General features: G+C 42.4%; 1 protein-coding gene across 3 annotated transcripts; it reads right to left on the bottom strand.

The window, feature by feature from the left end:
- Window positions 1-12,433: 12,433 nt before the first annotated feature.
- On the bottom strand, window positions 12,434-110,316 carry LOC311588049 (uncharacterized protein). Of its 3 annotated transcripts, XM_084765490.1 has the most exons (11): window positions 110,173-110,316; window positions 109,695-109,874; window positions 69,068-69,138; window positions 66,909-67,003; window positions 64,071-64,190; window positions 49,223-49,347; window positions 40,456-40,550; window positions 38,036-38,128; window positions 17,040-17,166; window positions 14,416-14,511; window positions 12,434-12,510 (listed from the first exon to the last, which is right to left on the bottom strand). In XM_084765490.1, the coding sequence occupies exons 1-4, from the start codon at window positions 110,252-110,254 to the stop codon at window positions 66,995-66,997; spliced, it is 342 nt and encodes a 113-aa protein (XP_084621616.1). In that variant the 5' UTR covers window positions 110,255-110,316; the 3' UTR covers window positions 12,434-12,510; window positions 14,416-14,511; window positions 17,040-17,166; window positions 38,036-38,128; window positions 40,456-40,550; window positions 49,223-49,347; window positions 64,071-64,190; window positions 66,909-66,994. The 3 variants fall into 3 exon arrangements, 1 of the variants encoding a protein (XP_084621616.1); XR_014776064.1 differs by lacking the exons at window positions 12,434-12,510; window positions 14,416-14,511; window positions 17,040-17,166; window positions 109,695-109,874; window positions 110,173-110,316 and adding an exon at window positions 70,639-70,779 and having other exon boundaries at window positions 38,031-38,128; XR_014776063.1 differs by lacking the exons at window positions 12,434-12,510; window positions 14,416-14,511; window positions 17,040-17,166; ... (1 more) ...; window positions 109,695-109,874; window positions 110,173-110,316 and adding an exon at window positions 70,639-70,779 and having other exon boundaries at window positions 38,031-38,128.
- Window positions 110,317-123,012: the final 12,696 nt, after the last annotated feature.

The following is a 123,012-nucleotide window of genomic DNA, read 5'->3' on the forward strand; positions in this document are numbered from 1 at the left end:
GCTCCTTGTGGCTTGCTCAGTCTGCTTTCTTACAGAAGCCAGTAACACCAGCTCAAGGATGACAACATCCACAATGGGCTGGGCCCTCCCCAGTCAGTTGCTAACTAAAATGATACCTTACAGCTGCATCTTATGGAGGCATTTTCTCAACCGAGGTTCCTGTCTCTCAGATGACTTTAGCTTGTGGCAAGTTGACATAAAACTAGCCAGCACATGGAGGAAAAGAGAAAATACAGAAAAGCAATTCTCAAGTTGTTATCCTTGTCATCTGAGAAGCACACACCAAGGCAGGAATAAACAAGTAAGGATTTGATTCAGAGAAGAAACTGTGTGGAAAATAATTAGTAGGGGACTAGACGGGACCAGAAAGCTGTCAGGCAGCAAGTCAAGCCTGACCCTAGAGATGGAGAGAGAAAAAACAAAGGTGGCTGGGAAAATCTTAGCCCACTGTGTGGTCTAAGAGAGTTTGGCAGGACTGAAAACAGTTGTATGAGGCTGTCCTCTGACCTTCACATACACACCACAGCAGCATATGCCTGCACTTACATACACAAATGCAAGCACGCACACACATAAGTAAACCAATATATAAGCAAATAAGTACATAAGAAACTAAAGGAAGGAAGAATGAGAATAAATAAATGCACCTCAGTAGGACTAACAAAACTTTTTAGCAAAATTAAGACACATGGTGCTTGTTCATTCACTTTCCTGATCTTCTAATCTGGACCGGTTTAATGAGCTACAGAAGTCCCCAGGAAGAACGCCAAATCTAGTGGCAAAACACACTCCCACCAGTAAGCAAATGTGAGTGTATGAGAAACTACCCATCGCAGCTGTGACGAAAATAAGCAATGGGCGCAGAGCTGCAGTACAAGGATGGCACAGGCATTTGTCACAGCTCCAAAGACAAGCTGCTAATTGGGTGACTTTAACATCTACATCTTACTTGTTGCCATAGTGAACACTCTCCATCACTCCAGAGTCCATGAGCATAGACCGCTGCCATGAAGCCGCATGCAGTACTTACAATAGGTGTGACCTCCCACCATGCTGCCCTCCCAAGACATTTGACTACAAGAGGGGGCTGGCCTTATGTTTGGGGATTGTTCGGTTTGGTTGTTGGTTTACCTTTCCTAGTCTTTACCATTGTGATTATTAGCATACTGAACAGTGAGCTTCATTACGACATTCTCACACGTATCTCACACTGCATCTGACTCATACTTCATCAACGCCACCCTCTTCTCCCTCCTTCACCCACCCCCTCATTGAGCCACGCTTCCCTTGCCCCCATAGTCATCCATCTGCTTTCATGTCACGTGCACACATATTGGTGTAGGTTTGTGTGTTAGCTCTAAAGGACGAATCTTAAACCTGGCCTTGAGTGCCATCAGGCCAGAATACACAGTATCTTTAAGCTGCAAGCAGGACAGAGCCAGGCCTGTGAGTTCTTCCTCCTCCCAGTAAACCTACCCAGAAAATACAGCTTGGCTGGAAAATGGATTTGCATACTTTCTCTACCAGGTGCACCAGGTTTATGGGTCCTGGTTGGCTCCATGGTGATCTCTTTGCCACAATAAATCGTGCAGGTTTCTACAGAGACTGAGAAGACATACACATTTGTCTCCATCTCTGTGACTGCAACTATAGAAGTGGATTGCAGATCATGAGGAAGGCCCACCTGCACCTGCTGTGAAAACCCACTCATTTAAAACTGTTGTGTTGGTCAGAAGACCTGGAGCTGCAACTGGCACATAGGGGCTTCTGCCTGTTGAAATAGGAGAGGACAGAGAGCTTATCAAGGCCACCTGAAGATTCTAGTACCCAACAGAGCTTAAGCAGAAATGACTAAGGCTTGAGTCGAGCCTCTCAAATGATCTGTGCATGTGAGCCACCGGGAGGTCTTGTTAAGCTCAGACTGATTCAGGCAGACCTGCTACAGGTCCACCTGCATTTTTGGCAGGTTCCTGTGTGACAGGGTAATGTCACAGATTGACTAGAACTTACACTGTAGGCCTTCACGGCCTCAGATGGCTTTGTGGATAACATCCTGGGGGTTGGGTTCCTGGACACTTTCTGGACTCTTGATCAAGGCAAAGTGTATATACCTACTGTTGACCCTTGTGGTGAAGGTGCTTTGTTTCCACCTTACAGGCGTATTCATGTGCCCACTATGCATCATTTCAATGTGCTTTAGTATAAAATATTACTGAGGTGCTCTCTTCATTTTTTTTTTACTTACACCTCTTCCTTTTCAGGAGCCTGCTAGGGAGTCAGAGGTGACCAGTAGTTCTACTTCTCCTCAGGTGGCCCTAGCTCCATTACTCACAGGCCTGTATCCTAGAATCCCCTCACACTGGACCAACAGTGCCACCACTGAGGTCATTGCTGAAAGTCTCTTCCTAAATAGAACACACCTGGTCCTCATGAAGACCTTGTCCCATGGGTAGAAAGCTCTTATAATGCCAGAAGCTGAGGTCTGTGACACTTGTTCATTCTACGCGCATGCCCCTGATCTTTAGCTGGAGCTCTCTAGTCACCAGCTATATCCTATTACCTGGCTTCGATTTAGATAAGATGCTCATCGACATTCTGATGATCTCTTGTGTATGTATATGTGCATATATTGGTTATATGAGCGAATATCTTCCTCTGTGTAGAGCCTCTGTGGAGCCCTGTCTATCACAACCAGGTCACATATGGCAGGCACCCCAACTTTCACTGATTGTTGGACAAACAGTACTGAGACACTTGGAATATACTGTCAGTAGGGGAGAAATAAGCTTCTCTGTGAATCTTTTTTTTTTTTAAGTGGCCTGAAATCAACACACAAAGTCAGACTTGGTGAAAGACAGCTAATTTTCTCAGTACTGATACATCCTCACTTGCAAGGGGACCAAGCCACTGAAGCTAAATTGAAATCTCTCCTCACTGGGATGAGCTCTCACTCTCTGCTTATGGGCTGCGGTCTCTAGATTTCAATTACTGGAGAGTCACCAGAAGTAATAGTCTCTCAGACTTCTTTGGCTCTGTGGAAGTCAAAGCTCAGATCTGCCAAAGCCAGAAACACCTTCACAGATCTGGCTGCTTTGAAGGAGTTCCACAGAAACTGAAAGAGTTCCCAGCAATGGCTTCCCGACTTCCAGCAATTATCTGAAGGTCTGATTAGCATTTTAAATGTCACCTGTATAAATTAAAACTGTTTACAGCTCACAATGTCATTATTATTTTGTGATTCATGGTCTCACCACAGCTAGCCAAAACTCACTTCGTGGAAAATCCCATCGTAAATATCCATGCTGGGTGAGGCCCAGACCAGAGCTGCCTCTGATCCCCTTTCATTCTTCACTGTGGTCATCTTGGCTCCCTCCCCTGGAACATTTTGAGTATCTGAGGTGTCAGGTTTAGCAGGGAGACAGCTGGAAAACACTTCTTCACACTTCTCGTTTGCCATAATCTCGAGCTTGTTCATGCCCATGTTACAATCCCAAGAATTGGAGAATGAAAGGCAGGTCATAGTATTTTAAAGGTCATATCTACTCACCTTCATTTTTAACATATAAATATATATATATGTATTATGTGTATATTATATTATATATTTATTTATTTATTTAAAATTAGCTTGTGTATCTTTTCCTTAGACCAACAGTATTTCTGGAATTGCAGAGCAAGATGTGGTTTGCTTTTTTCATCTCAAAGGCAGTGGGGTGCCTGGACTCTAAGGCTATTTTTATAAGGACTCTAATCTTGGCTCCACTACCTCCAGCTCCAGGTCCTTATTTAAGCAAGACTGTTAGCCTCATCTCCCTAGCCCAGATCTTTTCTACAGAGGATCATCATAAGGGACAAGGCAGAGTCCTGTGCTCAGTCACGCACGAACTCAGATGCACACAGGAGACGGGGAAAGTGTACCCACGGGTATCTTTAGACAGTTCCATCAAATGATGCAATATTTTTACTTATAGACCTCTAAAATGGAGGTTAGCAATTCTTTTCTGTGACAAAAGAAAAAAGAAAAAAAAACCATCTGGCAAATAGCTTGGAGTTTATCTGTCGTACTCCCTCGCTCCTCAACTCTGCCCTCGTAGTGTCAAAGTAGTTCCAGCAAGCCAGTGTGATGCCTGGACTCCATCGCCTACTGAACTGTCTCTCCTCTGCATGCACCACCCCGTCAGGGCCCTTGTTCCCGTTTCTGGAGCATCCAGATTGTTCTCTGCTGCTTCTGGGCTGTTCCTTTTGTGTGGCAAGTCCTCCTTCTGGATCAGCATGCACTTGCTTCCACCTTTTATAACCAGCTCTGAGAGAGGTTTCCATGGCTACCAATCCTTCAGCCCCAGTTTAACTGTTCCCCTAATTTATTTTCTCCTGACACTCCTCAATCTCTAATGTTGGTGCTAAGGGGTCAGTTTCCACAATATTTCTTATAAATACAGAGTAATGGTGTTTTTTTACCCTCAGCGTTATAGAATGCTGAGCAAACTTTTATCTTGTCAGTTTTAGTTTTTACACCATTGTGCAATTCACATAACAGGAAATTAAATTTACCTGCTCTGTTGGTATACATGTTTGCCATAATCTACAGCTGGCTTAAAGAAAACAAATGTGGCTTTGTGAGTGTATCTCTCCATCAGTTGAGCTTGTGTAACTTGTATAACTTCTATAGAGAAGGTGGTCTGGAGAATTCTGGAAAGAAGCGCCAGGGACATAGGAAAGTAAGATGGCCACAGATCTAGAAACTGAAGGCTTCATCCTACATACTGGCCCATCCTATGAGCTTCATCTTACATTAAGGAATATCATGGAAATGCTGAGCTACATGACTAGTAAAAACTTTCTTTTCAGGGATGGAAATATAACCTCAAAGTAGAGTGCCTACCTGACAACACCTTGACTTCAATCTCTAGCACAGAGAAAAAATAATAAAAATAAAAAGTACTTCTTAAAACTCCACGAGTAAATACAGGCAAACCGTTAACATTGGTATGACAGAAATCTCATCAAAATGAATCTTCTCCAAATATAGATGGAAATATAAGCATATTAGCCAGTATTTTTTAGTGTGGCTTATCTCTCTATGACATAAGAGGCATGTACCCTGGAGCCAGCAACTTAATCCCAGTGTGTCTCCTCCCTGTCTGTAGCTGTGCATCCCCGAGACCAAACAGTATGTAGCTGGTTGTGTTGTAGACATTGCTGCCCCAGCATAATCATTCACAAAGGTTATGACTCACCAGCATGATCGTGATTTTATTCAGCAAGCCTCTCTGTGTGTCCTGACTCATTCATAGAAACATACAGAGATTGTCTTAAAGTGATTGAGAGCTCACTGGAACTTTACCCAAACAGAGTGAGATGAGGCATAGGATTCTCTGATGTAAACTGGACTTACTCATTGATTCAGACCATACCCTGTTGGAATGGAGTCTACATGCAATATGTACCTGGAAGTATAACTTCTGCCAAAGCTAAGCCTGTGCTGTCAACCTATGGGTAACTTGCATTTGGCAGTTGACTTGGACAAATATGCATCCATGTTATCAGCTTTGGAAGAATTCATGGTCCCATGGGGAAGTCAGTGTAGTTTAGCCGGAATCTATTAGAAGGCAACCACTGGGATAGAATGTAGACACCAGCCACTGACATTCCTTCTAATCATTGTACAAGTTAGGAAATAGATTGATTAGGGCTAAGGTGAAGGAAACTGATACACAAGTGGACATGCTGGCCCATGGGACAGAAGTCTAGGAGCCAGCTACTGGTGAGAAGGTAGAGTGAGGTAAAGCAATGGCCACTGCCTTTACTGAGGATAAGGAAATTCTCCTTTAATTGGTTTTAAATTAAAACAGAGTAGTATTTTTTAAAGATTTATTTACTAATATGTAATCACATTACAAATGGTTGCAAGCCACCATGTGGTTGCCGGAAATTGAGCTCAGGACCTCTGGAAGAGCAGTCAGTGTGCTTAACCTCTGAACCATCTCTCCAGCCCCGTGTAGTATTTTTTTTTTTAACATTGAACAACATGATGTTTTGAAATGTATATACATCATAGATTATTTAAATATAGCTAATGAACAAATGCATACTTCACACAGTCATTAATTTCTGGTAACATCTAGTCTAAGCTGGTAGCTTAGTTGTCAAAGTCCTTACCTTGAATGCATGAAGACCTGAATTCTATTCCCACTTTGGTTATGGTTCCCACTGTTACGATAAAGCATCACAATCAAAAGTAACTCAGAAATGAGTGGAATGGTTTGTTTCAGCTTGTGTCTCCACATCACAGTCCATCTTTAAAACAAGGCAGGTGGGAGTCTAGAGGTCCTCTGGAAGACACCACCCAGCTAGGGATTGACGCAGATGCTGAGACTCACAGCCGAACTTTGGCTCAGAGCTCGGGTGACTTACAGAAGAGTTGGCTGCCTTTGCCTTCCTTTACCTTTGAACTTGCTGCCTCTTTAAACCTTTCTTAGAGAACACTAACAGATATATAACTATATATGCATATCGTCACATATATATCATACAATAGGTGATAAGACTTAGCAAAATTGCCTGTATCCATGAATATAAGCAAGTGAAATGTAGACTATGTAGTGAATTAACGCCTATAAAGTTGATGCAGCTTCTGTACTTATTATTCAATAAATTTTGACATTATAGAATACAAAAAAAGACTCAGCACAAGTGGCTGTTAAACAAGAGAACGTTATTTTCCCATGCTTCTGGAAAGCAGAAGTCCAAGAACAACAAACCAGCATGCTGTTTCTGCCAAGGTTTTCTTCTTACCTTGCAGATGGCCAGTGTCTTTCTACGTCATCATGGATCCTTTTCTCTGTGTCCCTAGTGTCCCTTTCTGTGTAAAGTTCCTCCTGTCATATAGATATCAGTCAGCTTGAATTGGAACCCATACTAAATAACCCCATTTAATGTCTCTCCTCCATACTGCCCCAGTCTTCAAGAACCATAACACTCTGAGGCCCTGGGGGTTTGGAGACTTCAATACAAAAGCTTGTAGATGACACAACCTGTAACAAGGGTGCTTAGAGGGGAAACTATAGAAACTGAGGAAAACAGAAGTAGCTCAACTGAGCTCCTAATCTCATGGAAAGCTCTGGAACCTTCATGTGAGAACAGGCCTTGCACAGGCTTTAGCTGCACAGCCAATTTTCTTAGACACCTTCTGCTGGTGTTGCTCATATGGATCAAGGGCAATTCATCATAGCAGCCATATTTTTAATAGCCAGAAACTGGAAACAACTCAGAGGTCCCTCAACCAAAGAATGGATAAAGAAACTGTGATACATCTCACAATGGAATACTACTCACCTATCAAAAACAAGGACATCATGAAATTTTCAGGCAAATGGGTGGAGCTGGAAAAGATCATCCTGAGTGAAGAAACCCAGCCCCAGAAAGACACACATGGCATATACTCACTTATAAGCAGTTATTAACCATATAATATAGAATAACTATATTATAATCCACAGACCTAAAGAAGCCAAATATCAAGGAGAACCCTAGGGAGGATGCTTAATTCTCATTCAGAAGGGCAAATAGAATGGACACTGGAAATTGTTGAAGAGAGGGAACAGGACAGGAGCCTACCATAGATGTCCTCTGAAAGACTCCATGTGGCAGGGGATTGAAGCAGAAGCTGAGTCTCACAGGCAAACTCTGGGCAGAGGGAAAGGAGTCTTATGGAAGAGTAGGGAGATAAAAGGACCTGGAGAGAAGAGAAGCTACACGATAATACCAACAGAGCCAACAAATCTGGACCAAGAGGGGCCTGTGGAGACTGATGCACCAAACAAGGACCATGCATCGAGAGGACCTAGGCTCCCTGCTCAGATGTAGCCCATGGGCAGGCTCAGCCTCCATAAGGGTCCCCCAGTAAGGGGAGCAGGGGCTGTCCCTGCCATGGACTCCGTTGTCTGCTCTTTGGTCACTTCCCCCTCGTGAGGTCCCTTACCAGGCCACAGAGGAAGAGGACACAAGTAGTCCTGATGAAACTTGGTAGGCTGGGGTCAGTTGAGAGGGAAGAAGGGCTCCCCTTTACTGAGGAATAGGAGGGAGGCTTAGGAAGGAAGACGAATGGAGAGTGGAACCAGGAGGAGATGAGGGATGGGGCTACAGTTGGGATGTAAAGTGAATAAATTTTTAAAAATAAATTTAAATTTTAAAAAGGAAGATATGATGATGAGCTGTTGGCAGAAACACTCAACAACTGTGAGGCTATGTGCCAGCTGGGTCTATATGATCCAGGCAGAGAACCAACAGTACTTATTTCAGATAGATAACAGAACTCTCATTCAATAGAACTTCATTACTGTCTAATCAACCATCCACAGTAAATTGCCGACATATTGAAATGTATGCAAAGCATACAAGTCAAATTCCTAGATTACGATTTCACATTGTAGAAGGTATTAGATTCAAGATGGGATTGCTTGTGTTAACCAAAAACAACGTTTTTTTTTAATGAAACATTCTTACCTATAAATATCTGATATTAACTATCACCCAAAACAACTGTCGTCTCCAACCACAGTTTCTAGAAAGACTACTGTTACTCTAAACAGAAATGAGTTCTGCAAAGAAAGCTGCCAAAAAAGCTCTACCTGATGCCAGTCTTGTCATAAATCACTGTGACCAGACTCTTGAGTCTAAGGGTAATCCTCCTCTTGCTTGCCTTTACATTTCTCCTGTGTCTCAGTTCCCTTGAGCATACCCACAGTTTTCTGTGGCATATGTATTCCCATTGCACTGCTTTTTTCCATTTGAAATTGCATTCATGTTACTTCTATGATGTAGTCTTTATGTTTGTCATGATCAATATCAGCTATAAAGGCAAATGTTCGTTTATCTGCTTAACCCTACAAATAACACAATGGTTGGCACCTAGCAGGGGCTTGGCAAATGTGCTGAAGAATAAGATGTTCAAATGGTCCTCAATATGGTACGAACTCATTCTACTTACCCAGGACTTTCCCATTGTAAAACTAATAGCCCCGCATCTGTGACACCGCTTTAACCCCAGCAAACCACTGCCATCAGCCTCCTACTGCTTGGATCTTTCTCATGTCTTCTGAAACATGGCTACATTCAAGTCAATTCAATCAGTAACTTTGTCTTTGCTAAATGTCTCCCTCAAGTTACATTTATAAAAATGTCTTCAACTGGGAGGGGGGAAATCGTCAGCCCCACCCTTAGCTGCAGATCTGTTGATAGTCTACAGTTTCTCTGGGAGGGAGAGTCCATTTTCTTTAAAGTGTGATCCCTGGTACTTTGACCACAGTCCAGTGCATGGCCCCATATCCATGAGCATATATTTGCAACACAAATTTGATATGATGGGATATATTTTTTTTTAAGATTACAAGAAATTAGGACAGGGTGAGTGTTGTGAGTAGATCTGAGCAGACTTAGGGGAAGGGGTGGAAGGTGAAATGTGACCAAAATACATTATATATACATGTATGAAATAATAATGATGATGTTATAATTCTTCTAAAAGAAGCACATACATGTGCCAGATATAATATATATCACTTTCTAATAGAAACATCACCCAAGACATTGATTAACATAGGAAACATTATACTATGCTTTCAGTCTCACCAATGGGAGATCCCATGGGGCCCATTCGCAGTAATCCTGCTTCAGACCAGAACAACAAAAGGTTCCAGAAATTTTTGTTCATCTTGTATCCCAAATGTCTCAGTCTCATGTCACATTTCCTCAGCTAGATGGGCATGACCTGGGTTTTTAAATAATATTATCACTTAATGGGAACAAAGGAGAATTAAGAGCTGGGGCATCCCTCCGCTCCGACCCACCACAATAGACCATCACACTGTGCTCTACTAGCAGGGACTCTTAGAATTATGATCAGAATCTGCACAGTGTAGGCCAGCTTACGGAGTCCATCCACGGGCTTGTAGGGATGGTGAGGTGGGATTTTTTTTTATATAACCAGAGAGTCAGAGCCCATTTGAGGGTTCTATAGAACACAGCCTTGGGCTGCATTTCTTCTAACACAGCACTGTTCTCAGCACTGCAACCTTCCTGTTTCAGAAAACTCTTCAAGCAGTAAGAAATGTGCCCTCATCAGAGCCCACGCAGTCATCATTCTTGTCACCCATTCTTCCGCCCCACTAGAGACTCCTCCCTTCCAGAATCAGCACTCAACAATAGACACTCCATCATGCCGCTGGGGCATAGAGCATGTGGCCTGCACCAGTCACTCCGACTCATGATAGTAGGACCCTGTGATGGGTCAGGCCAAAGTCACTCATCTTCCCTGCGATTAATGAAGGGAAGGGATGAAGCAAAGGGTAAGGACTGTGTATGAGACTTCGAAAAATGGTGGTGAGGAGCTCGAGAGATGACTCAGGTGACTCAGGTCAGCTCAGATGACTAAGAGCTTTTCCAGAGGATCCCGGTTCCCAGCACCTACATCAGATGGCTCACTACAAAGGATCTAATGCCCCCTTTTGGGTCCCAGGGGTACCTGCATATACACGGTAGGTACACAGATACACAGATACACACACACACACACACACACACACACACACACACACACACACACACACATAACTAAAAACACAACAAACTAAAGCTCTCTTAATTGTGGTGACCTAGTGACCCCACCAGGCTCCAATGGACAGCTCCAGTCCTCACACAGATGGTCCTGGTTAAACCAAATGGGTCACAAAACAAGACCAAATGCCATAAATCTGAGAATCAGATGGACAGGAAGGGGTGGGTATTGATAAATATGGAAGAGAGAAAAGAGGGGTTATATGGCAGGGGTCATCAAAGAACAGTCCATACATGTGGGAAACTGTCAAAGAGCAAATGTAATTGTCAATAAAATAAAGTAACTGGCAGTGATATCCCTGTCCATTTGCCTCCATCTTTGTTTTAGTCTACTTCCTGTTGCAGTAACAGAACAGCGAAACTTGAGTAACATATAAGGGATCCATATTTACTTGGTTCATGATTCTAGAATTGGAAGACTAAAAACATGGTGCCACCTTCTAGTGCATACTACAGTGCTGCAATGTAGCATGACGGAGATAAAGAGAACACTCAAGAGACAGAGGGGAATCGGGGAGCTGAAGTCAGGACAAACCTCCTATGGCAAAACTAACCCACCCCTGGGATAGGGGCCACTAGTCCACCCAGGAAGGCAGAACCCTCATGGTGTTAACAGTCCTGTCTTCCTATCATGCTGGCAATTAAGCTGTAACACAAGTTTCAGAGTGGATGTTCAAGCCATAACAACCCTTCTTCTACCTATAGGTAGGACCTTGCTGTCTCACCATCCTTAATCGATCATGAAATTCTCTGGCCAAACTCTCCTTATTTAGAATCCACTTGGAGAAAGAGACAAAAATATACTATTAGAAATAATAACTTCCTGTGAAAGAGTAAAAGGTCAAATAAATACAATAGTTTAGGTAACATGCTGAAAACACGGGGGTGAGAGGAGATATTCTTTCAGAGGGGAGGCTTTGCTAGCAGGCTGGGAAAGTTCACAGGTGTTTTGGCAAAGCTTCCCCCCACTGATGCCAGAAAGACCTGCCTCTACCCAGCTGCACTCTCCATTTAGTCTGAGAGCCTGGTACCAACCTCACTCTCTAATTGCCTGTAGTTAGTCATTATGTCTCAGCTGCAAGACTTGGGAATGCCAAGAAGCCAGCACACCCAGAAGGCCTTTGTGTTTTAAATACATGGACCAAAAAAGAAATTTCCTAAGGAAAGTTACTGTTTAGATCTATGTGGGCCAAAGAAAGGGCTCTGGCTGTAGACATTTCAGGAGGCAATTCAAGTTTGAAATCCCCAAGCATTACAGAAGAAACAGAGCAGCAACACAAGCAGAAGCGTGATTTTGACAATCCTGTGTACTCATTCCCATGCATGGCCCAGACTACAAAGCGAGTTAGCCAAATCAGTTAGGGGATTCAGTTCTATTCTATGAACATTAATTGAGCTCTGTTTCTGTGCTGAAAAAGCCAATTAAATTGGCTTTCAAATAATGGTAATTAATTACCTCACATAACAAGATGTTGGGGAGAAGCAGGCCCAGGAGTTGGTTAATCTGTGAGCTAAGCATTGTTAAGAATATCAGTTGGCTGTTTTGATGTCTGGTGTCAAGGAGATAACATCACAATTTCAAGATGGCAGCCACTCCTTCGCACCTGTTTCCACAGAACAATATGCAGAAGGAGGCAGGGTTCCCCTGTTCCTTCGCTTGTCTGGAATATTAACCCTTTCTCCAATTTTCTGTGTGTTTCCTTTAAATCTCTTTGGAGAGAATGAGCTCTCGTGACCATGCCAATACATCGGAATTGAGGACTATGCCATTCATGGTGCCTCAGAGCTACCAGGATTAATTTCTTTGGTGCACACTTACCATGGCAGGACCCCTGGCCTCCTTGATGAATTCAGATATTTTTTTGATAGTGAGGAAGGAGTGAAGCAGTTGCCGATCTGTAAACAATAGATAAGGACTTACTCTGAGTATCGCTGTCTGCACTGGACATACACAGATGGATGGACAAACCCCAGCTCCCATTCTCCAGGAGCATAGACTCCAAGGAAAGCATGCAGCCACTCATCACTTTTGTTATTTATTGCCTTGTGTAATTCCATAACAGAGCTAAAGTGATGAAAAGCTCAGCCAATGCCGTGCTCTAAAAATCACCACAACAGAACCTCTCAAATCCACATGTTCTTTCTGCAGTAATTTTAACATCCCCCCCCCCCCCCAGTGACAGAGTCTACATTCCCTCCTTAGGACTCAGGACAGTCTTGTTGCTATAGCTGATATGATACCACACTACTGGAAGGCTCAGGTAATGCAGCTGAGATAGAACCTAGCTACCCTTGCTATAAGGAAACTCACAGCTCCCTGTGGAGAACTTGCTGTCCACGTGAGAGAGACACTGTAACTGGTGCAGTGGGAAGTAAAACCAGCTGACCCAGCAGCTCCTGAGTAAAGCATAAGTTTGTGAATGAAACAGGTGATCACCATGAGTCATTAAGTGTTAAGGTGGCTTGTTATATAGAAACAGATAACTAGGAGTGAAACCATGTTAAAACTAAGGTGAAATAAGCTTTTGAAGTGGTAGAAATTTTATGTACTCATAGAGCATACAGCAAGGAAAACAAATGTTTGCTGGGGAAAAGGGAAAGAGAGGGTGGTGATGGTGGGATTGTCTTCAGAGATAGGGCTCATGGTGCCAGGACTCAGAGCAGATGAAGATAAAGAAAATGAACCCACAAGAAGCTTTGGACAGGGTGGGTTGTGTGATGCACAGCTGCTGGTTCTGCCTCCCATGGTAGACCTCAGAGATGCTCACTGACACTGCCAGTTCTCTTTCTTGAGTTTATGTATGACTTTGTGGCCTATTTGGGACAGATTATTGTCATGGGACATACCTGAGTCTCTTTTGGTTAAGTATTTGGGATCCTGTACACCATTCTATTGACTTCAGTCCTGAGGCCTCATGCTAGAATGGAGATTTAATAGAATGCCAGAGTTTCTGTTCACATGAGTCCCTAGGGAGGGGGAGTACAGTTTCCTTATGTTTGTTTTGTTCAATTTGAAATGCTATCCTGGCCCAGTTTTAGGCCCTGGCAAGAGAACAGTCAGTTCTCCTTGAATAGTCAATCAACTACAACCCCCCAACCACCTCTTGTCAGACTTTACACTTTGGGCCTACTTGCTGCACGGCCATAGAGGACAAGATAACCAAACACAGCAAACGTAAATATACAATTATGATTTTCCATAAAACATAATACATTCTCAAAAATTCTTACATTAATAATTATTAGAAAAATACAGAAAGCCAAGCACTTGGAAAGCTAAAGAAAGAGGATGAACCCTTCCAGTCCAGCCTGAGCTATGTTGCAAGGCTATGCCTCAAAAGAGAAATAAACAGGGGTCAGTGAGATGCAACAGTGGCTAAAGGCATTTGCAGCATGAACCTGGCAACCTGGGATTGATCCCCAGGATTCAGTAAAAGTGGGAAGAGAGAACAAGCTCAACAGAGTGGTGGGGGGGGGGGGACAGAGCTGGAGAGAAAGACCAAGTTCAGTTTACTCTTCTGGAGTCCATGGACACCTGCATTAACTCATGTACACACCCACACACAGACATACACCTACGCACATAATAATTTTTAAATGATAAATTAACTAGTACATATAGGAAAGTTTTCCCTGTCCTATGCCCTATTCAAAGGGCTTTGTCTTATTAGTTTATTGGAGCTCTCTCAATTCCTCTATGTGGTATGCAGCATTATACAAATTAGAAAAGTAGGTATACAGAAAAGTGGGTTGATGTACTGAAAGTCAAACACCTAATAGGTGATGAAGTTGAAATCTCACCTAAATAATCAGGAACTATGTAAGGATGGCAATTAGCAGCAAATTGGCAGATGGCACATTGTTGAGAGCCTTTCACAAATCAAGGAAGAGAAAGATCTGGTAAAATATAGAACCAAGAGACCTGTATGAATGCAATGAACTTGAACAGGTATCATTAGAACTTGCTGCAAAAAGAAATCTGTGAAGATGTAACACTTCTGCTCTCTCAACTGAGTAGATGTGTACATGTTCTGTGTCTAGGCTGACAGTTGCTTTTAGAAGTGGACAAGGTAGAAATTAAAAATAAATGCCCACATACATATTGGATGAGAATCACCTGGTTTAATAGCAGGTTACATGAAAGGGGTTTAAAGGACTGAGTCTATTGCAAGCCTTGTTCTTGATCATCAATATAAGGAAAGATTCGCAGAAAGCCTTTGATCACAGAAATGGATCAAAGAAGGTGGATGCCCTCTCCACACTAGCCCAACACTGAGTGTGGAGTGGCGAGCCCTGCCTCTGAGGAAGGATGCAAAGAAATTGGTATCTTCCGAAGAAGACAGTATTTATGGAAAAGAATCTTAAAGTCCTCCCATATGAGACTGGATTAAACTTAGAAAGCAGGAGAGTTAGGAGCAACATGAGCTCAAGGAAGGAAAGAATATGCAGTGGGTTTTCTTTGTAGGTCTCCAGAGGGTGGATGGAGCCCCGCACTGGGCAATTGTGAGGGCTATTCTTGCTTGTCACCTTGACACATCTGGAAGAGGGATCTTCAGCTGAGGAATTACTCCCATCCAGTTGTTCTATGGGTGAGTCTGTGGGTGTGTTCTTGAGTGCTAATTGCTGGAGGAAGGGCTACCCTATTGTAGGCGGTGTCACCCCTGGGCAGGTGGCCCTGGCTTATATAAGGAAGCTAGCTGACAAGAATCAGGAGAAGCCAGCAGGCATTTTCCCTCTGTGGCTTCTGCTGTAGTTCCTACCTCAAGTGTCTACCTCGGCTTCCCTCGGTGATGAACGATGACATAGAAGGATAAGACAAATAAACCTCCCCCCAAGGCGCTTTTGGTCAGTATTTTATTGGGCTAATAGAAAGTAACTAGAACAAAAATGAATAAAGGCAATTGGTTCTAACCCAGGATGAAGAAATTTTTCCTGACAAACAATGAAACGGGCTTAGCATAAATGAACACATTGTGGCAACCAGATCGAGAGTGGCCATAAATGTTCACAACAGACAAAACTTAGGCAGCTTGGATTGCCAGCACCCGTGTGCCTGGTTCATATTCACAGTCCTGGTGCTTCCGTGCTCCTCTGTGCTCTGTGTTCTGGTCTGTGTTATTTCTTTGTATACAAGACTATCATCCCATCGCATGGCACTGGCATGTGAGTCCCTCTGTCTAGAATGCTTCTTTCTTCTCTCATCATATTGTTTGTTCTTCTTTTTGATTTCATACAAAGCATTACTTACTCTACAGATTTCTCTGATGCTCCCGATCTGGCCAATTCTGTTTGAGGTCTTTTGGTACCCTGAGTATGTCAACATTTCTTTTTCTCTTCTTCTATCACTATTATTAAAGTCCAGCTTCAATATCAACTGGGGAAAACTGAGGTGAGTCGTGAATCCTGTGGCTGGCTGGCTGGTGACCCTGTAGACTCCCTCTGAGGGCAACCTTCCAAGCCGGAGCTGATAGTTATCAGCAATAGCTTCCACTGATGGTGGCAAGCAGGGGCTAGAGCTGATGGCTCCTAGCAGGAACTTTCACTGATGATGGCAAGCATCTAAAAAATAATGGGAAAGAAGGACACACACACACACACACACACACACACACACACACACACACACACACACACTTATACTTGATGATGAAGTAAGACAGACTCCAGCAGGAAGGTTTCAACAAGCTGCCTCTTCTTCTTTTTATTATTATCTTTTTATTTTCATCTTTATCCTTATTCTTATCTGTTTTCTTATTCTTCTTCTTATCCTTATTTTCACAGTTTATATATCCCAACAAAATCTTTCAAGCAGTACAAAGATCACAAAGTATTTACATTCTATCTCCTTACAAATAAATGATTACAATGGATATACGTAAGAAAGTCATGTTCCCCAATACCTTCACATGATCAAATGTTTTATGTATTATGGGTGAGGAACAAACATGAATAACAAGCTATTTACATAAGAAACTTGTTACATATTAACAGAGTATAAGCAAGCAACATAATTTCTCAGCCAGCTTTTCTTTACTGGCAGGCTGCAATTTGTGATTACAAAGAATGAATCAATTATCTTAAGAAGTAATCTTATAAAAATCTTAAAAGAATCACAAATCTAAGCTCCTACATAAAAATAATCAGCCATTTCGACTTTAAGTCCTAAAGGTGCTCATCTACTCATTAATATGTTTTATTAAATCATATCAGGAAGCTGAGGGCAGAAAAATAGAATAAGAAAATCAATCGTCATCTCAGTCACCAGGCCAGCTTGAAAGAGGCACACCAGTCAGTGCTGCTCTGGGTTATTCTTGCTTTGCCAACCTCAAAAGTCCTTAGCTTTACTAATAAGAGTGTACTTTCTCTTAACTTCAATTGTCCCCTAAGATTTCCTGCATCAGGGCTAATGGCAAAAATATCTTTACCTGACCTTGTTGAACAATCAATTTTTCCAAATTCTTTCTAAGGGTAACGATCATTGTTAACAATCTACATTTGTAGACCGTTTTCAAAGGTGATGGTTAAATCATTAATCTGCTCCAGCAGCAATACCTGAAAGAGATCAAGCATTGTTATTGAGTATGTCAATGATGCTGCCCAGTGAGGAGCTGGAAGCCCCCTTCATGGTACTCACACACTTCGCATATTAAGCAGGTCATAAGGAACGCAAAGGTAACAAGCAGAGCTATGCTGCATAACAGCACAAAGTCCTCAGGACATGTGTTTCTCAGGGTTATCCCTCGCCAAGACACATCCTTCTTGGGTTTGTTAACCAGTGGGCCACATTCCATGAGTTCTAGAGCTGCCTTGCTGTTCCTCTTGCATGGACCCCAACACACTATACACACAAACACAGATATATACACATACAATGAGATATGAATTCCATGGAAACATCCACCTCATCTTTCTCCTTACTATATAGTGCCAGAACCTCATACCTACTGTGTTTCAACATATATTTCCTATCTCTTCATGATGGCTAATCTAAGTTGTCAATTTGACACACTACCTAGGAAGAGGGATTGCCTCCATCAAATTAGCATCTGAGCATGTTTGTGTGTACGTTCTTCTGACTGCTGACCGATGCAGAAGGGCCCAGCCTACTGTGGGCAGCTCCATCTCTGGGCAGGTGGGCATGGACTGTGTAAGAAAGGTAGATGAGCAAGCCAGGGGAAGCAAGCCAGTAACTGCCATTCCTCCCTGGTGTCTGCCAAGAATACCAGGCATAATCTGGTACAGTCAGGTGACCGCCTTGAGTTTCTTCCTTGCTTCCTGGGACAACAGTAGTCTGGAACCTGTAAGATAGAATGAACATTTTTCTTCCCCCAAGTTGCTGTTGGTCAGAGTCTTCTTACAGGAACAGAAAAGCTAATTAGAACAGTCTTCAACCTGTGTTAAAGCCCTCGAAGTTTACTGAAAACATGTGGCTTGTTTGCATACATGAAAACATGATTGAGACTTGGTAAGATGGGGTCAGATGGTAGGGGAGGAGGGCTCCCCCTTTTTGAGGTCTAGAGGAGAGGAAAAGGGGAAGAGGGAGGGAGTGTGGGAACAGGACAGACAAGGGAGGGGGCTACAATAGGAATATAAAGTGAATAACTTTTTTTAAAAGATAAGTATGTTGATGAGGTATTTAATCAAGTTGATTAATTAAAAACAAATTGAAATCTAGAAACAAAAAATAACAGCAAAAACCAAAAACTCGATGCCTACGGTCTTCCACTTCTCTAGGACCACCATTTAGAAAATGCAAGACACATGGGTATTTGCTGAATGTGACTGAATTTTCATCTCTCATGAGAAAAATGCAGCTCACTCATGTTCAGTAGTGCATGGGAGATAGCTCACACTATCCTATGCTATGCACACCCTCCATTTCTCAGACCCTCCATTACTATATGAATTTGTACAAAAGATGGGCCCCTCCTGGACCTTTGCATAGTGTATTCATTTAATAATTCAAAGCCCTTAACATTCTGCCTCTTCGTAACTTTAACCTCATGAAGGCACGTGAGCAATCACTATTGTTAACATTTATTTTTTCTCATTATAGTTTAATATATATTAGTATATACTTGCTTCTACATACAAACATATATATAATATCTCCTTCTGCACTCTCACTTGCCCTTGGCAATCAGCTCATTCACTTATACCTGGCTGAGAGAGGTACCACACAGCGCTGTGTTCTATTTAAGGATATTTCCCCGGAGGCTTTGGTAGTTCTTGTTATAATTTGACATTAAAAATAAATAACAAAGAATAACTCAGCAGGCTCCAGGATCCTTCTACCTCAGGTGAGCTCCAAGCTCATGCCAAGAATCTAAAAGGTCAGGGGGGCCTCCCAGCATTTTCTTTATGGATAGAGGAAACTAAAAGTGTATCGGAGCAAAGGCTGGATGTGGGCCTCGAGATGAAGCATATTCAAGAACAGGGCTCGGAAGGCGTTGCTTGGGACAGCTGGAAGAACACACCTCAGGTAATTATAATTCCCCAAAGTGAAATTCACCACACAGAACAAGAGAGGAGACTATTTCTCTTTCGTTATTTTTGTTTGTTTTGGTGTGTGTGTGTGGGGTGTGTGTGTGTGTGTGTGTGTGTGTGTGTGTGTGTGTGTGTGTATAAAGAAGCCAGTAAAATTTACAATTAACTTTAAAATGTTAGATTTTTTTTCCAGGATCCTGCTGTCAGGGAAATAACTGGAAAGAACACTTTGAAACAGAGTTGCCACCCTTCCCCCAAAGCTGCTATGTATAAATTCCTTTGTCCTCCTTTATCTCAGTTCCAGCAAGAGACAAAAAGGTATTCTTTGCTCACAAAGAAACTTACAATGGTTCAATGTGCCCCCAACCACACTGGCAAAGGGCCAATTTCATGATTCTCTCTATCCTACATAACTGACTTCATTCCTTTCTGTGAGCCTTGTCTGCCCATCAGTGAGAAGCCCCACCCCCCAGGTCACACTGCCTCTTTTTTTTTTTTTTTTTTTTTTGCCAGCCTCTCATACTTGGGCTTTCTGCGTCAGCTACCTGTCAAGCAAAACTTCCATAGATTTACTCAGGGATTCAAGCTAGAAAGGGCTCCCTAATTTTGCAATGACACACATAGCACGCAAAGCTGCTCTTGGGGCCAGCCAATGCAGGAGAAGAAAGGCTGGGAAATTGTGGATAGTTTTTCCAAGGACTGAGTCTGGAAGTAGCACATGCCCACTCTACTTGTGTGTCTTTGATATGAAGTAGTCATGTTGCCTCAGCGAACGCCATGGGGGATTGAGAACGTAAAGACACAAATTCAACACCAGGAGCACATTGCTGCCATGCCATGTAGGCCCTCAAAAGTCTTGACCACTGACTTAGCCATCCCTTAGAATTAGGTAGGGTCCACTTCAGTTCCCAACTCCTCCCCTCAGTTCCTCTGCAGTTTATTTAACCTCTCTGAGCTTTACCTTCCTGGCACATACAATGGTAGAGGAGTACAATAACGACAACAAACAAAAATAAGTCATCACTTTTTTGCTAGAGCCCCACCAAGCACCCAGAATGGTATCTGATACATGCATGTCCTTAATCCATAATTAGTCATGATTGACGTCATGATGATGGCATTGCTGATGAGAATATTTTCCTAAACTGAAAATCATGACACAGAAGGGTATTGAAAAATGTTTCTCTTTAATAACTTTTGTTTGTTTGTTTGTTTGTTTGTTTGATGGATCTCTCTCTCTCTCTCTCTCTCTCTCTCTCTCTCTCTCTCTCTCTCTCTCTCTCGTGTGTGTGTGTGTGTGTGTGTGTGTGTGTGTGTGTGTGTCACAATCAACCTCTTTAAAAATTGATCACCCTGAGACTTTCCATTGTCCACATCCCTAGTTCTAACTGTCTGGCCATAAATGGATGCTCAGAAATAGTGAATGCTGTTTTAAGCTGCTGCCGTTCCTTGCTTTTCCATTAATCATACTTCTGCATCGCAGCTATTGCCATGGCTATTTCCTTCGGCTAATGTGCCCTGCTCCCGTCCCTCTGCTATTGCCATGCTGTCCACCCCTTCATCCCATCCCTAGCACACTGTGGCCATGACAGTCCTATCAGCACACAGTCCCTAGTGCATAAATCTCTTATTGCCAGTAACCACACTGGTTCCTCAAGTATTGCGCATTCAATATTTGGATCCTCCAATAAAACTGTCGGGCTTTTATAAGACAGTATTCTTTCATTTCTAGTAACAGTTCACCATAATGACAGTAATAATGAATACTATTATTCTGGTAGCATCAATATGCTAGTTATAGCACAGCATTTCTCTGGCTTTAGCATGCCTCAGAGTCACACAGATGGTTTACTGACACACAGCTGGCTGGGCTCCAGAGTCCCTGATTAAGTAGATGTGGGGTGCCAGGAGTCTATTTTCTAGGGGGGTTACCAGGTGATGTGGATGACAATAGAGCTAGTCCAGGGACCACACTTTGAGACACACTATTGTATTAACACAAAGTATGCTGCCTTTTGCCACTACTTTTAACTCTCATAGCTATCCTTAAAGTTAGAGACAGTCTGTGCAGTAACTATGAGATCACACTGACTTGGCCAAACTCACCCTGCTGATAGGCAGCAGACTGCAAGACTGTGAATCCTCCCTGGTTGAGTATTGACTCTCTCAACCACCAGGAGGCAGTGAGTATTGCTTATCTTGTGGCATTCAACAGTTGAGTATACTCTGAGGAAAAAGTAATCTGTTTCCTTCTCATTCAGTTCTAAACAAAACCTAATACCCTCAAATCCAGAAATAGTCATCTTCATTTAACTACTGAAATTCACTTCATCAACTTAAACATGGTTGTGTTCTGTAATGAATGGAGCCCTGTTGACACCAACATGATAACACCCGAGCTACAGCCACCACCCAGATCTGCTGACTTCAGGTCCCTGGCCTCTCTGAGACCTAGTTCTTCTTTGGCTGTTGCCACCTGTCCTTAGTGCTTGCCTCCAAAGCGCCAGGTGACATTTGCTTTTTCCTAAAGAAGTTGGGAAAGGAAGAGGAGGGGTAGAGAGGAAGGGAGAAGCAGAGAGAAGCCAGGAGGGAGGAAAAGAAGGAGGGAGGGAGGAAGGGAGGGAGGGAGGGAGGGAGGAAGGGAGGAAGGGAGGAAGGGACTGCGATTCCTTGGAGTAGCATGTAGACAGATTTAATATCCAGAAAACTCTGGTAAACAAAGCTCCCTTTCTTGTGGCCACACTGCCCTCTAGAGGTCATAAAGTTACAGACAGAAATAGAACCACCTGAGAAGATGTTTTAAGGCCAAAGAAGGGAGGGAGGGCATAGGGAGCAGGGGGCAGGGGGCAGGGGGCAGGAGGCAACGCCACAGGATTTTGGGAGGTTTATATTTTGAGAACAGAGAAAGAGGAGCTAGTACTGGCCTCTGACCCTACCCCTCGTCCAGGCTCTTCATCTTACAAAAAGCCAGGAATCATAAATATATCTCTTGTTTCTATTCTAACTATGGAACCACACCTTCACCTCCACCCGATACAAATCAAAGACATGGAGAAAATAATGGTAGAGGTGGAGAGAGAGAGAGAGAGAGAGAGAGAGAGACTCAAAACATGGAGCATATATTTAGAACAGAGCATCTCAAATACACCAAAGGTCAAGATCATAACCAGATAGTTCCTGCAAGGTGTTAAGGGCTATTCTGCGAAGAAAAGTTTTCTGAGAGCAAATACAACTGAGGGAGGTGACTAAAATGTCTAACAGGCTTGTCTAATATAGTTCTTTTTAGAACTTTAATAAACTTTAATAAACTTCCATATCTACAGAGTCAACAAACTGTTGACTCAGTAAAAAAAAAAAATTACATCTACACCAAACATTTAGAGATTTGTTTCATTTTTTTCTAAACAATACAGTAAGAGAACTATTTGTATAGCACCAGCATTTTAAGAAATATAGAGATGGTTTAACATATTCAGGAATATGTCTGGATGATATGCAAACACTTGACCATTTTATATAAAGGGCTTGGGCATCCGTGATACTTATGGGCAACTATACATTAGGCCTTGTAGTCTCTAAGGAGAAAAGGGTGTGAGGCACCTGTAAAACTCATTTGAGCAGGGATGCTTTTCCTGTGGGAATGTCTTGACCTTGTCACAGGAAGTGGTTTGCACAGCACATGGAGATCATTAGCATTCAGGGGCAGCTGGTTTCCATACCCAAATTTGAACAAACTTCAGTATAACTGATTTGTTCTGCACAAGAGCAATAGTAATAATATAAATTAGTATGGCACTTTACAGTGAACTCCTCACATTTAATCTTCACAGTGATTTTGAGACATGTCAACCAGCAACACTGTTTGTGTTTTAATGAGCAAACCGGAGCCTTCATAAATTAAATGACTTGTCAAAGGAGCTGAGATGGGAGAATTACGGCTCTGTGCCTTGAATTAAAGTCATCGCACTTCAGCCTTTGGGTTGTTTGCTTGCTTGCTTGTTTGTTTGTATGATATATGCTGTGGTTGGTTGAGGCAGAGTTTCACTATGTAGTTCAACCTAGCCTGGAACTCACTATGTAACTCAAACTGGTTTGAACTCACCATCTGCCTGTTTCTGCCTCCTGAGGGCTAGAATTACTGCCAAGCTCCATCATGCCCAGATGATACCCAGTATTTTCTTTTTACCAAGTTCTTCTGAATCAAAGGAAATATAAAGCTAGCAAATTCCTTCTCCCTGCAAACACCTGAATAAACAAGTAGGCATCAAACTAGCAGGAGCAAAACGCATGTGTTTCTCATAAAACTCCATGAGGTGCCAATTATAATTATACCCATTTTAAAGGGAGGAAATTGAGCCTTAGAAAGGTTAGGTGATCTATCCTGGGGCAGATAGTCAAATTTCTATGTCTCCAAAGCTACAAATCTAGCCACCTGACCCATTTGAAGGAAGTTCTAATATAGCCATGTGATGCTTAGGTCACCCCAAGTGTCTATGTCTTCCAAAAGCTTGTCACTACCTGGGATCTGCCCCATTCTATCTCCTTTCCTTTTCCCTTCTCCTCAGCCTCAAGAGCCAGCTCATGAGTGCTAACATAACACCTCCTAGAAACAGGACATGCTTAGCAACCCCTGCCAGTGCCAACAGCTATGACTATCTGGAAAAGATGGGTCCCATCAGCATCCCATCGTGGAGGGGGCAGGCCTCATAAGACCCTCTGAGGATCTATAGGGAGTTCATAGTCACTGGGGGAGGCAGAGATGTTTTCTTCAGTTATATGTCACACTGTAAGTTGCCCATGGTCCTGTAAGAACCTTAATTGAGCTCATTATGGAAGGAGGAGGAGGGAGAGGAGGAGGGAGAGGAGATGCAACATCTCAGATTATCTACCCCAACATCTCTGATTACTGTCTCCTGCACAATGCAAGCTTTGTAATTTATCATGAGTGCTTAAAGGTTACTCTTTTTTATTTGAGGGGAGTGGGGGCTGAATGCAGAAAGAAGTACCCTGTGTGTTCTAGGAAAACAACAGCAGCAAACCCCTTAGTCTCCCCAGGGTTTGCTAAGCAGACATTCTGTCAGCCCCTCCCAGGTATAATCTGAAGTGTTAATTGGTTTCGTACTTTGGTCGCTACGCATGCTTCTCACTTCTTCATCTGCTTCGTGAAAAAAAATCCAAATAAGAGGACCAAAAAAAGCATGCAAGCCTTTTAACAACAAACGTCTGGGGGAGGGGCAGAAGGAAGTGATTATACATGATAGCCGACATGGAATTTATGCAAAAAAACAGAAAAAAAAAAATCCTCACAACTTGGTAACGATAACCTTACCAAAGTTTCAAACAGTAGTTAGAGCCACAAAATTAGAATCCCCGTGCAGATCTTCGATGCTTTCTATGGTCCTCTGTTTCTAGGGCTGCTTGTAAAAGACAACCCTACTGGGAGGCCGTAACAGGAAAACTGGGTTTCTGAGCTCTAGAGGCTGGTAGTCCTAGATTAGGGTGTCGCAGAGTTGGTTGTTCTGATGTCTCTCTCTCCTTCGTTGCAGGTAGCCGTGTTTCCCCTTTTGTGTGCTTGCCTGTACCCTAATCTGTTCTGAGGACACCAAGTGCCACCAGGACGATTCAGTTTACTTTAATGACCTCGTTAAAGGTCCATCCCCAAATACAGTCAGCTTCAGCAGCACTAGATGTTAACTTACAACTCATATGTTAAGATGTTAACACATCAATTTGGTGGCAAAAATCTACTGTCTCTGGACCTACATGTAGATGAGCCAGGAAGCAGGACGTTCTTGGTGGTTGGCGGAGGCTGTTAATTTTAAGCTTCGCTGAGGACTAGCTGCAGTCAGAGCTTCTCATGCTCGGCCTCGGCTTGAATGTAAAATATCCCCACAGGTGCATATGTTGAACCTTCAGCCCCCAGCTTGTAGCCCTAATTTTGAAGGTTGGGGAGCCTTAGCCAGGAGGAAAGAGGTCACTAGAAGCAACCCTTTGAAGGTCTGCGTTCTCCTGATCCCAACCCTGAGCTCTCACCTCCTGACTCATGCCACCTGGAAAGGTTGCTGGTCCAAGGTCCGAACTTCATGGTGGACTGAAATCTTACTGAAACTATAAGCCAAAAACGCTGTCCTCCTTTAAGTTGTTTCTGTCAAATATGTTGTCATGGTGATAAGAAAACTAACACAAACTCGGGGTCATTTACTACTAGAACTCCTCGCTGGGAAGTCTCTACTCTGAGACCAGTAGCATCTCAGCTTTTCTTACCACGTCAGCGCTTAAAAAAGAGATTGAAGATGGCCTGCTTGTGTTCTCAAGCTACCACTTTTGAAAACACACCTTGACCGCAAAGACACTCCCACCTTTGTTTCTTCTCTGAAGCATGCATGCATTATTCCCTACCTCTTGATTGCAGCCCTGAGGTCACTTTTATAGTGAATTGGCTAAAAAAGAACCTAGAGATTAAAAAGCCCAGGAAATGGGAAGTCATTGGATGGAGATGTAGCTTTCTTGGTAGAGTTCTTGCCTAGCACGCATGAGGCCCTGGGTTTGATCCCCAGCGCTGCTTAAAGTACTAATAGTGGTGCAGGCCTATAATGTTGGCACTCAACAGGGAGTGGTGGGAGGATCAAAAGTTTAAGGTCCTCCTTGGCCATACAGTGAGTCCCAGACCAGCCTGCAATACATGAGACCTTATCTACAAGAAAGAAAGAAAAATTAAGAGTGCACTGTTCGTGCGTTCAAATCTTGTCCCTGAAAGTAGCCTACGGGTAGTGCACAGATCACTTTATGCTTCACCTTTCTCATCTACAATAAGATTATGTTTCTATAGTGATTTTTTTTTTCCCTACCTCTGCTCTGAGGTAAAATTTTCACATTAAGTACGTGCACAACCTACACATAGCAGCCCTTCTCTTCTGGATCTCCAAGGAGTTACACAGCACTGTTAATTTGGAGACAGTGGAGAGAGAACAAGCAATTAGCCCAGCCATGTCTATCACAGCAGGTCCACTTTCTCTGCCTGTACCTTGTACTTCCGCAGATGAGGTTTCTTCGGCCAAATGGTTTGAAAAACTATTAATGATGCACAGGTTGGTTCCATTGTTGATGCCCCATGGTGATGACTTTTGTTTTGAGATAAGAAATGTGGAGAATGAAGCCTTCCTAGCAGTAACTCTAGGTTTGGGGTCTGATACTGTGTGCCCTGTTCACTGGATTCCACTATTTCAGGGCCAGGCAACCTAGATTATACTTGGGAGATAGCAAAGTGTGTCATATCACCTAGGGACTTTAGGGGGAAGGGAGAGGAAGGCAATATCCTGCTCCCTCCTGTCAAGGAGAATTTCATTCCATTTGGTAGCTTTTCAAGCAGTGATAGAACCCCCTCCCCTTGTTAACTATCTAAATATATTCCTCTCCCTCGCCACTCAGAGCTGCGTGACACTTGGCGCTGTCACAGGCTGTCTGAAATGAGGAATCCCACACTGCCTTTTATTTTTAGCTTCACTTGCTTACATTTTCGTGTCAACCTCAGCTTGGAGTTTTCCCTCCTGTGTAGTTTTAAATCAGTCAAACTTGGGTCTTTTGTCCAAGGTTTTAAAATGACCACTGTCCTTAAGAAAGACCCTATAGTGGATAAATGATGAGGCTTGTAAGGGACTGAGTGAACATTCATGGAGAACTTACTGTATACTGTGTGTAACCCTACAGGTTTCTAAAATGAATCTGATATGGATTCTTGCCTCTTTGAACTTGAAAGTAGAGCTGAGATTACAGTTCACGAGAGAACACTTGGGGGGAACTTGAAAACAAGGCAGTGGCCGGACTCAGTGGGTTTCACTGTAATGAAGTTTAAAAAAAAAAAACCCTCTACAATTAGTAACAGTCTTACCTGAAAGGAAATCAAAGATGCTGACAAAGTATCCTGCCCTTGCACTCCAGGAAGACATGTAATCCAGATCCACTGTTCCTATGATTCCTAGGTTCTCACCCCACCAGGAGGTCTGGTGCAGAATTCCTCTCAATTCATTCTTTACAAGCACACAAAATTAGAATCTTCACTTCTAAGGTTCTACCTTATTGTAACGAGTGGCATTTCTCCCTCCCTCCCTTCCCCCCTCTCTCTCCTTCCCTCTGTGTGTGTGTGTGTGTGTGTGTGTTCATGTATGTACACATCTGTGTGGGTGCGCATGTGCATGATAAAGCACCACTGGTTTATGTCAGGTGTCTTCCAGATTCATTCCTCACTTTGGGGGGGGAGCACATAGATTTGGCTAATCTGGCTTTTCAAGAGCCCCCCAATTAGCCTCTTGTTTCTGCCTCTTAAGCACTGGGATTACCGGTTTTACACATATACTGGAGATCCAAGACAAGTCCTTTGGCATGCACAGTAAGCACTTTGCCCACTGGGTCATCTCCCCAGCCTGAACATCGTTTTCTGACAGATTGTGATGTAGGGGACTGTGTGGAGGGGCTTTGACTCAGCAGCTTCAACTCGGTCTTCTTGAGATCTATTTGCAAAACTTGTTCTGCCCTTAGAATTCGGATTACAGGAGGGTTCCCACCATGCCCTACCTGAAAAGACAGCTTCATTATAGCTATACAGAAACCACCTATACAAAGACCTGGGATTTTGATGTGTTACATAGCTCAACTCCCCTCGTGTGTGTGTGTGGGGGGGGGGGTGGTCACTGAGTCTTTCCCGGACTCTTCTTCACAGACGACACTTCACACAATGTAGTGTGTGACAGGGTCCTTGGAAGCTTATCTCTGATCTCTTCTAGACCTGATCCCATGAGCCTTGGCTTTCACTGACTTTACTTTGTGCTTGCTCTGCAATTAATCTTGGTTGTGAGCATAACACTGTGCTGAGTCCTTTGAGCCCCCACCCCCAAACCTAAGAGTGATTCTGGGGACCCTGAAAAAGAAAGTTCATACACGCCCAAGTCCCCAAATCCCCAAATCCCAGGGCTCATCGATGGCCTGAACCTGAAATGTTAACCAGCTAACATCATCTAGTCCCACATTCTCTCTTTTGTGGACCAACTGGGATCTATCTGACTCTTCTCCTAGCATCACAAATGGCATCACTCATCCATCACCATAACAGTCTAGCTGTGCCCCAACTGTGAAACCCTATGCTTTTGCTGACTAGGGAGAAGTTTTCAATCTCTAATTCTGCCTGCCCATCACAAGATTCAGCAGGAAGCCCTCATCACTACTGAATCTGCTCCAACCACACATGCCAGCCGTAATTTGAAAACTGGATTTCTCTCCTGCCACCCTGCCACCATCATCACAAAACCTCAGCCTTGGTAATAATGTTTCCAGTCCCTCTAGGGCATTGCTTCCAACTTTCAACAGACTTAGAAACAAAACAGCACAATACCGATGCGGAAAAACCACTCAGGAAGTCACCCAGCAGCCAAGATAGCCTTCACTTTTTGGAATAGCTTAGGTTATTGTTCACCCATTTGAGTGTAGGTACTCACACTGTTGCTGCTGGACTTTGTGGAGCATGAGATATGTTTAGGATAAAAAAAAAAACATTCCATCCTAGAACACTGTGATTTCTAAACCACACACTTACGAATTAGAAAGTTGTAGGCCTCTATGAATATTCCCAATGAAACATCCATAGCTGTAGATTCAACATTAACATCCACAAATAAGAGAAAATATTAGTACTGTTAATGTTCAGAAAATTTAAAATGATTGTCTTGCAGTTTAGATTCTGAGATAGCAAAACCTGATTTTCAATCATGACCTGCATGAAAGAAGCATCCTAGGAAGTCTTAGAACTTACTTTTGAGTTCTTTAATTTATATAGTGGTTTTTTATGTTTTAATATTATTGTGAACTGGTGTAAATTGTTAATGCATATAAGCTTGTGTATTTTTGTAAATAGTTTTGTGATTTACTTATTACCCCCATGTAAATATTTAGTCTCATTTCTTCCAAACTTATTTGAAATTGAGTTGTGGGTTTAGGGTTTTGTTTGTTTCCTTGTTTGTTTGGCTGGGGTGGGTGGGGAGAAGGGATTTTTGTACTTGAGATGGAGATATCTTGTGGTTTAAAGCAAATGTCCCACTGAAAGCAATTCCAATATCAACACAATTATTTCAGGTTAAAACAGGAAAAAAAAAGAGAGAGAAAATATTGGTGTTTGTCTAATGAGGTCTGGGTTATATCACTCAGAATGACTGTTTCCAGCTCCATGTATTTACCTGTAAGTTTTATAATTTTATATTTTAAATGGCTAAATAATATTCCATTGTTCTAATCCATTCTTAAGCTGATGGAATTAGAGGCTGTTTCCATTTCCTGCCTAACATGAACACAACAGCAATGAACACAAATGGGCAAGCATCTCTACACTCCTTCAGGCGTATGCCGAGGAGTGCTATAGCTGGACATGTGGTCGATCTATTCTAAGCTTTTTGAGGGACCTCCACACTGAATTTCATAGTGACTGTGAAGTCCACAGTTTGACTCCCACCACCAACAAGCAATCAGAACTGCTGGGAACTGAGATCCAGGACTGTCACACAGAGACTTTGGTCTCTATCACATCAGGATTTTTAATCACTCATTTGGTAAAAGCTTGCTTCTGTTTTTTCCAACCAATATATTATGAAAGTTTTCTACTTCATGCACTGTGTTAAGTATGGAAGAGAACGGTGGAAAATAAAGACATAAAAGCACAAATGTTACAAGATTGGCAAACTAACCTAGCATCAGTGTGTTCTGAGGAACTTGAAGGAACATTTCAATGACAATGGTGGGTTCAAAGCCACAAAGGACAAAGAGCATTCCTTTTCCCTTACAGGTCACTGCCATTCAGAGTCCAGATTCTTTTCTAAGAGTCTTCACTTGGGCTTCTGACTTGGATTTTGTCTTGATGGGCAATGCCACAGTTTAGGCATTCTGTTGTGAAATAGCAATAATCTACTTCAGATACATTAAAGCGTAGATCTTATTCCTTACATGAGAGCACAATGGCTGCCCTCCACTAAGCCAATCAACTCTGACAATGAACTTAAATATGTAAATATATACATATACATGTGTGTATATATTTATATATTTATATTTACATATATATTTATATACACATACATATGTGTGTGTTGAAATATATGTTTCATACATGCATCAATTTTTGATGAAACACACATTAAATCATCATTTATATAACAGTGCTAAAGTCAATGCTCTGTGAAGAAAACATTGGTGCTTTTCCTTATTCTCTTACACGTTGACATTCCCTTCAACCCAGGCTCTGCACGTTTATTGTGACCTAAACACAACTTAGTATCAAGGACTCCAGAGTCATCTTGGCTGCTCCCGGGTGGCACCAACCTACTCCTGGGAGAACTCTTCCCCTTTCTAAGCAGCTTGAACTGATAATCAAAAGCAAACCCTTCCTGTGTAGAGCTAGCACATATCGAGAGCAGCCAGCTATCCCCACTCCCAACTCCATAAAATTATCTTCATAGTTTTCCTTCAAGTGCAGAAAAGTAAACAGAGACCTTATATAAGCAAAAGATAGCATTGCCCCTACCTTGTTATCTTGCTGGAATTCATTTGAATGACAATCTCAATGTCTACCCCAACATCCTTTCTCAAAAAATAAAAAGGTGTGGACAAATATATCTCAATGACAAAAATATAAATGACCAGCAAATGTATGAAATGTGCTTGATAGCAGTAGCCATCAGGGAAATGCAAACCTTAACTATGATAACATATCACCTCACCCTAGTTAGCATGGCTATTATCAAAAACAAAAAAGTAACAATGGTTAATGAGGGTGTAGATTAAATGGAAGTCTCAGACACTGTTGGTAGGAATGTTAATTACTGCAATCATTATGTAAAACAGTCTGGAGGCTCTTGAAAAGACTAAAAATAAAACTACCATATGAACTAACTTCCACTTCTGAGTACATGTACATGTCCAAAGGTAATAAAATTAGCAAATTAAGGGTAAATTTGCATGCCTGTATTAACTGCAGCACTGCTCATCATAGCTAAGATTTGGTATAAGTTTAGGTGCCCATCAACAGATGAATGGACAAAGAAAATATGGCATGTATACATACACAGTGGGTTATTATTAAGTGATAAAGAAGAATAAAATCCTGTCCTGGACAGAGCAGAAGCCCTTATGCTAAGTGCAATAACTGAGGCACAGAAGGACATGTGCCACACACTCTTTTTCATACAAGAAGCTTAAAAGGAAAAACACTGACCTAAATATAGAACAGTAGGTGCAAGAAGTTGGGAAATGTGGAAAAATGATACAAAATAGAGCATGGATTTGATCAGTGCACAGTGAAGTGAAAGCATACATTAAAATATCACACTGAAGCCTATTAATTTGTACAGTTGACACATGTTAATGAAAATATTTTTATGTGAGCAAATGTGCCTAAATGTGTCCTCAACTTAGACTAGGGTTATATCTACAAATACATCATAAGTTGAAAATGCCACAAGTTTAAATGCATTTAATAAACATAACCTAATAAAAAGCCATAATTTTATAAACTCATCTATAGAAGAATATTGGAGTCAGTCAGTCCCCCTGTGGTTATAAGGCTGCCTTAGAGAAATTCAGCCACAGCCCAGAGAATCAAAGAAAGTACTGGACAGTATGTCATAAGCCTAGGAAAACAAAGCCCAAATGTTGATGTATAGTTTCTACAGAATAGATACTGGTTTTACATCACAGTAAGAAAAACAATTACTTTACTCCATTATAAGCTGAGGAGTACTGAACTGTCTTCCTTGGGTATGTATAAGCTTGGTGCCTTTGGTTTAACTTAAACTCTACACACAAAACACTTCTATTAATAGTATAGAATCTCATAAGAGAATCAAATACGTGGGCACAACTTTTTGTTTTAGTTTTTGAAATAGGATCTTATACTGTAGGCCAAACTATCTGGAACTAACTATTTATTCCACACTGATGTCTAAGTCATGGCAATGCTCCTGACTTAGTCTTTCTGGCATTACAGATATGAGCTACCATGCTTGGTACAACAATAATACTTCTAATGAATACACTTGTCGTTAAACTTTGAGCAATATAGTGTTGGTCCTGGAAAGTAAATAGATATTGTTTACTGGCTTTTGGACCTGAGGAAATGACATCACAGCTCTCACATCTGATTCCATTATGTCTACAATAAGGAAGAAATACTGACCTGGAACTATATAGGCAAAAAAAAGATGGCATACAATACCATGGAATAAATTACTGAGTGACAGTAGGCATATCCACTCATTGTGGCAGTCCTATAATGTTTCTAATGCACCATTGTTTCAGATAAAAGGAAATAAATTTGCTCAAGGGTGTCCGGGTCCCCATCTAAGCATCTCTCACAGATCTTGGATAACCATACACTTCTGTTTTCTAGGAACATTCCAGCTGGGTGTATCTAGTCTGGGAATGGCTACTCACAGCACCCTTTTCTACTCTATTTGCAAGAAGTTATCCTAGATAAGCATAGTTCATCTGTTAATAAGACCCCTGGTTACAGCTTTGCGTTCCAATACCCTATAAGTCCTGAAAAACGCATCATGGCTAATCAACCTCACTCATTCATAAAGAGCCTGGACATTTTATTCCTATCGTAAAGTCTGTCAATAAATGCTCATGTTTTATCATAAGTAAAGATTTATTCTGTCACATGAAAGAAGTAAGCTCCTTCTTACCTGGCTCATTTCTTTCACGTTTCCCTCCTCCTAGCTACAAAATCTTCCCACATCTTGTGATGAACACACTGGAAAGCCAAAATCAGCAACACTCTACAGTGACAGGATTTTCACATCTTACTATCTCTTAGTTCATAGGTCATTCACCATCACTATCTGGTCTGAACACAGAGTAAACTGTTCTTGTCAGTCATGAAGATTTTGTTACAGACTCCTTCTCTGAGCACTTTGACAACCCACTACCAACGAACTATAGTCCGTACAACAGGTGATTGCCTTTGTGATCAGCACCTTCATGTTATGGCCAAGGTCATTGGGCCACTTAGAAGGACATGAGACAAATGGCCCAGTTGGGGTGAATCTGAAAGTAGTATCCAAGTTGGTTATTTTCATCTTACCGTACTGGTCATGAGGTACATCAAAAAAAGACAAATTTATGGTCAAAATGGTATTTATCATGGCCATAATGCTCATCATCAACCAACCTCTCTTCCTTCTCCAAATCATCTCGTCCCTACTCTCCTCCAGCCACAGTTACTTCCTTACAACCTTCTTCTCACATGCTTTATTTTTTCCCACCTCAACCCCTTCGACCCGCTGGCCTCTTTGCCTAGGGTGATAGTCACTAGATATGCGCATGGCTCTCTCCCTTACCTGCTATAAGCCATTGATCAAATATTATCTTGTCTCCCTAGTCTAACTTACCCAAGGCACTCCACTGACATCTACAATCCCCTTCATCTACCCATTTTCCTTGTGTTCCTTAACACTTTCAGCCATTCTGTATTATTACCTACCTATTGTGTTTATTAATCGTTGTATATTTCCTCTAAGCAAATGTTAGCTCTGGGAATGTGAGGGGGTATTCACATATGCAGGGGATTTTGTTTCCTTACTGTATCCTCAGCATCTATACTAGTACTCAGCATACTAGTCACCAAATTTATGTGAAGTGTAGTAGTGACAAGGTAGCAAGAAGCACCCATAGGGAATTGAAAATACATCTTCATGACAGACCAAACATTAAATAATTTTCGAAGATTTTTGACTAAGAATGTCAAGAATTCCACAGTAACCATAAGTCATGTCATCAGAAAAGAATACCAGTGTACACACCTAACCAAAAAAAAATTGCCAGGTAACTAGAAATGAAAGTTGCATACATACCTTTGTTATCACATGGCATTGAGCCTAAAATTACCCAAGGGTAAAGCACCATGAATAACCCAATTTAACATGGCAATGATAGAGACTGGACAGCTGTTTGGTTTCAGAGTATTTGTTACCAGAATGTGGCTATGCCTATATTGAGTTTTAAAAGATATTATAGTCACTTTAGAAAATAAAATGTAAAGGAATTCTTGAAATTTGCAGGCAAATGTATGGAGCCAGAAATGATCATCCTGAGTGAGTTAACCCAGACCCAGAAAGATACACATGGTATACACTCACTTAAAATTGGACACTAGCCCAACATGGATGTCCTCTGAGAGTCTTCACTCAGCAGAGGATCGGGACAGGTGCAGGGACTTAGTGTTGGGACTCCAGGTGAGAGTGCTATGGAAGAATGGGGAGACAGAAGGACCCAGAGGATCCAGGAACCCCACAAGAAGACCATCAAGGCTGGTGGATCTGGACCCAAGGGGCCCTACACAAACTGCTGTACCAAGGACAATGCATGCAGCAAACATGGACCCCCTATTCATATCTAGCCAGGGGCCAGCACATTCTCCATGGTTGGGGGGGACAGAGGAGGAACTGCCTCTGATAAGAACTCTGGTGCCCCTTATTTGACCACTTCCTCTTGGTGGGGAGGCCTGGTGGCACTCAGAGGAAGGGGAAGAAGGCTATCCAGATGAGACCAGATAATCTGTGATCATATAACAGGGGAGGAGGTCCCTTTCTGTCACAGGTCTAGAAGAGGGGAATAGGGTGAATGAGGGAGGGAGGGGGGAATGGGAAGATACAAGTGAGGGGATAACAATCAGGATGTAACATGAATAAATTATTTTAAAAAATAATAGTTGGCTGCATTACATATCATGATTTTGTTTTCATTCATCTGTTGGTGATATTTAGTTGTTTCTTATATTATGGTTAATAAAATGATAACTAATGCAGTAAAGATATACTTTGAGGCAAAAGAAAAGAAAAAATTTCTATGTTGGGCTAATATCTACATATAAATGAGTATATACCATGCATGTCTTTCTGAGTCTGGGTTACCTCACTCAGGATGATCTTTTCTAGTCCAATCCATTTGCCTACAAATTTCAAGATTTCCTTGTTTTTAATAGTCGAGGAGTATTCCCTTATATAAATGTACCATAGTTTCTTTATTCATTCTTTGGCTGAGGGACATCTAGGTTGTTTCCTGATTCTGCCTATTATGAATAAAGCTGCTATGAACATAGTTGAGCAAGTGTCCTTGTTGTATGATAGAACATCTTTCAAGTATATGGCCAGGAGTCATATGGCTGGGTCTTACTTAAGGTAGCACAATTGGCAGTTTTCTGAGAAAGTGCCAGATTGTTTTGCAAAGTAGATGTACAAGTTTGCACGCTCCCCAGCAATGGAGGAGTGTTCCCCTTTCTCCATATCTTCATCAGCATGTGCTGGAACTTGAGTTTTTGATCTTAGCCATTCTGGTAGGTTTAAGATGGAATTTCAGAGTCATTTTGATTTGCATTTCCCTGATGACTAGGGATGTTAAACATTTCTCTAAGTGTTTCTTGGCCATTCGATATTCCTGTTGATAATTCTGTGTTTAGCTCTAGCCCATTTTTAAATTGGATTATTTGGTTTGGTGGTGTTTAATTTCTTGAGTTCTTTATATATTTTGGATATCAGCCTTTTGTTGGAGGCAGGGTTGGTAAGAATCTCTTCCAGTCTTAGAACTGTCACTTTATTCTGGTGACAGTGTCCCTTATGGAAGCTTTTCAGTTTCATGAGGTCCCGTTTATTAATTGTTAATCTTAGAGCCTGAGATATTGCTATTCTGTTCAGGAAGTTGTCTCCTGTGCCAATGAATTTTTTTCTTCTAAGAGATTTAGGGGATCATTGGGACAGATGCAGGGACTCACAGCAGAAGTCTGTGGGGAGCACTGAGAATTGTATGGAAAAGTAGGAGGATGGAAGGACCCAGAGGGGTCAGGAGCTCCACAGGGAGACCATCAAAGCTTGTGGATCTGGAACAAAGGGGCCTGCACAAATTGATGCACCAACCAAGGACGATGCATGATGAGAACCTACACCCCAGATGCAGCCAATGGACAGCGCGTTCTCCACATGAGGGGCAGGGCAGAGGACGGTGGGGACTGCCTCTGACATGAACTCTGGTGCCTGTGATTTGATCACTTCCCCTTGGCAGGGTGGCCTGTGGGCACATAAAGGAAGGGGATGCAGGCTATCCTGACAGGCTGTGGTCAGACAGTGGGGAGGAGGAACCCCCTGTCAGAGATCTAAGGAAGGGGAATAGGGCAGAAGAGGGGGGGAGGGTGGAATTGGAAGATATGAGCAAGGATGTAATATGAACAAATTGTAATTTAAAATTTTATTTATTAAAAAAAAAAAAGAAAAAATGTCACCTTGAACTGTCTTTGATTCCTCTTAATGTCAGTAGGACTGAATTACCTGTTGTCCATGCCACTTAACACTAGACTATAATCAGTGTTTTAATAGACCTATACTTGTGATTTTTGCAGGTTTAAGGGTCGGCACTGTGGCCTGGCTTAGTCATCATCAGAAAGCTGACTCCTGAAGCAGATGGGAACAATTCCTGGACCCACAGTCGGGAATTACTCAGAGAGTGATAAACCTTAGGACACTCAGCCCTAAGGGACCACGTCTCCATCAAACCCTACCTCTCAAAGCTCAGAGAACCCCGTGGGAGAGGGGGCAGAAACAGCATAAGAGCAAGAAAGGATGGAAGACATAAAAAACAAAGGCAAGGTTCTCTAAATCAACACGAGTGAAACTCATATGAACTCACAGAGACTGAAACAGCACTCACAGCATCTGCACAAGGTCCTCTGTGTATGTACCATGGCTTCCGGTTCAGTGTTTTTATGGGATTCCTGAGTGTGTAGAATGAATGGGTTTCTGATTCTTGTGCCTTCTCTTGGGCTCTTTTTCTTTCCTTGTTTTGTCCTGTCCAACTTTGATGCAGTAGTTTTTTTTTTTTTATTCATCTTATCTTATTTTATTTTATTTTAATATTATTTCTTAGAAGCTTATTCTTTTCTAATGAGAGACAGAAAGGAGGTGGATCTGGATGGGAGAGGCAGTGGGGAGAAACTGGAATGAGTAGAAAGAAGGGAAATTCTAACTAGGATGTGTTTTGTAAATAAAGAAGCAGTTTTAAATAAAAGGGGGACAGAATTACACACAAGAGGCAGCCAGGTGGTTTGAATAAGAATACGCCCCATAGAATTATATATTTGAATGCTTAGTCATCAGGGAGTGGTACTACTTAGAAGGATTAGGAGGTGTGGCCTTCTTGGAGGAAGTAGGTCCCTGGGGGTAGGCTTTGAGGTTTCAGAGGCTCAAGCCACGCCCAGTGTGTCTCACTTCCTGATGCCTGTGGATCGGGATGTAGGACTCACAGCTCCTTCTCCAGCACCATGTCTGCCTGCATGCTGCCGTGCTTCCCGCCATGATAACAATGGACTAAACCTCTGACACTGTAAGCCAGCCCCAATTAAATACTTTCCTTTATAAGAGTTACCAACATGGTGTCTCTTCACAGCAATAGCACTTTGACTAAAACATCCATAATAATTTTATACTGAAAGTACAAAGTTAATTTCTAATGATATATTTCACTATTGTTAGAAAATTATTTTTAAAGGCAGAGAACTCAGCCAAGTATAGCGGCTATATTCCAATAGTCCTAGCACTCAGGATATGGAGACAGGAGGATTGTGAGTTTTAGGACAGCCTAAGATTTATGAGTTCAAAGAACCCCTACGCTGTGAGGGGGAAAAAAATCCTGTCTCAAAAATAACTAAATAAATAAAGCAAAACACTTTTTTTTTTAAAGCACAACCTCTAAAATAGTTAAGGCACCTAGAATAACTGAGACTTGCTTTGCCACCTTCAATGACTCTGTTGTGGGCAGGTGACACAGAGGGTCCCTGGCCAGCCCTCAGCAGCCTCTACACCACACCCATTGGTGAGGGGAGTCCTGTCTGACAGACTGCCTACCACCTTACCTCAGTGTCCTTTCTTCAGGAAGGCCCAGAAGCTATGAACTCATAGTTACACATGTGCATATAATAACATTCTCCCAAAATGATTTCTCTGTCCTAAAAAAAAGAAAAAAGAAAAAAGAAATTTGAGTCAAAATTAAATTCATTGCAAGTGAAATTTTTCTAGGTTTATATTAAGTATTAATTTTTCCCAAATGAAAACATATTACTATATTTGTACTGACCATCATACTGCTAATACATAAGTTGTCAAGGCATATCTACTACATGACTTCATTTGGTTTTCACAGTAGCCAGTACTATTCATATTTCTGATAATATCCTATTTCATAAATGAGGAAAATGCTCTAACATTTAAGTGGGTTTATTCTTTTCACAAAAATAAACATGCCTTATTTGGGGTGGGAGGAGAAAAAATACTGTTTGCACTTTCCTTTCTGCCCTCCAGAGCATCCTAGATACTCCTAGGCATATGCCGGAGGGTGCCAAACAGCGCCTCTGTTCGCTGATAATCTGGTTACTCCATGTTTGTGTTGCGAAGGAACACAGATAGCCTAAAGGTCCTTCTTCCTCTAAACGCTCATCACAGAACTAGGCTAAGGAAGACACAAAAGGATAAAAATCTCTTGCTTAAGAGCTCAAGGTAAGGCGACGCCTGGCACATGGGAAAAGAACGCAATGGTGGGTAACAGAAATAAGGTGTACCGGGGTAGCAGCCACTGATGCTTCCCGTTCATGTTAACGTCCCACCCAAATCGGAGGGATTTCCACATGGCTCATGGAAAAGTTAAATAATCTCATTTCACCATAAGACGGAATCTCCCTGCACCAGCTGCCTCCCTCCGAAACAGAACATCTTTCTCGGCTACCAAGATATTTCTTTCTTTTGTTTTGTTGAGCCAGGTCCCACCCTGTAGCACAAGCCAGCCTGGAACTCACTGTGTAACCCAAACTTAACTCACACTCAGGGTGACCCTTTCATCTCAGGTTCCTGCAGATCAGATTACAGACTGAGGAAAAAAAAAAAAAAAGCCCAGGATATTTCGGCAGCCATGACAGAAAGGAGTTGATGGATTAAAATGAAAAAATGATATCCAAGCCCTCATTCTCTTTCCATAGCCTATTATGAGTCATTATTCTGGTAGACTGCGGAGGCGGAAAGGGCATAATAGTGGAGCTATGGGGAGTGTGTTCCTGTGATGTGTCTTCTGCCCATTCTCCCTGTTCTTATGAAAGCACTAAGCTTTAATCATGGGGGCTCCGCCCTGATGGCCATCACTTCCCCAAATACTATAGTCAGATTGTATTTCTAACCACCTAATACCTTACCGTGAAGATGCACTTCCATCTTCTACATCCTAGAGGACATAGTTAGACCATCCTAAGGGTGCTACACTGTGAATGAAATTTCTTAGCAAGACCCCAGTAGTTGTCCAGGACTGAAAATGAAAACAATAAAGTCAAGGGGCCTGTTTGATCCTGTTTACCACTGTCTGCCCTACCTGGAGCATAGTAGGTGCTTATAAATGGCTGCACCTGATGGGCTTTTACCCACACAACTTTTATATCTTGTTGTTGGCAATGTCAAATGAAATAGACAGTAAGAAGACCTGGGTTTTTAAGAGATAGAAATGAATTGCCTGAAAAATTCCATCCAACTGCATGGAAATAATTGAAGCTGATGTCATGTTCCCTAGAGTCACCAACTGTCAGCATAAATGGCAAGATAAACTCTTTTGTTTGTCTATCCCACATCAAATATGAATCTAGGTTGGTAGAGCCAAATCATCACCCTTTCTCTCAATTTAAAGACAACTGAAACAGAGTAAGGACTGGGGCTGGCGAGATGAGTCAGTGGTTAAGAACACTGCCTGCTTGCTCTTCCAGAGGACTTGGGTTCCATTCTCCACACCCACACAGCAACTCACAACCATCCGTAACTCTCTCTAGTCCCACAGGATCTTACACTTTCTTCTGGCCTCCAAAAGCACTACAAACAAGTAGTGGATGGACAGACGTGCAGAGGCCAAGGAGAGCAGATGGTCAGGAGGAAGAGGAAAGGCTGTCAGTAGGGCCTAAGTTGTAGCTAAGATAGGAGCAAGGAGCCCAGCCGCCGGGTGCCGTCAAAGTTAGGTGACCGTATAGACAATCATAACTACTATGCACTTCAAAAGGCTATAAGGATTTGGGGAGTTTTCAGATTAGAGGAAGGATAAATGTTTGATAAGATAAATATGCTTAATCTGGTTTAAATATTATGAAATTTATTTACATATTGAAGCAGCTGAGCACAGCAACTCATGCCTATAATCTCAACACTCAGAAGACTTAGGCAAGAAGATCTTAAGTTTGATTCCAGCCTGGGATCCCTCCTAAGAACATATCCCAAGGAGTAAATGTGTGCAAGGTATGGTGGCACATACCTTTAATTCCAGCAGAGGCAAGCAGAGCTCTGTGAGTTCGAAGTCAGTCTCGTCTATATAGTGAGTTCTAGGACAGTCATGGCATAAGATTTTGTCTAGAAGGAAAGGAAAGAAGAGAAAAAAGAAACAAACAAGCATTATACAAAATCTTGTTAGCATGTATAATTTAATAAATGAAAAATATAAAGCTAGAAAAATGCACACAAAATAAAGACTGCTTTAGATAGCTGGCTATATGACTTTATAATTGGCCTTAGGAAGAAATACTTAATAAAAAACCATCCACTTTACCCCTTCATTTTACACATGAGGAAAGACAGGCAAGCATGGATATTCCCAGCTCATGTGAAGAACCCTGGTAACATTACCAGCTCGGGTTGGGCACCAGGTCCCCTGATTCCCATGGCAGGACTTTATTTGACCCCATTCTCCCTCAGACTCTAATCTCACCTGACTACCTTTGAAATATTTTGCTAACAGCTTGGGGAAATTTCCAATATTCCTGCTAAAGTCTCAGATGACTATTTCTAGCATTAGTGGATGCTTTGCTATTCTCTCTGAAGCAGAAGTAATTGCTTTTTATCAGACAGACTTCCTTCAGCATCCTGCAGAGTGAAAGCCAAAGAGAGCTGTAGCCAGTGGGCACACCCACGTGCTGTCCCTCATCAAAGCCTGAGATATGCACAGTACATTTGAAGAGACCCATAGTTGGATTTAAACAGCCAACTGAGGAGCTGGAAAGATGCTCGGTGAGTTAAATGCTTCTGTGCAAGCATGAGGACCTGAGTTGGGATCCCCTGCATCCACATGAAAATTCCTAGCCATAGGGGGATATTAGTGAACCCAGGTTCTCTGAAAGACCCTGTCTCAGAAAATAAGATGAGAATTTAAGACCCAGAGGATGGGGAGGAGAGCTTTGAAATGTTGTCTTCAGGACATGACATGGTGGATACACACACATATCAAATCACAATAACAACAGTTGCCTGCAGAAAACTTGCAAAAGATCAAGCCAGTCAAAATCCCAGCATGAACTAAGGCTCCTGAGTCCCCACCCCTAGTAGAGAAGCTTCTGGCAGGTGATGGTGACTAAAGGGAGGGGAAATCATTTTTCTTTAGGGTGGTAGCCCATTGGTAGGCTGCCTCTGCCCCAGTGGATGGTCCCATATCCATAAACATATGGTCATAACTAATTAGACTCACAAGGATCTTAATACAATTTCTACATGACAACATGAATTTGGAAGGAAGACAAGAAGGCTCCTTGGAGAGCTGTGGGGAGAGGTTGTGGAGGGTGGATGCAATCAAAATATTTTGTATCCATATATCAAAATTTCAAAGAATAACTTTTAAAAATATGTTAATGTAAGGTTAAATACACCTGATGCTGACCTCATGCCTCCACATGCATGCACACTTACCCACAAAAACAAACACATATTTGTGTGTGTGTGTGTGTGTGTGTGTGTGTGTGTGTGTGTGTGTGTGCAATTAAATATCCACAACTGTTGTCACTTTGTGATTGCATGACATGGGGATTTTCCTCATTGTTACTAGTTACTAAATAAATATTTTAATTTCAAGGTAGTGCTGCAATTTACTGTTTCCTTTCATGTTACAAAACCTAGTGCAATCTCTCTGCAGCTGAATGAGTTCATGTTTCCTTGATCCACTGTGCCCTCAGCTTTGCAGTTCAGTGTTCTATCTGAATCTGTTTATAATTAGAAGGTGAAAAGAATGGTGGTGTTTACAAATAGAGCTCGAAATGGAGGGTGAAGTGGCCACAAATAGATCTGTCTAGCACTCTCACCATTGGCCCTTTTCATCTATCAGAAAAATAATACAGGTACCAAAATAACCCACACCTGTTAGCGGGGTGAAACCAATTCTATTTAGCCCGTGAGCGTAGACTTAGATGTATTGCTGTGTAATGTAGAATGCACAGGGATAATTAATTGGGGTCTGTTTGGTTTTCTTCTCTTCTGTACTGCTCTGTTCTGTTTCGAGACAGGGTCTCATGTAGCTTAGGCTGGCTTGAAATTTACATGCAGCCAAGGATAGCCTTGATCTACCTGTCTGTACCTAAGTACAGGTAGGAGCCACCATGCTGGACCCTTGATCACTGGCTTGAAGGTGGGGGAGTAACTAAACAGCCCTGCTGGAGAACAGTCACTGCAAGGTGATCAACAGAGAAATGCTTGGATTTCAAGTTCCGTTATAGTCTTGTTGCATGCGCTTCTAGATAAGCCGGAAGTCTCCTGCTCGCTCTCTGCCTCTCTCTCTTTCTCTCTGCCTCTCTCTCTCTCTCTCTCTCTCTCTCTCTCTCTCTCTCTCTCTCTCTCTGTCTCTCTGTCTCTGTCTCTCTTTCTGTCTCTCTCTCTGTGTCTCTCTGTCTCTGTCTGTCTGTCTCTGTCTCTCTGTCTCCATCTCTGTCTCTCTGTCTTTGTCTCTCTCTGTCTCTTTTTCTCTGTCTCTGTCTCTCTCTGTCTCTCTGTCTCTCTCTGTCTCTCCCTGTCTCTCTCTCTCTTTCTCTCTCTGTCTCTCTCTGTCTCTGTCTCTGTCTCTGTCTCTGTCTCTCTCTCTCTCTCTCTCTCTCTCTCTCTCTCTCTTTCTCTCTCTCTCTCTCTCACACACACACACACACACACACACACACACACACACACACGGGTATTTACTTGATATCCATACATTTGAGGGTCTCTGATATAAAAAGACAAAAGTACCTCTGTTCTCACAAAGTAGCATCCTCATAATAAGGTGTAGATTGGATCAATAAATGATGCATAAATATTAAACAGAATGTCAGTTTGTGGTAAGTGCTACAAAGGGAAATATGTGGAATAGGATGATACCGCATAAATGGGCAGAGAGTGAATGAAAGCCATCAATAAGAAAGCATGACAGAGACACATGACGTTTGAGCTGGGACCTGTAGAGTGACATTAAACCCTGAGCTGAGTCTTTTGCATCATTATTAATTCACTGTGGTGTTCTCCCATATCTATACCATACCACTCCCCAAGGCTCAGAGACCACAGCAGAAGAGGAGGCAGAAAGATTTATCAGCCAAAAGCCATGGAGGGCCAGAGTGGAGCAGTGTCTCCTGGACATGAACAACCATTGCACTCATGAACACAGGGCAGCTGTGGTTGGCTGCACTGTATCAGCCAGTCAACATTCCAGCAGGGAGTGGGAAGTGATTTGTGAGTCCTCACCCTACCTAGGAGCTATAGACAGGCTTCTGGGGGAGAGAGCATCAGTTTTCTATAAGAGTATGGCTCCCAGTGGCTGGCCCCACACCCAGGAGTACATGGCAACTTAAACTAGAGTTGATGGGTTATTTAAAAACAAAAACAAAACATGAAGTTGGGAGGAGTAAGGAGACGGGGTGCATCAGGGAAAAGTTAGAGTGAGGAGTTGATGGTGAATATATTCAAAGTAACCTTTATGAAATTCTCAAATAAATATTAAAAATCTTTTTTCTTCAGGTATGTATAGTATATGAAATTCTTACACTATACTCAATGCCTGTTCCTAAAACTTTTCACTAACGATCCACTGCCCTCACATTTTCTCACACTGAGATTCCATGTTCTAACAACCAAGTGGCACTTCTGAGCCAGGCATAGTTCCTAAACACTTGAGGTGTGTTCATACTTCTAATCTCCCTCTATGGGAGCAGGTAAGTGAGCATCTTCAATGTACTCAGAGGAAGGATAGCAGGCTACCAAGAAGAGACTTGATACCCTATGAGCATATTCAGGGGGAGGAGGTCCCCCTCAGTCATAGTCATAGGAGAGGGGAGTAAGGGGAAAATGGGAGAGAGGGAGGAATGGGAGGATACAAGGGAAGGGATAACCATTGAGATGTAATATGAATAAATTAATAAAATAAAATTTAAAAAAAAAAGGAAAACTGCTTCAAGTCCCAGCAACTATCCCAGTGCCCCACTGGGTGGAGTTTCTCAGAGGACATCTATGTTGGGCTAATATCCACTTATAAGTAAGCATAGACCATGTGTGTCTTTCTGGCTCTGGGTTACCTCACTCAGGATGATCTTTTATAGTTCCATCCATTTCCCTGCAAATTTCAAAACTTCCTTGTTTTTGATAGCTGAATAGTATTCCATTGTGTAAATGTACCAGAGTTTCTTTGTCCACTCTGCAGTTGAGCAACATCTAGGTTGTTTCCAGATTCTGACTATTACTAATAAAGCTCCTATGAACATAGTTGAGCAAATGTCCTGGCTGGATGGTGGAGCATCTTTCTGGTACATGCCTAGGACTAGTATACCTGGGTCTTGAGGTTGAACCATTTCCAATTTTCTGAGAAAGTACCAGATTGATTTCCAAAGTGATTGTACAAGTTTGCACTCCCACCAGCAATTAAGGAGTGTTCACCTTTCTCCACATCCTTGCCAATATGTGCTGTCACTTGAGTTTTTGATCTTAGCCATTTGGATAGGTGAAAGATGGAATCTCAGTGTCATTTTGATTTGCATTTCCCTCATGACTAGGGACTTTTAGCATTTTTTAAATTTAATTAATTTATTCAGATTACATCTCCATTGTTATCCCCTCACCTGTATCTTCTCATTCCTCCTCCCTCCCTCTTTCACCCTATTCCCCTCCCCTAGGTCTGTGACAGAAGGGGCCCTCCTTCCCCACCATATGGTCACAGGCTATCAAGTCTTATCCTGGTGGCCTGCTTATCCTTTCTCTGAGAGCTACCAGGCCTCCTCACCAAGGGGAAATGGTCAAATATGGGGCACCAGAGTTCAGGTCAGAGTCAGTCCCTGCTCTCCACACAAGTGTGGAGAATGTCCTGTTCATTGGCTACATTTGAATAGGATTTCAATGTTTACTGCATGTATTGTCCTTGGTTGGTATAGTAGTTTAAGAAGACCCCCTGGGTCCAGATCTGCCCATCATGATGTTCTTCTTGTAGGTTTCTAGAACCCTCTGGATCCTTCTATTTCCCCATTCCCCCATACTTCTCTCACCTAGAGTTATAATAGAAAGTCCCTGCATCTATCCCCATCTCCTGGTAAGTGAAGACTTTCATAGGACATCTCTTTTGGGCTAGTGCCCAATTATAAGTGAGTATATACCATGTGAGTCTTTCTGGGTCTGGGTTAATTCACTCAGGATGATCATTTCTAGTTCCATCCATTTGCCCACAAATTTCAGGATTTTCTTGTTTTTAATAGCTGAGTAGTATTCCATAGTGTAAATGTACCACAGTTTCTTTATCCATTCTTTGCCAGAGGGATATTAGGTTGTTTCCAAGTTCTGGCTATTACGAGTAAGGCTGATATGAACATAGTTGAGCATATGTCCTTGTTGTGTGGTGGAGCATCATTTGGGTATATTCCAAGGAGTGGAAGAGCCATGTCTTGAGGTAGCCCTATTCCCAGTTTTCTGAGAAAGTGCCAGACTGATTTCCAAAGTGGTTGTACAAGTTTGCACTCCCACTAGCAATGAAGGAGCGTTCCCCTAATATCCAAAATATATAAAGAGCTCAAGAAATTAAATACCACCAAACCAAATACCCCACTTAAGACATGGGGTTCAGAATTAAATAGGGAATTCTCAACAGAGGGATATTGAATGGCTGAGAAACATTTAAAGAAATGTTCAACATCCTTAGTCATCAGAGAAATGCAAATCAAAACCACTCTGAGATTCCATCTTACACCTATCAGAATGGCTAAGATAAAAACAAAAACAAAAAACCTCAAGTGATAGCACAGGCTAGTGAGAATGTGGAGAAAGAACATTTCTTTAAGTGTTTCTCAGCAGTCTCTGATGGGGCTGAAGACTAGATAGTTTAGTTTTACATTAAGCTTAATTGTTTAGGGGTTAAGACATTTTAAGGTCTAGATAGATGTTTTAAGCTGATAGAGATGAGCTACGACAGACATTGATTTACATTCAGAATCTTAGACTCACCAAGATAGGAATATGTTTTCTTCAAGGTTGCCAAATACAAATAGCCAAAACACTATGAATGTAACATTCATCTAATTCTTGATTGTTTCATGGTTCTTCTGGCTGTGTATAGTTTATTTTATATGTGTGTAATAACATAAATGTACATGTAAAAAAATTTTTAAATATTCTTTTTAAAAGGGGAAACTGTGCCAGGTGTAGTGGTACATGCCTTTAATCCCAGCACTCAGGAGACAGAGGCGGGTGGATCTCTGTGAATTTGAGGACAGATTAGTCTACAAAACAAGTCCAGGACAGCCAAGGCTATACAGCAAGACCCTGTCTCAAAAAACCAGAACAAAAAGAAAAGGAAGTAAAATGCTCAAGTCTCAAAATCTCCACAGACTACCAGAGACCAGCCAGATGCAATGTACACAGGGTCTTTTTTATTGATCAAGCTCCGGAGCAAGGACTGTCTGTTCCCCAGAGGAAGAGGAAGGTGGGCAGTCTTGATTCCTTAGAATACAGGTTTTTAAAGGCAGAAACTGCAAGCCTTGGCATCACATAATTAAGTAAGGGGCATAAGGGAAGTTGGCCTTAATTGATAAGGTACAGGGCAGAAGACCTTTGAGTCATGCTGCAGGGGGACTCTTATCTAAATTTTTCATCTGCTGTAGCTGTTACACTGCAGGTCTCCCACACAGTTGGAGAAGGGGAAGCTGGCCCCAGTATGATAAGGTGAGCTTTTGTTTGGCTCTCAGGGCAGTGAGCCCCTTGTCTAGCTCCCAGGGAAACTGACTTCAAGTTGAGTAAACATAGGGCAGGGAAGAGGCTTCTGCTCAGGGAAGCTAGCCCTTGTCCAGTTGCCACAGAAGGAAGGGAGGGAGGGAGGGAGGGAGGGAGGGAGGGAAACTACAGAAGCTGGAGTCTGATGCTAGACTTTGGTAGGAGTAAGAAAACTACAATGAGAATGAGAGAGAGAGAGAGAGAGAGAGAGAGAGAGACAGAGAGACAGAGACAGAGACAGAGACAGAGACAGAGACAGAGACACAGAGAAAGACAGAGAAAAGAAGAAGGAGGAGGAGGAAGAGGAGGAGGAGAAAAAGAGAGGAGAAGAGAGAAGGAAGAGAAAAAAGAGGGGGAGAGAGAGAAGAGAGAAGAGAGAGAAGAGAGAAGAGAGAGGAAAGAGATGTATAACTCCATACAGGGAGAGAGAAAAGAGACTAAAGGACTCTCCAGTGGGCAGGGCGGAGAGGTATCCTTCAGGGCTGCAGAAGCTATTATCTGCAGATGGGACAACAGTGAGGCGTTAGAGATGCTCACTGTTGGCCAGGGAGACCTTGCTGCCCATTCCTATACTCAGAATATTCCTGTCTCAAAAAAGAAAAACATCATATCTCAGGCCCTCAGGAAAACCCTAAAAATCTACAGCACTGAGTTATGCACAAGCACTCACTGTACTTGCTCTCAGATTTAAAATAACTCCTCTCTGGCAATAATGCTATTCTCTTTCCAAAATTAAAAGGCTGAATCTTGCAATAAGAGTGGTAACATCAGCAAAATAGTGGAGTAGAACATTCTACCATCTCACGAGAGAGAGAGAGAGAGAGAGAGAGAGAGAGAGAGAGAGAGAGAGAGAGAGAGAGAGAGAGAGAAGGGTGTCGATAATGAAAGATTCTGAGTATTCAAAAAGACCAGTTAGACTGATGCAACAAACAAAGGAGAAAAAAATAAACATGACTGCAGAAAGGGTAGGAAGACAGAGCTGGGGGTGTATCTCAATGTAACTAGCTCATCTAGCAAGCACAGGGCCCTGGGTTTGAAGACCACCAGCACAAAACAAAACACACAGAAGGGAAGAGAGAGTGGTTTCATTTTACATCATCTAATCTCTGAGGCAAGCACAGTTTAGAGGACTGGAGGACCCTCTCAGGCCACAATTTCCCCTAAAGGAAATTGTCAAGACACCGCCCAAGGAACCCACTTTGGTTTCACACCACCCAAATGGCTGTAGAGACTAACAAAATACAGACACCATAGGGATAAATAGGAACAAGGAAGAAGGGTGGAAACTATTAATATCAATCACACTGCAGGTGCTCCTGCAGCTCCCTGGGGTCTACTCTGCAGAGGCTATGAAGGGTGGCTTACTACTGAGAAACTCCATGGCTTTACACTCACTGAAGACACAGCCACCAAAATGTTTGCATGTCACACACACACACACACACACACACACACACACAAACACACACACACACACATACACACAGAAGTGACGGTCACCGTCCTGGAACCCTGAAGCCTGCTCCAAAGCAAACTCCTAACACCGCTTGCTTTTGATGAAACCATCTATCCACACCGATAGTGTGTAGATCTTAAGGGCTTTTATCAGTTGAGAGCCTCATGAGTTGAGTTTTTGCTTTCCTAGAACAAAGTTGAGCCAATACTTCCCTCTCCCCCTGGGACTAGCCCAGGAGATGTGCTAAGGGTACCATGACCCCAGTACTTAATGAAGCCACTGAATGCCTGTACCTAGCCCTGGTCCCTATCACTGGCAACAGCCCCGTTGTCACATACATAACACCAGCCCTACTCAGTGGAGTCACACACACACATACATAAATCCACCAGGACCCTAATCACCATTCCACCCTGTATATGTGTGAACCATCCTGGTCCTAATCCAACCTACCCAGATGTGCACTCTGCTAGGTACTGCTGAGGATTCACTACCCCAAGCACCCCTGCTAGCACCATGGGCCCCTTGTAGCTCCTGAGCCAGCATACACAGCTGGACTGGAATACACATACCTATATATGAAGCCTCATACCTCATATATCCTCTGCCAAAAGTCACTCAAGCATAACCTTGAGTCAGCGCCATCACACCCTTCTCCTGGAACTAAAGATCTTTCCTTATGGAAGTCAGTTGAAAAATTCTGGAAGAGCTGACTGTCTATTCAAATAAGTAGACACAATGAGAGGATGTGGAGGGAAAAAAAAAGTCAGGGAAACATGACATTACCCAAAAATACCATAGCAAAATCCTAGCAAGCAACTCCAAAGAAATGGAGATCCATGAATGTTCTGACAAAGACAATTGCTCTGGAGAGGCTCAGTGAGCTACAGGACAACAAGGGTAAATAATCCACCGATAAGTAAACTAATGCAAAAACAAAATATGAAGTTGGAAAAAAGCCAAATCTTTTTTTAAAAAATCCTAAAATTGTATGGAAGCACAAAAAATATTCACACCTGAATATCCAAAGCAACCCTAGACCAGAAAGAGCAGTGCTGGAGGCAACACAAACCTCTTCTCAAATTGTACTACAGAGCTATGGTAGAAATTCTTGTTCACACAAAACTAAACATATAAAGGAAAGGAATGGAGGACCAAGAAATAAATCTACACAGATATTTCTACTTAATCTTTGACAAAGATATCAAAAACATATACCGGAAAAAAAAGACAGCCTTTTCAACAAACAGCAGACTCCCTTTGTAGACCAGGCTGGCTTCAAACTTGCAGAGATCCCCCTGCCTCTGCCTCCCCAAGTGCTGGGATTAGAGGTGTGTGCCACCAGACCTAGCTTAACTCCGGGGCTAGAGTGATGGCTCAATAGTTTTTTGGGGTTTTTTTGTTTTGTTTTTTCATTTTTGGCTTGATTTTTTTGGTTGTTTTTTGGTTGTTTGCTTGCTTGTGTGTTTTGTTTTGTTTTGTTTGAGACAGGGTTTTTCTGTGTGTAGCCCTGGCTAGCGTAAAATCACTTTGTAGACCAGGCTGGCCTCGAACTCATTGAGATCCACCTGTCTCTGCCTCTAGAGTACTGGGATTAAAGGCGTGCACCACCACCACCACTACCACCACCACCACCACCACCACCACACAGTAGAAGAATTTTAATCCAACAACATGGCTTCTTTGGCAAGGGATCACATCCAAAGACGTATGTGATCTAGCTGGAATGCAGACATGCCACACACCTTTAATCCCTCTATCTGGAATACAGATGTGCCCTCAGTACACACCTCTAAACCCAAACAATGAAGGCAAAGTTAGTTTATAGTAGGAAGCAGCCAGATTTGAAATTGGTGTCTAATTGAGGAGCAGACAAAGTGGTGAATCAGAAAAAGATTTGATAGGATGAGCCAGAGATAGGCTATGCCCAACTCTCAGGAGAACAGCCAGGAAAGAGAAGCTACTTAAGTACAATGGAGTAAAGAAGCAGAGTAGGGTACAGTAGAGAAGACAGTACCGAAGAGCAAGAAGCAGAGTACAGTACAGTACAGCAGATCAGTGCAGGTTAGCTTAGTTCATGCAGTTTGGTGCAGAGCAATTTAGAGAGTTCAGAAGCAGAGAAATTCAGTGGAAGCCAGTTTGAATCCGTCCACTTAGAGAGGAGTTGTGAGCCAGAACAGTTGAGTTGAACCAGCCAGCTAGAGTTCAGAAAGAACTAGAAAGGATGAGCTAATTCAGCAGCAGTAAGATTCAGAGGCTAAAAAAAAAAAAAAAAAAAAAAAAAACTAACAAAGGTTAGAAGCTTATAGGACTAGGACTAGGTTCAGAGGCCATAAACATCCATGATGATTACTTTCACAGCCACTACACCTAGGTGTGTTTTAGATTTTGAGACAGAGTATCCAAGGTTATCCTGGAGCTCACTTTGCCCTGCCTTAGCCTCCTGAATGCTGGTACTGCAGGCGTACAGCCCCTGCTCACCCAACACTGTTTGTGTCCATTCTATTCAGCATGCAAAACATTAAGTTTTATTTTTTATTTTTGTGTGCTTTGAGACAGGAGTTTCTTCTTTTTCTTCTTTTTTCTTTGTTCTTCTCTCATATGTTACATCCCAACCACAGTCTTTGTCCTCCTCTCCTTCCAGTCCCCCACCGCCCCCAGACTCACCACTCCTCCATTTCCTGTCAAATAAAGGAGCAGGCCTTCCAGAGATATCCATGAAACATGTATAACAACTTACAACAAGACTACACATACCTGCAAATCAAGGCTGGCTGAGGCTACTCAGTAGGAGTAAAAGGGTTGCAAAAGCAGAAAAAAGTCAGAGAGAGCCCTTCCTCCCTCCCACTGTGAGGAGTCCCATAAGAACACCAAGCTACATAGCCATAACACACGTACAAAGGACCTAGGTCAGAGCTATTCAGGTTCCATGATCGTCAGTTCATAGTGGCTTCTTGAGCCCCTATGAGGCCTGCTTAGTTGATTCTGTGGGCCCTGTTCTTGTGGTGTCCTTGACCTCTCTGGCTCCTACAAATCTTTCTTCGCCTCTTCTGAAGGATTCCCTGAGCTTGGCCTAATGCTTGGCTATGGGTCTATATGTATGCTCCCATCAGTTGCCTCTCTGGCATGAAGCCTCTCTGATTATAATTATGCTAGGCTCCCATCTATGAGTATAGCAGAATATCATTAGAAATCACGCCACTGACTTTTTTTTTTCTGCCAGATTTGTTTGTTTCTATTTAAGGTCTCTGGGCTAGCCAACCTCTGGTTCCTGGATGTCCAAGCAGTGTCATATAAGGGACCCCACTCCTAGAAAGGGTCTCAAGCTGGACCAGTCATTGGTTGGCTACTCCCACAAGTCCCACGCCATCATTACCCCAGCACATCTTGCAGGCAGGACAAATTGTAGATCAAAGGTTTTGTGCCTGAGTTTGTGTCCCAATTCCTCGTCTTGAGGCTGTGTCTGGTTGCCAAAGATGGCCAGTTCAAGCTCCACATCACCCATTACTACAAGTCTTTTCCAGGGGCACCCTCCTAGATTCCAGGGACCTTCCATTCCACTAGATTTCTACATCACCCCCAAGTGCTCCCCAATTCCATCTGTCTCTCTCATTACTCTCTCCCTCCATCCCCACCACCTGCCTTCTGTTCCTATCCCCACCTGCCCCCAGGCCACCTGACCCCTTGAGCCCTTTTTCTTACTTAGCCTCTCTGGGTCTGTAGATTATAGCATGATTGTCCTTTACAGCTAATGGCCACTTAATAAGTGAGTAAATACCATGTTTGTCTTTCTGGGTCTCATTATCTCACTCAGGATGATTTTTTTTCTACTTTCATCCATTTGCTTGCAAATTCTATGATATCATTTGTAATAGCTGAGTAATGTTCCATTGTATAAATGTACCACATTTTCTTTATCCATCCTTCAGCTGAGGAACAACTGTTGCTTCCAGTTCCTGACTATTATGAGTAAAGCTTCTATAAATGTAGTTGAGCAAATGTCCTAGCTGTAGGATAGGGTGTCTTCTGAGTATATGTCCAGGAGTGGTGTAGTCGGGTCTTGAGGCATATCAATTCCTAGTTTTCTAAGAAATTACTATATTGATTTCCAAAGTGGCTCTACAAGTTTGCACTCCCACCAGCAATGGAGAAGTGTTGCCCTTGTTCCACATCCTCGCCAGCATGAGCTGTTTCTTGTGTTTAGGAACTTAATCATTCTGACAGGTATAAGACAGAATCTCAAAGTAGTTTGGGTTTGCATTTTCCTAATGGCTAAGGATGTTGAAAATTATGTGGGGATTTGATGTCTAGGGGTTTTTTTTTAATTTCTTTATATATTATGGGTAATAGCCTTCGATCAGATGTGGGGTTGGTGAAATATTATCCCATTCTGTAGGTGGCCATTTTGTACTATTGATGGTGTCCTTTGCCTTTCAAAGAAGAGCTAATGACAATACTCTGCAAATTATTGCACAAAATAGAAACAGAAGGGACATTGCCAAATTCATTTTACAAGGCCACATTCACCCTACCCAAACCACACAAAGATCAACAAATAAAGTAAATTTCAGACCAACTTTCTTCATGAATATGGATGCAAAAATACTCAGTAAAATACATACAAACTGAATCCAGGAATACATAAAAAAGATCTACCATGATCACGTGGGCTTTATTCCAAAGATGCAAGGATAGTTTAACATATGAAAATCTGTCAGTGTAACCCATCATATAAATAAACTGGGAAAAAAACCCTATATGATCATCTCATTAGATTCTGAAAAAGCCTTTAACAAAATTCAACACCTCTTCATGATAAATGTTAGGAGAGATCTGGCATACAAGGGCCGTACTTAAACACACTATAGGAATTTACAACAAGCGTACAGCCAACATCAAATTAAAATGGAGAGAAACTCAAAGCAATTCCATTAAAATTATCCCTACACAGTTCTTTGAAGACCTTGAAAGATCAATTCTCAACTTCATATGGAAAAACAAAAAACCCAGAATAGCTAAAACAATCCTGTACAATAAAAGATCTTCTGGAGATGTCTCCATCCCAGATCTCAAGATGTACTATAGAGCAAAAGTAATGAAAACAGCACAGTACTGGCATTGAAATAGGGTGGCTGATCAGTGGAATCAAATCAAAGACCCAGAAGTAAACCCAGATACCTATGGACATTTGTTTTTAATAAAGAAATCAAATCCGTACACTAGGAAAAAGATATCTTCAACAAATGGTGCGGGTCTACCTGGATGTCTACATGTAGAAAATGCAAATAGACCCATATTTATCACCCTGCACAAACTAAGGTCCAAATGGATTAAAGACCTCAACATAAAACCAGACACACTAAATTTGTTGCAAGAAAAAGTGGGAAAGAGCCTTGAACTCATTGGCACAAGAAACAACTTCCTGAAGAGAGCACCAACAGCTCAGGGTCTAAGGTCAACAATTAACACATATTGTGTGTGTGTGTGTGTGTGTGTGTGTGTGTGTGTGTGTGTGTGTGTAAACACACCCCACGAAAACCTTCTTTTGGTTTTGATGGCATGAGATTATTTAGTTCCTGTGTTTTCATGGCCATAGTTAACCTCCTTGAGCTGCAGTTTTTCTTCTAGTATTTTCCATAGAGCCAGATTTATAAATAGATATTGTTTAAATTTGACTTTGTAGTAGAATATCTTGTTTTCCTCTATCTATGGTGATTGCAAGTTTTAATGAGTATGGTAGTCTGGGCTGGCATCTGTGGTCTCTGAAAGATATCTGAACAGGCTCTTCTGGCATATAGAGTCTGCATGGAGAAATTGAGTATAATTCTAATAGGTCTGCCTTTTATGTTACTTGGCCTTTTTCCTTTGCATCTTTTAATATTCTTTCTTTGTTCTGTGTGTTTAGTGTTTTGATTATTAGGTGGTGAGGGGACTTTCTTTACTGGTCAAATCTATTTGGTGTTCTGTATACTTCTTGTACCTTTATAGGCATATCCTTCTTTAGGCCAGGAAATTTTTCTTCTATAATTTTGTTAAAAATATTTCCTGGGCCTTTGAGAATCTCTCCCTCCTCCTCTTCCTCATCCCCTTCCTCCTCCTCTTCCTTCTCCTCTCCTGATATTCCTATTATTCTTAGGTTTGTTTCTTTTCATAGTGTTCCAATTTTCCTGGATGTTCTGTATAAGGAATTTTTAAGATTTAACATTTTCTTTGATTGATATATCAGTTTTTTCTATCATATCTTCAATCCTGAGATTCTGTTGCCAATGCTTGTGTCTGTATATTTTATTTAATTACCTAGATTTTCCATTTCCATAATTCCCTCAGTTTGTGTTTTCTTTATTGCTTCTATTTCCCTTTCCAGATCTTGAACAGTTTACTCACTTCCTTCATCTGGCTTTGGGAGGATTACAGGTCTAGGTGCTATTTTGAGTTTATCTTTGCTGGATGGGTGTTTTGTTCCATGGTTTCTGTTTCTTCTTTGGTCCTCTGGTCTTTGGAGCCTGGAATTTTGGCAGGCAATGTTAGTGATGGTCCAGCAGAGTCTGTGTCCAAGTTGGCAGCTGAACTTCTGGCAGCTAGCTTGGCCTTTGGTCAGCAAGTGGTCTCTGCCCAAGTTGGGAGATAAGACGGAGCGATGAGGAGGGAAGTGGGAGTTAGGAATAGTGGGAGAGGGACACTGAGAGCGTGGAGGAGGTCCAAGGGTTGGCCACCTATCTGGATTTCTGAGTCTCTACCCGAGTTTACCATTTGTTTTTCTGGATGGTGTGGCTTGAGCCTGTTCTTCTGACTGATGTGGTCTGTACCTGAGCAGCAGATATCCACCCATGTAGGGGCAGGGTATGGCAGAGGGGTGGGCAGTGGGGCGGGAAGGGGTCTCAGCAGCTTAAGTCTTTTGGATTTGAACTGAGGATTCTGAAGGCAGATGGAGCTCATCTTCCCTGTTGTTCTGACTGGTGTGGCCTGTACATGAGCAGCCAAGACAGGATTTTCTATTAGACATATTTTAACTTCCTGCAATAAACACTTGATTCATTTTTTACTTATGTACTCATGCAGAAATTTAATATTACAAATTTTCCTCTTATCATAACTTTGCTCACAGCTTATCCCCTTTTTTGATGGCTTTTTTTAACAACTGTATTTTGTAAATATTTATAAGTGTGCATTTCATTTTTGTCATTGACCTGAGACCTTTTTGTTAATGATTTTACAATTCTCATGTGATAGGTTCCTTATTTATTTATATTTCTGTTTATTAATTACTTGTGTTTGCCAGAAAGTGTTGTTCATTCTATTTTTACATTGAAGACTTTAATGAGACTTTCTATGTTACTAAATATTATGGCTGACATGTATTCATGGGGGAGGGAGGTTATTCATTAGTTCAGAGAGAACCACAGTTATAACTTATTTCTTGCTGATTCAAGAACCTATAACTTTCTATCTTTGTTATTTAATCAACATTTTAAATTTTTCTATAGAAGACAAACCGGAGTATATTTTAAAATGAGCTGGGTTGTGAAATTCACTGCAAGAACTAACACATTGCTTGGGTGTGGTCCTGGATCCAAACCCCCACATAAGCGCTGTTTGCCACTGCTGAACCCTAGCTTCCTGTTTCTATAAAAAGAGGCTGAAACACCTTCAAAAGCTCAGACTTAGCATTAACAGTTTCCAGAGAACTGTGAGAAGCCATATTTCTAATTCCGATTAGTAAAATAAAGTGATACAATTAGATGATCCTTAGAGTCTGAATTACGGTTGGAACAAATTGTTTACTTGTGGACCTTGCTTTCTTCTCACTGAACATCTATATCTGAACTAAAAGAATTCACACTGAATGAAAGAAAAGAAATGCTCTGTCCAAGTCTTGCCTCTCGCATCAACCACCCCCACCACCATACAAATGATACCAATTATATATCTAACAACTCTGGTCTCCACTTACCTCATCTTTAAAACGGATATGATGCCTCGTATCTCACAAAGTTTATGTAGGATAACTGTACCATGTTTGTAAACTGTGAAGTGGCATAAAACATTAGTTCCTGTTATTAAATATTCATGCAGTATGCAGCCGATGTCTTCTGTGTTTCATAGGGGGTATTGTTTAATGGAATTGCTAAACTCAGTGCCTTTCATTAAACAAGTAATCAGAATCCAGGTCTAAATAGTGAGAGCCAGGGAATAGGCATTTTGTCTGAATTACCTGTGTAATTACTACTAAATCTTGTAGATGAGTTAAGAAGACCAAGAGTTAAGTGTATCTCAAGGCTGAGGAAGGACTTAATAACCTTGATACATCTTCGTCTGCCCCATTATTTCACAAAATTGAGAGAGAGAGAGAATTGCATTACACTATACATCGAAAAGAAAATGAAACCATAGCTTCACACAAGGCTAGCCCATCAGTGTAGGACCAGAGCATTCTTAGTGACTAACACGTCAAATGAGTTTCCATGGAAAGAGTGAATCATCTGTTTTTAAGGAGAAATGTAATAACCCAATTCTCTGATGCTTTGCTAACTCTAAAACTAGATAAGAAGCCCAGTTGTAATTCCCAGCCCACTGACAGTACTAGATACAAGGACTCTATAATCTGATTTCCCTAGATGCAGGCTCAAGAAAACGAATTCAAATGATTTCTTCCTCCAGCACAGAATGATGCAATGTTTGTCTGAGGAAGCCGTTAGGCTGCTTTGTAGCTCCAGAGGAAATGATCAACAAGGATAAGAGCTATAAACTGACCTCTCAACTAATGACACAGATGCTGAAAGTCATCTTTCATGCAGCTGTGCTCTTAAACCAAAAACAAACCAACTTTTACCAAGAGCTCCAAAGGCTAGGAATAAATCATTTATACATCAGACCCAGCTAAATAGCTGTCATGGGTTATTCTAAGGATCAATGGCATCTTTTTCCTCTTTCTTTCTTTCTTTCTTTCTTTCTTTCTTTCTTTCTTTCTTTCTCTTCCTGAATCTTGTTCTTTATTTCTTTCTCTGTGTAATGGTTTATCCTGTCACCTTACTAGAATCTAGACTCCTCTAAGAGACACACCTTTAGGTAGCATCATCTCATGGCCTCAAGTCTCAGATTATTTTTTAAAAGGAGGGTGGGGGGAGAAAATAGTTGAACACTATTTTTGTCTCTTTGCACTTCTGACTGCAGATGCAATGTGACGAGCTGCCATGCCTTTTTCATCATGGTGGGCGTTTTCCTCCAAGTGTGAGCCTGAATTATACACACCTGCACTTTCTTAAGGTGCTTATATCAGGTTTGTAGTCACAACAACAACAAAACAACTAACATATTCCCCCAGTGCCTTCTGCCTGTAGGCAAGCATTCTACTAAGCTACATACCCAGCCATTCCATTTTTCTAAACAAAATTCCTTGTCACAGTTGACACTGTGACAATTTTTCCTAAAGAGCAAAGAACAAAGCTAATGAGGCCAACTTTACTAACTTTGTATCTAAACTATTTGGTTACTCCACCTGACCCACAGTCCTATACAGGAGTTATCTACTTATGTTTCTATATCTAAAGCTACATACATAAACCAAGCATAGTAGTACATACTTGTAATCCCAGCACTTGGGAGGCTGATTAAGAGGACTGCCAAGAATTTGAAGCAAGCCTTGGATGAATACTAAGTCGTCCAGTGCTATAAAATAAGACTCTGTCTCAAAAATAAGTGCTCATCTGTAATGTGAGGGTTATATTATAGTTTCCACCTGCCTTAAATAGGTAGGATTTTTCAAAAAGATACAACTATATTCTCTCCCCTGGTACCTAGGACTATGACCTTACTTGTAAGGTAGTAATAATCTATATGCATATAATTAAGTTAAGGATATCAAAGTAAAATCCATCCTAGATTATCTGGGTAGGCCCTATATCTAGCATGCATCCTTACAGCAGACTCATGTGGCCTCTGTCATATAAAGACATGAGCAGATATTGTAGTCATGGATTTATAGGCCAAAGAATGCTTAAAGACACAAGGACATTATAGAGTCAAGGGGGAATTTTCTTCTGAATGATTTGCAAGAAAGCTGGTGCAGCCAACACCTTGATTTTAGACTCCTGACTCCAGAATAATGAGAGAATAAATACCATTTTTAATAATATTTTATTTCCTTGATAAATTTATTTTGATCATGTTCACCCCTTTCTCAACTCCTCTGATGTACTCGTTCTACTTTTCCCTCTCTATCCAGCCAACTTTGAGTTTTCCTCCTCCTTGTGTGCACCATCTGCCACCCCAAAATCCAATTTGTATTGCTTCACTACTCCTGGGAATGGGCCTGCCCTGGAATGTGGTGGACATACCAAAGGACACATCATTAAAGAAAACTGACTCATTTTTGTTGCTTTTAAGATTCAGTGTTTACAGTAATTGGTTGTGGGAGCCATGAAAAACAAATCTACTACCTCAGTAAAATTGTTACTAATTGTGAGAATGGGGTCCCTTCACAACCCATCAGACAGCAGTAGTAAGCTACAAGCACGAATACAAATACTTAGAAAACAGTTTGACCGTCGTAGCACATCTATATCTCAAAAGAATAGCAGAGGCTATTATTTTGACCAAGAACAAGAGACCAGATAGCCCAAGTACCTAAGGAAAAACCAAATGCTACTATTCTAAAAACCAAACAAAAACGTTGCAATAAAATGAGTCCTAATGACATTCTGTAATGCTCATAAATCAGTGTGCTGCACAGCCATCAGCAGAGAAGCTTCCTCCTCACTCAGATAGGAACAGATATGGAGACCCCACCTAGACAATGTGCAGAGAGTAGGAGACCTTTGAACACTCATTCCTAAATGGGACATTTCCATCAAATCCCTCCCGTCAGGGCTCAGAGAACCCTGCATAAGAGGAAGCAGAAAGAGTGTAAGAGCCAGGGAAAGCTTCCATCTCAGTCACAGCTCGGTTTCTCCATGTCTTGCAACCTAAGAATGAGATGTCTTCAGCAATACGGTCTTGCCCATCTGATCCTAGCATTCAGTAATAATAGCCTTTATCGTTTGTGGAGCCTCAGAGGCTTTCCTAGTCAACCACTTGTAAGGCTGTAACCCACCCCTGCACTGTGATTTCCACCTAATATTATGGCTCTTTACCTTAACACGCATTTGATAGAGGGTGCATTCCTTTCTGGCAACTATGAAGATAACCCACGGGTTCGTTGAGGTTATCACCAGAATTCAGTTCCATGTAGTAGTAGGATTGAGATCGCCATTTCCTTGCCAGAGGCTACTGTCATCGTCTAGAAATATTTGCATGTCTAAGTTCTTCCTACTCTTCTTAGATCACTGGTAAAGCCAGCAATAACACATTGGATTTCCCTTACCTCCTCATTGACCACATCTCTCTTTTTCTGTCTTCTACCGTAGCTCATGCCTTCTCTTCTGTATTAGACAGCTCACGGGAGTCTACTACATGTACATTGGTAATGCAAGAATGAATGATGTATACTTCTCAATCTCAAGAAACAATCTACACTATCCCAAACCATGTGATACTCATTTAAATATATCCAAGGCCTAGGGAAACCTTGGACTTGAACTCATGTCATTAAACCTGTACCTGTAAAACTGTTAGTATTTTACAGTCTCATCATACATCAAAAAAAATGTATATCAAAAAAATAAGAATTCTACACTATGGAAATTAGAGGTTTCTACCCATTAAAAGAGAACATCACAACAATGAAAAGGTCATAGGGCAATATATACTCTAAGAAAAGATTCATTTGCAAATGTGTAAAGAAATCCTCCAAGGCTGGGGAGATAGTTCAAAGGCAGACCACTTACACAGGATGCACCAGGCCCTGAAACCAATCCTTAGCACTGAACAAAGAAAATTAAGACACTACAGCATGAAGGAGAAGAAGAAGAAAGAGGAGACAGTCTAAAAAAACTATAAAGAAAGGTGTGGAAATAATTAATAGCCACATTAAAACATAGTCAACATCACTAGTCAGCAGAAGATGCAACTAAAAACTGCTGTGAGATATCACCGTATACACAATTGAACAGCTGAATCTAAAAATGACAGTACCAGATATTATACACATCCTTTACAAATGTACTGAGTGATTTCTTATAGTGTTAAACACCATTACCCTATAACCTAGAAATTTTATTACTAGATACATACCTATAAAACAGATTATAAGGAATGTTCATAAATTTATTCATGAAAATCAAAACCAAGAGCATGGAAGTCGACGTTCATCAACAGGATGCATTTATCAGTAAGCAAGCTGTGGCACAGTGATGCAACACAAACAAAATAACAATGTATTGATATTAATATCAGAGCTGAATAAGCTCAAAGCACAGTGAGGGGAGGAAGACAGGCTAAGTGAACTATATTCTATAAGATTTCATCAGTACAAGCTCGAGAACAGGAAACACCTAATCCCCAGTAGAAAAGCCCATGAAGTCTTGCCTCTGGGAGGGTTAGGGGTAGTTCCCAAAGACACGCAAGCAAATATTCAGCAATGTTGTAAATATTCTCTATTATGATAAAGACCATGTTTGCCTGGGTACAAGGTTTTCCTAAACTCATCAAACTGTAACCTCAAGATCTGTAAACTTAACATAGGCAAATATACACTCTTCCAAAAAACATTCATTGACTGATTGGTTAAATTTGGGGGGGGGGGAATAAATACCACTTAAACCTGTAATTTCTATCCTCATGCTACTTTATAGCAAATATTTCCAATTTAAAGTTTTATTTTCACTTGTCATAAATACTGTTTTTAGCACAACATTACTCCTACACTTCATTGATGCCAGCTTGATTTTCTTTTTTCCTTTTAGTGTTGAGCAGTCCTCTAGCTAAGCATCTTCTATGGTATGCATTATGCAGGCCCTGTACTGAATTACAGAGAGTAACCATGTCTAACTCAAATTTCATGGTATAAAAATAAAGGCCTCGTTATTGACTCTGAGGACCGTGTGAACAAATTAAACACAGCTTAACAGCACAAGGGGAAATGATGGGAACACTTGGCGTTTAATAAGGTGATCTATGGGGTTCATTAGCACAGGCAGAGCTTATCAGAAGAGGCCTCGGGACCTAATTAACTGAACCCCATCAAATAGATGCATGTGGTCACTATAACTCCATTCTAAGTTTAAACATCAACATTAATTAGCCCCATAATTGATAGATTTCCCAGCCATGTGAGGAACATTCGTCATAGTACTCAAGAAAGATCTCTTTGTTGTTGTTGGTGGTGGTGGTGGTGGTGATGGTGGTGGTGGTGGTAGTGGTGGTGGTGCTGGTGCTGGTGCTGCTGCTGCTGGTGGTGGTACTGGTGGTGGTGGTGCTGGTGGTGGTGGTGCTGGTGGTGGTTGCGGTGGTTGTTTTGATATTTCAAGACAGGTTCTCATTGGGTAGTCCAAATTAACCTTGGGCTGACACTCTTCCTACCTTCATCTCTGGAGTGTCAGGATTGCAAATATGTGTCACCATCTGTAAAACAATCTATCTTAATACAAAAAGCCTTTGAAAAATGAAAACTTTATACCAATGAGACAGTTTTCTGTGCAAAAGCCCTTGCCATGGAAACCTGACAGCCTGAAATTTGTTGATGTTGTTGATGGTGGTGGTGGTGGTGGTGGTGGTGATGGTGGTGGTGGTGGTGGTGATGGTGGTTTTGTTTATTGAGACAAGGTTTCTCTGTGTAGCCTTGGCTGTCCTGGAACTCATTCTGTAGACCAGGATGGCCTCAAGCTCACAGAGATTTGCCTGCCTCTGCCTCTGCCTCCCAAGTGTTAGGATTAAAGGCATACACCACCAGTGCCCGGCTGACAGCCGGATTTAATCCTTGAAAATATGGTAAAAAGGAGAGAACTGACTCCCCAAAATTGCCCTCTGACATCTCCATGTACACAGATGTACATGTGCACATGAGTGTGTACATGTACACACACTCACACACACTAATTATAATTTGCAGTTATTTTTAAGTAACAGAATTTTCTTTAAAAGTACAAACTTCTATAAATTTAAGTCTTTTCTTAGACAAATATTTCCCAAGATGGGGAAAATTAATTATTGCAAAACATTCACAGCTAGACAGCCCAGAAATGGCAGAATTGCATTTCTTTTTCCTTTTCTTCACTCAGAAGCAGAAGCTTTACTTGTAGCTAAGTTCAGCCTTAGCAACTTGTAAATTCAACTTCCTAATCCCTCAGGAGAAGCTCACACTACCACTACAGCGTAGCACCCAAATACTCGAAAGTATGACACTCATCAAAACATAAAGTAAGTGTGTGTTAACTAGCTCATCCTGGCCACTCAGGGACGAGACTCTGGGTGCTAGGACAGCTGGATGAGAAAGAGATATAGAAGCATTAAACTAAATCTGCCATGAGATGCAAAACTGCTGACTTTGTTATAAATCATAATACTTGGAGTTCTCTTTACTACCTCAGAGAAATCAACTGTACTCCCCACCAGACAAAACTTAGTTACACCCTTAAAGAGAGGAGTTACATGCCTCTCAGACAAGAATCATTTGTGATGGTGACAGTTTTTACGTGTTCGAATCTATCCCCATGGAACTATAAAGCTGCCTCATCTAGGAGATGCAGCCCAAACTACTGCCCATTAGTCAAATCCAACTCACAGTCAGTTTTTGCATGGTCCATAAAGTAATGATGACTTTTACCTTTTAAAAAAGATGTAAAATATGGGAAGAAGAAGAAAATTCACTGAATATTACACATGTTCATATATGTGTACATATGTATATATAAATAAATATATATACATACCACACATACATGGGATATATATATATATATATATATATATATATATATATATATACATATATACATACCTTGCCAAGTCTAAAATATTTACCATAAAATATTTACCTTACAAAGGCAGCCTTCCCACCCAGGCCCAGTTGACAGACAGCCTGCATTTCTGTAGACCTAGATCATGAATGAAGAATCTTCCCCCACAATATTTGCACTGCAGTGTAATAAAACAATGGTCTCTTTTGCCTGTTTTCAAGTTTGGCCTAATTTTTCTTCACATAACTTTGCATGTTTTCTTCCAGAACTATTATGGAGGGTGATTTAGCTAAGGATGCAGTCAATAAACTCTTGACTGCTACATGGTATAAGGCAGTATACTACTAGAAGGGCAAGGCCAAAGGGATTCAGAGTGAACCTCCTCAGAGACCAGTAAGGGCATCTGCTGGTGGTTGAAACTTGGATTCTTAAAATCCTAAAGTAAGGGAAAGTCACCTCCAGGAGCCGTACTCTGTCTTCACGCTCATGGGGTTTTATGAGAAAATATGCACTTTTGTCCTTCCAGATTAGCTCATGAATCATTAAGCAAGTTGGACATTTTACTGAGCTTTGGTCTTTTTCTCTCTGTTATTCTTTTAAGCCTCTTACCTGCTTTAATAATGACAATCTTCCCTTTTCCATAGCCCAATTACAATGCCATCACTCTGGCCTTAGAATGCCGATTGTTTCTCTGCAAATCAAGACTTCCTAAAGCTATTGGTATGTTGTCTAAAAAAGAAAAAAAATTAAGGTGATTAATAAAATTAATCAGACTTTTCTCCTTGCCTGCTGCAAGATAAAACTCCAACTGGTAATATGTAACAACCCACTCCACCTTTATGAAGTTTACTAATGTATCTCCTTTAGTGAGTCTCTTAGTGTCTGCTGATGTCCTACTGGGTATGAAACATTCTGCCATGCATTTTAGCAGATGAAAGATAAGAATGTCTAACCATGCCCCTTAGAGATTAAAAACCCATTTAGAAAGTATAACAGAGAGGGGGGGGGAGAGAGAGAGAGAGAGGGAGGGAGAGAGAGAGAGAGAAAGAGAGAGGGAGAGAGAGAGAGAGAGAGCGCAAACCTATGAACTATGAAGTTCAAATCGTGGTCAAATAGATAGGGGTCATGGCATAAGTTTTAACTCCATGATTATAATTCCACAAAGTTTAAGCTTTTGAATGATGTTTTGCAAGAATCATTTGCAAACAACAGTTACTACCATGAAAAATCAATGTGTCTTAAAGTATGAGTTTCATGTAGATTGACAAAGTGTCTCTTGTGGACTTTTAGCAAGTGTTGAGAGAAGCCAGGTGTGGTGGAGCCTGTCCTTGACTCCAGCATCTGTGAATTCTAGGCCAGCCAGAGACCTTGATGAGAGAGAGAGAGAGAGAGAGAGAGAGAGAGAGAGAGAGAGAGAGAGAGAGAGAGGAGACTTCCAAAACTGACTCTACTTTTTTTTTTTTACTAACCAAAAATTTTAATGTTTTTTGATGTATCTTTCTAACCCTAATGAGGGTATCATTTGTCTTTCGTAAATTTTTTTCTCCTTTATTAATTTATTCTTGTTACATCTCAATGGTTATCCCATCCCTTGTATCCTCCCATTCTTCCCTCCCTCCCATTTTCCCCTTATTCCCCTCCCATATGACTGTTCCTGAGGGGGATTACCTCCCCCTGTATATACATCTCTAGCTCTGATGGGAGATAGGCAGTGAAAACACAAGGGTTAAAACAAACCATCCAGCGAGCACTGGGATGATGCTAAAGCCAGGAATCCAGCTGGCAAACATTACTGCCCAGCCTGGGCCCTGTGGTATGAAGTAAGATCAATCATACTCTCAAGAAGTCCCAAACTTACCTGAAGAGCCTCACAGATATGCAAATGCCTATAGTAGAAGTTTAATCATTAAGCCGGCATAACAGATAGTACAAAACTTCTATAGTATACACTGACCAGTATATACTGTCCAGGAATCAGGGCAATCAGCCAAGAGGTTTTGCTGTTCTTGGTCAAATCCAAGAAACTTCTGCCTGTAACATGTTCTAGGAGGCTTGTGACTGGAAAGACTTTCTCAACCATTGCAACTCTAGTTATCCTGCAGATGAACCTGAGCATTTTCATGGAGATGATAGATGTATCTTTTCCCCCCCTTTTATTGCAGAATGTTGATGTTTTACTTTCCTTTTGGTAAGATAACATAGTTTTCTAGAGAAATTAATTATTTTCAAATGATCTTAAGACCAGTGGAACTACATCCATTCTGTGCTTTGAGTAGGTTTTACAGTATGTGACCCACCACACGTGCCAAAATTGTTTGATAAGGACCTTGGTTTTGAGCCCCAGGGAAGACATGAAAAGTAATGAATTTAAACAAATAACTCACACCCACTAGAATACTTTAGAGGAATTCTATCAAGACTGAAGTCTGCTTCGTGTGTCAATGTGAAGTGACTAAGGACCAGTAGAAACCACTAGTTTCTAAGCCTTCCTTTGACATTTTGTTTACTAAACCTTGCTGAGCAGAGAAAGCTGTGTAAGAAGGTAGAAACAAGGAGGAGGAAGAAAACAGCCCCTTCTGAAAATGGAAGAGACTCAAGGTCCCAAGGCACAGACTATAAAAAGAGAGGAGAAGGAGAAGCTGATGTCCCTACAACCTACTAGAGGCAATGTGGAAAATCCAGGTATTCCATAGGCTCTGTGGGGAAAAAAAAACTTGAAATTAAAAAACTATTGGGACACAGGACAGATATTTTAGAAGCTTTGGTGCCTCACAGTCCCAAGAGCACCTTTTCTAAATACTATCTAAACCAGAAAGACCTCAGTCATTCAAAGCCATGCTGTAGCCATAACAAAAAAAAAAAAATGTATTGAACCTTTTCGATGTATCAGGCCTGTCCTAGGCACTTCACATGTGCTAACTCATTTGTCCATCTCACAAAGCTAAGACATATATAATTATCCCAGGGGCAGATAGAGAAACTCAGAACCAGAGAAGTTTAGTAACTTGTCCAACATGGCACAGCCAGAAATCAAGCACTCCTTTGATTGTCTCAGCCATACCACAGAAATCAAAGTTATGGGCTGGGTGTGGTGGTGCATGCCTTTAATCCCAGCATTCAGGAGGCAGGTGGATTGCCATGAGTTCGAGGCCCCCCTAGTCTACAAAGTGAGTACAGGACAGCCAAGGCTACACAGAGAAACCCTGTCTCAAAAACAAAACAAAACAAAACAAAAAAACAAAAAACAGAAATCAAAGTTACGCCCCATATCTTGTCTTCTCTTTCTAAAGCTAGGTTGTATAATGGCTTTCAAATAGAAATTATTTTGGGCTAAATGTAGACACCCAAGAATTAAAATTTCAGTAAGTTGAACCACCAGGAGTAAATTACAGCACAGGTCACCCATGAAATTGCAGCAGTGTATTTTTAGCCCCACTGTATACTCACAGACAAGACCTATTTGTTTTCCTTTTCCTGCGATATCGGATTTTGAAATTGCTTCCTTGGTTCAAAAAGTGCCGGAGCCATTTGTGTTATGTCAGCTGCAAAACAAATTCAAGAGATCCTGAGGAATCTAATAATCATGTGTCAACCACAGACTAGGGCTCCATTTTTCATCCTATGAATAATGCATTTTTAATGAGACCATTTCACTTCTCAAATTTGAAAATGGTAGCCTACAATCTTCCCTCGTGTCTCCCTGCTCTGCTCCCTGTGGTCACTTGCCTGCCTGCCTACCTCTGCAAGCAACTCCAGGATGCACAGATGAGAGGCATCAAGCAGACAGGCATGAGCATTCGGGGTCACTTGGTATTCGTTTGCCATCAGAGAGAGCTTTCCACCTTCAGAGAAAGATCATGTCCTCACTTACTGTAACCCATTTGCTTTCCCTGCTGGAATATACAATTTTCCATTTGTTCCAGGTGCTGGTTTCCGTCGATGTCTGGCACGGGGTAAAGAGCTCAAACAATAAAAGCCAGTCTTGCCTCAGTAATCTTGTCAGAATTCCTCAGCAGAACTTCTAACACGGCCCACTCTTCAAAGTGACATAACAAGCAATGAGCCATTGAGCAATTCAGCTAGAAATTTAAGCTTGGGAAGCTTATCTTTAAGCATTGCTTTAAGAGTGTTTTTAAATGTAAGGATAGAAGAAGAAAATAACTTTTATTTATATCTCCATTGCAGTGACAAGAGGCTTCACCAGACAGCAAAATGTCAGTCTAATGACTCTAGGTAATATGTTTCTGAAATGATATATGAAAGAAAAAAATAAACTTTGGCCACATAGAGGTGTGATGGTAAATGCACAGCAATCGATTAGCAATGTCTGGTATTGTCCCAGGGGTAGAAGTAGCAGTCTGTGTGCCATCACGGTGTCATTATTCCAAAAACCGTAAGTTGTCCAGCATGTTTTACCATACATATGAACAATTTCTAAAGTCTTTTAATAACTGATAACACTGAAAAATAACAGTGGGTGTTAGCATCTTCCCAAGATGGATCACTGTTTAGAAAAAGGATCTAGGGTTCTTTACAAACAGCCTAAGGAACCTACACCATGCTTACATATTTATTGCTCTCACCCTGGCTTCATAAAATTGTCTTCACATAAATGGATTTTTCTCTAAAAATAAATGGTGGTTCTTTTCTATTCTTGCTGAGAGTTTAGGAATTGAATGCCATAAAATGACTACATGGCCATGCCTTTCCACCACCCCAGAATCAAGCCTTGTTACCAAGAACATGGTCAGCAGCACTGAGAGACTAGTTCAATAAAACCAACGCAGCCCTGCAGCATGAATCCAAGGACCGCATCCGATCATTAGGTAGAAATTACTGCCTTTCTTGTCTGCTACCTCATTAAAGCGCAAAAATAATAGCTATCCTGCTCGTTAGCATTCATTCTACTGTCTCCCCTTATCACCCTGGAGTGCTTCAGGAGGAAAAACAACATTATAGATTGATGTCATCAGAAACCTAGGGGAAAAATGGTGTTTTGTTCATTAAAGAAAAGTAAAAGTGATGCCCACCAAATGGCTCACCTTCTCTGTTGAATTCTGTACTCGGGAAGGGAAAAAGGCCTGGTCATACCCCCACCCCTTCTTTTTCTTTTTTTCCTTTTCTTGTGATATTCTTTCCTTTTTACATTTCTCATCCTTCCTTTCTTTTGTTGAATTCATGCTTTTTTGCCCCGCCCCCATCCCCCCCACCCCCCCACCCCACCCCACCCCGCCCCGCGAGTGCCTTCTGCCTTCGCTTTACTTTTTCACTTTGGTTCTTTTCCTCTTCTTCACTTCTCTTCTTGTCTTCCTTTGTTTTTCTATACCAAAGCTAACTAGTGCTGAGTATAATGGCTGGACGAGATGGTCCCTGGAGTCTCTAGAGCATTTGAGTACCTGGCCTCCAATTGTTAGTGCTGTTTGGATAGCTTAAAGGGTGTGGCCTTGTTGGAGGAAGTAAGTCACAAGAGGAAGGCTTGGGGAATGTAAGGATTATTTCAAGTTTGCCTTCTCTGCTTTACGCTTGTAACTCGAGATAGGAGCTTTCAACTTTCTGCGTCTAATGACATGTCTATGCTCTACCAGCATGGACTCTTACCCTCTTACCTGATTTGGGCAACCACAAGCCCAAATAAACTCTTCCTCATACAAATTGCCTTGGTCCTGGGGTCTTAGCACTGCAGTAGAAAAATAATTTATATACTATTCATTAAGAATTTATATACAATACTGCATAAGTAGCTTATATACTACATATTAAGACTTTGTACAACATACTATATGCATTAAGAGTGCAACACAGTATATACCAGAAGTTCCTCATCACACATGGAGTACAGAACAGAAACTAGATCTTTTCCAGATAAAATATTTTGTGGTTAGCAGAGAGGAGAAGAAAGGAGACTAGAGGTTGGATATCTGATAACACTCTGACTACACTGATATCACCACAGACAGAAACACAGTAAAAGAAAAATATTTTACATAAACCCTAGTCCTCCCCTCAGAATAATGTATAAATTCTGACACCAGAAATATTTAGACACAGTAGCTCTTATCTATAGTCCCTAAACACAAAAGGCTAAGGCAGGGAAACGAGGCTTTTGGGGAACAAGGCAAGTTTCAGGCCATCCTAAGCTACAAGTTACACCACCACATCTCAAAAAAGAAGTAGAATGGTAACTTTAATCTTTGTTCTCTTGACAGTGTCTCCTGCCTTACAGAAGCTTCTCAGCCTCATGAGGTCCCATTTATTAATTGTTGACGTTAAGGCCTAGGCTGTTGGTGTTCTGTTCAGGAAGTTGTCTCCTGTGCCAATGTGTTCCAGGCTCTTCCCCACTTTTTCTTCTAACCAATTTAGTGTCTCGGTTTTATGTTGAGGTCTCTGATCCACTTGGACTTGAGTTCTGTGCATGGTGACTAATATGGGTCCAGTTGCATTTTTCTACATGTAGACATCCAGTTCTCAGGCTCAGTAAACCATGTATAATGTCCCTGAGAAGGAAATTTAAGACAAAACTCTGATCTATGTTAAGCTTAACTATTTTTAAAGCACTTTATCAGTGATATTCTCTCTCTCTCTCTCTCTCTCTCTCTCTCTCTCTCTCTCTCTCTCTCTCTCTCTCTTTACCATATGTCATGGTTTTTTGCTGCTGCTGGTGGTGGTGGTGCCTTGGTTTAGTTTTTCATTGTTGTTCCGTTTTCTTTCCCCACCCCACCCCCCCGCCCCCGAGACAAAGTTTCTCTGTGTAGCCTTGGCTATCCTGGACTAGCTTTGTAGACCAGGCTGGCCTTGAACTCACAATCCACTTGTTTCTGACTCCCTGAGTGCTGGATTATAGTCGTGCACCATGGTGCCTGGCAAATGTCAAGATTTTTTACATTCATAATCCCTTTTAATGTTTACAAGAGTCTCCTGAAGTAGGCTCTTGCTTATATTTAGAAAATTGAATATGAAAGCCTAGATGAACAAAGTCACCTGCCCTAACCCAGTCAACCAGTAAACTAACAGTGGAGACATAGTCTGACAAGGGAGCCAGCCCCAAGCCCAGGCTCCTGTTCACCTCACTGTATGGTCCCCCTTTAAACATCTCTAAGTGTGTCTGCACAATGACTACATGAAGCCACAGATGATAGAAAGTATACAACATTTCTCTTTCTGAAATTAGCTTAGTTACCTCAGTATCATTGTCTTCCAGTTGCATCCACTTTCCTGCAAATGACAGAACCTCACTCCGTTATACACATAAACTTCCTTCTCCTTCTCCTCCGCCGCTGTTGGACACCCAGGTTGGCTCCACGGCTTGGTCATTAGTCAGAGTTCTGCAATAAGCCCTGATGAGCAAGTGCGTCTGCGGTCAGCTGAACTGACATACTTCTCTGACTTTTTTTTTTTCTCACGCTTTGCCTGCCTGGATCACTCTCCACAAGCACCTGTTCAGCATAGTGCATCCATTACCTTCCACATCACTGTGACAAAACACAGGACAGGGACAACTTAAAGGCAGAAGGATTTTCTTAGGCTTATAGTTCCAGAGAGTTCAGTCCATTGTGTCAGGAAAAACACAGCAGTGCCACCCAGGTCACAGTATGGCAGGTGGGCAAACAGAAGGCATGACAGGAAACAGCCTCAAGAACCCCAGACCTTGCCCTACCCCCACCCCCGCCCCTACCCTCCGACCCTCCTGACCTATGTTCTCTATATAGGTTCATTGTCCTAAATTTTCCACAACCTCCCAAAATAGTGCTACCAGCTGGGGACCAAGCACTCAAAACATAAGCCTGTGAGAGACATTTCATTACTCGGTCTAAAACACACGAATTTGTGCCCAAATCCCACTTCATTTTTCACTACACCCTCTCTTTCCCTATCTAGATTACGAATGCCTCCAGGATCAAAATATTTCCTTCTACTTTGTGCCCAGAAAATATTCTCACACCAGGCCCTGACAATCAGACTCTCCATGGGAACCTGCTAGTTATAAATGGCCAACAACTATATCTGTCGGCTAAAACGGCATCTCCAGGAACAGGACCAGGAATCTGCATTTTAAGCCATTTCCCCATGCTCTTCCGATGAACATTTAAGCATATAAATTACAGCAATATCTCAAACAGGTAAACAATTTTTGTTTGTTTTGTTTTTTTTGGTTTTGTTTTTTGAGACAGGGTTTTTCTGTATAGCCTTGGCTGTCCTGGACTCACTTCATAAACCAGGTTGGCCTCGAACTCACTGCGATGAAACTGATGCTTGTGTTGCAGGAGACAGAGATATCAAACTGGATCTAGGTTAGAAGCTTTGTCCCTGCTGGCTAGCCCTCATATTGCCAGAAGATGTTACTCATGCTGCAGGGGGAGAATTGTCTTACTCTGCTTGTTTGTACCTTGTGTGCAACAACACCAACCAGCCAGGTAAGATGAGCTCACCAGCGTAGTGATGACAAAGTCTGTTAGCGGGTAACCGTCTGCTTTCTGATTGGATGTGCTGCTCACATCCACATCCCTTACTGTAAACCCAGTCAAACCCTGGTTGAAAAGCCCTTAGTTTGGGAGCTTCTGATGTTTTCTTCCAATAGAACATGATGTACTGGTCAGACTGCCTTCTAAATAACTACATTTACAGCTATAGATTATTGCTGCTGTCGCCTTTGGTCAGAGAAGGTTCCTTTCGCATTGATCAGAGGTGACTTTAAAGACTCCTAACTAGTCTAAGTACTGAAAACGAATGGCTGTTGAATGCCCAGCCATAATTGAGACATTTTCATCATCACCTCCAAGGCTCAGGGATCAACTAGGAAAAATAATCAGAAAGAAAGAGGTGGAGGAGGGAGAGTGGTGATTAAGATAGAAGTCTGGCCTTCTCCGGACCACGAAGAATGGACTCCCTTTCTCAGTGGGGCCTTCATCCCACCTGATCTACTGAATCCAGATTTCTGTAGGGGGCATCACAAAATCCTAAAAGGAAATATAGGCCCAAGCTTTTCTGATAACAAGCACAGGGAATTCCAGGAAATACCCCACCCAGTGCTGAGATCTTAGCCTCCAACAAATGGTCTTTAATTGTACCCTGGCACCAACCTCTCACACATAGATAATTAACTACTGCCATCTTCCCTGTGATAAAGGCTGTTAGAACTCTGCTTCGGTCTGCCTATATGTGATGTCACTGGCTACCTGCCATGGGGGTGTAGCCCTGCCCAGTGTATAAAAGGACAGACCTACCTTGCCCCTCCTTCTCTTACCCCCTTTCTCTCTCTCTCTCTCTCTCTCTCTCTCTCTCTCTCTCTCTCTCTCTCCTCTCTCTCTCTGTCTCCTCTTTCTCTCTCTCCCTCTGTCTCTAGCTCTCTGTCTGTCTCTGTCTCTCTCTCCCTCTCTCTCTCCCTCTCCATGTCTCTCTCTCTCTCTCTCTCTCTCTCTCTCTCTCTCTCTCTCTGTGTGTGTCTGTGTGTGTGTGTGTGTGTGTGTGTGTGTCCTCTCTGTCTCTTTCTCTCCCTCTCCGTCTCTGTCTCTGTCTCTCTCTCTCTCTCTCTCTGTCTCTCTCTCTCTCTCTCTCTCTCTCTCTCTCTCTCTCTCTCACTCCTCTCTGTCTCTGTCTGTCTGTCTGTCTCTCTCCCTCTCCTCTCTCTCTCTCTCTCTCTCTCTCTCTCTCTCTCTCTCTCTCTCTCTCCCCACCCACCCTCCGGGGTACCCCTGCCCTCTTTCCTTCTCTCCCCATACTCATTTAATAAACCTCATATAATCTAATATCTGGCATCTGGTTTCTTATTATCTTTTTTCTTATTTTTTTTTTAATCATTATAAAGGCTCCTTGTTACCAAGGCACTGTATCGCTGTGTGTTAATGAGGTATCCTGGCTCTTTTAGCCCTAGGGAATCAGACACACCCTTACTTCCCAGAGTTTTATAAATTCTTAATCCACAAGTAAAGTTGGCTTGGCTTGACTTATCATTCCACCATGACCATCCGAGACTCCATTTACTCCCAGTGAAGGGTGAAAGGGACTCTGGCTGGCTGTGGGATTGTAGTCACTGGGGCCTACCCAACCTCTGCTGGTAGCTTAGGGAAGCACTCCCCAAACTGGGAATCCCACTCTGTCTGCAAGTGACTAGCCTTGAACTCTAAAGTGCTCTAGCCACCCCTGAGAGAGTGACGGAACCTTTGATATGGAGGTCCATTTCTACCATATGGAGACAAGAAGTGGCTGGACTAATCAGCAGAGGCCCATGTGGGGGTGGGGGTGGGGGCAAGAAGTCATGAATTGCCCTGCTGGGACCCTGCGGCTAACACTGATGACCAAGGAATGCTGATTTCCAGGCAAGACATGGCTGCTGCAGTCTTGAACTTGCACAGCTGTGTTCACCTGCACAATATCATTACAAGATTGGATTGATCAACCCTCTGTCATGGGACCAGGAGTCACTGATGGGAGTTCCATTCTTGCCTGAAGATTTAACACAATAAAGATTGATAGGGAAAAGAGACATTTTTTTTTCTTTACTAGATGTATCCACTGGTAAGGTGCTCCTGTAAATGAACCCTCACGCATGCTTCTGTAAATAACCCGAGTGAAACTCATCAAGTCTTACAAATACACAAAGAGATATGAACATATAATCAAGACTAACTGGGGAAAAAAAGAATTATCAGGAGTGGGAAAGAAATAGAAGATAATGGGGGTGAACATGATTAAAATATTGTATATACATGTATCAAAATGCCATAATGAAATTCATTATTATATATAATTACTACCTACTTATAAAAACAGGGCTAATGAATCTGAGAAGAAATTGGGGGCATGAAGGAATTAGAGGAGGATGGAGATTATAGTGATGTTACTATAGTATTCATTATGAAATTCTAAAAAATTAAATTTAATTTTAAAATAAAATGAGAAAAATATGCCTCTAGAAATTTTAAACTGAAAAAAAAAAAGATTGTGCAGTCTAATTACAGATCATTTTTATTCACACACTACCCATCACCTCCTACTTTCTATGATTTCTGCTCAAAACACAGGTCTAGGTGGTCCAACTGACCTCCCATCACAAAGACCCAGGACTATACTGGGCCTCTAAAATTAAGAGGGAGAGCCTGGAATCGAGGTGGTATAATTTTCCAGTAGAGGTAGAAAGACAAACCTATTAAGACATCCCAGGGAGATTTAAATTGTGCTGAATGCATTAATGGAAATGTGTGTAAAATGCTCCCTAAATTCTGAAAAGAAATTTAGTAAAGCCTCTTTAAAGAGGTTAAGCAGATTGATTGAATGATGAGCTGACATGAATAGGCCTGGAGAAAGTTAAGCATGTCTGAAAGCAATAATAACTAGAGCCCATAGTTTGGGCTCTGTGGCTGGTTTTTTTGTTTGTTTGTTTTGTTTTCTTTTGTTTTGTTTTGTTTTAAGAACTATATTACTATCAGTAGGTAATGAGCTTCCAATTATATGAATTATATTTTCTCACCAGGCCTTGACAATAGGTGTCCAGGGCTATATGCAACAAAAGGAATTCCGTGGGACATATGTGCTAATGTTAAATCATCTCCAATGCACCTCTTTTAGAGAAAAGGATGCAGGGCCACATAAAGTCTATGATTCCACTTGTGCTCAGGGAACGTCACAAGTGGTAGAAAGACCTGGGGCTGGAGAGATGGCTCAGCAGCTAAGAACATTGGCCACTTTCCACAGGACCGGAGTTTAGTCCCAGCACCCACATGACAACTCAGAGACATCTTTATTTCCAGTCTTAGGGAAGCCAACGCCCCCTTCTGGCCTCCAAGGATATGCCACTCATATGGGACACAGATATACATGCAGGCAAGACACCCATGCATTTAAAATAAAATAAAATAAAAATTTTAAAGAATGTAAGAACTGGTGGAAAGGATGGAGTGCTATGAAATGCTCTCTTCTAGACATGATAGGCCATAAGCTCAACACAGCTATGGTTACCTGCACAAGACCTACATAAGAATGGGCCCTATCAACATTGCATCATGGAAAGGGGAAGGGGTCATGATGCTCCACCATCTTTAATGGACCATTGACAGTTAATGGTGGTGGGGGTAGGGGGTGGGGGGTTGGGGTTGATCGGTGGGCGGGGGGTTTACTTTCTTCAGTGGAAACAGATATGTTGTCCAGGCCCCAGTAAATAATGCACTCTAATTAAACTCAGTGCGTCACACATGACAAGAGACATACAAGTAGGAGGGAGCTTGTTGAGAAGAAAGGGTTCAGTGGAAGAATGATGGAAGACAGAAGATGGCAGTGAGCAGAAATGACTAAAATTTATTATATGCTGTAGGAAACTGCCAAATAAAAATAAAAATTAACAGGCAAATGTGTTTATGTGTATGCACTCACATGGAGAAGAATGAAGGGATGGAAACTGTGTAAACAGACACCTGTCTAAAGATGAGAATATTTGAATAAATATACATAAAATATGCTTGAAGGGTACCTGGGGAGACATAAGAAGAGTATGTGTTACTATATGTCAGTTATACTGATAGACTAATATGCATGAATTAATCATTTTTTAAAATTGGTTAATATTTTAAACACATTGATGGCAGCTGAATGAAAGGAAAACTAATCTAAATGCCACTGCAACCCAAGCAGTGGTGGCACACACCTTTAATCCCAGCTCTCTAGAAGCAGAGACAGGTGGATCTCTGTGTTTGAGGCCAGCCTGGTCCACAGTACTAGTTCTACACAGGCTACACAGAGAAACCCTATCTCAGGGAGAAAAAAAAAATGTCATTGCGAAGAAGCAGTTCCCTCCTCAGATGAAAAGCACTCCATTTCTAGAGTGTCCAAACGAAACCAAATCAACTGCCAGCCCAGATAATGTAGACACATAAAGAAATGGGTTGCAGCACTGATATTAGTGGCATTAGATGACTTTCTGAGTGTGCAAGGCCAGGGGTTCAGACCCTACCCACAAAGTAAAGCAATTTCCAGATGACCTATGAGCTACAACCAATCAAGAGGATCTCAGAAATCTCATTAAAATGCCTACATTTTGAAAGTTCACAAAAATACAATGAGTTCACAGGCATGCAGGAGTTACTAACTTTTTGACACTATGGCAAAAATGGCTTAAAGGAGAAAATATTTTATTTTCAGGCTGTAATCACTGGGTATCACTGTTTCCCGGCACATAATTTGGTAGGAAGCAAGTGGTGGAGAACAGCTCACCTTTGGCAGACAGGACACAGAGGGACTGAAGAGAAAGGACTCAATACAAATCCTCCTGAGACCTCCTTCCTCCAGCCAGGCCCACCTACAGGCTGACCAGCTATGACTACATCGGTGGACGACACACTCATAAAGTTAAAGCCTTCATGATCCAGTGTCCTCTGACTTTCTTATACTGGGGACCATTTTTAACGCATGAGACTTTGAGGAAACATTTCATATCCAAACCATAGTAAAAATTAAATTTCTGGTTAAGAAATATGCTGAAAGTCAGGCCAGGCATAGTGGCGCATGCCTTTAATCCCAGCACTTGGGAGGCAGAGACAGCTGGATTACTGTGAGTTTGAGGCCAGCTTGGTCTACAAAACGACTCCAGGACAGCCAAGGCTACACAGAGAAACCTTGTCTCAAAAAAAAAAAAAAAAAAAAAAAGGAAGGAAGGAAGAAAAGAAAAGAAAAGAAAGAAATATGCTGAAAGTCTAAATTATTAATTTTCAACAGAGGTGGCCATAATTTACTGAAAAGATTTTTCTCTCTGAGGACTCTTTTGATTCCTAGGTTTTAATAGGCCAGACATGTTGGCACACACTTTTAATCCCAGCACTCAGGAGGCAGAGGCAGACAGATCTCTGAAAGTTTGAGGCCAGCCTGGTTTATAGAAAGAGCTCTAGGGCAGCTTGGGCTGTTACACAGAGAAACTGTGTCTCAGGGGAGAAAAAAAAAACAAATAAAATAAAAAACTATGTTATACTTGATTGTCTTTCTTTAGCCCAAGGAACAACACCTTCCCTTCCTTCTGTTCTTCCCAGGTAGTGTTGCCTTCATATTATGATCTAGTACCATTCTTAGGAAATTTCCTTTGAGCTCCACAATGTCAGCAAACCCACTGGTGAGTGTAATATGTGGCTTTACACTTTGCCTCTAGGAGGACAACTGAAGGCAGGATCATTAATCAAGTTTAGAAATAATGAAAAGCCATTGAGCTCCAAATGGATCAGCGCATGATTAGCAGCCCAGAATATCAGATATTCAAATGTGAAAACAGGAAGCCTTTGTGGCTAAGCTGTGTACTGATTAGGCTGAAGTGCCAACCTCTGGGCTTGAGAGCACATGTGACCTTTAAACTGGTGTCAATGTCACTGACTTACTGATATTTGCATTTTTCTGTCTATCATGAACTGGAGTTTTTCAGGAAACTATAAATGTATCAACTTGGTACAGTCCCTACGGTGACATCAGTGCGCACTGAAGGTTAATTGAGTGCTTCTAGCTAACAAGATGTTTGGTAAGCACCTACTGTATACAAAAGTCACTCTTGAGAATACAAAGTTGGATATTTCATCCGAAAAGAAGGAGGAGGAGGAAAAAGAATTGTTATTGAGCCAGGCACATCGGTGCACACCTGTAATCCCAGCACTTGGGAAGGCAGAGGCAGGCAGATCTCTGTGAACTCACAGACAACATGGTGTACAAAGTGAGTCCAGGGCAGCTAAGGCTACACAGAGAAACCCTGTCTTGAAACAGAACAAAACAAAACAGAATTGTTGTTTGTGGAGTTCTCCTCACTACTGGCCTTATCATACATTTCTTCCATGAGTAACGCTTGCCCTGTGCCAATATTTCAACTTATCCTTCCAAGCATATGTCCTCCAACACTGTCCCAAATCTTTCTCCTGTAAGATTTTCTAGTGTTCTGTAAGAACACTGTAAGTGCTATTCATCAGCGCCATTACATAATGGTTGTGGTGAACACTCATTTTCCCTTCTAGAAGGAAGGATTTTATGTATTTGCCTAGCACCCCTCCCCCATACAATGGCCAACACTAAGCCATTATATAACTGTTTGCAAATATATAAATAAATAAAAGATAGTATGTGATACCACGTTGGATTTATTAGATTCCTCCCAAAATGAGACCATCCTGAATTAACTAGGTGCACCGTAATCCAATGACATGTATCTTTATGAGAGACAGAGGAGGAAACAGAGGAAAGGAAAGGGCCAAGAGAAGGTCTGTCTGAAAATGGAACCATGCTACTGTAAGCCAAAGAACACTGTAGGCTAGCAGGTACCGAAAATTGAAGAGGTAATACTCAGCTTTTGAAACGCTGAGAAGATAAAGATAGAGAAGGTTCTGGCCACCGTCACTTGGCTCTTTTGTACGGAACCTGTATTAGTTACTTTTCTGTTCCTGCAATAAAACACCCTGGCCAAGGCCATTTATAGAAGGAAGGGTTTATTTGGGATTACGGTTCCAGAAGCTTGAGAGTCCACCATGGCAAGAGAGAGGCATGGTAGCACGGTAGGCATGGTGTCAGGAGCAGAAAGCAGAGAGCTCGCATCTTGAACCACAAGCCTGAAGCAGAGATCATAAACTGAAACTAGGATAGAGTCTAACTTTCTCAAGCCTACTTCCAGTGACATACTTCCTCCAAGAAGGCCACAGCTCCTACACCTCCTCAAACAGTGATACCTCCTGGAAATCAAGCGTTCAACTGCCACAGAGTATGGGAGGCATTTCTCATCCAAAGGTGAGACAACAAATCATGGTGGAGAGAGTGGTAATAAAAAAAATTCTCACCACATACCTGCGAAGGAAAAAAAGAGGAAAACAGAGGACAAGTGGTTTGAATAGATTTGGCCCCCATGTGTTTGAAGGCACTTTTAGGAGGTATAGCCTTGTTCAAGTAAGTGTGGCTTTGTTGGAGGAAATGTGTCACTGTGAAGGTGAGTTTTGAGGTCTCATATATCTGCTCAAACTCTGCCCAGTGTAGTCAGTTTCCTCCTGGTTACCTTCACTCAAGATGTAGAGCTCTCAGCTCTTTCTCTCGCACAACAGCTGCCTGCAATGCTACCATGCTTCCCACCATGATGATAATGGATAAACCTCTGAATTTTAAGCCAGCCCCAATGAAATGTTGTCCTTTATTAGAGTTGTCTTGGTCAAAGAGGTCCCTTCACAGAAATAAAATCCTATCTAAGACATCTATTATCCTTTCCAAGAACACATCTCCAGTGCTTGGAAACATCCTCCTCCCAAGCCTTACCTCTCGCTCTGTTTCCTAATTATGTCAATCTAAACCTTTAACATACAGCTCTTAAAAGAAATTCAAGACTTAGCCTGTACCATTCTCATGGAGACTTCAGAGACGTCATGTCCTTGCCAACATCTTTGTTTCAGATCTTCACCCTGTAAATGTGAGACTAATTTTTCAAGTCTCCAACTTTATATCAATATTTTACAGTAGCCCTGGAAAGCAAATACAGATATGGCCTCTGGATTGAAGTAAACTACTTTAGGAGATGATGCACTAAGACTTTGTAAGATCTCCAGTTAAACACAACAGGAATGCCAGTCTCACTAGATACTATATAAACTGCACAGATTTTAGATACCAGATGTCCCAGTTCGTTGGTTGGTTTTTGTTTGTTTAGTTTGTTTTTGGTTGGTTGGTTGGTTAGTTGGTTTTGTTTTTGTTTGCTTGCTTGTTTGTCAACTTGACAAAAGCTAGAGTTGTCTGGGAAGAGAAAAAATGGCTCCATCACGATTGACTGTATACAAGTAGGGCATTTTCTTGATTAATTATTGAAGTAAGAGGGCCCAGCCCACTGTGGATGGTATCATCCGTAAGCATATTCTATTTTTAAAAAAGCAGACTGAACTAGCCAGTAAGCAGCATTCATACATGGTCTCTGTTTCATTTCTTTTGTCCAGTTTCCTGCCCATCCTCAACAATGCTCTATAAGATGCAAGATAAAATAAATTCTTTTCTCCCTCATGTTGCTTTTGGTCATGATCTTTATCATAGCAATAGAAACCTAAAATATAAGACATTTGTTAATTCAATAAATGTTGATTCATTGATTGACACACTTGCTCCAGGTACTGAGAATGAAAAGAGCAGACATATTTCTAGCCTCATAAATCTTGCAGACTAGAAAGAAAGAACTCAGAAGCTGTGCATAGACCAAGATGGTGATGGGAAACAATGAGGCAGGGTAAATCTATCATTTCCCAACATACGATAAAACATGGATACAGACATGTAGTTCCTTACTTCAAAATATCTGCACAGGTCTGAAAATATATGCTAGGCATGTTTAGGCAGTGTTTAATGCCCCACACTCACATTTGATTTGAACAGAAAGTACAGAAAGAGGTAAAGACTATGGTAAACTAAAACACATGCCCTGAGGTGGGTGGCATAGGGAATAATTTAGTAATCTGGGACTCCACTTGGCTTGGACTTTATGCACACCTCTCTTCTAACAATATACTTGGCAGCCTGAGACCTATATACGTACATCCTATGTCTAAATCCCTCTCTGAGCACTGATTGTACCTAGCAACCTATTAGAAACCTAGGGCCTTCCCACACATATATCAAGCCCCGGGCACACAGCTTTTTGACTAGTGGAATAAGTTTATTCTCCCCTTACCAACCATCGAACCTATATTCTCTTCGCCCACCCATAGTCTGCTTATATTCAGGTCCAAAAGTAGGAAAGCTAATCTAACTTAAACTAGTTCTCAGTTCATATTGCATGTTCTGTAATGCAAAACTGTATTCTCAAGTGAACTTGTAAGGATATTCCCTATCTACCATCTTATGTCTGAGCATAACTGGGTGCATATGCTATTAACATCAGATATATTATGGGAAGGGACATTCACAGTGACCAAAGAAAGACCTATGGAATCATAATCCAAGCTTGTTGATCAAAATTGAGAGCAACCCAAACTACACCTTTTAGTAGGCAGTCTCTCCTTTTCTTGAACTCCACAGAAAGAAGACCCAACAATAATCAAGGCCATTGAGTGCTTTCACTCGTGTGACTCCCTCTCATGCTTGATAGTGTATTCCTTTCTAACTCTGCTTTTAACAAATTTTTCTTGCTGCTTTGCAAATCTGTGTATGTTTATTTCAACACTTTGAATAAGATACCAAGGACCCAGAAAACACCTTGTCCAGACAGCAACCTTCTACTAGTGGTAACATGCCCCAGCTGACAGGATTCATCCAAGTGGCGGTCACTACCATCTGAACATGAGAATGCAGCATAATCAAAGTTTCTTTTTGAAAAAGAAAAGTAAATTCCAGAGTTTAGTGTTTTCACTGTACACTCCCTCACATAAAGAGCCAACTGTTTAAAGTAGCCAGACAGATAGACCACTGTACCTCACCCTGCCCTCCTACTTCCAAAGCCTCCAGTTCATATATAAGTAGAAAGGCTCTATAATAAAATTATACCCTCCCAAATTTATATGATAAAGCCCTAACCTCATGTTTTAGTTAGGGTTTCAAGTGCTATGATAAAACACCATGACCAAAACGGAAGTTGGAGAGGAAAGGGTTTATTTGGCTTACACTTCCATGTTATAGTCCATCATGAGAGGAAATCAGAACAGGAACTCAAGCAGGGCCAGAACCTGGAGGCAGGAGCTGATGCAGAGGCCATGGAGGGTGCTGCTTACTGGCTTGCTCTTCATGGCTTGCTCAGTCTCCTGTCTTATAGAAGCCAGGACCACCAGCCTAGGGATCGTACCACCAACAGTGACCTGAGCCACACACACCCACATCAACCACTAAGAAAATTCCCTCCAGACTTGCCTCTTATCCAGTCTTTCTTAATGAAGGTTCCTTCCTCTCAGATGGTTTTAATTTGTATCAAGTTGATATAAAACTTAACAGCACAATTGAACCCTTGTCATCTTGACACACAAACACATTACTGTTAAGCCACAACCTTTCCTTTCTTGTTCATCCCCAAGGTCATACATTAATATCAACATCACAACATAAAACATTCATAAACTTAAGTCTCACAGTCTTTACAAATGCAAATACTTTACAATTCTGTGTCTTTAAAAACCCAAAGTCTCTTTTAAAACCTAAAATGGATTTAAAAATTCAGTCTGCTGACTCCTATAAAAATAAAAAAATAAGTTAAATATTCTCTTCCTTCAGTAGAGAAGTATCAGGGCACAGTCAAAATAAGATCAAAGCAAAAACAAACCTCAACAGTATAAAGCACTCAATATCCAATATCTGGGATTCACTCGTGATCTAGTCTCCTCCAATGGGCTTGGGTCCTTTCTCTCTATTCCTTCTGCAGCATCCACAGCTTGTCGTCTACTCTGGCTGGTACCACTCCACTGCTGCTGCTGTTCTTGGAGGTTGTCCCATGGTATTGGCATCTCCAAGACCAAAATGCAGTAATGAAACTGCATTTTCACCAATAGCCTTTCCTGGGATTTCTTCATGGTGCCAAGCCTCAACTTCTCTCTGTATGACCCCTTTAATCCTAGGCCTTCAACTGCTATTGAGGCTGACCTTCACCCATGGCCTTTCTTGGCCTCTCACAGTGTCAAGCCTCAGGTACTCTCCATGACCCTTACATGCCTTCAAAACCAGTACCACCTGGGTGACTCTTACAGTACCAAGTCCTGCTGCCAGCAAACGGTACAACCTTGGTTGTCTCTGCAACACAGCTTCTGTGTGCTGACTCCAAAGAAACACTTCACCTGAAGATGGTCTGGGTTTTTTTTTTCTTATTTTTTTTCATTTATGTTATTACATATATATGCAATAAACTACCTACAGCAAGAAGAACCACAAAACAATCAGAAATTTACACACACACATATATATGTTACATTCATAGTGATTTGGCTATTTGTATTTGGCAGCCTTGAAGAAAACATCTTTCCTATCTTGGTGAGTCTAAAATTCTGAACGTAAATCACTATCTATCATATCTCATCATATCTATCATATCAACTTAAAACACCTAGCTAAACCTAAAAGCATCTTAACACCTGAACAAGTAATCTTACTTATAAAACTAAACTATCTGGTCCTCAACCCCGTCTTATGCACTGCTAATTTCTCAGCTCCAGCTAACAAGCATCAATTGTCCCAGTAATGCAATGACTTCACTTCACTGGTGCTGGTCCCACATTAAAATCACAGCTAACTCTGCAGCCCAAGATGACCAGAACTACATCTTAATTCAAAATAGCAAATATGCAACTTCCCCCAAAGGACGGGAATTCAAACAGTGCAGGAGCCTGGAGACAGAAGCTGATGCAGAGGCTATGGTGCTGCTTACAGGCTTGCTCCTCCCAGCTTTCTCAGCCTTTCTTATATAATCTAGGACCACCAGGACAAGGATTATACCACCCACAATGGGCTGGGCCCTACCCATCAATCAATAATCAATAAAATGCCCTACAGGCTTGCCTATAGCCCATTCTTATGGAGGCTATTTTCTTAATTGAGGTTCCTTCCTCTCTGATAACTTTAACTCCTGTCAAGTTGACATAAAACTATCCAGCACACCCCAGTATGGTGATGCATCCTCTAAAAGGATAAAGTTAAAAGAGCTAATAATGGTGAGGCTCAAATCCAACAGGACTGGGATCTTTATAAAAAGTGATAACAAAATCAGACTAACATAATTCTTGTTCTGCTCAAGTTTCTAAAACCAAGAACCAAAGGCTAGTAGTTTACACCACAGACAATTTCTGTTAATGCTTGTTTTTAAACTCTATTTTGAGTATTGAAGTCTCTACCTCGCTTCCACCAACCCCTTAGTGGAGAGAGGGGGCACAGACCCTTGTACTTCTGCCAGCTGTTTGGGGTCAATGGGTTCTTTGGGGACAATACCAATCACCGTCAACAGCAAGCGCAGCAAGCAGTCTCCGCCAAGCTGCTGCATTGAAACGTTTCTCTTCATCTATCTCCAAGCCACCATACCATCCGTCTCTGTTCTCTCCAAACTGCTACAAGTCACACTCCACATGCCACTCCCTGCGCCCATTCTGGGCTCTTGTGTTTATCTTCCTCTGATTCCTAGACCACATCCCTCTCCATGCTGCAGGAGGCAGGCCATTACCAGCCAGCAAAGACCACACCCACAGGAGGCGGTTATCAGGTGTAGACATACTAAAGCCCAAACTAAAACCCCAGACTTAGGATTAACACACACACACACACACACACACACACACACACACACACACACACACACCTGTGCCACTTAAGCTGACATGGCTTCCCACAAGAACCATAGACTACCAAAAACCCCAGTACCAAGCACAAGAAACTTCCTTTCAAATGACTGGTCAAAGAAGCCCAAGTGACTCCCCAATCAATATAGACTATTGATGTTGCCCTTGGCTGGCTCTCAGAGGTTGAAGGTAAATCTCTATTGCCAGAGACTCCACACACTTAGGACTCAGGACTCTGATTAGTCAAACTGAATCTAACCTGAAAGTTTCCTTCCTGTGGTCTAACTTCTGTGATACCAGAAACTCCTGGCAGGCTGTCTGGAAAGGGAAGCAATTAATAGGCCTACCCAGCTGCTACACCTATGAACCATAACAATGACCAGCATGGCCAGGTGTCCTTACAGGTGCAACAGTGGCACTCGCATGCTGCTGGTAACCAACAGCTGTCTAATTGAACTTAAGGCCCATTCAACATGCCTGGTACTGAAAACTTAGCCAAGCTCCTGGGGCTGGGGAAGTCATGGACCTTCAAAAAGAATCTACTACAGCCACTTTGCAAGACTGGCGTAATTCCTTACTACACTCTACACTCTAAATCTTATCTTTATACTCACAGACAAGTGTAGCTACCACCCCTCACCAAAGAAGCCTCTCTTTATAGCAAACAGATGCCATCATAGAACACACACACACACACACACACACACACACACACACACACACACAAATGGACACAATACAGGAATCAATGGATCATGGGGAGCCTAGAACCAATGGCTACATCTACATCACAGCTCTTGCATCTGTGGCTCAGAAAACAACACAGAAGAGAGGATGGATCTATTGCAACAGCCAGAATACCAGGATGTCTGCTATGAAACAGTCTCTTCTAGAAATGGCTGCACAAACAAGACCAGAACAACGGCGATATCAAGAGACATGCTACCACTGAAGGGGCGGCACTTCACAGCGTCCCACTAATGACTGCAGAGAGAGCAAGAATTAACCCCTCCCAGGGATGAGCCCCTGGTTGACTATCCAATACAAAGTAGTCATGACTAAAGCCATATTCATACAAACAACAAAACAGATTCAGAAGATTATATTTATATATTTGTGCCTGTATATGAACACACACACATATACAATAATAGTGATCAAAGAAAAAGAGACTATCTCCTGATTGTGTCATGGTTATTCTTGCTATAGGTAGTTTATTGTATATATGTGGAATAATAAAAATGTATATGTAAAAAAAAAAGAAAAAGAGACTATTAACTTGAGAGTGGAGGAGCATGAATGGAGTTGGATGGAGGCGGCCTAGGAGGGGATGGAAGGAGGAAAAAGATGGAGTAAGTGATGTAAATCAATTTTAATTTAATATTAATAAAAATAAAAGAAAGAAAACTCATGAGATGTAGAGTTAGAAATGGAAAACAGCGGAGGTTTTAAAAGAACGTTAAAATTCAGGAACATCTTAGTGGGAGGAATAAGGAAGAAAACAAGGTTTGTTTATGTGCTCACTTATTTGTAGATGTAGCTCACATCCTGAGATGTGCTGGGTGTTATCTCAGACACTGAGGATGCAGCTGTGAACACTGCAGGCAAAGCTCCATTTTCGGGACGCCTCAATTCCAGTGAAGACAGAGAAATAATAAACAACAGTATGCTAGCCAAGCCTGATGACACACAGAGAGACACATATAGGTGTCAGATGCTGGGCTACTCTGGAGGCTGGGGCAGTTGACTCACAAAGTCAAGGCCAGCCTGGACTAGAGGGAGGTCAAAGCCAAATTGGGCTGAAATACAGAGTGAATTAGACAATGAAATGAGATCTTGTATCAAAATAAAAAAGTGAAAGGTGGCCCTGGGGAGATAGCTCAGTGGTAAAATGCTCACCTGTCATCCACAAGGCCTCAGGTTCAAGCCTCACTACCCCCACCTATATTATTTGTAATCTCTCCTGGACTTTGTGAAGGAAAAGGCAGAGTAAAGACTTCCCTTTAGAAATAATTATCTTGAAGATCTCTAAACTGAGATGACCTTCCAGCAGAGATATGAAGAAAGTCAGATAGCAAACCATGTGAGCACACACGAAAGAGTTCCAAGCAGAGGGTAGAGCACGTGCAAAGGCCCTGTGGCTGCACTGATGGACACATGTTGGAAGGATAGTACAGGAGGTAGAATTGTGAATGGGCCACTAATCTCCATGTCCCGACTGTTAATTCCATGAGAACCTAGACTACAGAAAAAATTCATCTCTCGTCAAGACTACAAACTGAACATGGTAGAACCCACAGCAATCACAGCACTCAGGCGGCTAAAACCAAGGATCTAGGGTTTGAGGCTAGCCTGAAGCACAGAACAAGATCCTATCTTTTAAAAATCAACCTTAATAAGAGTGCCAAGATGGGCCTGACCTAATCATGAGGGACCTGTAAAAGCAGAGAATTCTCTCTGGCTAGCAGCAACAGAAGTGAGAAGAGGCTACAATGCACCCTGGTTGACTTAAAAATGGAGAAGACCATGTGATGTGGGATCCGGCGGGGCTCTCTCTAGGAGAGGAAAGAAGCTCTCACGCAATACCTGGAAGCTAAGTCCTCCAACTGAGGGGAACTGAATTATGCCAATGACACACTACATTCAAGACTCCTGTTTCCAGTGGAATATCCAGATCTACCATCCCGTTCCAATGACATGTGATTTCCAGCCTTGGCAAACCCTAAACCAGGGAACGTAGCTCACCTGCCCACGCTTCCAAAACAGCAAGACACTAATACATGGGTGTTGTTGTACAGCACTGTGTTTGTAATCAGGTATTAAACAGCATCAAAAACCAAAAGAAACAGCATGAAGGTCAATACATTCGGATTAAGGTGAGCAAGAGAACCTGAAGAGATGACAAAGAGGAAAGACCACCTGAGACCAGACAAAGGCTTTGCTTTCACAATAAGGCCATTGGATTTCCCACTGAAAGATGTTCAAGAGTTGACCAAAAACAAATGAACAAAAACCACAGCCTTTATTTGCCATTCCATCACACACACACACACACACACACACACACACACACACACACACACACACACACACGTGCATGTGCCTTCTCCCCCAAATGCTAACCGCTGCTGGATATACTCATAGAAGAAAACAGCTCCATCATCAGTGCACCTGCCGACCTCCAGAAGCACTGAGAAAGGCTTGATTGTAAATTATTCAGAGGTGGCCTGCAAAGCAAATGGGGATCTGCCAAAACTGAGAGGCACAGCACAGCATACATAGCATTAAAGGAGTGAATGCATCTCTAAAGGAAGAGCAAATCCATCCAGAGGGGTCCCATTAGGCAGGATGAGGTGTAATTCACATTTCCCACATCTCCCCATTCCCAAAGCCAACACAAAAAGCACTTTCAGCCCAGTGTGTTGCTTTGACACTCGCATCCACAGATTTGGCCTCTGAGGTATACAATGCTGTCCCACCCTCCCCAGACCATCCTGGCGATAAGTGATTAAACTCGATGATTACCCAGAGCCGATAACTTGACTGTAATAGAGATTGGAGTGGGGAGTAACTTTTGTTGGCCGTTGAGTGCTTTGACGGAAACTGCCTCCCAGGGGTAGTTGGCTGGGAGAGACTGGAAAGTTGACTAAGAAGCCCCGTGGTGGGAAAAATTAAGCTGTACAGCCATGTGATAATAACAGCAATAGAAAAAGAGGCAGAGCCTCCACCCACGCACCAAGTCAGAAATACCTCAGGTATAATTAAACCCGATTCCAGAATTTAGCACCTTTTTGTAATAAGAATCTTTGCTTGCAGTCCTTAGCATTCTGTTGCCTTGGCAAAAACCCTATCTCTTGACATTTCAGAGGTTTCTGTCCCATTTTCAAACAACAGCTCTGGGGAAGATGCCTTGGAGAGATACATCTGAATCTGTGGGTGCCTTAACTATTGAGATCCGCTCCGTGAAGCTAGCCTCTTCCTTGAAAGAGACTTTTACAGTCCTCTGCCTGCCTTGACTGGTCAATGATGGGCACTCCTTGCCTCCACACCAGCAAACTTTGAGTGGGACACACCATGACAAGCCCAGCAGAGCACAACCAAGATCTCCATGTCAGTGGCACTTGGGGAAGAGCCCTTGGCTTCTCTCTGAATGTCAGCGCTCTGAACTGACCTTCTTAGACTTGGAATTTGACTTTTATGCTTGTTTGACCCTTCTGTTATAAAACTCAGCTCCAACTATCATTTCTTCCATTTTCTTATCACTATTTCTGCTCACCTCAACCCCCTCAGACACACACACACACACACACACACACACACACACACATACACACACACACATCTACCTATATGTCTCTCCTGTCTCTATCCTCTCTTGCTCCTCTCTCTTTCCCTTCCTTCCTGTCCTTCCATCTTATCCGTGTCTCTCTCCCCAAGAACCACAGTCACAGTCCAATGCTAATGTCTGAAAATGGAAATCATGACTTGAACTCAAAGTGTGACTATGATGAAACAAATACGAAAGCCTGGGCATGTATTTGGCACATGGTACACGCTAGATAAATGTTAGTCATTTTAAATAGGAAAAACTGGTGCACAGGTGGCAAGAGAAAAAGCCTAAAACTCGGAGGGGCCATTCAGGTAAGAGAGTATGGGAAGAGAATTACAATGCAAAATATCTAGACATTGGATCCCCTCTCCCATTTCCTGAGCATCAGTTCAGGCCTATAATTATAAAAATGTAGAATCTGGCACGTGAGAGCTTGCTTAAAGTTATACCTAATTAAGGATGCTCTGCTTGAAAGTTCTAGTAGTAGAAACCCACCTTAATACTGCTTTAGCCTTCTGTCACACCGGTTATAATTATGGTTCATTCAATAAATGTACCCTGCATGTGTATGACATGCTTGGCACTAGGTGTACTAAAGAAAGCAAGGGAAGTGCTCTGACATCGTGCAGTGCAGGGTATGATGGGGAAGACAGATGACAAACATGCGCATAACACAAACGTAATGGTATAGCAGACTGAATGAGTGACGAGAAAGCGTCTTTTCACACATGAGGTGACCAAAGAAGTCCCCTTTAAGAAGCTGCCTTTCAAACTGTGAGAACAGATAATATAAACAGCAAACAAAAAATGGACGTGAGGCAGGAAAAAGGCAGGCACAGGGGAACAGGATCAACTCCCACCTGTACCGAGTTGCTTGCTCTCTGCCCGCCATTTCATGGCTTAATTCACTTCATCCCACAGCTTCCCAAGGAAGGAAGGTACCATCATTCTAAGAGATAACTGAGGATGAGAGAGTTGGAGCAAATCATGCAGAGGAAGTGGTATTACTGACTAATGCTGAGCCGTGACAGCATCTATCTTTGTTTATCAAAATAACCCAATATCTGAAACAGGAAACAGAACAGACCAGTAAGGCTTGGGGCGGCGGGGGCGGGGGGGGGGGGGGGGAGGGGGAAGCGCGCTTCCAGTCCAGGAATAAGGCCAGCAGCCACTGGGCTAGATCTCAGTGGGTCTCTTTGTAAAAAGAATCACAATAAATAGCTACAACGCGCTAAACAATGGCCCTACACGAGATGCAGAACCCAGCCTTAACATTCATAATCCCTTATGGTATGCCACAGACAAACACTACAGTCTTTGCCTTCCTCCTCTTACCCATGGCTTCCTCTCCCTTCTGCCATGACACACACCCAAGGAAACACCCACATTTGTTTTTCTGTGTTAAATCCTGACTCCAAAAGAGAATGGTGAAGCAGAGTGCAATCCCTGAACCTGTGGCATGTGGCCATCAATTAAAGTGAGTTGAAACTGGAGACAACAGTAGCTGGCAGTGGGGACAAAACCATGTCTTCAGGAATCCAAAAGCTTGTGTCTTAGGAAACCTGAACTAGCTTTATTCTGTGTAATATCAGAAAACAGAACTGAAGTGAGTGAGCAAAGTAGAGACCTTGGGTGCCCCACACAGTTTCCCAGATCTGTTCTAAGTTCTAAGTTCTAAGTTCCCATGAAGTCGTTTGAAGGCTTTGTTGTCAACTTCTCAGAGTCACGTGGTCTGCGAAATTCCCACGAGGGATGGATGCTACAAAGAGTTTTCTCCTGTCCCCTCTTAGAAGATGTACACCTTTAAATATGTGGTGAATATACCAGCCGATCTTCCATTACAGGTAGAATTAACAACCAATGAGCAAAGACTATTGTCAGAAGACAGCTCTGAGGCCCCAGTCAAGCAGATACAAACCAAAGCCAAAAAAGATGCACCCAACATCACACCCAGGAAACAGCTTTGGAGTTTCTGTCTGGTGCTTTCTTGATTCCCCAGAGCTTTCCCTTACTTGGATAACTTGCAGGTCGCTTCTTTCAATCCATTTTGCGCTCCTTGTTTTTACCTCTTTCCCTTCAACTCAAGAAAAGTTGGCAGAAGAAAGAATGGAAGGCCATAGCAAAATGTAGATGTGAAAAACAGTACACCAACATCAAACATACTGCAGCCAGCTTGCTGAATGATTCTAATATTATAGGCTAATAAATCAGCTGGGAAGGGGGGGAGGAAGTGATCAATGTGACTAGCATAATTTGCATTCCGTCAGGTGCTGCTGGAAGCTTGATTTTTGTCATTGCTGATATAAACCTAACAATGAACATTTTGATTATATTTTTCTCATTTAAAAACACATTTTCTTTCCCTGCCCCCAAGCCACTCGGAGGTGCCCTGCTATTAGGTGGCAGATTGTGAAGAATGCACTGAATTCCCTACTTTGTACCCTGTGAAAGGAAACGTGACGGTTTCAGAAGCTGTGTCTGTTTTTCAGTGGCTCCTGCTGTTTTTACACGATTAAGAAATTGATTGAAACTCAGATGGATGGGAGCATTTCAAAGAACAGCTGTTTTCAAATTATGGATTTCAGTAAATGAGACATAAAAAAAAAAAAAGGACCAGCAGCCAACTTGCCGTTATCTTTCTTCCCTAGCCAACCACATCCCTCCACTCCAGTCCAAATGGGCAGCAAACAAGAGATAAAATGTAGGTTGGGAAGGACAATGCTCATGATCATTTTCAAAAAGAACAATCCATCTTGATGTATTTTTTTAATCCATATTATATGCTTCAATTACAAAATCTTCTTGGAAAAGTCTGAAAACAAGGTCATACTTCAGAGATAAGCTGCCCTAATATGCTGCATTGATCTATTCATACACAGTAGAAACAACCTGCTTCATAGAGAATGCTTAGGTGTGGAATTTTGTTCTGTGTTTAAATGTTTATGTGTAGCTGGTGTTAGGATATAATTCAGATGCCATACAATTCACCCACCCTAACAGCACAATCAGCTCCAGGTTTTATAATATTCACAGGCTTGGTTTTCTGGAGAAGCAAGTCTATTGTTCTGAATTGGACTTTTCAGGCTGAAAGTCTTTTGGAAAAAGTCAGAAGAACCAATGACTTCATGGACACCTGAACTCAGAGCACCAACGGCTACTTTTACTCCACCCCTAGCCTTTCTTGGTAAGTGTTCCCTTTGACTTTTGGAAGCATTGATTCCCGCAGTTGACACTCTCTCTGCCTGACATCTGCATGGCAGTGATGCCTTTCTGTCCCTTGTGGAGGGAAGCAGAGATGACACTTTGCTGTTAGGGCCCCAATGCTTTGTTCCCACCCTCCCCACCCTCCCCAGTTCCTGACAGGCCTTGTTGGGCACAGCCGATCTTTATAAGTCCAAATTTGCCCAAGGCAAGTGATTTATCAGAAGCAGCACCTACATAAATTTATAGAGAAAAAAATATAAAATATTAGTGAATGACAGCTCATTCTAAGCACTTCACACTGCCTCTGGGTGTGTGTGTGTGAATGCATATGTGTGCACATGTACACTGTACACACACACACACACACATGCATATACACATGCACATGCATGCATGCAGACAATCACACACACACATACACACATACACACATATTAGTTGTGTATATCATGGTTTACACGTCAATTCTACTTTTAGGAAAAGAGACCAGCACTGGCAGGATGACTCAGTGGACAAAGTGTTTTTAGCCAAGACTGACAGCCTCAGTCTGATCTCTGAGCCCATATGGAAGGTGGAAGGAAAGAACTGATTCTCAAGAGTCATCCTCTGACTTCCACAATGAGCAAATAAAAGTTCTAAAAAATAAATTAAAAAGAAATAGAAGATATTGTGAGCCAAGCATGGTGACCTATGCACATGATCTTACAGCTGAGAGGCAGAGGCAGAACCTATATTCAGGCTGTTAAGATGGCTCAGAGGTTAAGAGCACTGTCTGCTTTTCCAGAGGTCCTGAGTTCAATTCCCAGCAACCACATGGTGGCCCACAACCATCTATGCATCTGATGTCCTCTTCTGACATGCAGGCAGGGCACTGAATACATAATAAATAAATACATAAATACATAAATGTTTTTTAAAAGAACTTATATTCTTGAGGATTTTATTTTTGTGTTTATTGTTATAGCATCTGTGATGGCATGTACAAAACCAAAACAAAATCAAACCAGACAAAAATCCCAAGATGGAAAGGGGAGGTGGGCATGAAGTTGGCCCCTATTTTGAGCTATTGGTAATTGGGAGACTTAACATTTTAAGCAAACTCCCCAGGTGACTCAAAGGCTCTGACACTGGTGAAACAAGGCCACACAACCAAATGCTGGAGCCGGAACATTCAGTAAAGCTCTACATGACATCATAGCTGTCAAGGAGACAGAGGCACTGGGACACACCCTGCCCTATCCGAAATCTTAGAGCTTCCAAACCTACATGCAAACTAAATGTCTACCAAATGGTCTGTAGAGGAACTACAGCATTGATAAGGCTCAGCTCCTGACTTCCTGTCTGCAAAGAGATGTGAACTTTGATCAATAACAATAAGTTATTATAAGAATAATATCAAAAATATGGATGAACTTAGTTAAATTGGAGACACACCATCAAGTTTACTGTATCTCCTCTTTTTATTCTTCTAAGTGACCGCATCCTCCTGCCTAAACCCATACTTTACACAAGCATAAACTACACACACACACACACACACACACACACACACACACACACGCTTGTGTACATGTGCCTTACCATGTATATTTATGTGTATATACACACAGGTACGCCCAGTCTATGCACCACATTTCTCCTACAAATACATCACACAGAGGAAAATGCCAAATTTGGAAAATACTAGATTCATCCAATTGAAGGAGTTTCAGAAAAACATACTTCAGATATACCTACCTGTGCTACACAAATTAATGCCAACTTTATACAAGTTATTGTCATCTGAGAGGAAGGAACCTCAATGGGGAAATACCTTCATAAGATCAGGCTGGAGACAAGCCTGTAAGGCATTTTTCTCAATTAGTAATTGATGGGGGAGGGCCCAGCACATTGTAGCTAATGCCATTCCTGGGCTGGTGTAAACTAAGCAAGCCATAAGGAGCAAGTCACTAAGCAGCATCCCTCAATGGCCTCTGCATCAGCTCCTGCCTCCAGGTGCCTGCCCCACCCCCGCACCTTCAGCTCCTATCCTCACTTCCTTCAGTGATGAACAGTGGAAGTATAAGCCAAATAAACATTTTCTTCCCCAAGTTGCCATGGTGTTTCATCACAGCAATGAAAACCATAACTATATGATATATATATATATATATGTATGTATGTATTCCATCTGTAATTAACATTTTCTAATGGTCATAAGTAGTTCATATGCATATTTAGCACTGTTAAGCCACCAGCATTCCTGGGAGTGTGCCCCTTTTGAAACCAATTTGGGAACTGACCCACAATACATCAAGTGTCTGACTAAATGTAAGAGATCACAGAAGAAAAGGAGGAAGGGCAAGAATAGACCCAGAGGATCCTAGAAACTTACAAGAAGAACATCGTGATGGGTGGGTGGATTGGGGCCCAGGGGGGGTCTGCTCAAACTATTGCACTAACCAAGGACAATACAAGTAGTAAACATTGGACCCCTACTCTGATCTACCCAATGGACTGGACATTCTCCACAGTTATGTGGAGAGCGGGGACTGACTCTTACATGAACTCTGGTGCTCCATATTTGACCACCTCCCCTTGGTGGGGAGGCCTGATGGCACTCAAAGAAAGAATAAGCAGGCTACCAAGATGAGACTTGATAGCCTATGACCATATAGTAGGGGAGGAGGTCCCCCTCGGTCTTAGACCTAGGGGAGGGGAATAGGGTGAAAGCGGGAGGGAGGGAGGAACAGGAGGATACAGGTGATAGGATAACAACTGAGTTGTAATCTGAATAAATTAATAAAATTAAATTAAATTAAAAGAAAGGGCAGCAGGGAGTAGATGCTGGGGAAAGCAATCAGGGAAGTCACAGGTATGCTAAGGGCTTTGATGTTTTTATGAGGAAATTAATTACAACAATAGCTACCATAATGATATTTTTGTTGTCATGTGTATGTACTGCAAAAGCGTCTCATGGTGGGAAGGGATGCCCTTCCCCATGTTCAGAGGATGTCTTTTCTTAATTTCTCTAACGGTTTCATTGGGGCTAACAACCGTCTTGGTTAGTATTTCAGATTAATTGTGACATGCTGGGTAGTGTGCTAATTGACTCCAAATTATCCACTCCCTGTGAGGAACTCCATATTACAAAAGTAACAGTACTCTAGGAAAACCCAGCCAGCAGCAGGTAACCTGGGACATTGTCTAACTCACACCTTACAAGCTGTCACACTTTAATCAACCTATGCCATCGCACACCACACTCAGAGAGAGGGATGTTTTCCTAATACGGCTGCAAAGTGATCGTCTACAGTGTGACTCCCTCATCAGTACATCAAGTCTAACGCCCCCAGTCTTGAGGCCAACCAGGGTGGCAAATACTAAAGAGCAGCAGGGTTAACCAGAGTTGATGGAGACAGCTCAGTCAAGAGAGACAAGAGGTTTTCTGCTTTGTTTCCGGTACCACTTGTAGTGCTTAGCCAGGACTTATGAAGTGTGGCTATTATAAAGTCACCACATTGTGAGGAACCCAAGCTGCATGCAGAGGCCAGAGGTAGAGTCAGAACAAGACACTGAAAACACGCAAGGATGAACCTGATGCATGGACTCCAGCTCTCAGAAACAGCATGGCTATCAACTCTGAGGTCTTCATAAATGAAAGCCATGATATCTCAGAGGAGAGACCAGCCATCGCCAAACAGACATGTCCAGTCTCATTGCCTGGCCCATGAGGTCCAAGAGCATAAGTCACTAAGTACTGAGGGAACTTCTTATGTTGTCCTTGTACCTAGAACAAGACAGAATGTGAACATGGTAAGGCCTAACAAATTCTATCAAAGCTGGAGAACTAGGTGGCAAAGAGGTTCACTATTTTCCCGAAATCTACCACATTGGGGTTGTCTTCATCTCTGGCCTAAACACTACTGTACTTTGATCACAGTAGTTCACAACTTACATGGGGGGGGGGGGGGAAGCACCTAACTCATTTTTTCTTTGAAGCAATACTAAGCTAAATCACCCCCAACCCTCTTGGAAATATGAGATTCTTCGATGTTATGAATGTTTCTGAGCCTCATGGCCTGCATAGCACATTCAGCAAAGGCAACAAGACAAAAAATTCTGCATATGAAGTTGGGTGGAATACGCTACCAGTTCACTCAGACATTTAAGTTTTATTCCCTCTCACGTCTCTGCTGGTGGTTGAAGACCACATAGTTTAGTCTTACAATCAAGTTTAGTTGGTTAGGGGATAAGTGATTTTTGGATCAAGTTAGATGATTTAAATTAATAGAGATGAGATATGATAGATATTGATTTTCATTCAGAAATTTAGACCCAACACGATAGGAAAGATGTTTACTTCAAGTTTGACAAATACAAATCGCCAAATCACTATGAATGTAACATTTATACAACTCATGATTGTCTCTTGGTTCATCCTGCTATATGTAGTTTATTTTATTCATGTGTAATAATACAAATATATATATGTTAAAAAAGAAACATAATAAAATAAAAAAGAAATTGGGTAGAATAGTGTGATGCCTTTCTGTGCTTCTTTGTAGATAGACCACATGGCACTGTGGTGTTAGCCAACCACAAGTCTCTGAGGCCTTTTTCTAGTCACAGATAATTTTCCTCTGTCTGTCCAACATGCAGAAGAATGTGTCTAGTAAATATGTATAGTTTTCTTTTCTTGCATATAAGTTTAATGCACAGTCAAAGTCTTTAAAAAGTAAAAATAGCACCACATTCCACATGTGCAGTCATGATTTCTAAATGATGTAGTGTTCATCAGAGGGCTTAAACATGCTAAGCACATCCTGGAGCAGATAGACATGCAGCCCATCTCTGAGAAAAAAAAAACAGAATCATGGGACCATCCTGCAGAAACCATTAGGAAATGCCCCAAATCTGTTAGTTCCATCTATTGCCCAGGCAATGAAAAAGTCATGACATACTGTGGTCAAGGGTAGGTAAAAGGTTTAATTTGCATATATTTAAATAAGCACTTGATAAAGTTTAATAAAGTCCAAGAGGATCCCCGAATCATCTCTATACTTCATGTGTCTCATAATTTAAAACATTCAATGCCCCATAAAATAGACAAGACCAAATTAATGAAAAATATCTGAATCAATTGGAGCAAGTGTATACTATTATTTAGAAACAAAATCAACAGCACTTATTTTTAGTAATGGTGTACATTTAATTGTTTCGACTGTAAATGCTCCTGAAAGACCCATGTGTTAAAGCTCAGAGTGACATGATAAAGAAGTTGTTTAAACTTTAACAGCTGGAGTCTAACCCAAGGATTTAGGTCCTTGGGCAGCCCTCTCCTCACGCTCTTCACTTCCTGGCCTTGAGGTAAGTGGTTCTATTACATGCTCCACTATGGCCATCTCTCCACTGAACTAAGGGTGACCTTTCTGCCTGGTCATGGAACAAGACCTCTAAAACCATGAATTAAGAAATGTTAAGAAAAAAAAAAGAAAAAGAAAGAAAGAAAGAAAGAAAGAAAAGAAAGAAAGAAATGTTGCACTACATTCATTTAATCAGCAACTCTTGTGCTAACACCAGCTCCCAGTTCCCTTAGTCTCCTCGCTTCCAGAATTCTTTCCTCCCAACCTCGGTTGTTTGCTTGCTTCAACTGGGACACCTGCCATGGTTCATAAGGAAGCCAATGGAGGTACTCCAAGAACTGAGGGCCGGTGGCCTTTCTGCAGCGTCAGACTGAGAGGCAGCCCTGGACCTTTTGAGATGGACTCTAGTTACATAAATATGACCCATGCAGGGAACCTTATGAAGTGCCAAGAAATATCTGGATCTTTGTGCCGACGGTTTCCGCTACTCTTCCCCGTACCACTGTATGGTTCACCTGCATAAGCCACGCCTCCTTAATCACCCTCAAAACAACAAGAATATCCTCTTCCTTCCCAGAAGTAGACAGTTCTGAGCACATTTTATTGAGAGTCTGGAAATGATTATCTTGTTATGCCCACTGAAGTGCCTGTTCCTGATCCAAGCGCAGCCATTGGGTTTCAGATCTAGTCTCTCCTCTTGAACTGCTGGGGGCGGGGGAGAGGATTCTAAGCCACATCTAGAGTCACCAGCAAAGACTTCAATGCTTTATTAGTGATGTCTGCAAGGGATCAGGAGGCAAGGACGGGTGCTGTGGTGTGGATTTGCCGTCCTGGCTCTGAACAGAGGTGTGCTGGAAGCCATTGGAGTCTAGAAACAATAAAACCATTTTTTAAAAAGCACAAAAGTCAGTCATAAATTAGCAGGGGAAATTTAAGTAGATTTTTTTTTCTGTAATATTGTTCTTTGTGTACCACCAACCCTTGAGGAGAAAAGGCGTGAAAAATGAGTCCACTTTATTACATCGCCAGCTCCTACAGCCAGTTCCGGTGGGATCAGAGTTAATAAACCTCTGAGACGAAAGAATGAGTGGTTGTATTTGCCGCAATCCCCGATATTCGTTACAGTTAATATGTACTCACCAAAAGTAACTTTATTATTCTTCAGACATCTTTTCTCTAACTCAGAATCAGATGGCCTCACCTGTGAAATGTGTGTGCTGAATGCCTCAAACCCTCAGAAGTTGGGGAAAGCCCATCACGTCAGCATCCACACCTGGCTTCTCCGGGTAGAAACACACCCCAGCTCCGGTGGCCAAATTCACGAGAACCAGTTAGCAACAGCTGTTTCCAAATGCTCAGCCACACCCTTACAGTGAAGAAGGAAGGGGGATGAAGCAGCTGTGGGCCCGGTTTACTCAAGAGACTAAGAACCAGCGCCAGGTCGAACTTATCTCCCACGACAGACAGAGTCTTCAAGCTGCATGATTTGACCAGGCAATGCCTTACACAGTGAAAGCATTTCAAGAGACCTGGCTGCTAGACCAGTATTTAAGTACCCTTTCTGTGACAATAAGAATATCTAATAAACTTATCTGTCAGAGTTAAAGTGGTATAGCTCAACTTGCCTAGCAAGTAAAAGGCCCTGAGTTCTAAAACAACTGGACAGTCCAGGACAAATAGCCACATGTCTGCCGGGCACTCAGAATGTGGCCATGCCACTGAGAAAATAATTTTTATTCAAATTTTAGTTATTATAAATTTAAGTAGCCACTCTATAACGTTGGTCAAATCAGTTTGCCCAGTGCTCAATTTTATTTTCCTCTAGGGCCCCCAAATCTACCCACTCCTTTTCTGCCATCATTCAGATCTAATCTAAGCTACTCAGGTTACCCCTACTCCAAAGGTCCAGCATAGCCTCCTAATCAACTCTCTTCGCTGACCCTGAATAGTAAATGCTTACAAAAGCTAATAGTTCAGAAGTTGAAGAGCATCCTGCTCTTCGAGACGACCTGAGCTTGGTTCCCAATACCCAAATTAGGTGGCTCACAACTGCCTGAAACTCTGGCTTCAGGGGGATCCCATACCTCCTGCCTCTGCAGGCACCTGCACACACACACACACACACACACACACACACACACACACACACACACACGCGCGCGCGAGCGCCTGCATTAAAAGTGTAAAAAGTAAACTATTTTAAAAATTAAACTTGCTGGGTGTGGTGGCACATGCCTTTAATCCCAGCCCTCGGGAGGCAGAGGCAGTGGAGTCTCTACAAAGTGAGTCCAGGACAGCCAAGGCTATACAGAGACTCTGTCTCGAAAACCCGAAAAAGAAACGCTTAAAAAAAATTTAAACTTAAAGGGAGACATAAGACCAAACACCTATGATCCCAGCACCCAGGAAAGGAAGACGCCTTCACATGCACATAAACACACGTAGGCAAAACACTCATACACCTAAAATAAATAAATCTTTTTTAAAAATGTGTTGTTATTTGAGACAGAGGGGTTTTTTGTTTGTTTGTTTGCTTGGGTTTTTTTTTTTTTTTTTTTGGTGGTGTTTTGTTTGTTTGTTGGTTGGTTGGTTGGTTTTTGTGTTTGTTTGTTTTGGTGTAGCTCTGTCTGTCCTAGAACTCACTCTGTAGACCATGCTGGCCTCAAACTCAGAAATCTGCCTGCCTCTGCCTCCCAAGTACTGGGATTAAAGGCATGTGCCACCCACCACCTGGCCTAAGAATGAAACTTTTAATTAGTATTTAAAGAATGCCTATAATATTTTGTCTAAGGAGGTTGATTGTTAAGTTCAAGGCTAGTCTAGGATACATAGATACACAGCAAGTTCAAGACCAGCCTGGGCTACATGAGGCTTTCTCTCTCCATCTCAAAATTTAAAAGTCCATTTTTTAAAAACTGTTCTGAAACATTTACACAGAAAGGCCACAAAACTCTGTGACCACTTTAAGGGGTCCCGTTTGGTGTCTGAGCCCTCACCTTCTAAGTTCCAGCCACCCTGACCGTTCTTCAGTCCTTGAAGCCCCGTGCCCCAGGATCTTTACGTGTCCTTCCTTCCTGGTCAGACACTCAGAAGAACAGGGAGGCATACACCAAATAATGGCAGAAGCCTGGTAGTAAAGGACTTCTCCAGGGGTGACCAAGACCACACTTGTCCTGACCCAAGGCTCATGTGTAAAGGCTAAGTATACCATTGAACATGTCCTACTGTGTGCCCCTGAGCTATGTTGTAGGATCCAGACACAAATAGTCAACCACCTTAATGACAGAAAACAAAGACCTGCATTCTAGAATGAGCTTTTTACCACCATTATCATACTCTATTGACAAAACTATGAGACTCGTGGACCTTATAAAGGGCAAGGAGCCAAACTATACCAAGACCTGTAAAAATGTTAGTGCCTTGTGCTCAGTGGTAGAGAAAACACCTAGTACACATGAGGCTTGGGCTCCACTCCCAGCACCATTCAAAAAAATGCTCAAGTATTCTGATAAGTTTATTTTGAGAAAAAAAAACTTCTTAACATGTGAAGGTTGGTGTATATCCAAGTTCATATGTAAATCTTAGTAGCATCATTCATTACAAGAAATTCAAAAGACAGCCAGAATTGCTACTCGCAGAAGAATTAGGTTAAAAGATTGTGGCTCATTCATGAAAAATCATGTTCGCAGCTTGTTTGTAATGACCCAGGTAAATGATTCTGCCTCATTTTCTGTCCACTGCAACAATCCCGATCAGTGATCGATTGCTACCTAACAAATGACCTCCCCTACCCACCAAACCCAGCAACCCAGAATACCACCACTCTTGCTGGGCATGCAACTGAATCTCCCTGCTCACCCCTCCCCCAGAGCTGCAGTCCCCTGAAGATTCAACTAGAGAAACATCTGCTTCCTCGCTCATTGCTGACAGCTGCAGGTTCATGGGGCTGATGGTCAGTCCTACTTCTGCTTAACACACAGACCTTTCACCAGGCTGGTCACACATCCAGCAAACAGCTTATGTCATCAGGGCAAGCGACAGGGTTAAGGAAGAAGAGTCAGCAGGACCCACGTCACCCTATTTTACGGAATGGGAACAAAACATCCAATCTCTTCTGCCATGTCCTCTTTAGTCACAGTACCTAGTTAGCTGAGCAGAGTGGCACAGGCCTTTAATCCCAGCGCTCGAGAGGCCAAGACAGTGGATGGCTGAATCCAAGGCCAGCCTAGAATACAGAACAAGTTTCAGGACAGCCAGAGCTACACAGAGAAACTTTGTTCTGAAAAACAAAAACAAAAGGCGCCTGTTACGCCCTGTGAATGGTCCTGCCAGCAGCAGTATAGTGCTTTGTTGTCGGCACAGAGACGCATGCTAAAAATTATACTCAGGATCCAAAGAGAAGCTCTATCTGGAGCCCATACATAGGAAGAAAGGATTCTACAAGCCGGCAAACACCAACTCGTAGGATCAATGGGACCTGTAGAGAGGCAGTCACCTCCAGGAGCAGGTCAGAGGCCACCAAGCCTAAATTCTCCTGGCCTTTCCTATCACCTTTAGCAATGCTAAAAGAAGGAAACAGATTTACAGTAAGCTCCTACCAAAGGCTGATGAGCTATGAGCACAGAAAAGCAAAGGATTCAAACAATGGAAGAAGTTGAACATTCACAAGTTCTTCCTTGTAAGTACAAAGACCAAACGAAGGTCACAATTCTTAGAGCAATGGGGTCTGAAGCAGCCCAAGGAAATTCTGATGCCTCGCTGTGGAGTTTGAAACTCCACAGAACCAGGGTCTGAGCCAGCACAAGAGATAAATGTCCAGATGACGGTAGGAGGCCCCGTGTTCCCCATTCAGACTGTTTCCCCACCCTTTCATTACCCACTGGGTCTGTGGACCACTTATGGCAGACAATGAGCATTTTTCCAGTGAACTGCTCTCAGGTGGCAAAGACCACCTCTCCAGGAAGATGCAGGCACATTGTTACCAGGGTAGCTTACTAGCACGAAGCTGGCTACCTCAGTCATCATCATCCGTGCTCAACTGCTTCCTTTAACAGGCCGGATTCCTTCCATAGCTTTTGTTTTTGTATGTTGTTTTTGCATTTTGTTTTATTTTGTTTTTGGGGTTGAGTGGGTGTGTTTGGTTTCTAGCCCAGGGTATCCCCAAACTTCCTGTGTAGCTAAGGATTATGTTCAACTTCTGATCCTCCTGTCATTGATTCCCAAGTGCTGGGTGTACAGGCATGGACCACTACACTCAGTCTGTACTACACTGGGGGATGGGAATCAAACCCAGGACCCCTCCATACTGAACTGCACCCCTAGACCTATCCCTCATCCTGTTATAGGTCATTTCCCCTCAAGAAATGTCATCCTTCTGGGCACATAAGCACACACCTATAAGCCCAGCATTTGGGGACCTGAGGCAGAAGATTGCCACAAATTAGAGAGCAGTGTGGACTACATTGAGGTCCAGCTGGCCTTAACTACCATGTGAAATGCTGTCACGAAAGAAAGGAAGGGAGGAAGGAAGGAAAAACCACTATCAAGGCTCAAATCTCCACCTCAAGTCCCAAGCTCTGCTTCTAGGCAAAATAACTTCAGGTAGTCAAGACACATGACTAAGGCACAAGTGCCAGACTGCCCAAAGAGCCTCAGGGTGTGCACCAAGTTCCAGGAGATCTGCCTGGTTACATTTGGGAAAGGCCGATATCTACAACTGCAGGAGGAAGTAGTAAGAGTGACCCTAGCAGGAATATTTATTACTGTTGTTTTTACAGTGTGTGTGTGTGTGTGTGTGTGTGTGTGTCTGTGTGTGTGTGTGTGTGTTTTGCATATGTGCCACAGCATACATGTGGCGGTCATGTTCAGGAGTCAGTTTTCTCCTTCCACCTTGTTGACACATGGTGCCTCTTGTTTCTGCATACTCCAAACTAATTGTCTCTTGGGCTTCCCACCAACCCTCCTGTCTCCACCCCTCATCCCACTGTAAGAACTCTGGGATTGCAGAACAAAACCATAGAATCCAGAGTGTTTATTAGTGTTCTGAGGACTGAACTCATGTTATATAAAGTAACAGTTATGGACCAACGGGATTCGGTTGTTGTTGTTTGGGAGGCATTATTGAGCCTATCAAATTCAGTTTAGTCTTTAGTGGAATGGCTAAAAGACTACCTTCAAGGTATCTTACCATACTATGCTATTATAATAATTGTAATGTTTACTTGTAAGGCCTGTCTTTGTCTACCTTCGGATCTCCAACATTATGTAGTAGAGCATTTGACATTGGCCACAGAGAACTCTGGCCAAGAGTCCTTGGCAGTAATCTATATCATATCTGATAAGATTATTCTTGATAAAGCTATGGCTGCCCCACCAGATCTTAGGGTTATGAAGCAAGGATGGTCCAAGCTGGAAAGGATAACCATGGGATTGAAAGTAAGGCCTTTGAGTTGTGCCAAGAAGGGTCGCAACATGAACCTCAAACCTACAAACACACACACACACACACACACACACACACACACACACAAAAACCAAATCTTAAAAAATAAAATGTTACTTTTCCAGAACCACACTGCATCCTTGCCCCCTCCAGGGTTGTCAGGGTTATCAGGGCTACAGTGATGTGGTGGAGACCATTCTTGGCTAGAGAAGGCACTTTATGCCCTGCCTCCTCCAGACAGAATCTCAGCTAGCCATGGACTTGTTCCCTCCCCCCCCCCCATTCCTGTTTTGTGTATTATTAAAACCAAACATTGTGGGTGTCCAAGCTAATTTTACTTCTTTCTTGATGAAATCTGTTTTCAAAATGACTGATATGTGGTTTCAATTTTTTAAAGGTGTAATGTAAATTAGCCTTGAAAAATGACTCATTTTTCCCCCTGTAATTCTGAGAAAAAAGGAAGTGTCACCCAAAGAAAGTGTCATCTATCTGCATACAATCTGAGGTAGAAAGAGAATCCTTATCAATATCTTATTATATATCCCTTCATCCAGTGCCAGGAACCACAGGAATCTGACACAATGAATATCATCAATTCCATGAATTCAGTGTAATTGTATTTCACTGAGAAAAGGGGGAAATGTCTCTCCGCAACCACTCAAGCTGCTGCCATCTGGACTATAAAAAATAGAGATAAAAAAATAAAGAACAATCCAACATCTTGTTCTTCATTGAGAATTTAGTCACATGTTTCTTAAAGACAAATCATGAACACTGTTAGGCTACAATGAAAGAAACTTTATGTTGTTGTTGTTCGTTTGTTTGCTTGTTATTATTATTTTCTGGGATACTCTCATGTCTTCTTGAACCCCTACATTATGTCAAAGCCTGTGGTACCTGCCTTGAAGACTCTCCTCTTGTTGTGTGAACCTTCTCAACCTGCCCTTATCAGAGATAATCTACTCAGTCCCGGCCAAAGGTGGCAAATAAATGTGTCTTCACTGGATTTAACATTACAAGTCCTTATGTTTTAAGGAACAAAAACAGGTACCAACATAAATGCAATGTAGAGATTTGCCAAGCCAAAACATGCAACAGTAATGGCTCCAGGGCCTAGCAGTTCAACTGATGTGGTCAGAACTGCCTCCTCTTCACTGCACAATCTGGGTGGGCGGGGCTCCTTGGAAAATGCTCTGGAAGCCTCAAGGCTCAATCCTCACATCCTGATAACTCCATCAATCACTGAGAGAATTTTCTTTTTCTCTTTCCAATACCATCTAGGAGAAGCCCCTAAATGAACTTTCCTGACATAGCTTGTGTCCTTCCCTGGAGCATTTGTTGCTGGAGATAAAGAGACAATGCTTTGATCTGGCAGATCACAGTCCCATGCCTGCTCCCAAAACAGTGGATAAGGGAGATGGAACCTTTGGCCCTGAGAGACCCAGGGTGGAAATCAAGGTGTTCTTCTTCCACGCAAGGATTAAAAAAATACAGGAGCAGTCTTTACATTACTCAAGGAAACACATGGTAGTTGCCTCTTCTGATCATCCCCCTCATCCAAATATCTATCCCCAGGCCCTGTTTCTGCCCTAGAGCTCTGGCCACTATTGTTATTATAATGTGTGGTGTTTTAAGTGAGAGTGGTCCCATAGGCTCATATACTTGAATTTTTGGTCCTCAGTTCCTAGAATTGTTTGGGAAGTGCTAGGAGGCCTGGCCTTGTTGGAGGTGGTGTGTCACCAGAGGAAGACTTTGAGGTCTCCAAGTGCACGCCATTCTCAGGCAGCTCATCTTCTCCCCGCCTTCTGGTTGTTGTCTGGTTGTGTAAGTCCTCAGCTACTGCTCCAACACCATCCTGACCTGCCTGCTGCCATACTCCCCACCATAATGGTCATGGACTCTGATCCCCTGGAACCATGAGCCCCCAAATTAAATACTTTCTTTTACAACATGCTTTGGTCATTTGTTTTTTGTTTTTTGTTTTTTTGTTTTTTTTCTCACAGCAATAAAAATGTAACCAAACAATGCCTGCTTATTTTTTATGCAAAAGCATAATTACATTACCATATCCCCAATACTCTTAGGAATACCTGGCAATAACAGTATTTAGTACTTGTTGAGTTAACAAGTCAGAAGGAGCAACCTACCTTTCACCTATCACAACACATAGCTAGGCAATAAGATATTGTCAGAGAGGAAAATAAATGACCATTTATCATACACCTAACAGGTGCTTAATCAATGCTCACTGTCCACACGCACAGGAGAGTGGGGAACAGTTCCCATCCTCACCCCACCAGCTTAAGGTTGGAAGAGATATGGTAGTTTCCCCTTTATCACAGAGAATGGGTTTCAATGCCCCCATCCCCCTACCCAGGAAATGCCTTAAACTGTGGACAGTACCACTGATCCCCATATATACTGTATTTTTTCCTATTCATAACTATGACAGTTTAACTTCTAACTTAGAAAAAGTAAGAAATTAACAACAGCAGCAGAACCTGACAGTCACAACAATACTCTATAATAAGCATAAAACTCATTAATTGCTTCTCCCTGGGATTTCTCATTTAATAGTTTTGGACTTCAGTTGACCCTAGGTAATTGAAAATGGGATATAGAAACTGCAGACAATGGGAACATAATAGATGCCAAGGGGTGTCACACCTGGTACAGAGGGGGGACCCTGACCCACACACCAGGGGAGCCACATCTTTACTGGGACTCACCTAACTAGTTCTTTACTGCACAGGGGTCTGGGTCCTAGCTACAGTGTTTCACAGGCAATAAGTCTAGAATGTAGCCTTTGAATGCGCACCTCTGACCATTTCCCAAGTGGTGTGGCTGCTATCTCAAAAGCTATATTGTCAGAACCAAGCTCTCCTGGGGAGACTGGATCTTCCTAAGTTATACCAAAACTAACGCAGCAACTACTGAACAACAGAGTCCATAGGAACAGAGAGCAGGCAGCCACTTCTGCAAACCTTGTAAAATCAGTCCCTGGAATGCTTTGAGTGCCAGGATATGACAACCGTCTCCCAGCAAACTCTCAATGGTACGATTCACAAAGGAATCTCTGACCACTTACACCATCTTCTCTGCAAGACGAGGTCTGATTCCCTGCCACCAGGAACATGTTAGCAGCCACACGCAGGGATTCGTAGTGAAGTCTGAGGACCACTGCCCAGTAGCAGAGCCATAAAGAGATCACAAAGAAGAACTCTATGAAGTAGTCTCAGAACTGGGAGCTGTAGCTATAGAGAGAGAGAAGATGAGAGAGTGATGGAGGAGGAGGCGGATTTGCTAAGCACAATCATTTACTGTGGTCCAGGCCCCTGAACACCACTGACTGAACCACCTCCCCAAACCTATGGGATGGGCTGAAAGTCAGTCCCATTTCCCAGTGAGGAGCCCAGAGAAGACTATTAATCTGGGGAAAGAGTTCAGATTCAATCCCACAGCTGTTGGAGCTGAATCCTGTCTTCCATCTGCTGAATGAGATCACGGAAACTGAAAACAGGCAGGAAGCAGTGGGAGGCCCCAGCAGACAGGGAAGCTTCTGGTGGGGAGGTATGACAAGAAAGAGGAGCTAGCAACGCTGTCCTCGGAGGGGAACTCCTTGTGAGGCATTGGTCTTGAGGGTTGAGACAGTAGCTGCCTTCCAAGCTTTATCTAGAGCTGTGCATCTGAGATCCTCATCAAGTGAGAACAACTTCTCAAATGAAAAGGAAACCAGCCACCTAAACACAGAGAAAATCCGGTGTCCCTCCCAAAGAGCGAGTCTCGTTTCTCCTTTCTCTTCTTATGGCTGGTGCTGAAATATTGCACGTAGCTCTTCCCTACAACTCAGGGTTACCTTCTGGATAATGATAACGCCGAGCAGAAGGACACTGTACTAACTGGGTCATGCCTATGAAAGACCCATGACTTGGGAACTGTCCCACATTTCAGTTGGCAACAGACACCCTGAGTTTCATATTAGATTCCAAAGGACCACAAAATTACATTTTTGTATTGTGTTTATTTTTACTTTCTTGGTTTTTTTCTGAAACAGGGTCTACATTATATTTAAAAATACAAGATTGGTTTTGTTTTGGTTCTTTTGTTTGTTTGTTTGTTTGGGTTTTTTGGTTTTTGGGTTTTTTTAGGGCACCACTAGAAAAAGCAAAGCAATAGTGGTCTCTTGTGGAAATGAACAGTATTTGCAACTGTATTTATAACCTAACACTGAAACACAGGATATTTTTAAGATCCATGGTGGAAAATGGCCCTTTTTCACAGAGGAGACCATTTAAAAATAGAGGCCTAAAAACCTACAGCTATATTGAGAAGACTTTCCTTGGGGCCATGAAAGCTTTGCTGTTATTGTTTTTCTTTGCCCACCATCCCCCTGCTCTGCACTCCTCAGATCTCCAGATAAGCCAAAGGCAAGTTCCAGAGACTCTGAGATCCTGTGGTCCAACAAGTCCCAATGGCACTGTACAAGCACATTGCTATATTTCATTAAAAGCTCTTTTCACAAGGGAGCCACAATAATTAAACCCTTTCTACCCAGAGACCCACTCAGAAGTACACAGGACCCTACTGACAACTGCTCTTATTTGTTTGTGTCCCTGGAAGGCAAAGGATAAGAGGACAATGGAACTAATAGGGCTGGGAGGAACACAAAACACTTGGTGAGTTCTTCAAGGGATGATGTTCATTAAGTCCCCCCATAGCTCGATGGATGCTTTGCCATTCTTTACACTGGACAAGAACAAACTTAACCCATGGACCTATGGCTTATGTTTCACAATTTGGAAAATGGATGCCATTACAACATTAAAATCCACCTAGGGAAGTTGGCTTGCACACTGTCTTAGTCAATTCAAGCTGCTGTCCCAGATCGTCACCTTCGGTGGCTTACAAGGTAACTGTACTTTCTCACAGGTCTGGAGGCTGCAGGTCTGAGGCTAGCGTGCCAGCACTGTCCAGTTCTGGTGAGAGCATTTCCCCCTTTGCAATTTGATGGCTTCCCATTTTTAACTCACAGAGCAGCAAATGTAAGTGCCTCTTCCTTATAAAGACACTAACCCCAATCACAGGGGCACCACCTTCATAAACTTAATGAACTCCCAAAGGTCCCAATCCTAATACCATGCTGAGGCCTGGATTTCAATATGTGAATGGGAAGGAAGGGGCATAAACCTTCACTCTATAACACACAGAGAGACATGTGCATGCTGAGAAGAAGAAAAAGAAGAAGAAGAAGAAGGAGGAGGAGGAGGAGGAGAAGGAGGAGAAGAAGAAGAAGAAAGTGACCACTCATGTCTACTCAAGCTATGCAAAAGTGTCACCAGTACTTCCCTTAGAAGGCCCCTATGTGTCACTCCAACATCACATCTGCTCAAAAAAAAAAAAAAAAAGACTTCCTGTTTTGAGAATCCCTAGATAAACTGAGCTCAGTTCCAAAGCTGGTAGCTCAGTTGGAAGCTGAATGAAAGGGAGCTGGACAGAGGTCTCACAAGATGATCCTTCTGCCTGGGTACCTGACAACCAGCAACCCTCACGAGGGCTGTTGCTTCCACTGGTATCAGCCAATGGTCTTGAGTCCAAGGCCTCACTCTGGAGCTGCTAGCCAGACTCTGGCCAGGTCAGCCCCTGGATCTTCAGAGGATAAGTGTAAAATTCAAACGTGCACATGTAAATTTTACTTACAGGTTCTGGGCAAGGAGTATTGGTGAGCATTCAGTTCTTGTGTGACGTGAGGCAGGAATGAAACTGGACTGACAGAGAGGAGGTGCGGGTGTGAGTACACAGCAAGCTTCCCTTCCCCAGGACAGCTGAGTAGGATCAGGGCTCCTCGACGGTGCAGCAAAGGCAGGTGGACAGAAGGCACTGTGAAAGGAAAGCAGGAGTGGCGTATGCTAGGCTTAGCGCTGCCTCAGCCACATTGGTCGTATCAGGTATGTGTCCTGTCTATGAACTGGGACCATAATCCAATATAAAATTGGTTTATTACTATGTTGATTAATTTTATGTCAACCTGACAGGAGCTGGAGTTATTTGGGAAGAGGGAATCGCAACTGAGAAAACACCTTTATAACATTTACCTGTAGGCAAGTCTTTAGAGCATCTTCTTGATGAATGGTTGATAGGGTGCGGAGTCAGACCACGAGGGGGGGGGAACTCACACCTCTGGGCAGGTGGTCGTAGGTAGTGTAAGAAAGCATGCCGAGCAAGCACAAGAAGCAATCCAGCAAGCAGCACTCCTCCATGGCCTCTCCTTCAGCTCCTGTCTCCAGATTCCTGTCCTGAGATTCCTTCTTCAGTGACTGTTCACTGTGACTGTCAGCGATAGAATGTGGTCTGATCATTGTAAGCCGAAATAAATCCTTCCCTCCGCAAGTTCTCTTGATCACGGTGTTTTATCACAGCAATAGGACAGTCACTTCCCTCACATTAGTGCCACTATCACACCAGTGGGCCTATCTTTTGCAAGCCGGTCATTATTACAGCTCTCAGGGTTCATAGCTAGGCGGGACTGGGGATTTCTCCCTTGCAGCATGTATGTCACCTCCCAGCACTGCATCCACGAGCCACTAGGGATGGAGCTGCTGGTTCAGTACCAGCTAGATTTCTCCACTGTCTATGCCACAAGCATGTGGGATCCTCAGCACTAGGGTCTTACTGTCAAGTTGTGAGGGATAACTAATAGCACACTGGCCCAAGGATAAATGAACACAGCAATACTATGACTCCTAATGACAGATTGCTATGCCAGCAGACCAGTGCACCACTCAGACTTCAGAAGAGAAGCTTCTTCTTGCAAATGGCAATTATCACAACTAACTGGACAACATGCAGAGAGAGAGAGAGAGAGAGAGAGAGAGAGAGAGACCATTCTGGTTGGGATATCTTTTTTGTCTGTTTGTTTGTTTTTGTTTGTTTTTGTTTTTCGAGACAGGGTTTCTCTGTGTAGCCTTGGCCATCCTGGACTCACTTTGTAAACCAGGCTGGCCTCGAACTCACAGCGATCCACCTGCCTCTGCCTCCCGAGTGCTGGGATTAAAGGCGTGCGCCACCACGCCCGGCCTGGTTGGGATATCTTTATCATTATCCTCCACTCAAGGCCCTTGTATTGACACAGAAGAGTCAGAAAGGCTATAAGCATCTGGGGTGGTTAAATGAGATTGACTCCTATAAGTACACATAGTTGCATAGTCCCAAGCTGATCCACTGCGCCCTAGGTAGGGTTACCATTGCTGTGATAAAATGACCAAAAGCAACTTGAGGAGGAAAGGGTTTACTTCAAGCACAGTTACATATAACTTCATCATCAAAAGCAGTGAGGACAGGAACCTGGAGGCAGGAGCTGATGGAGAGGCCATGGAGGGATACTATTTACTGGCTTGCTCCCCGTGTTTTCCTCAGTCTGTGTTCCTATAGAAGTCAGGACCACATTCCCAGGGATGGCGGGACCCACAATGGGCTGGGCCCTCCCCCATCAATCACTAATTAAGAAAATGCCCTACAGACTTGCCTACAACCCAAACTTGTAGAACCATTTTCTCGCCTGAGGCTCCACCCTCTCTGATGACTCTAGCTTTTGTCAAGTTGACATAAAACCAGCCAGTACAAACTTCTTGGAAGGACTTGGAGGGTGGCCTTGTTGTGGTATGTGTGGCCTTACTGGAGGAGGTGTGTCACCAGGGATGGGCTTTGAGGCTTCAAAAGCTCACACAGGTGCTACCTACCTACCTACCTACCTATCTATCTATGTGACGCCAGAGCATCAGGATATAAAGCTCTCAGCTACTTTTCCAGCACCATGCACCATGTCCCTTCCCTGATTGTAATGGGCCAGGTCTCTGAAACTGTAAGCCAGCCCCAGCTAAAAGTGTTCTTGTATAAGAATTGCCTTGGGTGTGGTGTCTCTTCACAGTAAAGAACACTGTGGTGGTGGATTACTTTAAGGCAACAGCATTTTCCAGACACAACAGGGCAAATGCACATATGAACTCGAAGAGACCGTGACAGCATGCACAAGACCTGCACGCACTCAAGCCAGACAAATTCTCAAAATGAAGGAGAGGAATTGTGCACAAAGTCCCTCCAGAAACCATGAATTGTCAATAGCTCCTCAGCTACGGGTGGAGCTCACGAGTCCCTCCCCACTCCATGTTAGCCTGGTGACTGGCTTGATCTCTTGCAGGTGACTGGCCACCAGCATGGAGCATGTGTGTAAGGACAGAACTGGAAGTGTACCAGAGTGATGGAGCCCTGTTTGTGCTGTGGAAAGATATGTTATGAGCATATTATGGCAGAAATATCCAGATATAGTCATACTTTTCTAAGGTGTCAGTATATTGAATAGCAATACATTCCCAAGCTATATCCGTTTCATGAAATTTTACAAATTGTCTTAAGACTTCACCTGACGGATGGCCATTGATGCTTACAGGTTCTTTCATTCTAACGCTAAGTACTAGCATTAACTATCAGATCACATATTCATTCACTTCCCATGGTAATGTATTTGAGAAATATGTTATAGAACGGCCAAGACAGGTGTAAAAGAAGATGCAGAGCTCAGAGAGGATGCCCTGAAGTCAGAAGCAGTAAGATGATACAGGCTCAAAGAAAGGACTGGAGAGGACCAGACGAGATCCTCTAAACTACAAGTGATGCTGTTCACGCAGAGATGCCAGATGCAAGTCTGTGTATTGGGACATTTAGAAGGTCAGTTTGAAGTGGGCTGAAAGTCTCTGTTAGGAAAACTAGGCTCAAGCAGGAGCCCAGGGGCAGGGGCAGGGGCAGGGCAATTTTCCTAGATGAGGCTCATGGCAAGTAACTGACCAGTTATCAGGCCTGCCACCATCCGTCTTGAAGTAATTCTTTCATAGTCCCAGAGGAGGGAACTTTTACGGTCCTCTGGTGAGATTAATAAGTTCATTGTAGCTGGTGTTTCTGATATGATTTATTTTCAGGTGTCATTATTTATTGCCACAAATATACTATCAACATGTGCATCCTAGTGTGCTGGCAGCTGGTGGTTGCTTGCTTATGTGAATATGATGAAGAGATAGTTTTTATTGTCATTTACACTCAAAATAAGAGTAAATCAGCTTTAGGCTGTTGCTTTGTAACAAAGAGTAGCCCACAGCTGCCTGTTCTTGTGTACTCAAAGTAGATGTCAAGAAGTCAGAGAGATTCAAAGGCTGAGGACCGGGCTGCAGAGACCGGCTTTGAGATGAAGTGTGTCGTGGGTCAGGAACCTGAGCGTGATCTGTAACCATGAGCCAGAAAGAAAAGAGGGATTGCAATCACACCCTGACAAAGAGCAAACATCATACCTGCATCTTAGTCAACCTTAGGGGCCTTCGGACATTCTGCAGGCTCAGGCTCCTTCACTCCTCACCCACGCATCCCACTTCAGTCAGACCTCTGCTCAAATATCATCTCCTCAGAGCTGCCAACTCTAGGCAAAGCATCTGAAGGAGCTCTGTCCTTTGGCTCTCTCCTTACCATACCATTTTTGTTGTTGTTTTGGGGGGGGGAGTTTTTTGGTTTGTTTGTTTGTTTGTTTGTTTGTTGACACAGTGTTTCACTGTGTCACCTTGGCTGTCCTGGACTCATTTTGTAAACCAGGGTGGCTTTGAACTCACAGAGATCTGCCCACCTCTGCCTCTCCAAGTGCTGGGATTACAGGTGTGTGCCACCACACCCAGCTTATCAGACTTCATTTTCCCTTCTGTTTTTATTTTATTATTGGAGAACTTCATACATGCATTTTTTTAATCAGATGCACCCCTTCAGTTTCTCCCCTATCCCTCTTACCGTTTTTCCCTCTCAGCTTCATGTCCTTTGTTTTTAAGACCACTGGGTCCACTTAGTGCTGGCAGCACGTGCGTGGGAGCAGGGCTATGAGTAGCCTCTCAGGGAACACACCCCTGAAGAAGACAGTTTCTCCATCTGCCAGCAGCCTCCAATCACCAATAGCTACTCAGTTACAGCTAGGGCTTCATAAACCCTCGTCACATCCAGGCTGGCTTATGGACGATCTGATCTTGCAAAGGTCTTGCACATGTAATCATAGCAGCAGTTGTGCCCAGCAAAAACTGTTCCTGGGGAAGGTATCCACCGACTCTGGTTCTTATAGTCCCATTAAATAGCTGAAGCTGAACTTCCCACCCTCTAGCACACTGGGTCTATAGACTGCTTCACTTAGCATTATGTCATCCATTTGTTGTTTTCTGCTGCCTACCATCACAAACATCTTGCTGGCCAGACCAAAACTTCTGTTTGTTTGCCACACCCCACAACCGTCTTTTCCTGAGGTACATACATCATACTTGGCAGATTCTGAAAATGAACTGATAACTAAGTGAATAAATAAATATCCTTTTTAAAGAAGAAACTGAAAGCAACATAGAATTATAGGAATTTACATATTTTATGCTGATTTTTAGGGAACTTATGTTGCTTATGTTTTGTATAATTTTCCACATCTGTTTGTAGCTCTAAGCAATGGATTTACATTGAGTGGGTTATGAAGAAAGTATGATTGGATTGCTACTCACTCTTTGTTATGTACTATCCCAATAACTTCTGGTGTGCTTAGGGTGATTTTACCTTTCTTGTTTTGTTTTTGTTTGTTTGTTTTGTGCTATTTTTGTTGTTTTGGTTTGGACTGTTTTTGTTTTTACTTTGGCAAAGAAGTTGCTAGGGATAGCCCAGTTACCATCTGGTTTCATACATCCAAAGGACAGAAAATGCAGAGTATTTCTGTAAAGGGCCAGACAGTGCATATTTGAACCCTGGGAAGCTACCGCGTCTTTGTATCACCAAACAGTCATGGGCTGTTTATGAGCAAAAGGGCAAGATTGTGCTCCAATAAAGCCTTAACAAAAGCATCAGGGCTGGTGAGGTGGTTGTGTAGTTAAGAGCACTGGCTACTCTTGTAGAGCACCTGGCTTTGATTTCTACCAGTTACATGGTCACTAGCAGCCATCTCCAACAGGGGGATCCAATACCCTCTTCTGACCTCCAACAGCACCAAGAATGCTTGTGGTGCACGTACATACATGCAAACAAGACATCCATATACGTGAAATAAATGTTTTTTATCTTAATGACAAAAATCATATGCACTGCCCCTGCTGAACATGGTTGCTTAAGCATGGAACTGCCAGTGACTCTCTTGGTAGCTGGAGTAGGACCTGGAACAATGGAGCTGCTGGGTCAAAGGGCACGTGGGCATTCATTCAACTTTGCAGGATGTCCTAGTTAGGGTTTTATTACTGTGAAGAGCCACCGTGACCATGGCAACTCTTAAAAAGGAAACATTTAAGTGGACCTGGCTTACAGTTCAGAATTTAGTCCATTATCGTCACGGCGGAAGGATGGTGACATGCTAGCAGACATGGTGCTGGAGAAAGAGCTGAGAGTTCTACATCTGGATCCACAAGCAGCAGAAATAGACCATTAGACCACTAAGCCTGGTTTGAAATTCTAAGACCTCAATGTCTATCCCCACCCTCAGTGACACACTTCCTCCAACAAGGTCACAACCAATCCAACAAAGTCACACCTCCTAACAGTGCCACCCCCTATGAGACTCTGGAGGCCATTTTCTTTCAGACCACTACAGAGGACAATGCCAACCTCCCATGCAAAAGTATTTGAGTCTAACTTCTCACTGGCAATGTATAAGGCTTTATCCACAGATATATAGAATTCACTTGGAGGGGCCCATCTTCTAATAAAAAGAAACTTTCCCAATAACAATCTTAATTTTAAAAATAACAGCCCAGGGCTAGGATACAGAGCTCAGCAGTTAAAAGCACTGGCTACTCTTGCAGAGAACCTGGGTTTGATTCCAAGCACCCAGATAGCGGTTTACAACTGTGTATAATCCAGTTCCAGGGGGATCAGATGCCCTCTTCTGGGTACCGTACACATATGGTTCACACACATGCATTCAGGCATACACATAAAAACTACTGAAATATATTTACTTTTTACTTTTTTATTTTTATTTTTTGGTTTGGTTTCTAAACAAAAGATTCCTCTGTGTAGCCATATTGTCCTGGAACTCACTCTGTAGACCAGCGGTATAGTGTATGCTTACCACACACAAGCCCCTGGGTTCTACTTTTAGCACCAAAAACTAAAAACAAACAAACAAAACCCTCTATAGTTGTTAACTTTTAAATGTCGCTGTTTGGGGCCTGGAGAGACATCTCAGTGGGTGTATGCACACTATTCTTGCAGAAGGATTTCAGTTCCGTTTCCAGAACTCACATCTGATGGCTCACAAGGCCCTGTAACTCCAGCTACAGAGGACCTGACACCCTCTTCTGCTTTTTGCAGGTACCTGGCACTCACATGTACATACCTTACACAAAACACATATACAGGTAATTAAACATTACAGATAAATCAGAACCTGATTGCTCAATCCAAATGCCAAAGAAAGACACCCAAGCCCTCCCATCCCCCACCCACACAGACTCGTGGCATCTGAAAGATACCCAAGCACCTGCTGTGGGTACCACTACAATGGAGAAACTCTATAATGGGGAGATGGGAAAGACATACATAGTGGGAATACATGGTAGAGAGATGCAAGAGAAATTGAAGCCAAGAGGTTCGTATACTGTGGAAAATGGTGGAACTGGAAACTCAGCAGTGGTAAGAAACTGGTGCACTTCCAATATGAGGAAGACATGGTGAGGTCCTGGCCCGGGACATGACTGGGTTTATGGTCCTGCTGCAGCTGAGGTCTGTGCTAATGTCTGTGGCCTGAGTTACCACCAAAGGCCAAGCAGATATCCCTGGTCTGGGCTGCCACTGGAGACCTTGTGGATATCTGAGAGCCATGCTGCCAAAGGGAAACATGCTGATCTGAGTGACTTGCACTGCCACCTGAAACCATGGGGAGGGACATCTGGGCCCCATGCTGCTAACAGGGGCCATGTCTGGGTCTGTGGTCCTATGGCAGCCTGCGTCTGTGTTGATGTCCCAGGCCCATTTACTTGGTTTGGACTGGGGTCTGAGGCACTATGCTGACTTGGCTCCACCCCTCACCAGCCACCACAAGTGGGAGAACTGGCCCCACCCCTCACCTGGGCAGCACAGTAGAGCTGACCCTAATGACTGGAACAAATGATCATGGGGAATGATCATGGAAAAGCTGGCCCCACCTCATCTCCCATGGGGTAGCATGGGCAAGGGAAAGATGCCTTCCTCCCAACTTGGTGCCTGTGGCAGGCCGGAGAGCTGGCCCTGAGAGTGGGAGATCTGGTCCCACCTCTCACTAGCTGCAGCACTCAGGAGAGGGGGCACTGACCCTCACCTGGGCAGCACAGTAGAGCATGAGCTGGCTCAAGGATGTGAAAGCAGGAAAGCTGACCTTGCCACTTGCTAGCTGTGGCATTGGGTGAGCTGGTCAGGACAATGCTGGAGAGCTCACCTTGGTGGTGTGGGCCCAGGAGAGCTGACAGGCTGACCAACTTAGCTCCCTCCCGGGCCCAGATCTAGGGCTTTGAGTTAGCCCACCCCAACATCTGCCAGATCCATAATCTGCTAGAGGGCTAGAAAGTGCCAGTCCTGCAGACTCACAGTTTCAGGATCTCCATGACTCAGGAAACAACAGGATATCTGAGAGGAGTCTGGTGAGAATCCAATATAGATAAGAGTACCAGAAGCCAGAGGCCTCAAAACAGACCAATGATTCACTGCAATGAACATTTGCAAGTAAAGATGAGTAGACAAAAAGACATCCTGTGACACACTAACTACAGCTTCAATGAGAAAAAAAATTTTTTTCTATCTTTTCTTTTGGGGAAGAGGTTGCAAAGGCCGAGGGTGAGACAGACAAGACAGACGCTGGCCCACACAGAGACGTGACAGAAAAAAGACAAACCGCGGTAGCTGATCAGTGCTCGAGCAGTCCTCCGAACCGGAGCTTCTGAGACCCTAAAATGGAGCTTCAATTCCGGGCCAATGCACCAGATGTAAAACTGGTCAGGAGAGTCTATACCAGGAAGCAACAAATGAGACAGAGACCGGCTCGACGCAAAAGCAAAAGACTTTATTGTTCCAGCGCACTGGGGTCCACCTGCACACAGGAGTCAGGCGACCCCAAACAGAAGAATTTTAGGGTTTTTATACTCTTAGGCTGGGCAGATTTGGAGGGGAGGGATAGGTGAGGCTGTGGGAACTTCACAGTTCCTTTGGCAGGTTGAGTGGAGACTGAGTCTCCAGGGAAGTTGTTTTATCTCAGCTAATCGCTCCAGTGGAGTTTCTGGAAACTGCTAGCAGATCTAGTTTATGGCAGTGTGTGGTCATTCCCAGAAGGCAGGAAGAAGTGAAGTCACCTGGAGACAAGTTCTCCTACAGAACATGGTACTAAATGCGGGCTATAAATTACATATAGTATATGGCATTAATTTTGCCCCTACAGGTAGACAGGAAGGTGGGCCAGCCCGCGGAGTCTTCAACGGGTACCTGTGAAGGGGGTGGACAAGTGGGGAGACAGGAGACACGAAGGAGAGCAAGTTTGGGTTCTGATCAAGCTCTCAAACTATTTTTCACGCAATAGTTTATGAGGAAATGAAGAGATGTACGTGAGCGGGTTGTCATGGCAGTTTAACCGCGGCTGTCCCAAGGCACCAGGTGTCCCAAGTAATTTCCTGTAACCTATCTGGTGATCTTATCTCAGCATCCTGTTTCTCAAGGGAGCAGGCCAAGAGCTGGATTCTGGTAATTATCCACAGACCTTTTGCTCCTGGCATGAAGGGACAAGGAAGTGGGGGGACTGAGGCGCAGGATGTAAACTTCACCAAGACTCAGTAAAAAAGTTTAAAAAAAAAAAAAAAAAGAACCTGATTGTTCACCACATACAGACCAGTTCCCAAAGAAAATCCAACTTGCAAAGGTGTTGTTTAAGGAAAACCAATCTTTTCAAAGCAGGCTTTTCTGTGTGCTGACTCAGTGAAGAGCCCCCCCTCATCCTCAAAATAACCTCTTCATGTCCCACAAAGTCACACACAACACTCCAAGTTGAGGAGGAAAGGTCTTTATTTCCTGAAGCATCAAGGGCTCCAGCACCAGCACCTAGCACTAAAGTCCTTCAAGGCAAAAGCAGGTCTATTAGCCCAACCCAACTTCCTTTGCCCAACCCTCTGCCAAGGTATCCCTGGGATGAGATCTGTTTAGCTGTGTCCTCTGGGAACATTCCTCTCATTTCTCTCCCTCCTTAGACTACAGTGACAATTAACAATGGTTCCCAAAAGAACTTGACATCGTTGGTCCAAACTGGTTCAAATGTTGAGTACAGGGAAGATCATTTTCCCAGTGCATCAGAAGTGGACATGGAGAAATAGAACTCACCTCCATCAGTGAGGTATAAGTTTGGCAAGGCTGGCGGTCTAAGTGCAACATACGACAGGTGGGTCCCACAAAGACTGGTGGCATGAGGCCACAGTTACCACCTGCCGTCACTCTGACCTCGTGTTCTAAAACAGAAGACAGCATACTTCCCCCCTGGCTACATGGTAGAAGTAACACAGTAATGCTGTGCTGCCACTAGCACATTCTGACAAAATGGAACTGTAGTTCACTGTGCCATCCTCGGAACCCTGAAAGGTGAGATGAACATGAAACTACATGAAGGTAACAACTGAACCCAAGCCACACACTCAGAAGGGACAAGACAAATTTCCAACCAGGCCTCTCTGAGGCTGGCCCACATACTTACCCCTTCTACATTAACTGTTTAAAGTAGGCTATGATGGTGCACACCTACAATCTCAAGTACCTGGGAGACTGAGCAGGAGGATCTCAAAAATAAAATATAAAAAAGGTACTTGTGATATTTCAGTGTCAGAATGCTTACTTAAAGTCCTGGGCTTAATCTAGGAACACACACACACACACACTTTAAAAAAAATATACTCTAGGGGTCCTGTAAGATGGCTGGGTAATGGCACTTGTAACCAAGCCTGACTTAACCCTGACTTCAATCCATAGGACCCATATGGTGAAGGACAAAACCAACCCCCACAAATTGTCCATTGACTTCAACATATGCAAGCTACTCTTTAAAACACACATAAATATAAAATTTACACAAAGGCTTATCCTGGGAAAGAAATGCACCTTGACCTTCGTGACAGGAAACACAGGAACCCTATACATGTCAAATGTTGTGTTTCACACAAAGGAATCTGTCCCAATCCTTACAACCACCCTATGTAAATAAGCTATTCCATATGATAGACAGAGAAACTGAAGGAATCCAAACTGCTCAGCCGTGAACAGGACAGCAATACCCCCACCTTTACCGCCCTAAAGCTTGGGAAACAGTGGAAGACGGGGCTGAAAGAATGTGAGAGCTGGATATGGAAATATCATCTTCTGGATATGACTAGAGTAGCATTTTGAGAATTCTGGAATGCTGGTTTCTTTTTTAAAAACAAAGAAATTTTTATAAGAATGTTGCTTTCATCTTAATCCCAGGGGTAGGATATGGGGCTGGTTCTGACTGTTCACAGCAGCTGACCATTCCCGTGCTCTAGCAGAAGCAGTTTACCAGCTGCAGATAATTTTTGTTATTGTGTGGCATTTGGAATTCTGGGACACTTTCAGAGGATACATAAATGCTAGGGGCCCCAAGAGGTGGGAGGAAGGGCGCTGGGGGTTGCTGGTCCTCTGGGGAAATTGGTTGTTGTTTGCTAGTAACCATGGTCAAAGAAGAAACAGGAAAAGAATTAGATTCAGGGATCTTCCTAATTCTTCTCTCCTTGTTGCTCATCTATTTAGCATTAGGGGCTAAAGCCAGGGGGATAAAGAAGGGGAAAAAGAATAAACCACAAAGTAGCAAAAGACTATCTATAAGTAGCACCCAAACATGGAGTTTGATAAAGAAAAAATAGTAAATTTTATTTCAAATGCCATAGAGGAAATGGCAGAGGATGAAAGAGTCTTTTTTTTTTTTAATGAGGCCAGCAAAAAATGCATTGTAGCTGTTATCACTGAGATATCACCTGCTTTGCTCCCAGATGGGATTTTCTGTTTTTCTTTTTCTTTTTTGCATATTCTGTTTCAGTAAAGGTTGAAAGACTGGTTAAGCAATTGTTAGGGGAAGGGCCTAAGGAAGAAAAAATAGCTGATATGGGAAAACAAAAGGGTCACTCTGATCTCTTGTTTCTGAAAGGGTTGCAGAGTTGGTTGTGCAACTAACTGGTGAGGTTGTGGGCGGAAGCGAGGAGCACTAGAGAAGAGAGAACAAAAAGGCTCAGTCCTGGTCACCGAGCAAGAGTGGGAGTTTCCTGCAGGAGCAAAGAGGGAAAGAAACTGTGTTGATCGGGTCAGAGAGTAACTGAAAAATTGGGAAGACAATCTGATGAAACATCCTGTTTCCAAAGAAAAGGTCAATCTTGGAATGACAGCACTGCCAAAATTAGAGATTACAAGATCATCATTAGCTTCTCCAGTAGTCCCATACTGCATATGCCTGATGATGATGTAGAACAGTTATGAGATAGGACAGCATTTTAAAGAGGCCATGATTCTAAATGAGATGCACTCGCCTTATGTTAAAAAAAAAAAAAAAAAAACCTCTAAATAACTGGATTATTCAAAATAGAATTGTTCCCAAAGACTGGAAAAGATTGGTAACAGGTGTACTAGAGGTCAATCTGTAGTTGCAATGGTTAATATGGTTGAGGAAAGGTGTGAATATTGAACAGCAAAATAGAGGGAGGGGAATAAATATAGTGAAGAAAAAACTAGTTGCTATGTGAAGAATGGCAGCCTGGTATACAAGAAGAGATTCAACTTGATAACATTATAGAACAGTATCTCTTAGCAGCTTTAAGAGCTTGGGACAAAGCTGAAGAGCTGAGGCAAAAGGTCCATCTCGTTTACAAATATTATTCAAGGCTCTGGAGAAGCCTTCACTGATTTTTTTTTAAAAAAAAACAAATATTAGTATCAGCTCTGAACAAAGCTGTATCACACCCTGGTGGCTGAAAATGAAAATGCCAAATGTAAAAAGCTTATTAGACCATAAAAGGCCAGAGTAGTGTGTATGAACTAATGAATAAGGGATACAACTGGTATTGGTTCTAACATGCACCATGCTAATAGGTCAAGCTATAACTAGAGGTTTCAGATATCAAAATGCCCATGCTTCAATTTCGGGAAATGTGGTCATTTGCAATGGGACCGTGACCAAACCAAAAGCCTCAAAATGCCTGGTGTGTTAACTGTGAGAAATATGGTACTTTGTGCCAGAAAAGTAAGCGAGCCATTTCTAGGGCCAATGGTTTTCCTGAATCTCAAACAAAAAGAATACTTAGGCTTTCCAGGGTGTATATGCAATGAGGCAAAGGCTGCCATTGGGTTCAGGAATGCAGAGCCAAGAGATATTCAGGGTAATTTCTCACCATCAGGAAATAGCTCTAGGAGGCCTGGCTTGAAGAACCACTGCAAAAATAACGAGCCATTTCAGTCAAGGAATAACATGCAAATGGAAAAACCTCCACTTACTAGAGAGAGTGCAGAGCTAAGACTGTACCCCACACAAGGTGGACCCACAGTCCCTTGCTCTCAACCCTTAATGCTCCATTTTTACAAGACTGCTCTGTAGCACTAAATACTGTCTAGCCTAAGATGTATGCTCACAATTATTGAGATCTTGAACTTTGGAAAAACTGGATAGCCACAACAGACAGTGTGCACGGCTCTTCACCTGTTGCCTGTGAACTTGGAGCACTGTGGTTTTGAGGACAGTTATAAACCCATTGCTCTTCACAAACAGCCACACATTACAATGGTAAAGCACTTTTTAAAAAGATTTTATTTTTGTGTGTGATGAGCAAGTTTGTGCATGTATGTGTTCATGAACCGTACGACACTGCTCAGTTTTCAGGTTTGTTTGTTTTTTTTTCAGAATTGCCTACGGTCCAAAGACAGGACCCTGAAATGCCACAAATAACTTTACCACCAGGATCTGAAAAAGCAG

This window comes from Acomys minous (genome assembly GCF_964271855.1).
Source record: "Acomys minous genome assembly, chromosome: 17".
Classification (NCBI taxonomy): Eukaryota; Metazoa; Chordata; class Mammalia; order Rodentia; family Muridae; genus Acomys; species Acomys minous.

Excerpts from the sequence above, each read along its gene's own strand:
- LOC311588049 (XM_084765490.1), bottom strand. The coding sequence starts at position 110,254 with ATGGAGGAGTGCTGCTTGCTGGATTGCTTCTTGTGCTTGCTCGGCATG. Across the intron at positions 109,875-110,172 it reads CTACGACCACCTGCCCAGAG|TGCCTTCTGTCCACCTGCCT; the intron begins GTGTGAGTTCCC and ends TTCCTTTCACAG. Across the intron at positions 69,139-109,694 it reads ATACTCCTTGCCCAGAACCT|TGCTAAGACCCCAGGACCAA; the intron begins GTAAGTAAAATT and ends TTTCTACTGCAG.